This window comes from Doryrhamphus excisus, chromosome 10, assembly GCF_030265055.1.
Source record: "Doryrhamphus excisus isolate RoL2022-K1 chromosome 10, RoL_Dexc_1.0, whole genome shotgun sequence".
NCBI classification, from domain to species: Eukaryota; Metazoa; Chordata; class Actinopteri; order Syngnathiformes; family Syngnathidae; genus Doryrhamphus; species Doryrhamphus excisus.
Window position 1 is genome coordinate 17,528,397 of NC_080475.1, and position 124,521 is coordinate 17,652,917.

Sequence of the window (124,521 nt, forward strand, 5' to 3'; positions counted from 1 at the left end):
CGGCAGAATCTAATGTAGAACGGCCAAATAGAGCAAAGGCCGGAAGACAGGCGGTCCTCAGTGAGTGTGTGATGTGAGTAAGGTAAGGATGTTAAACAAGACGTGTGTATTCAATACCGGCTTTCATTTTCATATCCTGGGGGTGGGGGGGTGTATGCAAACAGCAACTAGTTTGCATGGAAGAGTTCCATCGACACCCCACCTCTAGCCTGAAGACAACTGGGATAGGCAGCAGGCCCGCGACCCTCGTGAGTATAAGCGGTAGAAAATGAATGAATGAATGAATGAATGAGTTCCGTCAACATCAATAAAAATTAAAACTGCAAACTATTGACGCATAGATTGAGGACTGTTGAAGACGTGTGGAGAAAAATGGGTGAAATGGACACTGTTCACGGACAAAAATCAAGGAAATGACAAGGAATTGCACCATGACAGGGAATGTGGGATAGCCAAATTGTGTGCTGTGTATGTCCAGTGCCCCCTTTTTGTTTTGAGTGTGTTTGTATTGCTGTTGACGTTTTGTTTAAAAAAAAAAAAAAAAAAAGAAAGTACAAAAAAAAAATTTTAACTGCACTTTTTTGGAAGTTTGCTGGATCTGGTGTTCTCTTTCGGCTTAAATGTTGGAAGTGTCCCCATGGATGATGTCCATCTGGGCGACCATAGCTGTGTCTTTTCAGACCTAAATGTCCCTCTCAGCCTCGGCCTGTCCCTCAAGTCCAGCGAGATCGTTTCATGAGTTGGGAGTCTGGTGGCCATCCTATTGAATACCCTGATTGGACAATTCTGTGGAAAGATAAGTTCCTTGGTTGATTACATTTTCATTTTGTTACCTCCAAGTAAAAGCTATAAATTGTGCCTTGATTCTTTCTAGTAAACGTGTTCCTTCCCAAAGAAGGACATGCTGGCCAAGCCAGCCTTAACAGTCAGATGATCACTCACTCGTGTTTTTCATCTTTTGTCATCGTCCGGGGAAACCTAGTTAAAAACCCAACAGGTGACAGCAGCTAACCTGTCAGACCGGTTGTTAAAAAAACGGATGTCCCTGAGGCACCAACAGTCGACTTTGCAGTCGTTGTCACTTTGGCTTAAAACTTGTTGTTCTTTGGATTGTCTTTGATGGGCGGCCCAAGCCGTGACGAGGTCCAAAGGGGGGTGTCATCAATAAAGAAGAGCCGACTGATTCTTTAATCTCGTCAATAGATGGTAGGCGCCCGGGCAGCTTGTTATTAATGAGGCCAGCATGTTGGATCACAACTAATATAATCCCATAAACAATATGGAAAATGAAATTGGTGTCGGGGGCAATTCAGGTTCCACCCGGCCAGCCGCAAACTGAATGCAGCACCAAGACCAAAGTTGGTGACAGTGAAAAGGGGGGTATGAGAAGTCACTCCCTCGTGCTTACCCAGCCTCAGTGGGTGACAGCCACGGTGCTAAAGTCACACCTCAGGCCACTAAAACGGAGTCTGGATATAAGAGCCCAAACATCGGGTGTCCCGGAGAGGGTCCCACGTGCCAAAGTTCTCACACGGGCCCAACGTAAAGGAATCCTAATTGGACCCAAACCCTCCTTTGAAGGCAAGATCACTCAGTGTCACTTGAAGCACTTCATGCCTTCCATCAGGGTCTGGAAGAAAACCATGAAATCCACATAGTATTTTCAAATATATTTCTGTGAGAGCCATATAATATGTTTTAACACTGAATACACATTACAACCAACGACACAGCATAGCATCATGACTTTGGAACGATCGGAATCAGTTGAGAAATGTGGAAGTAGTTCAAAGTAGTTCAAAATTTTAAAATCACGGGTAATGGTTTTATTTCATTTGAACATGCATCAGATTCCAATTGAGTGCATCCCATAATCAGTTCCCAGTTCCACATGTCCAAAAGGGGTAGGAAGAAGCAAAGCTTATTAAATCCTACCCCTCTATCTGGTACTTTTACAATCAGTAACTGTTACATTTGTTCACTTCCTGCTTTCCTAATATAATTGAAGTTTTTAAAAAAAAATGTAATTAAATTTTTTTAGTACATTTTTTTTCTGTATTTCTATTTCTATTTATTTTTTGTCACGTACCGAAGTACGAGATGATATGACCATCCAATGACATAATGGGTACCATAGTAAGTGTCAATATAGTGATATATATAGCACATCATGACTGGTTCAAGACTCTTCATCCTTGTATTTAGCAAACATCAACTGCTTGTATTGTTTCTTGAATTGGCTCATCGTTGTGCATTGTTTGAGGTCCTTACTCAATCCATTCCATAGTTTGATTCCACATACTGAAATGCTATGGCTTTTTAACATAGTCCTAGCATATAAGTGCTTCAAATTTACCATGTTTTCTGGTCGCTCCGGAGTATAAGTCGCACAAGACCAAAAATGCATAATTAGGTAGAAAAAAACATACCTAAGTCGCACTGGAGTATAAGTCGCATTTTTTGCGGGTAATTTATTTTACAAACTACTTGACCAAAACAGACATTACGTCCTCTTGGAAGGCAAGTTCTAACAATAATAAAAGAATAGAGAACAGGCTGAATAGGTGTAAGATATGCTAACATAATGGTTATTCAGCTACACGAAAAATAAACATGAACAGAAGAGGTGTCCAGTGTTTATGTAACATAAACAGTTTTTTCATTTATAAATCACTCTGGAGTATAAATCGCAGGAACAGCCAACCTACGAAAAAAGTGCGACTTATAGTCTTGAAAATAAGGTAGTTCTTCCCTGAGATCATATTTCTCCTCTCTTGTAGAGAAGTATTGGATGACATTTTTAGCTAATAGGTTGTTTTTAGCCTTATGCATTATTTTAGCTGTTTGAAGATGAACTATATCAGCAAGTTGAAGTATTTGTGATTTTAGAAATAAGGAGTTAGTATGTTCTCTGTTGGCGGCATTATGAATTATCCTTACTGACCTTTTTTGCAGTACATTTAGCGAGTGAAGATTGCTTTTATAGTTATTAGCCCATATTTCCACACAATAAGTAAGATATGGTAGAACCAGAGAGCAATAAAGAGTGTGGAGTGATTTCTGATTCAGAACAAATTTTGCTTTGTTCAATATTGAAATGTTTCTTGCCACCTTAAGTTGTATATTTGTAATATGAGGTTTCCAGCTCTTGCTTTCTGAGAAATGGGAATGTCGAGAAAAGTAGGAATCCTTGTTTTGTCGAAAATGGAATGATGATATAGATGATGTACTCTGACCTTGTCATTTTTTACCTGACATATAAAAGATGATTATATTTGCAGTAAATACAATCACATACAGCAAGTGTCTGGACCTCGGACCAGAGCTAAAGCTAGGACATTCACAGCATCATTCCCAGACAGTATTCCCAGTGGATACCTAGCTCTCCAAGACGGTCTGCCATCAGCATTTTGTGCTGGAAGACACAGCCATCCCAAGGAGAGCCGACATCCTAAGTGTTGTGTTAATGCTAATGTGTGTGCTAATGCAGGAGTTAGCCACAGTTGTGAAGGCCACGTCATTAAGGTCAGGGCGTAAAGTGAGAGTATTCAGCTGTCTGCTTGAAAGCGGAGCTTGTTGGGAAGCGACTGAGCAATGTTGTCCAGTCAGCCGAGCAACACCGGAATCAAGTGTGTGCTTGTTAATCACATTTGGAACAGCTTTTCATGTTTTTCAGTTTATTGCTCCATCCACAATTGTGCAAAATTCATATTTCAAAGTCCAAACATAAACAAATATTCACTACGTACATGAGGCACACACTACAATGAGCGACAGTCATCATTGACATTGCACAACACGGACTGATTTAGCGTATTTACACGTTGTGGCTCTTTGTCCATCTCTGAAGATTTAAAGACTAACAGCATCTCCATACGACTTCAGGTTGATCCCACTGGGCCCACCAGGGGAAATCAACAAAACAGGAAATGGCTAATGATCGTTGTCCTGGTGAGGCCCTTTTTACTGACTTTTCAACTTCCTTGTAGAATCTGGATCAGCGATGGGCAAACTACCACATCGTGCCCTCGAGCTGCTTCCAAAGTATTGAATAAAGTTCAACTTTTAACGTACCAACTGTTGTTAACTAGTTGTCAGAGTCAGTCAATCTGAGAACAGGGGTTTGTTTTTCATTTTTACATGCATACATCCCGACAGCTACGTCACCCGTGGTCCCAACAAAGGTGGAACACGCATGTTGAACCTACACACTGCACTGTTTGGAAATCACATGCTCTTTTAGCCTTCATAGTTGCACATCACAAATCCCTGATTCGCACATTACATGATGATGTCTGAAGTCTAAAGTGGGGCACAAGCACATGCAGTTGATGTATGACACTTTTACAGATGAAAATAAGGCATTCATTCATTTTCTACTGCTTATCCTCACGAGGGTCGCAGGGGTGCTGGAGCCTATCCCAGCTGTCTTCAGGCGAGAGGCGGGGTACACCCTGGACTGGTGGCCAGCCAATCACAGGGCACATATAGACAAACAACCACTCCCACCCACATTCATACCTATGGACAATTTGGAGTGGCCAATTAACCTAGCATGTTTTTGGAATGGGGGAGGAAACCGGAGTACCCGGAGAAAACCCACGTATGCACGGGGAGAACATGCAAACTCCACATAGAGATGGCCGAGGGTGGAATTGAACTCGGGTCTCCTAGCTGTGAGGTCTGCGCGGTAAACACTCGACCGCCAAAACCGGTCCAAAGGTTTGCCCACCTCTGATCAGATCCAGAAGATCTAGATGGAACATCTAGACATCTGAAATGCTAACGTTAAATTGCACACATTTAGTTCCGCTATTAAAAAAGAGGAATGTAAGATATTGAAGATTTCCCAGTAGGAATGCTTTCATACATTTTTGCATGCTGCTGTCATGATATATGAATTATGTGTCCTTGTGTGAACACCATAAAGTGTAAAAAGAAGACAGGAGGTGATGGTGACACACAATAACCGGACGTATGGACAAACATGGGACTCCAGGGAGAGGCACGGTAATCAAATAAAACTTTGGGAAATTGAGGTCCAACAGCGCCATGGAAACAGGAGCCCAGAACACTCGGACAATGAATGACATCCTTGCTAATTTTCCAAAGCAGCCATCCCTAATAGAAGCAAATGACACACGAGAAATAAAAGCAATCCAAGATAACTTAAACACAAACACGCTACTTCTCTTGCACACCAGTCTCTTTGCAAAGTGTCAAACAATATGTTTATGTCACACATAAATAAATATATTACAGCACTCTAAATAGCCATGTCTTTCTCTTAAAATTAAATATATTAGCATTTACACAATATATACATGAAAATTCATCACGATTCAAACTTTTTTAAACATAAAAACCTGATGTGGCTGGTCTGCTCTGCCAACGTCCATGCTGTGGGAGAAGGTTTCATAACGTTTGCATTATTACTGCCACCTAGTGTGGCGTTAGCAGCACTACCATATTTGAACCTCCTGATTGGGAGTCAATGCCTAGGAGGAACATGCACCGTTACAATCAACCATTCAAGGAGCTACATTCGTAACGCACCTTCATCAAAGTCTCTTGAGACACGACCGCCACAAGAACGTGAAAACAAAAGTATCATGTGCACGATAGAAGGGTCCACCAAGTTTAGAGAGTGATGGGAAATGGAAGTGGGCTTGGTCAGTGTTCCTCCAGGATGTTTCTACTCTGGAAGAGACAGCTGGCATGTGAATGGGGCAACTGGGCAGCTGGACAGACATACAAACATATGGAGTGGACCTTTTTATGTCTATGGTGGGCTTGCATGGGTTCTCTCAAGGTTCTCCTGTTGGCATGCACAGTCCAAAATCACAGACTGTCCCAAAACAGAACCCTTCCTCCCCACAGATTAGTAGGAACTCAGTAACATGGGTAAGTTACATTTGCTCTATTCTGTATCATAAGGCTCTCGTGAGCAACAGGATATGTGGCATTGTTTTTTTTCATAAGATTTAAAATATAATGTGAAGGTGTACTCCTTATGTTCATTCTAAATGGTTTGGTACTAACAGTGGTATGAAGTTTGGGTCCAAGGTGTTCCATTCTAGATGAATACATCATATAGCAACCAACAGTGATAGGTGATAAGTCAAGTGAACTTTATGTTATGGAAGTGTGTTATCATGAACTAAAGTAGGCAGGTGCATACATTTGGGCACCGTGTTGGTCCAGTCAATCACCCAGTAACTTTGGTTAGCGCCCTTATTTAAACCATGCTAACTTCTTTTCGGAATCAAAACGAGGAATCGGAATTGGAATTGCGCAAGTTGAAACAATGGTGGCACACCGTCACTTGCCCTAAATCAGTTGGGATAAGCCCCGGCTCACATTTGACCTTTGACCTCACATTGTTGTCCGATCTTGGTTTAAAGTGTTATTGTGATTAGGGCTGCAACGAACGATTCTTTTAATAACCGATCCATTCTTTTCCGATTAATCGATGCATCAATTAACCATTGATGCATCGATTAATTCTAGCAGCTGTAAATTCCCATGTTTACTAATGTGTGTTCATCCCAGCCAGGAGCCTCATTCACACCTGGACTCTCCTCAAACCGAGCAGTTCCGCCTCTTCCCAGAGCCAGTCTGGGCCATAGTGGTAGTAGAGGCTGAGGTCAGCCAAGCAATGACCCCGTGTCAAAGACTAGTGGAGGACACCGACAGGGTAGGAGAAGATGGCGGCGGGAAGTTGAGTAGCTCCAACACGGCCACCCCCACGCTGCTGCGGCGGGTGAACATGCAGGAGGCTGCTACCCACTTGTTGCTGCGGGGGCTGTACTTCTCGATGGAATTGAGGCTGGAGCTGCCATCGTTACCTCCCACGGCATACAACCAGCCATCCATGGCCACCAAGTCGTGAGTGCTCCTGAGAAATAGGAGACATTTTCAAAGTGGGCAAAGGCACACCCGATTACAGCACTTGATGCATAAAGTCAGTCTGCCCCCACCCACACTGGCAAATGTTAGATTGGAGATCAGCACAGGTTGACATTTCCAACACTGCAAACTGAGCCTCACAGCAACTGGATATTAAAAGCGCTCCACGCAATGGTTTATTCATGGCTCTCCACTTGCTCCCACGGCATTCTGACTCACAGAAAAGCAACAAATCCAAGAAGGCTACACCTGGAAAAGCATTTTACCATACTTATTTTGTATCTAAGCACTTAAAATACACATCCAATGATTCTTTGGGTGAAAAGATTTTTTTAGGGAGGCTTCAGTCCCCCCTAAAATGTTCTTAAGCTCCCCTAAATAATTTTATATAGATTTTTTTTTTTACAAAAAGAATCTCTATAATATAATCCCTATAATAGGGCAAAAGCAGGCTAATACTAGCCTACTACTAGTAGTAGTAATAATAATAATAATAAATAATACTTCCCCTGCTTAACTGACTGCTTAATGCCAAATAAGCCCCTCTACCTGCCCACACGCACAACCAAAATTTTAAACTATTGTTATTTATTCTTAATTATTTAAATTATTTGTACAAATTACTGTTTATGCTGTACATTTTTCATATTTGATGTAATCTATTAATTCTACACATTATTATTTATTATTACACGGGAGCCAGGCAACAACATTTCGTTGGCAATTTCACTGCTGTGTTATTGTGCAATGACAATAAAGAAAGTCTACATCTATGTCTATAATCAGAAGAAGAGGAATGATGACAGTAATAATAATAGGCTAATTAGTAATATAATAATGATTATTCTATAATTGATGACTGTCCATTGGACAGAATGGTTGCAGAGCTTGAGCAGCGGTTTTGCAGTGTAGATTGTGTGTACTTGTGTACATTTAATGGTGGCCTAAAACAATCTCTACTAAATCTGTCCAAAGGTGGGAAAGTTATATCCCAGTTCTTGTTCCTTATTTGTTTTTTTTTTGAATGTCTGCTACATTCATTCATATCCTGTGCATCACCAGGGGTCTAAGCCCCCCCCGTCCTTAGAACCTGGTGACGCCCCTGTCACTTACACACACACAGTACACACAGTACACACAGTACACACAGTACACACCCATAGCTGAATGCTGTACTCCATCATCCCTATGTTCTACTGTGATATGTTGCAGACAAACCTGCGTATGTTCATGGCAGCCACTCCCTCCCAAGTGTTGGTCTTGGGGTTGAACCTTTCCACAGAGTTGAGGCAGCTGGTGCCATCATTCCCCCCCGCCACATACAGCATGCCATCCAGTACGGCTACTCCAGCACTGCTACGCCGACTCAGCATGTTGGCTATCGGTGTCCAAGTGTTGCTCTGTAACGCCAATCCAGTGGTGGATGAATAGTGCATTAATAGTCGTGCGATGCTGCACAGATTGGACTTATCATAGCACATGGCATGAAATGTACCTGAGGATCGTATTTCTCCACCGTCGCAAGATGCGAGGAGCTGTCATAACCCCCCACCGCATACAGGTTGCCATCTGGAGGGAAAAAGATGGGTCACTTCAAGGATCATTCAGAGAGACATGTCACTGCTAAGTTCCTACCCAGCGTTGCAACTCGAACATATCTCCTGCGGGTGCTCATGGCAGCAACAGATGTCCACGTGCTGGTCAGAGGGTCGAACCGCTCTGCACTGCAAAAAGAGGGGAACCGTATAGTGCAGGTACTGTACAGAAAACGGCATCAAAAACAGCTAAATGTGCTACAAATGTTGGTTTGTGAGCGTGTGTGTGTGTGTACCTATTGAGGCAGGAAGCGCCATCATATCCCCCAGCAGCATACAGCAGTCCATGCAAGACGGCCACGCCCAGACAGCTCCGCCGCGTTCCCATGGAAACCTCTGGTTGCCAGGAGTTAGTGATGGGGTCATATGATTCTACAGTGGCCAGGTCTGAGGTACCATCGTACCTGTGGAGATTGAAACAAATGAACCGTGAGTTAGGATAGTGCGTCAAGGAAATGCAATGAAGCTAATGTACTAGCCAGAAAAAATGGTTTGAAAGGAATTGGGGTGCAGATATTTCCATGATGATGACAGATCATTTTATATGTACAACAAGAATACGCTCAACTTTAATGTATGAGTGCTCATCACTTGTTATTTACTGTTGAAGCTCACCCTCCAACAGCATAAAGTCTGTTGCCAATGGCCGCCACACCAACCCGGGCCCGCCGAGTGGACATGGAGGCCACCATATGCCAGCGGTCCGTTCTGGTATCGTACGCCTCACAGTCTCCATGAATGGCAAAAAGACTGCCACCACCTGGACACACACACACACACACACACACCATTCAAATACCAAAGAGTGTGTCCATTTTAAGCTGATGAGCTACTTTGGGTGGTTTTCTGACCGACAGCAAAGAGCACCGGGCTGGCCCCCTCGCAGCGCCGCGGCCGTGTCCTGCTGTTGCTGAGCACGCCTCTCTGCTCGGGCATCAGGTGATACTTGAGTGCCTCGATCAGCAGATCCTTGCACTCCGAGTGGTGACGCACCAGCAGCTCTGTATCGACGTTGCTCATGAGGAAGTCCCGCCTCAGCAGCGGCAGCCGCACGCACTTCATCAACTTATGGGGACAGCATCAGAACTAGATGAATGCAGTCCAACAAATCATCTCAGGTGGCCTTAAAATGGCTCCTACCCATGGAACATGTGGTCGGCGCCCATCTATGTCATGTTTAACCCAGCTTAGCACAGCCCGGTACACTTCCTCTTCAGATGGAACGTTCAAGTTGTCACTGGAGATCAGATCCAGGACCTAGAAGGACAAATCAAAATGATGGACAATATACACATTAAGTTCGGCATGGGAAATTTGGCCAGCAAGTTTTCTTCTTCCTGCTGACAAATGATGTGGTGTACAACTGCTCTGCGTTACTGGAAGTGGGGTGCACGTGTACCTAATGGTGTGGCCAGTGTCCAAATTCAATTCCAAAAGTATCAAATAAATGCATGGACTTATCAGACACATGTGCACCGTTTTAAGGAAATGCATGAAAAGTGCTTTAGACAAAACTCTGCAAAATGGCTGCTGGTGCAGGGAGAACATACAGAATATAATCCTCTTTGGCCCATGTCCATGCAGAGCGGCTGACAAAATGATCTCCCTTTTGGCAGAAAACCCACCAACAATCATATGCAAAGGGAGCCTTCATCACTGGACAGCAGCCGTCCCATCATTGGTTCCAGACCCGGAACCAATTCATAGTTAGAGCATAGATATAGTTGTTTATGACTTTCCAAATACAATCTTTACCATTGTTAGAGCCACCTTCACGCTCTTGTTATTCTCTGTCTACACCACATTGCTCAACTGTAATACTCAGGTTCTAGAATCACTGCTGAGCCACCAGAGACGCCCATGGCTTACCAACCATTACCAAGGTAGCCTCCAATTTATTTGCTGTCTTCCTGTTTTCATCTGACAAATGTTAAGTGTGAACAATTACTCCAACTACAAGATCAAAGACAGCTGGGATAGGCTCCAGCATACAAGCGGTCTTTTGTCTAGAGCAGGGGTGTCAAGCTCATGCCATGGAGGACGAGATACTACAGCTTTTCTTTTTCCAGGTGATTTGAATGATGAACCCTCCTTTGGTTTGAGGGAAGGAGCAGTCAATGAAATCACCTGCTGGAGAAACTGCTTGGAAATAAAAGCTGTAATGTCTCGGCCCTCCATGGCATGAATTTGACACCCCTGGTCTAGAGAATCAGGGCAATTCATAGATTTTCATTTTGATGCATATGTGCACCCGCCCCCACCTGTTTCAGCGGCAGTAGCATGAACTCCTCTGTCTTGGAGACCTCCACAAAGTGCTGCAGGACATACTTGTGTGCCGACTTGAGAAGATCGCTGCAGGAGTGCGTGTCGGCAAAGCCTCGGATGCCGAGGCAGTTGGAAGGGTCTAGCTGGCTCAGGAGAAACTTGCAGCAGGCGTCTCGCACCCCGTTGAGCTGCAGCAGGCTTGCCGCCGGAAGTAACGTCTGAGGGAAGGTGCGGTCATGGATGAAGTAGAATGTTGAAGTTGAATGTTGAACTCTACCTTACCTGAACGTTACCCTCCCCGACCACGATCTCTGCTGTGTAGGCGTACTGGACAAGCTGCTCCAAAGCTTGGGGGTCAATGTCGTGTAGCGTCACGTGGGTCTGACGACTCTCGGACATCTCATCTACACGACAGCACACAATGGCGCTGTCACCGTTCTATTGTCAAAATCAATATTTCCAATGTATGAACTTTGGCTCTGTTTTGGTCCAATTATTTAGCGTGAACTTTTCACCTCTCACTGCGTCTTTCATCTAGCTAGATGTGCTCAGGTCAGCCTCATAGCTGATGAGGATTTACTGCTTGAAGGAAAAAATCAAAGGTTTCCACTCCTGTATCTTCCTACACTGTTATATGCCTGTTTGTTCCTCGCACTTCTGGACAGACGGCGTTTTTGGAGAGACTGCCTTGTGTTCAGTGGCGACTCGAAGCTTGGATCATAAAATACACAAAAGACAAGTCGTTTTGGGGGACAATATTCAATGATTGGAAAACGTTCCAAATCACCATGAACTTTTCTATACCTCTTATCCTTTTCAGGCTCATGCGGAGGCTGAATCCATTGGCATGACTTGCTCAAGGGCGCAAAAAGGACAGTGCTCTCGGAAAACAGACTACCCAATTTCCACAGTGGGATTTGGATCCTGACCCAAAGTCCTTACAGTCCTTTTCAGCAGCAATCCAATTATTTCCAATTATTATTAGAAGCAACTGTCTGCAAACACCTAATGATGAAAAGATAAACAGACTATCAAAATGGGCTCATTAGTGGCGGGCTTAGATCAGATGAGGCTCGGTGTCAGACAGTCTGGAGGCAGTCTACCAGTACAATGGTCTCATTCGGAGAGGAAATCTGAGACACGCATCACCACTAACCACCTGAGCCTACACAGAGGAAGAGGAGACGGGGAACCATGTCGCTGAAAAAAGGCCAAGGTGGCACTCACGGGACGCAAATGTTCCTGAGGCTGTCTAGGGTCTGCTGACATGGAGTCAAGGGATGAAATCACAGAGCAAAGGTGCAGGTGGTTTACATTGCAGATGATGTGTGCACTGAACTTACTGGTGAACATGGCATGGAAGTAAGGGCTGCAGGAAGCCAGCACCACCTTGTGGGCCTTGATCTCCTTGTTGGAGACATGCAGCACAATGTCACACAGCAGCCCACGCTGTCGCATCCTGTTCATGGACACGAAGGAGTCGTGGTAGTGGCGCTTGGAGTTGTGTGAGATGCTGTGGCCATCGCGGTTCAGCAGCTGCATGCCTCCTTCCATCATGATGCCGGATGTGACGGTTGCCGGCTCGTGCCTGTGCCGCACTCTGGGCAACTGAAAGAAAACATTTGAGGTTGTCGTTAACTTTCGAAACATCATATGTCATCAGAAATGTCTTCTGCCTGAGATGGTTTACGTCATCAGGTGTTGTGACAGGTGTCTTTAGCCACCACTGCTCTTTTTCTGACTGGTCTAATTCTCATGATGACAGCTATGACAGGGCACCTGTCAGCAGAACACAAAGCTCAGACCCCAAAGTGACACAATTGAAACACTAAAATATATCAACATTGTTGCTTCAATTCCAATTACATAAGGAAAGCCTGATGCTGAATCGTAAATCCAGATAAACCAAAAGCATCTTTCAGAAGGTCTTTGCTAAATTCCAACTGTGTTAACAATTATTGTGGTTAGAATTATTGTGGTTGCTGCTGTTTTGAATATTTGCCCCCTCTCTGCAACTAAATGAAGTAACCAAAAATAACACAGCATCATACCTCTCAGTATGACGCAGAAGTTCTGCAGCCACAATAATATACCTAAAGAAATGATGTCATTGATGTAATAGATATTGTTGAGCATGCCCAACATCAGTGTTTCCTAAATGAAAATGATGTGGGGAAAACATTGTCTGGTCCAAAGTCAATTCATAGCAGAGCTCAGGGCTGCAACACAAACAAAATAGAGAAATTTGATATAATAGACTTGTTTTTCTTACGGTTAGACAGATTTATCACATTTTTTTGCTCAACGCCATGCTTTAGGATGTCAATTCCTAAAACACAATACAGCTATTAAAGACGACATGCTGTGTGCGGGCAACATACTCTAGTTCCCATGGGGAACACCAAACAATTCAGTCCAGCACCTGTCCTGTCTTCACTTTGCATTACCCTTTTTAATAAAGACTTGGCTTGGTGAAAATACTGTTTAAAATATGTTTAATGTCTATTAAACATCTTGCCTTAATGAGCCATAATCTAAGGTGGCATCCATGAGGCTCTAGACACTCCATCCTCACCAAGCTGTCAACGCCAATTCTGCTCAAATGTACTGTCAAGACATATGTTAAATAATACATTCATTTTTAGCTTCGACTCCTAAGATGGCCAACAACAGCAACATAAAGACACAATATGGATAATATTTCGTTACCGGTAGCTTTGTTGCGGTTATATTTGCAATTGGTATCGTTCCAGCAAGGATGAAAGACAGGTCTGCAGCTGTCGCAGTCAAGGTGGTAGGGAAATCCGTAGCAGTGCTGGGCTATCTGTCCATATTACTCCCAAGCATATGAGCATTAAGAAAACCCCTGTTTAGTGTCTTGTATACCATTGACGTCAATGAACAAAAAATGTATGAACGCTGACATCGGAGTGTTAAGGTACCACGTTTACTCGCTGTTTTAAAATCATTAACACGACACAAAGTAAAGAGGTATTTTTGGCTGTAATGTGCTGTTAAATTTTAATTATTAATATTTAAATAAATAAATAAGTATAACAATCCACGGGGCATGTTAGATTTTGGTTCAAGAAGCGTTTGGAACACACGACCTTAAAAATGTCCGGAAGTGGTTTCGAATGATACGACTACGCATGCCCAGAAGGCGGGTCTTCTCTCCAGGCTGTATCTGAATGCAGAGACCAGTAGCCTACCCGGTCTACGAAGGGCAGTCGTTCGGAGGGTCCTCCTCCAGCCGCGAACCAGCCTTCTGAATTCAGACGGTCTCGCCTTCCTCACACTTCCTGGTTGTGTCACGTGTTACAGAATGACATCTGCCTTCAATCGCGAGTTAAGAAAGTAGTAACATAACTAAAATGAAGGCGAACAAACACTATTTACATCACAGAAGCAATGGTATTTTTAAGTGTAGGTTTTACAGGAGAGAGAATAAATGTGCTCTCTCTGCAGATATATCTCGAGCTCACAGCTAAACCTGATATATTAAACAGTAGTAATATTCATAGCTCCTTTATTTAGTTAGTACTTTTTAACTACTTCCTTCATTTGTACAACACAGCAAGACTAGTTTGAATACATGAATTATTTGATGCCTTACATGACTTTTATGATGTAGTATAACAATATAGCATCCTGCACTATATCAAGCTGGATGGCAGGTGACATGGGGTGCTTCTTTTCAATGGAAAACGAGAACACATTTGGAGGAGCCTTCGCGCACCGCGATGACGTCATGCAGCCTACAAATGCGCACTTTTAGGATACAGGCACCGAAATCAAACAGCCGTAGTTGAAATACAAAGCAGCGATGCATTTTGGGTATTTGAGGCTAGTCGTCACATGTTGAATGCAGCATGGCAGCGAAACAGAAAAGGTTCGTCCGTATTTAATTTCAGCTTCACGGGGCACATATTTATCGGCGTACGCGCCTTAATCGTTTGACTGGGCATTACGTTTTCTCGAAGTCGGACTGCTGTTATGAAAGATGCTCACGTAACCGTTGTGCGAGCTGGTTCCTCCTGTGAAACTGCTAGCTAACTTCTTGCTATCTGTTGTTGCTAATAACAGACCCGGCTTCTTAGCTGCTTTGCACAAAAAAATTATCAGGGTCAACTCGTGTTTCATTAGTAAGACCGTGGTTTGTCTGTTGTGTATTGTTGTCCCCCTAACCTAATTAACGTATTAATTATCGTTGCTGTAGAAAACTAGAAGATCTCAATTTGGATGAGTTCCTGCAGTCAGGCTGGGACTCTGAGGAGGGTGAAGTGGACACTGAAGACGAGATCCCCCAACAAAATGGACCCAAGAAAAAGAACAACCAGAAAGAGCTCAATAGGTAATCATTATACATTCAGATTTCAATGTATGCACCTATACCTCTCAATGTAAAGGTGCGTGTTCCTCTTTAGGGGCGAAGCAAAGCATGGCCGAGCGTCCCAGCACAAGGAGCAGCTGTCCAGATTAAAGAGCAAAGATCCTGAGTTCTTCAAGTTCCTGCAAGACAACGACCAGACTCTTCTAAATTTTGATGACACTGATAGCTCTGAGGATGAGGAACAGTACCATAGTCTACCATCCATGCTGGAGGTGGGAAATGGCCCAGTGTTTGTTTGCTGTATGACTTACAGAACTAATAACATTGTCCTCTGTATATAGGAGGCCGATGATGAAGACGATGAGGGGGATCAACAAAGTTCTAAGAAATTAAAGAAAACAGATGAGGCCATTAAAGTCACAGAAAAAATGATTGAAGCCTGGGAAGCTTCTTTAAAGAAGGAACCTTCGCCTCGTCTCTTCAGAGACATCACTCAGGCTTTCAAGGCGGCTGTTGCTACAACGAAGGGAGAAGGGGTTACCCAGTGTCGATACAAGGTGGCTGACAGTTCAGGTAGGACCCCTAATTTCATGATGTTATAAATTCAAATCGAATTGTATTCGACTGGGGGATATATATGATATCACCTACATTAAGCAAGGATTTGTCCCATTTGCAAAAGTGTCATTCATCTAAAATGTTTTTGCAATAATGATTGATACTATCATTTATCTGTTTTAATTCAGTTGTATTTAATCATGGATTATTTAAGTTACTTTACTAGTGGTGATATACCCAACAACAGTCACAGACTTTTTTATACCCCCTTTTCTGCAGTGTTTAATTCCTTAGTCCTCTTCTGCATCCGAGACATCTACAGTGCCTTGCAGCGGATGCTCGCCTTGAAGACTGACAAAGACCAGAAGAAGTATGCTGGTTATCTCGTATCTGCACAAACTCCCCCTTTGTTGACTTTAGTGTAATTGTGGAAAAAAAAAATGAACGTTTGTCATTTCTTCTGATGTTTTTAGGCTGGTGCTCCCGTCATCTAGTAAGAAATGGCAGAAGAATCAAATCGACATCAAGATGTATCTCGGCGGTGTAGTTCAGGTGTGTGTGTATTTGTATCAGGCTTGATGATGCTTTTATCAAAAGTCAGTGGCGTCCTTAAACGGGCAACTCTGTTTAGCAGGGCCGATCATTAACATCTCAGTTTTATCAGGGTTTAAGAGTAAAACGTTCCAGTTTCATTGTTTGATATTTGAGACATATTCTTGTCTAAATTTACTTAATGGAAAAAAATATCGATACTCAAATGCATCGGGATATGAGTTTTGGCCAATATTGCCCAGCCCAACTTGAGGCCATGTGGTCATTAAGCGCTACAATTTTTCTAGCATTTTAAAAATAAATGTGGTGTTAGACGCCGGCCTATAATTAAAAATACTCTTAAAAGCAGGGGGTTGAGGTGTTGTGTATATCTTTTACATCTTTTTTGATTCTGATCTTCTGTCTCGATCTGCAGTTGTTATCCTGTCTGACAGAGGCTACAGTCATCAGCGCTGTCCTGCGCCACGCCAACCAGCTTGTAGCGTATTACCTTTGTCTTCCTAAACAGTGTCGGCACCTGATTAAGGTAGGATTGACCTTATTCATCTTGAACTGAACCGAACTGAACTGAACCATCTCGAACCGGGATACTCTCGGGTATCTCCTTAAGGGTGGCAAATTTGGCCTGGGTGTCAGGTTGATGTAGAAAGAAATGTGATTTTTTTAAAATGGTTTTCATGAAAAAAAAAAAAAATCAGCTTTGGAAAAGTCATGCCATATGGAGTAATAACCAAATATGAGCAAAAACTATCAAAATTGACAAAATGTTAATATGCTGCAACACTGCAATGCATGTCAGTCATTCTTCAATGGTCTCTTACGTGTTCATCCACATCATGTCTGTTCAGCAATTGATGAAGCAGTGGAGTACTGGGGATGAGACATGTCGGGTTCTTGCCTTCCTGGCCCTTAACAAAATCTGCAGACACAAGCAGGAAGTGTATCTCGTCCCCATTGTGAAGGTGAGTTCAATGACACTTAAAGGTGCCAGTATTTTCCATACATTCAGACATTAGTGGCGGCCTGCCACTAATTGATGGATCAAGAATCCTCCATGTTTATACGGCGACTCTTGAAACCGTCTACTTGACTAAAATCCCTCCACATCCCCGCCACAGTTAGAATCTGTAAGAAATGGTGGATACTTGGGGTGTCACTAGACGCGATCATCACCAAACAGAGGACCTCAGTGCGGCGGCAGACCCAGTCATGGCGCTGATGTAATGTTTTTACAGCACCATTTAAAGTGGTTTGGTACCTCTGGACTTGACCTTGGAACTTCCAGATTCCAAACCAAGTGCTCTACAAGCTGAGCTATACACCTGCAATTGATTCAGCAGAATATGCATAATCATATGCTTTATAATTGTATTACTAATTCCCATAAGGCATTGATGCACTGCTCTTTAATTAGTTGTTACTATTACGTGTTTAATGTTAGGCCTATAAATAGGAAGAATAGGAATGGATGAAAATGGCCAACTACAGTAGATGTGTAAATTAATTATTATTATTATTTTTTATTTTTTTTATTTTTATTTTTTATTTTTATTTTTATTTTTTATATTTTATTTTATATTATATATATATATATATATTATTTATTTATTATTAAGTATTATAATTGGAGTTTTATATGCATGGAACTGTTGGAAATATACATTTATTGAAGGTTACTCTTCCTTTCACTGAATGATTACATTCACGATTCTCGCTGTGGCAAAGAAGTCAACCACAACTACCTTTGTGTTCTCCCATGTCTTTATTCAATGGCATTTCTCACCTTCATTAAATGCTGTGGCAGGCACTATTGAATTCAAGAAATAAGTCATGGCAAAACAGGAAGGTGGTGTGGTTGATCACACTGCCACATTGTCTTTGGGGACAGTCATGTCAAGGATCACATCTTCAAAGATGGTTAAAATAACCTAAAAGGGGACCGCATGCTCACACATGCTAAAGATGGGCTGAATTATCGCCTTAATTTTCATTTGTGTGATTAATTTATTCATAGTGGCAACTTTTTTTTATGAGTACTCTCATCACATTTTAATCTGGCAAAGTCTTGACACCCCTAATTCATACCGGGATAATATGGCAAAGTAAGGATTTAGTAAGTGCAAATAAACCCCAGGCCTAAGTTAGCTTCACCATCTGTCATAGCCTCACTTTTTCTCATGTTTTAACTGTGTATTAACGAATGAATGTTGTATTTTGGTGTGTCGTCTACTCTGTTTACTTGCTTTTATTCAACTCCATTCTTCTGTAAAGTGTCTTAGAGTATTTTGAAAGCGCTACACAAATAAAATGTATTATTATTATTATTATCTAATGTAACCTATGCTTTGTTCTCTCTCCAGCAAATGTACATTTCCTATGTACAAAACTGCAAGTTCACATCTCCCAATGTGCTGCCAACGATCAACTTCATGCAGCGCACGCTAACAGAGATGTACTCCCTGGACACGCAGGCCACTTACCAGCATGCCTTCATTTACATCCGACAGCTGGCCATCCATCTCAGGAATGCTATGACCATGAAGAAAAAGGTTGGTTTGCGATGGTGGCCATGGGCTGGGGAGACAGACTATCAAGGCATTTTTGGCATGCCTATCACAATATTCGGTGTTACTACATCCCCTGATGCCTCACTTGACTATTTGGTTAAAAAAAAAAAAACGACAATGAATCCAGGCTATGACAACAGTTTTTCCATCGACATGATAGAAAGCCATCCATCCATTGGCTTGTGCTTATCCCGGTCCAGTTCATGTGGGCAGCAGTCTCCTCTTTCAGTTCCACTGTGAGGACACCAATGTATTCCCTAGGCAAGCTGTGAGGCAGGAGCGTGTCCTAGGTCTGACCGGGCCCTCCTCCCGGCTGGGCATGCCCAGAACACCTCACCAGGGAGGCATCCAGACTAGATGCCCGAACCACCTCAACTGGCTCCTCTCAATGTCAGTTCCTCCCAGATGACCGCAGTCCTCACCCTATGTCTTAGGGTGAGTCCAGCCACCCTACGGAGGAAACTCATTTCCAAAGCTCCTGGTCATAGGTGAGGGTAGGAACATAGATTGACCCATTAAAATCTACGGTCCGGTGCAGTGACCGTGTTACCGCATATGCTGTGCCGATCCACCTGTCGATCCAACGCTCCAGCCTTCTGTCACTTGTGAATAATACAAGATACTTGGACTCGTCCGCTTGGGGCGACACCTCACTCCCAAATGGAAGGGTTCAATCCACCCTCTTCCCCCTGAGATCCATGGCCTCAGATTTGGAGATGCCGAGTCTCATCCCAGTAGCTTCACACTTGGCTGCAGTATGTCAGTGGGATTGAGGACTTCAAAAAGTACATCCACTGTCCAACTGCTGTAGTTTCTGGTCTATAACACATTTTTTCATGGTTTGACTGGTCCTGCAATGCCGGCAGGCTTCGTCAAGGCGACCTGTACATGCGACGCATGTGTCCTCTGCTGCTTATGAGCGCTCCCACACACATAAATAACATGCAGAGAGCACAGACACTCCCAAGTGCCATACTGTAAACAAATGTACTCAACCTTACTCTGTGAAATTAGAATGACACTGTTTTGTTTGACTGTGCTGGTAAACAGCTTGCATAGCATTTGTAACTAACACCGGGATACCGTCTGCCTGTGTTTTCCTTAGGAAACGTACCAGTCGGTGTATAACTGGCAGTACATCCACTGTCTGTATTTGTGGTGTCGGGTACTTAGCACCCTGCACTTTAGTGACGTTCTCCAGCCGCTCATCTATCCTCTGTGCCAAGTCATCATTGGTACCATCAAGTAAGTGCCTTGACATAATGTTGGTAGAAAAGGTTATTTGTAGCTGCTGTACGCTGAACTAACCAGCAGGTGGAGACATTGATCACTGTTTTCTCCCTTACTAGGCTGGTGCCCACATCAAGGTACTATCCTCTGAGGATGCACTGTTGCAGAGCCCTCACCCAGCTCTCTAGCAGCACCAACACATTTGTCCCAGTTCTCCCTTTTCTCTTAGAGGTAAGACTTCATCATGCTGCACTGTGGTGTCATCTCAGCGGTAATCACTTGGCCAAAACCCGTGGATGTGCCCACAGACCAAAGAGTGACTAAGTCTGTCACAGTGCTGTTGGAGCTCCAAAACAACCAACTTGGCTTATTAGCGTTTCTTCACTTTTCCCGTTTGACTCTTTATTTTCACATTGCTTATTTATTGTTGCGTTTTTGCCAATGAAATCGCAGCACTTCCTGTGTTTGACCTTTTTTAAGATAAGAGCATAAAAAACAATGAAGGCAGTTTATTGAAGTGAGTTTATCAATATTTTATGCAAATTTGAGGCCCACTAAAAGCTTCCAAGGCATGTTCATTGTAACTATTGTAACAATTTAAAAGGTTGACGTGGCAGAATGTTCCACCAATGGTTTAATTTGGAAAAACCCGGGTGGTGTGTGATTCTAGTGTGGGCGCATGTGTGTGTATGTGAGCTTTGTTGCCATACAGGTTGTTACCAATGGTACGACCAGCAAAGACCCCCCCCCCCCAATGGGAGTGGTCTATTCCCGTGTCTATGTGCATGTAGCGATAAAGGCACGTTTGTGGTTGACACTCTGGTCCCAACACGCTGAGCAAACCACATCCTGCCTGCCTATACCCTACTCCGCACACCTTCTACACACACAGAAGCCCTTTTCCCTTGCCCCTCCCACGTCCAACAAGATATGTTTGTGATGCACAGTATTTCCTGTATTTTTCTCATATATTGTTCCCCTTGTTAGCTGTGGTAAGCAGTAAACTGCCACTGTTTTAATTACAGCAGCGGCAGCAGTCCACCTCCTCCTGTATGTCTGTGCTCGCTCTTTCCTCTCCATGGGGGGTGACTGTGTTGGAGCTTCCTGCTTTAGCATTGTGTGCGCGCATGCATCATAGCTGGCCCATGCTGGCCCACTTCCCCCTGGTTCCCCCCGCAGACCGCCACCACATCCTATGTTTATAGAGACAACAGCGGCCAGCGACGCCGCTCTGCTTTGCACACACACTGAGCGCATTAGCGACCACACAGGAGCACGGAACCACACAAAGATAAGCGGTTGTCAGAAATAGCTTGATACACGAGTACGGCAGTATTTCACTTCTGAATCTCACGCTCTTCCCCCATTAGCAGACAAGTAGTCAATATGTTGCTGGTACGTTTAATTCCAAAGAATTGTTGTGTATGCTGAAAGCATTTGCATTCACGCATATGTTTGTCTTGTTCTGCCTCATTTTTTGTCTGCTAACTCTTCCTGCATTTCTTGATCAATTTAAACAAACCCAACATCAAAATGTTCAGCTACATTTAGGACCATTTCACATTTTCTGTGAACATTTTCCCCATTGAAAATCAATGGACACTTTAAATGGCGCCCTCTGCTGGTGGAAAAATAATGTAATATTTTCTATGACCTAATCATTCTGCTGCTTTGATAGCAGGGACATGGCTTAGGTGGTAAAAGCACATGGTTCCCAATACCAAGGTCGCGTGTTAAAATCTCATATATGTATTCATCATGTATGTATTAGGGGCTTCATTTTTTGTCGCTAACTCCTTCATTCCGTAAGCAATTCAAAGAAATCCAACGTCAAAACATTTAGCTCACTCAGGACACTTTTCCTTTTCTGTGCATTATAACAACAGAAAACAGGTTAATTAGGTTAATTAATTAGCTTGTGACATCTCCCTGACTGCTCGCCTCAGCGTCATTCCCAGACCGAAGAGTTTCATACCGAGCTCTCAATTTGGCTACCAAGACTCAACAAGATGCTGGTTTGCCGTCAGCATTTTTCATCTGAGGACTGGAGCACACGTCTTGTGCTGGAAGACACAGCCATGCCCTTAAAAGCTGGAGCGGTATCCTGGTTGTTCATTAAATACCGACATGTGCTATTTATAAAAATAATGTTCATATTGGGAAAGTAGAACAAATCCAAACCTTTCTACAACCATGCAAACATTTCATTTGCTGGAACATGTTTATAGAGATGCTACTTCCGCTTGTAATTACCCTAAACCTTGCATAACCAAACAATTTCCTCATCCCAGTGATGGTATGCTGTCGTCATTGTCGGCCTTCACAGCTGCCATCGTTTAATCTTGCTGACCGTTGAAGCTCAGACTCCGTTATTGCCAGGCCGCAGCCACAGCACACGCTTCGAAGCACTGAAGTTCCAACACTGACAAAGGAGGATCGTATCTTGCCATAACAAATGTCAAATAATCAGATTAGTTGCATTTTAATTCTCTGCCCATCGTAAAGGCAAATAATAACGTAGTATTTGATCTCAATGCTCAATTAAAAGGTCAGGCCTTATTTGAACAGCAAAGTAAATTATAAGGCACTTCAGTGGTGGTCTTGTGTTCTGTTGGTTTCCTGTCACGCCTCAACGTATCTTTTCCTTGGCAGATCTTCCAGCAAGTGGACTTCAACAAGAAACCAGGACGGATGAGCAAGAAGCCCATCAACTTTGCAGTCATCTTGAAGCTGAACAACATCAACCTCATCGAGAAAGCATACAAGGTATCCTTGTGGGACACGGCCTGGCAGACGTTTTCCAACTTTTCTCTTCACGGTGACATGCAGGCACCCTTGGTTAACGTTGTTTCCATGTTTCACACCGGACACTTTGTGCTTAGTCTGTGTGTTTGTGTTTGTCCGTGTGCATAAGTAGACCGAGCTCAAAGCGCCCTTTCCAAGCCTCTAAAACTGTCCCTAAATCAACACGCTCAGTGCTGCAGCCAAGGGGATTGCAGCACGGCCCTTTGGGATTATTCCCGGCACGGTTTAGGATGAACAGCCTTTCCCTTCCTGCTCTCACCCGCGACACACACACACATGCACAGTTTTTTCTACATTACACTGTGTCCTATGAAATGTTTTTTTTTTTATATATACACGTGTATATATATCACACGCACAGTATATGACACAGCAGACCAACACGGTGATAGATGAGAAGTAAAATAAAGTTTATAGGATTTACAGAAAGTGTAAATCAGAGGGCAGCGACAGAGCCCCACCTTTGGAGTGGCCGATAACTCCTCTGTGGTGAGTGGAATAGGAAGTATGCTCCAAATATCAGTGTTGGTCTGCGATGTGATATATTTACCTGGAATGGCTGATCCCAACAACCAGTCATCTGCAAAGGAACATCTTGAAAAACTTTTTCATACCACTGTAAGTCATGTGCTGTCACGTGTGTACTTAAATGACACACGTTATTGTACTTTCCAAACAAATGCCGTATGTAGTGTTCCATCTCCCTGTGTCTTTTAGGATGGCTTGATTGACCAACTCTATGACTTGATGCTGGAATATTTCCACACTCAGTCCAACTCCATCGGTTTCCCAGAGCTTGCCCTGCCCACTATCCTTCAGGTTGGAAAATGTTACTTATGTTGTGTAATTGCACATTTGTTGAATGAATAGAGTTGTGCTCGTACTGCCCATTTCCAATCCTGTCAATGCTTACAGTTCCTCAGCTGTGTCTGAGTGTACTGTGATCCTTCAGCATTTCCTTATTTCTCATCCTACCTCACACCACCAATCTTCCTCCACCAGCTGAAAACGTTCCTGAAAGAATGCAAAGTGGCCAATTACTGCAAGCCTGTGCGACAACTCCTTGAAAAGCTGCAGGAGAACAGCAACTACATCACAGGGCGGCGACAGAGCGCTACCTTTGGAGTGGCCGATAATGCCGCTGTGGTGAGTGCTCCTCAAAATATCACCTATATTACTGCTAATTGTAATTTCAATAGTTCTGTTGAGTTCTTACTTTGATGCCAGAAGGAATCTAAGCAGGTGAATATTAGGCACCTCTTCCTTAATGGTCTACCCTCCTGTGTTGGATTGAGAGGAATAATTCTGTCTGGCGGTATTTCCATAGCATGGGTCTGCATGCATGTACCTCAGCTTTAAAGGGGACTATGATGCTTGTTCCCCTTTTGTGTAGTTAGAATGTTGTATTCTGGTTTTAAACCATGCCAAAGTTTCAGACAATGAAGTGAGCCCTTAAGTTAAGAAGTTTGGGATGGCTCAAAACGTCTGCTTCAAAGGGCGTGGTAAAACTGCCCCTTTGTGATGTCACAGAGGCAGACTTCCTCATTTGGTTCGTAATTAAGAAGCACTTTGGGCGTGTGACCAATCACAGCGTAGTGGGTGTGCCGGGAGGCAGGCTGTGGGTGGACTAAATGAAAGCAGCATTTTGGCTGGAAGCACTGGAAGAAATCCAGCTGGAATAGGTGCAGATTCTGGAAGATCTATAGCGTTTTCTATGCTGGTCATCGTGTGTAGCTGCTCTATAGGAGACCACCACTCAATACAAAGGGTGGAAAATGAGCATAATAAACAACGTTGTAGTAGTGCATAACTATTTAGCATCAAGACAGGATTCATCAACAATCAAGTCCGTATGTACGTATATACGACCCAGTTTTTGTCTTGGTGTGCGTCAGATGACAGATGAGCAAATAAAATGTGCAAAGAACAGTTTGGTGAAAAACATAACAGCTTGGCTCCTGCAGCAGCATCAACGCCACTGCAGCCGCTCTCGGTTCAGTGAATGTTGTCGCCATGGCATCCACTCCCTGGCAGCAGAGCAGGGATGTCCCCGCAGGCAAAGGAAGGGTGCCATCATCTCCACCATCTCCCTCCTGCCGGGCCAAAGGCCACAGCCCCTCTCTGGCCACCTGTCCCCCCCACTGTCATGTCACACAACTCCAAACTCCTTCTACCCCTGACGTTTCTGCAAATATTTTATCTTTTCATGGGACAACGTTGGAGACATTTGCAGACATGTAATAGTGGACTGACTTTGGTCAGGCACTGTATGCCGTTATTCATTGTTTGCTAGCATCAAGGTGAACAACACAAGTTGGCATTTTGTTGAATTTATTGGCTGTAGATGTTCCACTGCTACAATGAGGTTACACCCCTACAATGGCAAAAAATAAAATATAATAAAGCTAGAAAAAAATCAATTCTTGGAAGACCATGTGCTCCAACTAAGTATTTGTCTAGACGCACAGGGGGCCAAAACTCAAAGCCCACTTCAGACTGTGGGCCAAAGTGGACACTGGTTGTGAATTCAGTGCTATATACAATATTATACAATGTATATATTTATACAGTATTTCATATCAAAATACCAGCGTATTTATACTGGAGGAATGGCTGACTCTGATCACTCGAAGCACTTTGATTGATAAAGTCAATGAGGGGGGGCCGACTAAATGCTATTTACCAAACAGTTCCACGGGCTGGATGCCATTGCATAACAGGCCGAGTTTGGCCCCCAAGCCATGGTTTGACACACGTGGCTTGGAGGTACATTTTGTGGCCAATGTATGCTTTTGCCCTCCATCAGGTAGCCTGGGAGAAAGAGATGCTTCAGGAGGGGACTCCTCTCAGCAAGTACTACACCCAGTGGAAGAAATTGAGGGAGAAGGAGATTCAGTTGGAGATCTCTGGCAAGGAAAGGGTAAATACTGGACCACATCACACTGGTTATTTTGGGCTTTGGGGTTATGACTGCATCGGTGTCAATTGGATTCATGTAGCGGTAAAGGTTTTATTGGGATTCATATATGAAAGCAGGCTTGTGTATTGACCCCGTTTTCTGTTTCGGGACAGATGGAAGATCTGAACTTCCCAGAGATCAAGCGTAGGAAGATTCAGGAGAAGAAAGCAGAAGACAAGAAAGAGTTTCTGACTTTGTTTGAGTCTGATTCAGAGGATGATGATGATGACACTGGACTCAAAATCAAACGTAAGAGGCTTGGTCATATTAAAAATGTATATTTGCATTCCCCAAAAGTCATACAGGTACATTTTCAGGAAAGGTATCCCTCTAAGGCGGCACTAAAACTTGTAGCGGAAGACGTTCCTCGCTAGAGCCCAGCATCACAGGATCCACTCGGTGTTGCTTGCTATTGGCTTTATTGGGGCGCTTGTTGTAAAAAGATCCCCAACTAGATGCTATGCTTGTTGGGGCGTGCGGTGGCCACGCTTGTTGGGACGCGCGGTGCCATGAGATTGACAGGATTTTGGTCGTCGTGTATTCATCCTTCTATTACCATCTACTAGTGGTGAACTTTTTAAAACTTGTTTGGCAATGTAGTATGAGGAAAAATGAGATGGTTACATCATTTTAAAATATTATTAGTCATTCTGATGGTATTGTGGTAATGTTAAAACGTTACGTTCAAATCATCGAGATAAATAGTATAGTCGGGCCATCATTTTTATATTCTGGTATGAATTCTTCTGATGTTAAGAAGATGACCTCCCAGTATAAATGATTAATGAGTTGACTGGCCATCGGTACCTCGTGTACCATAGCATTTAAGTTGGAGCAATAATAATTTACTCTTAAACAAAATGAAATGTGAATTGACATTTTGTCATCGTAAGGAAAATGACATCTACATCTTCCTTCGTCCTAAGCACTACAGTTGGTTAAGAATTAGTATCAACGTGTGCAGAAGCTGACATCCCATCAGAGAGGTTAGCCAATTTGGGGGTCCATATCGCCCACCCTAATAAAAAGCCTCCCGACCAAGCCGGTTCAAGCAGGGCAGCAATCAGCGCATGTAATAGCCCCGCTAGCCTCTGGGGGGCGGTGTTTTGCTTCCGCTTTATTGACAGAGAAAGAGTTTTAGATGATTTCAGCTCATGTCTGGAGTCTGTTGTGGCCAAAAGTATTCCCATGGACCGCCAATCAACCAGTAAAGAATTCTCTTACGTTAAAGTGTCTTTCGATTTAGGCCAGATTATTTATTTTTGTGTCAACAGAATTCATTAGCTTCTTGTGGCATTTTGTGCTTTGCCCCTTTTGGGTGGGGATGGGTTGTCCACGGGTCACGAGCAGCTACAGCCTGGTTTTACAGCTTTACACCAGAAAATGTTCCAAGGGTGGGGGAGGGGACATCCCTCCACAAGGTCACAGGAAAAGACGAGGAGGCGGCAGGGATTTTTCCTCTAATGCATCTGGACTTCATTGTCGGTAGAGTCCCAGCAAAAGCATGTGCAGCTGCGTCTCGCTCGCTTGTCAGCCTCCGCCCTCCTCCTGGTGGGTCTTTCCTCCACCCAGTACAAACGCAAGCTGACCTCCGTCGACAGGAAGTACAGGCTTGGCGTCCCTGCGGGAGTTCCTAATTCAAACCAGAGCAGTGCAACAGCCAGAGGTGGCGGCTTCCTCTCTTGCTTTCATTGGAGCGCACGCACACACACACACGCACGCACACACACACACACACACACAGTTGGAGATGACGGCACAATAACAAAACCTTGTTGTCCAGTCTTGAGGCTTTGGCCGCTTTTTGACGCACCCGACACTAGAAGAGGGGGGCAGTAGCTAATAATGCTGGTGTGTGTGTGGAGTTGGGTGGGGTCACTAAGTCCTTGGTCATTTGGGGGCAACATTCAAGGTTGTGCTGGAACGGGCTTGAATTTGGGCAGCGAAGGAAGTGATATTTTTATCCGCGTGTTTATGTCTGTGCTTGGGGTGTGCAGCGCAGCAGACAAGAGGAAACCACTCTGTAGTGTCTGTGCGTCTCGTCGACGCCCCGAGCCTCTCATCACACCTCAACTTCAAAGCCTGTGGACCCCCGTCGTCCCCCTGGCTGGTCCACACACACACACACACACAGCCTCCATCAAACCTGCCTGCAATCTCCATTTGCTATTTTTAGGCCGAGAGCCCAAGACGTCTGAAATTGCCAGTGGTAAACTGTCACGGGTGTTTGTGCGGCGGCGGCGTCTGTAATCGACTTTGGGTTCCATCTGGGGGGGGGTTGTGTAACACACACACATTAGAGCTGCCTGTGACGATACGTGGCCCACATAGAGGTGTCTCCAAAGAACGTCAGGCTGTAGCAAGAGCTTGGGTTTCTGTTCGCTTGAAATATTTCCTCTTTCTCTCCATTTCAGATAAGGGTAGCCTGGGCTCTGATGATGATGATGATGATGATGATCTTGGAGACCTGTCTGACATGAGTGATGATGGAGACTCAGGTTGGTGCAGAAACACCAGCTTTCATGTGTCGCTCTGTTTTGGCTTCATGAATGTTACATTTCTAGTTTAGATATAGAATATATTTTGAAATATAGTTTAGAAAAATAAAATGCATGAAGTTAGAATGTTGTATTAATTCATTAAACCTTGCCAACGTTTCAAAACTTTTGATAAATGATCCCTTTTATCCTCTGGTTCTACCATATCTTACTTATTGTGTGGAAATATGGGCTAATAACTATAAAAGCAATTTTCACTTGCTAAATGTACTGCAAAAAAGGTCAGTAAGGATAATTCATAATGCCGCCTACAGAGAACATACTAACTCCTTATTTCTAAAATCACAAATACTTCAACTTGCTGATATAGTTCATCTTCAAACGGCTAAAATAATACATAAGGCTAAAAACAACCAATTAGCTAAAAATGCTTCTCTACAAGAGAGGAGAAATGTGATCTCAGGGAAGAAGTACACTTATAAGCTTATATATAACACTTATACACTTATATAAACACTTATAAGCTAGGACTACGTTAAAAAGCCATAGCATTTCAGTATGTGGAATCAAACTATGGAATGGATTGAGTAAGGACCTCAAACAATGCACAACGATGAGCCAATTCAAGAAACAATACAAGCAGTTGATGTTTGCTAAATACAAGGATGAAGAGTCTTGAACCAGTCATGATGTGCTATATATATCACTATATTGACACTTACTATGGTACCCATTATGTCATTGGATGGTCATATCACCTCCTACTTTGGTACGAGGTACATTTATTTTAAAAAAACAACAACCTTAAACTGTATTATGGAAAGCAGGAAGTGAACAAATGTAACAGTTCCTGACTGTAAAAGTACCAGATGGAGGGGTAGGATTTAATAAGCTTTGCTTCTTCCTACTCCTTTTGGACATGTGGAACTGTGAACTGATTATGGGATGCACTCAATTGGGATCTGATGCATGTTCAAATGAAATAAAACCATTACCATTACCTAATCTTACGTGGATTATATGTACGTATATACAATGTTGAAAACGTGCATTACAATGTTGTCGATTATGCTAGAAATGACCAGGACGCTTTAAGAATGGTGTCCAATCAGTGGTCAGTATGGATGCACGTCGACATTTACTAATGCTAACAGCCTATAAACAGCAACCCATAACCTTTAACCTTTCTGTTTTGTAGCTGATGAGGAGGCGGCGGGAGACGACCAGGCCTCCAAGGCTCCTCAGCCGCTGTCATCCTCCGCTCTGATCAAGCTTGCGGAAGGGGGCGAGGATTTGGTGGAGGACTTGGAGCTGTCCGATGACGACTGAGACTCTTGATTATTCTTATTTTTTTCCAGACTAAAATGCAATAAGCACGTTTTATCTGGCCGCGTCTGTGCGCTCCAATTGTCCTTGGTGTCTGTATTCTCCTGTGGTTTGATAAAGCATCAGAGGCCATCAACAATCCTCCTTGTCTGCTGCAGCCTTTTCCAAAATGCTAATTCACACCTGTAGGGCCCCCCAGGCTTGAAGAGGATGGCACAGTGGACAGCAGGGGGTGTTGGGATTTTCACTGAAGCGGGCTGAGCCAGACTGGGCCCGGCCAAGAGGAGGGGGGGCGGGTGTTGAGGCCCCAGGCAGCAGAGGCGTGCCAGCCTGGCAGGGTGTTTGATGCTGTGTCAAGACGCTCGGCCCAGGTGGTAGAGCGGCAACACAGGCTGCTGTGTTTCTATGCCAAGTTCTCACTGGCGTACCCCTCCCACCATCCCCCCCGCCCACCCCCACACAAACCGCTGTCTTTTCTGTCCCCACTCTCACTACACATTTTGCTTGCCGGTGTAAATTCTTCATTCTGGAGCCTTGCAAATAGTGTCTCTTAACCAGCACCGCTAGCTAAGCTACAATCATGACCCCCCCCCCCCCCCCCCCCCCCAACCTCGCCCATTAGCAATATATGCTAATGCACAGTAAACCCGTTGCATGCATTGGTGCTGCAGATTACAATGGAATTTCAAGTCCAGTAGAATTCAGACCAGATATGTTCCAAAGCCATGATCACAACATCACAACATCATCCAAGACTTCAGCTCAGTGAGAAGAATCCTGAACCCTGGTGTACATACTACAATACTCTGTCTGATGAGCACACATACTATAGAAATGGAAGAAAAGACACACAAAAAGTCAAAAGTAGAATTTCTGTATGATTTATTTCACCCGTGAGGTGAATAGAAAAATAGGTTGAAGACAAAACCTTTAAAGGGAGCGTTTGAATCAACTGCTTGCGTAGATACAAGAAAAAAACTGTCTTAAGAGCTTTATTTTCCCTGCAACCAAAATAAAAAGTCAAAGTATCTTTGGAATCTCAGGGGTTAATTATAATACATAGAATTTGCTTCATCTGCTAAGACCTATAAATACTTTGTCCTGGTTTATATGCTGGAGTAGCATTCAGGATTGTGTGGGCCTTTTTAATATTACAGTTTAAAAAAAGAAAAATATATGACCAAAGTACCACAAAAAGTTCTGCCAGTCCGATTTTTTTTTTTTAGTAAAGAAAACCTTTTTTCGTGCATCTACATTTAGCAAAAAAGGTTAAAGTACCACGTATGTAACCTTCAGGATATTTTCATCTTAAGCATGACTCTGTACAATTTTGCATTGTTATTATTATTATTATTATAGTTTTTTAAACCTCCCACAGTAGTCAACACAAGTGTACAATGATCAGCTATTGTTTCCAGCAACACGCTAAACACGATAAAGTCCTGCAGTACCAAGGAGCATCAGGGCCACTCTGAAAAGAACATTTCTACTTGTAATTCTTCAAACTTCATCCTTACATAATCATGCTTTTATTATTGGAATATTTTGACTTTTTGCTTGTATATCTTTTTTGAAATGTTCTTGTAATTTTTTTCATGGAATCTGTTACTTTTGTTATTGTAAGAAAGTACCCCCCCCCACACACACACATACCCAAAACAATATGAACATATTTTTCTCATGATACCACAACTTTTTCTGGCATATTTAGGACTTTATATATTATTTTACTATTTCTTCGTATTTATTCATAGTATCCCAGATTAATTTTGACTTTTTTCCCCCCACCAAATATTACTATTAAATTGTCATAAATACATGGTAATACTGTTTATTCTTGTCAGTGTGGCCCTGATTATACTGCGTGGTAACACAGAGTGCTTGATGTTGAGGCGCTAACTAGCCTTGTAGCATCATTCCCCTTCTTCTTCGCTCTGACGGCCTTCATGCAAACAGAAGCAGAAACATAGTTCTAATTCCACCCATCCGGTAATCTTTGGTATCGGGACAGTGGAATGCATAGTTGCTGTGATAAGATGGAGCTTGTTAAGCGTGGCGCTCCTCCAGCCTCCCAAGATGAAAACTCATTGACGCTGAAGAGGGAGGAAGATGAGTCTTTTATTCCAGGATTGTGCGGGGCTTGCTGTGTGAAAAATGGACAAAAAAGTTGAAAAAGCATTCCAGGAAGGAAGGAAGATGGGAGGGCGACTTTCCGTGGACTGTCCGACTTGTTAGAATGTGACCTTTGTGCCTCTCTCTTTTTGGCATGCTGTCTGTGAGCAGCTATCTCCCAACACACGTTCTTTGGATTCTGCTCGGATACAGATATCATCCGGTCCGGGAACTCACCAGCTGATTGGCTGCCATCCTTCATCCTAATTCCTGACCCACAAATTCCAGTTTAAAAGGCATGGGGGTTGCTTCTCTTCTCCAACATGGAGCCCTTCTGTCCTACTTATCTTCCCACCACCGTGGATCCGTTGCCATCGTCCCGCTTGGGAGAGGAGCCACCCGGGGTGGGCCCGTACGGGGACGAGCTACTGCTCGTGGAAGCGGGTCTCTGGAGCAAAGAGAGCGGCAGGGAGGGGGCGTCGGCAGGTGCTGGTGGGGGATCCGCCTCTCGCTCCGACGGGCGCAAGGTGGCAGAAGGCTGCAAGGGGAACGCCAGTGGGAATCCGCTCATGTAGAAAAGCCTGCCAATGCGCCGGGCCACCTGATTGAATGACAGATGTCAACATGACTCAGCAAAGTTGACGGTAGACACGTGCTTGGTAGACTTCCATTTCAACACACAAAGAGAGAGAGCTTTGCTTTTGGGGGCAAACTAATTTTAGGGAATCTATGCTACGCTGACTTTCCTCGGCCTACACACACACACACACACAGGTCTGCAGGGTGTGTACCTGCGAGTGGATCTTGAGGGCAGGGCCCAACTTTAGTCCCATGGTGGCGAGAAGGTGCTCCTCAGTAAGAAGAGGCAATGTCTCTCCATCAATAGACTGATCCTGGAACACCTGACAGAGATACAACTGCTTCAGACGCACACGCACACACACAACACACAACACAACTCCACGTGCAGTGACTCACACGAGACACAAACAGCTGCTCTATTTCTTTGACAATAATTCATTGGGCTCTAATTCCGTGACGCAGGGTAGACTGGACTTTGCCGAGATGGGCGTGGTGGCGCACCAGTGGGAGGGGTCCACGTTTTCAGCTTGGCACAGTGGTGGTTCTGACAAAACCACGCCAAAGGCAGGCTGAAAGCTCGCCAACTCCGACCTGGTCGATTCTTTTCTTGGCGCAGGCGAAGCGCACCCTGCGCAGTGGCAAATTGGCTGCCAGGCACACAGTGCAGACACGGCACCAAAACCTCACAGGCGGGTTTTTCAGAGGGTCGTGGACAAAACGATGACAGCAACCACTATTTCATGGAAGCGTCTGAACCAGCATGGACATTTTTCTATTCATCGTCCCTTCACATCTGATGTCAGATCAAAGACGTTTTTTGGTTATTGGTCAGCTTGCCCCCGTCCTCCATTTCCCTCCTCTCTCTCTCTCTCCCCCTCTTGTCCTCACAGTTGTCTCACCTGCGCGTATTCAGCACATCCGGCCAGGCTGCTTATGAAGCCAAACACGTCCTCCACGCTCCACTTGCTGATGTCCTCCACAGGAATTGCCGGGGCTGCGTCCTCCCCGTCCATGAAAAGACCTCCCATAGAGCCTGGGAGCAGCAGTGGGTTGAAAGAATGATAAATCAATACAATCTACAGGCTAAGGCTTTAGGGCTACAGTTGTTAGCAATACACACCTGATCTAAATCTTAAGACCAGTTGAAAAATAGCTAGAAATGACCTTTTGCACATTTGGAACATTTCAGCCAAATAGGTATGTGACTGACACCAGCCTATTTATTTTGGACCACTAGATCCCTCGACCCTGAGAATCAAGTTTCCGGGGCATTTAGAAGGACATTTAAAATTCAAGATGGCGGAAATTGAAACATTGTTTTTGTGATTGCTTCTACAATCAAGTTTACAAAAATGTATAGTTTGGATACTGCCCAACATCTGGCGACATTGCGTAGTAAACCTGACTAATATATTTGAGTACGGTTGGGGTTTGGTTAGGAAGGACATTTTTCATCGTGGTGTTGAGTCTTGAGGTCCGTTGACAGCTTCCTAGCTTCCTAGCTGCCCACGTGGCTACTGAGGGGTCACACTCGGGTCAGAAGCGGGGCCCCTCACAAAGTGATGCTAATGGCTTTCACATGTTGCTTTTAGCCTCGTGTGAGAGAGAGACAGAGAGAGAGAGAGAGAGAGAGAGAGAGAGAGAGAGAGAGCGACGCTCACCCATGTGGAAGTAAGGGTTGATGTAGGGGAATCCAAAGGGTAACGACTGTCCTTGAAAAGCAGGCAGAGGTGGCACCAATCCAGATGGAAGCTGCAACTTGACATCAGACTTTCCGAGCCCAGACGTGAAGAGGTAGCAACTGGGTGAGTCGGTGCCAGCAGAGCTCCAAGGTGCACTCAGCCGGTCTGAGAGGTCTCGGGTCTCCTTGGCGCCGTCACACTCTCCTTTGCCGTCTCTCTCCTTGCTTACCCCGTCCCGCCTCCTGTGTCTGTGTTTCCTCCTGGACTTGGCACCAGCGCTCTCCTGCCTCTCATCACACGTTTCAGTTTCACTGTCCGACTCCTTGGTGTCATCCTCGTCTCCCCTGGCCCCCTCGCTGCTTCTGTCCTTTCGTCTTCTTTTGTGGTCCCCAGCGCCGAGGGCCTTTCTGGACTCGGTGTCTGAGCTGGTCGTGGAGCTCTGTGCTTCGCCATCTTTGTGGGCGGATGACGTCCTTGCTTGCTGCTGCTGCTGGTTGAGGCCCAGGAGGGGGGCGGCCGCTCCGTGACGAAGCACCAGCATGGCATTGGAGCGACGGGTCAGCTCCTCTCGCAGTGGGTGGCCCTCAGGGATGTCGTGAAGGCTCCTCAAGGCCGGGTGGTCCGCAGGTAGACCGGCGGACAGAGCGGCCAGCAGGTCAGAGCTCAAGAGTTGTTGCTGCTGTCGCTGGTGGAGACTCTCCAACTCCTTCTGTCTCAGTAGCTCGGCCGACATCTCCAGTCTGAGGAACATCAACACACACATAGTCGTGTTAAATCAGCAGCCAAAGTGGAGAACTTTTACGATAACACACGACCACGTCCACAAGAATGTCTTGGAGGCTCACGCAACACAACTTTTAGCTTTTGGTTTCTTTTTAACATGCATGCACACACCTTGCCAGATTCTGCTTCCTCAGCATTTCTTGTTGTCGCACAAAGATTTCAGCTTGAGCTGGTTGGAGGAAACCATAACCTGGTTTAGAAAACACAAATGGCTTTAAAAGCAGAAATGGGTTGGACAAGTTATATTGCATAATATACACATGGGTAGCCATATTGTTTAATTTATCAATGCTTATTCTTATTTCTGCAGCTTCCACTGTCTAGATTAGAACTGCACTGCATCATACTGGGAGTACTTCCTGATGTACATGGGAGAATAGAAACATATGGTAATGGTAATGGTTTTATTTCATTTGAACATGCATCAGATTCCAATTGAGTGCATCCCATAATCAGTTCACAGTTCCACATGTCCAAAAGGAGTAGGAAGAAGCAAAGCTTATTAAATCCTACCCCTCCATCTGGTACTTTTACAATCAGTAACTGTTACATTTGTTCACTTCCTGCTTTCCTTAATACAGTTTAAGGTTGTTTTGTATTTTTTTTTTTTTAATAATGTACCTCGTACCAAAGTAGGAGGTGATATGACCATCCAATGACATAATGGGTACCATAGTAAGTGTCAATATAGTGATATATATAGCACATCATGACTGGTTCAAGACTCTTCATCCTTGTATTTAGCAAACATCAACTGCTTGTATTGTTTCTTGAATTGGCTCATCGTTGTGCATTGTTTGAGGTCCTTACTCAATCCATTCCATAGTTTGATTCCACATACTGAAATGCTATGGCTTTTTAACGTAGTCCTAGCATAGAAGTGTTTCAAATGTACTTCTTCCCTGAGATCATATTTCTCCTCTGGGTGACATTTTTAGCTTATTGGTTATTGTTAGCCTTATGCATTATTTTAGCTGTTATGCATTATTTTAGCTGTTTGAAGATGAACTATAAGTACTATAAGCAAGTTGAAGTATTTGTGATTTTAGAAATAAGGAGTTAGTATGTTCTCTGTAGGCGGCATTATGAATTATCCTTACTGACCTTTTTTGCAGTACATTTAGCGAGTGAAGATTTCTTTTATAGTTATTAGCCCATATTTCCACACAATAAGTAAGATATGGTAGAACCAGAGAGCAATAAAGAGTGTGGAGTGATTTCTGATTGAGAACAAATTTTGCTTTGTTCAATACTGAAATATTTCACCTTATGTTGTATATTTGTAATATGAGGTTTCCAGCAAGATAGGCCACAGAGCTTCAGCCCGACTACTACTAAGAGACGCTGGTGACAGTCCACGTAGAATCCTGGAATGGATTGCAGAAACCTGACCTCACGTGTAAATATATTAGCATGCTAAAAAAGGTGACTCACCGGGGGCCTGACAGAGGGCTGAGGGCAGGCCCAGAAAAGGGGGCCGCAGGTGAGATCCTAAGGCGATGTGGGGGGCGGTTGGAGGTGACAGCAGGGGTGGAGGTTGGGACAGTTCACTGTGGAGGCAAACATGGAAAGGTTTTCATTGGCTTAAAGGCCCTTGCATCATTACAGATGCTAATGTCTAATGTTTCCAATGCAACACGTTCATCCCCGTGTGGGCGCCGACGTCCATGTGTGTATTTTTATCAGCCGTGTTCCAGCCCCTGTGTCGCCCCAGCGCCTCATCAGTCTTGTCACGCCGCAGCAAGCACCGCCGGCCGTTGCTGTACCCTCCACGCCGCCCCTCGCTCTCACGCACACACGAACACACGCACACAAGTCCAGAGCAACACACATAATGAGGGCTGAATGCACAATGCCAGTGTGTCATGCTCTGACAGCTGGGATGGCCCCTGCATCTTGACCGGGGCCACGGGCTGAAGGACCTTCTAATTAACACTCATCCTGCCTCTCTTCTCCTCGCCCCCCCTTGTCCTCCACCCCCTTTGTGCCCCTTTTCCCTCCCTCTCCCCCGCCCTCCGGGCTGCATTCAGGCTGGTGATAAAATGGAGCGTCCCACAACCTCAACTTTTGAAAAGGCCTCTCCATTATCTCCTTTGTCCTCATCAAGGGGGAAAGGCGCCTCTCACTTTCCTCCTCGCTGGCTCTTTTTCGAAGCAAATTCTATTTTTCTCTGTTCTTCTCTGTCCTTTATGAAAAAGGCCGTTGATCATGCCCTTCTTTTGCTTGGCTTCTGCTAGTTTTGCTTTCACTTTGCCTGATTCCTTTTACTTCGAGAAGATGTGCACATCTTCACAAGGCCATGTTTTACACAAGCTGACAGAATAATGAGGCTTCAGGACCCCAACCTCCTGACTGTCAAAGTGAGGAGGGGTACACTGTCCGCCTGCGATGTGGTCAAAATAAGACCTTACGGTTGCAACCTTTGGCTCTGCTGTCTTTCCGTCCTTGTGACCCTCCATCCTCGTGCTGCTCAGCTGTGGGAAACAGACGAGCACACCAGGAAAGAAGCAAAGGAAAACAAACTGGGAAACATTGACGGGACGCGTGCAACCACAAGCATTGTTTTGTAACCATGCTGAAATTAGCTAGCGCCTGCTTGTCTTTCACTTGGCTAAGTGGCGAGGGAGCAGCTTGGAGACGAGGAGATGTGGACGTTTGGAGGTATTGGTGTCTGTGTGAGCAGGAGGGGGGGGGCTGAAAGTCATTCATTGATTGCCTTTGCCGCTGAAATGTTAATGCTAATCGTATAACCGCTCTCTCCAGCGGCGCCTTGCACTCCAGTGGCAGCTCCAATTTATCTTGGGTGAGGGTTGTGGCGCGTGACCCCAGGGGCCGGGAGCTGGGGGCCCCACTAGCCGCTCCTTATATAATTACACCGCGCAGTGTGTAATCACCTGGTTTAATCCCTCAGGGCAAGCAATTAGCCTCCGACGCGCGGCTCCGAGAGGCTTCGCCGCGCCTCACGCAAGAGCCGCCAGCGACCCCCACCCACGGTCAGTTTCCTCCCACCCCCCCAATCAACCGCCATTTCTCTGATGTTCCCCTTTCTTTTTCCATCTCTTTGCACCGCCTAGCGTTGCCTAGCGTTGCCTCGCGTTGCCTCGCGTTGCCTAGCGTTAGGCCACAGATGAATAACGGTCAATTAAAGCTGCATGACTAGGGCTGCCAGGCGTCTGCGCCACCATAATTAGGCCTAATCACGGACAGGCAGCAAGAGGAGGCGGGAAAGGAGTGCGCCCGACACTCCCCTCTGCTCCCTTCCTCCATCTTTCATTTGCTCCCTCTTTTTTTAGAATGTAATTTGGGGGGAGGTGTGGCATGCCTCGTGTGTTTTCTCTTTAGCCTTTCTTTGTTGCTATTACACAAATGTAAGGTGGACTCGTAACAACGCAGAGCTGGGCTCTGTGTGTGCGTGTGTGTGTGTGCGCGTGTGTGTGTCTCGCTGTGCCGCCAGTGAGGCCAAGGGCTTCTGGGAAATTCACTCGTGTGTGACGACCTGTCAGAGTGGCGACAGCGTTCCTGTCCTGAAGCAGCCCAGGCGAGGTGTGTGCGTGTTTAGTCTGTGTGTGTGTGTGTGTGTGTGTGTGACAGGACTGCCCTTAATGACGGGAGCGTGGGGGGATTAGGAGCGCCGCGCGGCCGCCTTCGGCTCCTTCTCCGCAGGAACACATTTACACAGGAAGCTCATTAAAATGGATGAGGCTCCCTCTTCGCTCGCTGGCCCTCCCTCCATCCCTCCCCCCCTCCCTTATCTCACACTCTCTCCATCGCCTCACTCCCTATCTTGCTTCATCTCTCACTCTCTCTCTCTCTCTCCTTCCATCACATCGTCCTCTCGCCTTCCACATTTTTTCCTCTCTTGCTTCCCTCTCTTCATCCCCATTTTAAGCTTGCATGTTTTCTACTTCCTTCCTTCCTTCCTTCCTCCATCCCTCCCTACTTGGCTGGCAGATGCTTGGTGAGCTTAGCGCCATTTAAGGCCAAACAAATGGAGCGTCAGGCTCTAAGCCCATTGAGCAGCCCTAATGATTTGTTTTTAACAATGGGCCCTAATGGGCCCAAGATAATCAATGATGAGGGGTCGAAGGAAAGGTGAGCCATAGACGGCGTTAGGGAGGGAGTCAGCCACATCATGGCGCCTCCTCAGCCACAGCTTTTCATTCCACCAATTAAATGCATTTTCATTCTCATTTCAACTCGTTAGTTTGGGATCTGATCAACATTCGGTTCCCCCCGTCTTTGCTGCTTCAGTATGTGTTCACTAAATGGGCAAAAGCATATGGACAATTATGACACTGTTCTTTGGCATAACTGGACTTGCTCCCAGTCTGTTACTGGAGTACAGAGCATACGCGTGCTTAGCATGTAGCATTATGCCCGTAGCATGTAGCATTAAGTCTGTGGCATGTAGCATTACTTACGTAGCATGTAGCATTACGTCTGTGGCATGTAGCATTACTTACGTAGCATGCAGCATTATGCCCATAGTATATAGCATTACTTACGTAGCATGTAGCATTACGTACGTAGCATGCAGCATTACATCTGTAACATGTAGCATTACTTACATAGCATGTAGCATTATGTCTATAGCATGTAGCATTACTTACGTAGCATGTAGCATTATGTCCATAGCATGTAGCATTACACCTGTAACATGTAGCATTACTTACGTAGCATGTAGCATTACGTCCGTAGCATGTAGCATTACGTACGTAGCATGTAGCATTATGTCTGTAGCATGTAGTATTACATCTGTAGCATGTAGCATTACGTCTGTAGCATGTAGCACTACATCTGTAGCATGTAGCATTACACCCGTAGCATGTAGCATTACATCCGTAGCATTACGTCCGTAGCATGTAGCATTACGGCCATAGCATATATCATTACATCTGTAGCATGTAGCATTATGCCCATAGCATATAGCATTACGTCTGTAGCATGAAGCCCGTAGCATTACGTCTGTAGCATGTAGCATTACACCCGTAGCATTACGTCCATAGCGTATAGCATTACGTCCGTAGCATGTAGTATTATGCCCGTAGCATGTAGCATTATGTCGGTAGCATTACATCCATAGCATATAGCGAGTCAAATGTCGCCTTCAAAGATGTTGAAACGTCCAACCGTGTACAGTATTTGAGGTTGCACGTGTACTTTGGGTTTCCAACAGGGTTGGAGTAAATCCAGGTGGCACATTGTCCTCTTGCGTGTACTATGTCCTCTACATCTTGTCCTGTTCCTTCCCTCCTTCACTCATTTGGACAAAGCCACAATCAAAGGTGAGGGTCCTCCAGCATATTTTTCCATGAACCCCCTTCCATAATACTCACTCCAAAAGTGCGTCGAGAGTGAAGAGGTTAAAGAGGAGGCAGGTGGGAAGTAGCTGGGGTCCATGTTAACCCTCTCCGGCCTTGGTGGCTAATTACTGTCATTTGTAAATACTGGCAGAGAAGAGTAGAAACGTAGAACAGACATATTAACACAAACAAACCCGAAAAACACAACACACACAAACCAACACACCTCCACATACACAACCTCTTCACATCGCCAGGAGGCCGCTTCACTTCCTGCTTAAATCCCCCACGCCACCCCCCTGCACACACAGCCCCCCACCTCCTCCCTCCACCGTTGCCACCCCGCCGGCCCATTATCGATCCCCTGCCTCTCCCCGCGCCACATAAATAATCGACAAGCAATTATCCGCCCACTCCCGCTGCCCCCGGCTTTGTTTGGCAGGCTCAGGGGCCAAGGCTGGGAGTAGCCGAGGAAGGAGGAGAAGCCGCATATTCAGCCGAGCGGTTCCACAGAGGTAGGCAAGAGGTTATTTGGATCCCTGGCTTCCAGTCAATGTGCATACACGAATATAAATCAGAGATCTGATCAGGATGACCCACTTTTGGCTATTTCCACGTGTACGTCCCCTGACCTCAGCTATGTGGAGCATGGTGGTGTCAGCCTTTATTAATGAGTCATGCATGGTACGGCAAAGGGGCCCCCAAGTGCTTGGATCCCATTCCTCACCTGTCAGTGTAATGGGCGTCGCGGTGCTGCGGTAGGCCCTGCTTACGTCTCTGGCTGGACGATGACGAGCTGCCTCCTGTGGGCAGGTGAGCTTCTAGGGCCGGTGCATTCCTCACCGCCGCAGCCAACGCCTCCTGTCGAGCACGCAGCACGTCTGAATGAAGCACAAAGGAGCAGAGAGAAGGGAATATACAAAGTTAGCATCCATTCGCTAATTTCCATGCACACAGGCAGAAAATCCTGGTACCACCTATTTGGCATGTGGGACAAATGTGTGCTACACAATTCTTGACTACACGGATGGAAAGAAATGTCAGAAAGCCTGCTTCTGTGGTGCACATGTTAGGAAACACCATCTCCATGGTGATCATGCTAGACCAGCAGAAAGACACGGGAGCATGTCAGCCAACAGGTTGCCCAGCTACGTGGGTATGTATGATTTAGCACATGACAATAAATGTATGTATAAATAAAAGTATGTTATGACAATAGACAGAAAATAGAACCATATTGTATGTACAGCCGTATCAATCCATTTCTGTCATTTAAATTCAATCACAAAGAACTTTCATCCATTCATTCATTTTCTACCGCTTTTTCCTCACGAGGAAAGCGGGGGGTGCTGGAGCCTATCCCAGGGCGGGGTACACCCTGGACTGGTGGCCAGCCAATCACAGGGCACATATAGACAAACAACCATTCACACTCACATTCATACCTATGGACAATTTGGAGTGGCCAATTAACCTAGCATGTTTTTGGAATGTGGGAGGAAACCGGAGTACCCGGGGAAAACCCACGCATGCACGGGGAGAACATGCAAACTCCACACAGAGTTGGCCGAGGATGGAATCGAACCCTGGTCCTCCTAGCTGTGAGGCCTAGCTGTGAGGTCTGCGCGCTAACCACTCGACCGCCGTGGCTTAGTACCAACAATGGTAACCAAGAAGGGGGAACCATCCTACATGATGATGTGTCATTTGTGTACTTAGTTTAGAGGGTCATATGCAGTACTTTAATGTACTCACGCCCCATTCTCAACCCCCCTGCACCAGTCTGAGCGAAAAATATACGGTGGTGTGATTTTGTACACATTAAAATGTACGACTGGACGCATATTCCTTCACCACCACCGTCACATCTCTCCTGCCTCTCATCCCCTACTGACCTCTGACCTCACACGCTTGCCTCATTCCATCTCTTTCCTGGCCTTCCCGCCCCAGCTTCCCAGCTTCCCTCTCTCGTCCTCGCAGGAGATGAGACCTCATCATTATCGGCCAGGCCAGGCCGCACCAGGAGACATGGCTCCTAATGAGAGAAAAATCCATCCTGTTCTCTCTTTCTCTTTTTCTCTCCCCCTTCATCCTCCCTCCTTCCCTCCTTCCCTCGCTCTCTCTCTCTCTCTCTTGCTGCTCCTCAATCTATCCCCCCCTCATTTTTAATTAGACAGATCCCTCAGGTGCCGCCGGGCCATTTCCGCCGCCTGTATGGGCGTTATGTGTGTTTGTGTGCATCAGTGTGATTTAAGTGCCGCCGTGTGTGTGTGTGCTGAGGCAGTTGAACGGGCGCCAGGGTGGAGGGGGGATGAAGCGACAGATATTAATGCAGCCAAGCTCCAGTGTATCGATCTGTTTGCTGCGCCAGGCCGCAGGAGACTTGGCAGGCGGCAGACAAGGCTGTGTGCGTGTGTGCGTGTGTGCGTGCGTGTGTGTGTATAGGGGGAGATAAGAGAGGGATCAGTGGGAACCGGAGCACCGGAGTGCACACATAGTCTGCTGGGTACGTGCACAGTGAGGAGGTGACACAGTGGAAGAGTTGACCTCTGTAAGTTTCCTGTGGTCACGCTTCTCATCTCCCCACTCCGGGTATTATGATATTATTATTGTATATGACATTGCAGTGGTTTACTGTTGCATCATGGGGGCGTCCAAAGACAGAACACCAAATAATGCTCCAATCAAAGGCAAAAACCAAAGAAGACTGTATTGGGAATGGCTGCATAGATGTAGGTGCGAATCCCCGCAACAGTAAACTAAAAGCCAAGGAAAGCACCCAAGTGATGCAAATGACGGTCCAAAGTAAGACATTTGTCCTCTGTATGAGTTATTTTGGGAGGTCCCATTTTGGGAGCAACTGGGCTCATCCTGCTTATCCTCCTTTGGTGCCATCCTTGGGCCTAAATCCTTTCAGTTCAGCCCGGCTCCCCTCAGCACGAGAACGAAGCGCCACACCGATACGGCTTGGCCGGTCTGGCGGTGGCTTTGGTGGACTGGCAGGTAGGGACACAAAGACCTCCATCCGCTCAGCCCACGGACAGAAATACTGCATCCAGGCTTCGGCAGGACGAGTCTGTGGCACTGATAATTCTGACTGAGTACTTGGAGACATCCCAAGCCAGAGTCTTCTACTTCTCTGGTGTGATGATAAAGATGTGAGATGTATCGTTTCATGACGCACATCACAGTAAAGCCGAACAAAACAATGAGTAGCCATCCATTCCCCAACAGGCTTTTTATTTTGCCTCCCTCTCATGCTGCTTTCATCATTTGACCGAGGAGCGGAAAACCCTCTTGGCCATTTCGACAAGACCATCCCCCAACTCTCCACTCCTCCCGAGAAGCTGCCCATCAGTCCCAGAGAGAGCCTGCCTCCTGCCTCTCACAACACCTTGCACCGAACAAATCCACACACAAGCGCAGATGTCCACCTCACCCCTGCCTGCTTCACGCACACTTTCATTTTCTGCCGCCGACACTTGAAACACATGAAAGGATGCTCTGTGGGGACCAAGGCTAAAGAAAAAGTTGGTGGGGGGAGAGGGAGGTGTGCAGGGAAGATGATGGTGGGGGTCCAAGGCTGAGAAGGAGGGTGCTTCACAGAGGCCCCCAGTTGAGACCAGGTCAATGTCAAGGAGCTCATTCACGCTTATAGTCTCTTCTAGCGCTGTTGCGTCTGTTCCAACAGGTGATTAACGGTGGTGGAGTGCAGGTGTGGAATGGGAGGCTCACTTGCTGATTGAAAGGGGGTGGGAATGAGTGAGCAGGCTATAAGCGGGAGCAAGCATGAGTTGGCAGGGCCACGTGTCGGGAGGAGACGCCACCGGTAAGCTAAGCTCCATTTGTGGTGCCGCTGCTGCGTGTGTGCGACGTTTGTGTGCAGCATGGTATATTTCATGTTGGGTTCAAGGAATGCACGTAGCGTTGGATTGTGGATACTTCCTGTTTGTGGTGCTGCTTGTAGCTTCTGATTGGTTGCTTTCCTGTTCGCATTGCATGCTCGGTAATGTGGTCGTTTATTTGTCCTTGTTGGTGGATTTCTACGTATGTGCGGTGTTACTATATAAAACTACAGTACACAACAATACTTCACACTAATATTTGATGGGTTTATCTTGACTAGATTAACTCTCACTTATTTTACTTACAACTACTTATAACATTTTAAAAAAAGACTGCGGTTTATTGATGGATATTTATACAAATGCATACAATATATCTACATGTGTGTGTGTGATTTATATATATTTGTTTGTTTGTATTTGTGTGCTATGTACAGTGATATTGTGCAATGTTTTCAGTGTTGTCGTTACACCAATGTCACTTCATTTTCAGGTTTATAAACTGAAAATCATTTGTGGACAAATCTGTTGGTGAAGAAAAAATAAATAAAATAAAACAACTAAATAAATAAAAGTCTACATTGAGTTATAACAACGTGCCCTTTCAGTGGGAAGAAAATAAAGAACCAAACAAGCACAAAACAACAACTGTACCGCGTCCATAGGGGTCAGTTTCCAAGTACGCTTTGACTTTTTAAAAGAGACTTTTTACAATATTTTCCCATCGGAAATGGGGACACACGCATATTTCTGTACATCTTACAAAAGAAGTCAGTACGTTTCCACGTTTATTACAGTATATCATCTTGAGGATACTTTAGAAATGGAACCGATATACTTGAGGGTAGTCAGTTTAAAGCTTGCATGGCGGTATAGATTTGTGCTCCAAGTGTTTATATTTAGGAACTCATCAGACCTGCTCAGGCTGTGTGTGGTTCACTGTTTTGCTATAAAGGGCACCAAAAGAAGCCTTTTTCTGCCCCTGTGAGTCGTACAGTGGCTGTAGTGGGCTAAAAAGGCTCCCACAATGTTCTGCATTTTGCCTTTAACTCCTGTAAGAGCGGGGAAAAGTAATTCAAGCTTTATAGGCTGTGCCCTTTACATTTAGAGCCAGCAATTCAACATCATTGCTAATCAAATAAAAATAAAAGAAGCTCAAACGGATGATTTATGCCACAATGAAAAAGCTTGTAAAGACCAGGAAGGACGTAATGGTACATGTTCCACAAAAATGTAAGCTTGGCTAAACTCCATTTTCATGTTTTCAACTGAGTTGAAATCGGTAGACGTTATTAAAAAAAAAAGTGTAATGCACTGGAGGTTTTTTTTGGGGGGGGGGTGTGTTTAGGGACTTGGCAGGCAGCCAATAAGAGGAGACGATCGATGGCCGTGTTGATGCATGTCGCTGGTGGGTGTTGTTAATGACGAAGCGCCAGGATGGTCAGAAATCAATGTGAGTCACACCTTGACACAGGGTGGGCCACACCACAAATAGAAATGTCAGCCGGTCGCCATGGAACGTACTTCCCATCAAATACATGCTATGTTACACGTCACATGTAAAAATACCATATGGAAGGACTGACCATGGCCGGGCAGTCCCATGCTGCTGGTTAGCTGGTAGAGGCGCTGCTGCTGCTCCTCGTAGGAGCCGTGCTCGCTGAGTGCTGACATCATGCGCCTGTAATGCTCCTCGGGGCTCATGTGACTGTGGCTGCCACCCGCCTCCGCCTCTGGGCTCTGGGAGGTCTCTGAGGAGGACAGGAGGATCCGTGTGGTCAATGAGGACCAATGGCTATATAACTGTTTATTGCAACTGCTGTCTGCAAGGCCTTTAACTTGAAAAGATGTCGAATGAACCTGTACTACATGTTTGATTAAAGGGGACCCATGATGCTTTTACCCTTTTCTCACCTATAACTGTAGTTGGAATGTAGTGTTCTGGTGTTGAACCATTCTATAACTGTAGTTAGAATGTAGTATTCTGGTGTTAAACCATTCTATAACTGTAGTTAGAATGTAGTATTCTAGTGTTAAACCATTCTATAACTGTAGTTAGAATGTAGTATTCTGGTGTTAAACCATTCTATAACTGTAGTTAGAATGTAGTATTCTGGTGTTAAACCATTCTACAAATGTAGTTAGAATGTAGTATTCTGGTGTTAAACCATTCTATAAATGTAGTTGGAATGTAGTATTCTGGTGTTAAACCATTCTACAAATGTAGTTGGAATGTAGTATTCTGGTGTTAAACCATTCTACAAATGTAGTTGGAATGTAGTATTCTGGTGTTAAACCATTCTATAAATGTAGTTGGAATGTAGTATTCTGGTGTTAAACCATTCTATAACTGTAGTTGGAATGTAGTATTCTGGTATTAAACCATTCTATAACTCTAATTAGAATGTAGTATTCAGACCTAGTATAACTGTAGTTAGAATGTAGTATTGTCATGCCAAACGTTTCAAATCATAAGGCACATTTGGAAGAAGTTTGGGATGGCTCAAAACGCTCAGTTTCAGAGGGCGTGGTAAAACTACAGGTGTGTGATGTCACACATGGGTGGACTTATATGGGCGTGCACTGGAGGCCAGATATACGCTCCCTGCCCTCCCCCTAGCTGTTTCGTGAACACGGGCCACTATGCAGCTGGACTAGCCCACAAACTTGCTGAAGTTTGGCACCGTGGGCGAGGTAGTTGTCGACTTAAAACATCAAAAGATTGTAGCAGATTTGTTAAAAGTTGAAATGAAATAATTTGGAATGAAGTGGGGCGGGGGGCTGGATTCAAACACTTGGTGGGCCGGATAGTTTGCCCACCCTTGATCTCAGACTTACTTTATTGAGAAAATAATAGTTGAAGATGGGGAGATGATGGGGGGCAGGGGGAGGGGTGCACGGCTTTGTTCCATTACTCAGGCCTCTGGGGAGGAGGTTAGGATGACCCCAGGATGAAGATGAAGAAGTTGAAGAGGTTATTTTTATACCATGCACTTTCCAACTGAAACCTGAGCCTGGCCCTGAGCAGGAGAGCAGGAGAGCAGGAGAGCAGGAGAGCAGGAGAGCAGGAGAGCAGGAGTGGCACTAAGGAGGGGAGGTAGTGGTGGAAGGCGGGGAAGGGAGAAAGCATCCAAGCGAGCGAGCATCTCCAGCGCCAAAGCTTCCGCTAATCCTCCCAAGGTGCTCACGGCTCTGGTGTGTAAGTGTGTGTATGTGTGTGTGTGTGTGTGTGTGTGTGTGTGCAACTAGTCTGTACTTGTCAAAAGTTTTCTCACTCTGTAAACACAGCAGGGGGGCTGCCGACTTTGGTGCAGAAAGAACAACAGACATCATTTACACAGCGGCATCCAATCTCACCGCCACTACCTCCATCTGCTCTCCTCTCAGTCCATTTCTCCAGATTCATTACTCAATAATGGATATACTCTGTCTCCACACTGGGGGAACTCCAAACACACACACACACACATACAGGTGCAGTGTTTAGGTGTGGACAGCGGTCAGGGTGTACGCCGGGTCTGAAATGGCTCAGTATAGTTTCCTATTTTTTTCCCCACTAAACACTTAGAGGACATGGTCTTTACAAGTAAAACTTGTTCCTAACCTAAAAATCTTATTTTCGGCTAAGAGAACCTAAATGTAAATATGTTCCTTTTACAACGCTATAGCAAATATTTTGTAATTACGGTTAAGACAGACAAAACGTTACTTACTAGAAAGTTGAAACTTAAGTTCAAACCCGTCCACTAAAACAATAGCATGAATTAGCCTCTATCAGCCTCGTGAACCGCGTGTGGTCGGCTTATGACTGCAGCGTCCATATGCTAGCATCTATTACCAGCGTATTAGCCCCAGTTAGCCATCTGTTTGCTTTATTTCTTAGCAGTGTTTTAGCCTCTGTTAGCCCTGTCTCCGTTAGCCTCTTTTACTATAGTTTGTTTTTAAATGAAAAAGCAATATAAAAAAAACAAACGCTAATGGTCAAAGGCCAACACAAAGCAAATCTACATTTACGACCCCATCTGACCACATACCCAATCACTACTTTCATATTGGACCACCATGCTACTAGCAGTCTGGGGTATAGTATTCCATGTGGTACAGTGTACCATGGTGGTACCATGCTACTAGCAGTCTGGGGTATAGTATTCCATGTGGTACAGTGGGGCTGGCGGTACAGCGAGGTGCCCTTGCTGCCTGCTGCTGTATAATGCATCAGTCAGGAAGTCTGGAGGGAAAAGCCTGTTGGCGGATCCGGTCACCCAGTTTCACACCACAAAAGGGACGTATGAATAATAGAGGATGGAGACTGAATTGCTGAGCCAGAGAGGAAATTACGGCATCAAGGTAGCCCTGACAAACCTACTGTCGTGTTATGAGCTAATAATGAAGTATTTATATTCGGCCTGTCAAAGTTAACATGTTAATAACGCGTTAATGGGAGTCCTGGAAGCACTGGTGACTCTAGCCACAAGCGGGAACACATATTAAGCAGACGTAGACAAAGAAAAGGCTATTTTGATTGGTAAATTTGGCAGATGGCTCTTGTAGCAAGACCAAAGTTATTTGTATCTACTGTCACTCTGTTTGACTTATCACGGATTCCATGGCCTGCCAGAGACTGGAGCAGTGCAGGTATTGTTTTTATTGTCATATACAGTGCTACCTTGGCATAAGAGGGGCCCAAGTGACATTAAACACAGCTGCTGGCAGCTGTTGGTAGGTTAGTATTGCCACTTTGGCATGCGTCCTTCCTGTAAGATTCAGTTAAATGGAATGATGACATGAAAGAAAGCCAGGTCTTACCTTTGGGTGATACACTACGGGACTTCTTGCTGTCAGAGGGAGAGTCACTACTGCTGTTGGGAGAGAAGCTTCTCCTCTTGCCTAGAAGGTCATCTGGAAACATGCAAACAGAAGAGCAACCTGTGAAAAAGGTAGAGATCAGCGTTCTGCAGTGAAATGAATGTGGGTACGTGGGGAAAAGCAGAAGGACCAAAAAATGATGGGTGGAGGAACTAGTGAAGCAAGCCACAGGCTCCTGGAGATGTGCCGTTTCTGTCAGATGACATATCTGCTTGTCTCGCTCACTCTGTGTGTTTGACAACAGGAGTTGCTATCTCGCCAATGTCTCTTCCAACAAGCTGTCCTCGAGTCTTAGCGCCTGTCTTCCACTAGTCTTTCTCCTGTTTTCAAGATGTTGACATAAAAGCTTGAGAATCTGAGCTATCTCCAATCTAAACTTTTGTTTGGTTTTATCCAACCCATATTAAACCCCCCGTACCTCCTACTCTATTTCCTCCCATTAGCACACATACACACTTACTCTTCTTGTGTCCGATCACAGCATTCCCTCCTACTGCCTCCTCCTACTTTCTCAATTCCAGCCTCATCATCTCACCTCCACTCCCTAAAACACACCTCAATCAATTCGGGCCAAATCAGGAGGGAGGAGATGCAGAGCGTGACACAGGAACGGAAAAGACGTTTGTCATGTTTCTTCCCATTTTGGAGAAAGTAACATACCTTGGCTTTCTCTACAACTCTATCAGACCATCACAGCAGCAACTGCTTCCTCTGTTATGCCCATTTCTTGCGTTCTCGTCCCTTCTCAGCAAGTATTTTTGGCTTGGTTTTTCTCTCCTTCCGCACAGCAAAGGGCAGCTCTTGCTCAAGTTTTTATCATTTGTATATGAGAAACAGTCAGAAGAGTGTGGATTTATGTTTGAGTGTAAACTGGAAAGATGTATTGATTGGCTTTCCAACAGTTCCCAACTCTCTTTTGTTAGTTTTATATTTAACTGTGCTATTCCAGAGTACTTGGGTCCGCTTTTCCTCATCTGTTAGAAAAGCGTCTGAAATGGGAGGAGACGCTATTGGAAGAGAAACCACACTCTGTCTGTCTTTATCAATGATCTGCCTTTTTAAGGGTTTTGGTTAGCATGGAGGCCATCTTGGACATCTCTGTGTGGAGTTTGCATGTTCTCCACATGCATGCGTGGCTTTTTTCCGGGTACTCGGCTTTACCCCCCATTCCAAAAACATGTTAGCTTCAGTGGCCACTCCAAATTGTCCATAGGTATGAATGTGGGTCCAGGGTGTACCCGCCTCTCGCCTGAAGTCAGCTGGAATAGGCTCCAGCATACCCTAGTGACCCTAGTGACAATAAGCAGCATAGAAAATGGATGGATGTATTTTATTTCTTCCACTAGTCCCACCCCCTAATAAGGAGAGAACCCCTACTGACTCCAGCTAGCAAACATGCACATAGCATGCTTCCACCCACGCCCGGAGACGTTCATGATCAAACACACACACACATATTTGAGTTGTCTCTTCAGCTGACCTCACTGAAGACACTACGCCTCCTGAGCGGGTGCCCAAGGGCCAGAGATTTGAGGGCGGCAAGCTTTTAAAGCCAATTAAATGGGGCTTCTTAGAGCGCCGAAGCTGCCTTTAATGCCCAGCCCTCAGCTCTGCTAGCGTCGGTGCTATAGCCGTTTACTAACTACCAGTGGCTTACAGTCACATTTGCTTCCTTCTCGATCACATGCTTGATATGTGTGTTGTATTGTTAGCTGGGGGTGGTAATTTATTATATAGAAATGATTATTTGTGCTAGGACTTTAGTGATCTGGGCTGTGGAAGATAACACCACTGCATTGATCAACATTGCATATGTTGCACGTGTTGGTATGCCATGGTCTACTTTTTTGATTAAAGAACCACACGTAAAGAAAAAGGCTAAATAAAATGGCCTCCTCCATCCTTGTACTGTGGAACACTATTTACGCTGACACATCTATCATCATCTTCTATCTTCTATCATCAACACTCTACTACACAAATACCAGCCTGATTACTAATTGGGAGCTGAATGTACTTCACCAAAGCGTTTTGTAAATATAAAATAAGTTTAGTTTGAAACACACTTCTTTAAATAAAGTGTTGTGTTTTGCCACATTGACTTGTGGCTACGATGTCGCCAGCAGAAACAGCTGTCCGTTTAAATCTCATAAGAGGTCAAACCAATGATACATGTTGTCGCCTCAGCCCAGTTAACCTCCTTCATATCGGCAATTCATCCCACTGAGGAAGGAGACAGACGAGACCATAACAGCACATGAAGACGGAGGAAACAGTGGGACCTCAACCATTCTTTCATGTGACACCACCAACTTTAGTCCCTCCCCTCTCTCCTCTTTCCCCTCTCCTCTCCTCTCTCCTCTCCCCATCCCAGGCAGCGTGGTGACAGCTCAGACAGCCAGACTCCTTAATTCCTCTCGTACTCCGTTAATCTGTCATCTTTATCAGGCCAGCAAGGGGGAGGTGGGCGGAGGGGGCTGCGTGAGGAAAGGCGGGGTGACAGGCGGGGACAAGGGGTGGGCCGCCAGCCGCAGCCCCCCAATCAATCTCCACATTACAGCTGACAGAATGGTGCTAATAACTTATTGATCCCCCCCCCTCCATGCGCCGGGGCCTCCGCCGTCCCTGAAAGCCTGGCCATTGATTGGCTTACGGGCCGATACAGCTGGGGGGGGGGGTTAAGGGTGGAGGGAGCGGGGGATGCAGATGGGGGGAGGGGGGGGGTGTTCGTGATGAAGGAGGATGTGCCACTGCCAACACGCACACAAAGTCCACACGATCATACAGCTGGGAGCATTGCTCGTCTGTTTGTCCTGGTCTTTTATTCGGCAGGGACGGAGGAAATTAAGAGAAGAGGGAAGAGAAGTAAGGAGCTCAAGAAGAATTATGGGGTGCATGAGGACAAAAATGTGTTGCTAACTGCTAAAAGTCATCTGGTGGCTGTGCACAAATAGAAGTTTCCAGAAGCTGTAACTTAAGCTCATTGAGATCAGCGAAGCACGGTGATAAAAACTGATCGTTGCTGGGTAGACCTTGTTAACAGGTCTGTTGGAGCCAGATTCCATTATTCTCTGATTTTAAGTCAACCAACACTATTTATTCAACGGCTTGTTTCAAAAACACTAATCACCATCCATCCATCTAACCATCCATTCTACCATCATCCGTCCATCCATCCATCTAATGATCCATCCAACCATCCATTCATCCATCTAACCATCCATCCATCTAACGATCCATCCATCGAAACATCCATCCAACCATCCATCCATCCAGCCAACCATCATCCACCCATCCATCCAATGATCCATCCATCCAACCATCCAACCATCCATTCATCCATCCAACCATCATCCACCCATCCATCCATCTAATGATCCATCCATCCAACCATCCAACCATCCATTCATCCATCCAACCATCATCCACCCATCCATCCATCCATCTCATGATCCATCCAACCATCCATCATCCATCCAACCATCATCCATCCATCTAATTATCATCCAACCATCCATCTAACCATCATCCATCCACCCATCCATCTAATGATCCATCTATCCATCCATCCATCCAACCATCCATCTAACCATCCAACCATCTATCCATCCATCTATCTAATGATCCATCCAACCATCCATCCATCCAACCATCATCCACTCATCCATCCATCTATCTAATGATCCATCCATCCAACCATCTATCCATCCATCCAACCATCATCCACCCATCCATCCATCTCATGATCCATCCAACCATCCATCCAACCATCATCCATCCATCCATCCATCTAATTATCCATCCAACCATCCATCTAACCATCATCCATCCATTCATCCATCTAATGATCCATCCAACCATCCATCCAACCATCATCCATCCATCTAATGATCCATCCAACCATCCATCCATCCATCCATCCATCCAGAACAATGACTATTAATAGCACAATATTTACATGCTATTTACATTTTATTTGCTCCCCAAATAAGGATCCAAATCGTATGATGACATTTTTCATGTACTGACCAAAGCAAGCCATATTTTAAATATAGTTGCAACTTCATGAGGGGTGTTTTAAAGTACTTATCATCCAAACCTTCACCTTCTTTCCTACTCTACGGCAACAGATATCCTGGAGTGTTTGCTTTGTTTCAAATTGTTTTTCTATGCTAATCACGTTATAAGCTGCGAATAATTTAAAAGCAGCTTGCACTCTCAATCAGACGTGGAAAAATAAAAGCCTTTTTCGAACATGCTGGGCTGCAGATTCACAAGCAAGTAAACATCTAAAAAAAACAGGCACTTAAAACCACACCAGGGGAGGTGCACTCCTATAAACACACACACTCTCAAGCCCCAAACTGCTGCCCCCACCACCACCACACACACCAACAAGTTGTAACTGCCTGTGGGAGTCTGGGCGGAGGGAGAGGAGGTGGTGGAGGTCCAAAAACACCTTATCTGCCTTTTTGAGTCTCCGACCACAGAGCCACAGTTTACAGTCTCCACAGGCCGCCAGACTCTCAGCATCGGCGCCCCTTCTCCTCCTAAACCACCCCCCACCCCCCACCGCCTCTCTCTCTGAATAGCCGGCGGCTGGGGAGCGAGAGAGGAATGAGGGAGGGACAAAAAGGAGAGAGATGGAGGGAGAGCAGCCCTCCTGTCTGTCCCTCAGATTTAATTAACGGCCTACTCACAGAGACGACCCCCTTTCCCCCCCGCCCCCCCCACACACACACAGACACAAACACGCCGTCGGCCACCATAACTGCCGCCAGCCCTCGCTTGACGCCATCACCACACTCATTCATCTCACTTCCCCCGTCTCGCTAATTCTGACTGTTTCTTCCATCACCGCATAACTGTTGCAAGCGTTCGCCTTCGTTATTTTCTCTACATTTACTGTACTTCCTGTTTATTGTTTACTTCCTGTTTATTTTTGATTCTCTTTACTTCTCAAGACTTTTAGAGGAGTTAAAGGGGACCTAGTATGCTCATTTTCCACCCTTTGTATTGAGTTGTGGTCTCCTATAGAGCAGCTACACACAATAACCCGCACAGAAAACACAGAAAACTAGATCTTCCAGAATCTGCACCTATTCCAGCTGTATTTCCTTGGATTTGTGCTTCCTGCCAAAATGGTCTGTTTTCATTTATTCCACACACGGCCCGCCTTCGGGCACGCCCAGTCTGTTGTTATTGGTCGCACACCCAAAGTGCAAACACTTTTTAATATACACTTTCTACTATAGTGGGTATAGGAGTTGGTAATAAATGAATAAAGACTATGGAGAGCGAATAGAAAAGTGTTTAGGAGCTACTGGTAGCTCATGGTCTACAGGCTGCAGAACCCTGATTTGCCGTGTGTGGACTCACAGAGTAGGAAACCGTGCCTGCCCGAGGAGGAGAACACTTTGTCGGACACACTTTGTTAGAGGCAGCGCCGGTGCCATGGAGCTCAGAAGCCAGACGTGAGGGCGCCGTGTTTACTAACAGCAAAGCAAACAATCTTGGCACATCGTCGGTAGTGGAAATGTGGCCATTACACGTTTTTTGCCGGACTACCGTGTTCCAGACTGATGAGCACTGTGGTTCTCTCCAAAGTCGTGGATGCACAGTGTGAAATGTGTGAAATGTGGTTGACAGATGAAAATATTTGCTCCAATAACTTCTTGCCTCGTAAACGGAGAAGCAGCTTGGGGGAGGGCAGACTTTATCGCACCTACAGTCACGCCCATACGGAACCCCCCCCTGTGACATCACAAAGGAACAGTTTTACCACGCCTTCTGAAACTGAGCGTTTTGAGCCATCCCAAACTTCTTTCAGGGCTCAGGGCTACGTGAAACAAACCTGAATATCTGGAACTTTGGTCAGAATACAGCAGAATACAACATTCCAACTACACTTATAGGTCAGAAAGGTGGAAACACAAAGACCCAGATACAATATGATGCTCCTCCAAGTCAAATAGTCCCTCCACCCTGGCCGCCCCACACACCCCCACCTACATGTGTATTTGGACGTCAATCCTAACTTGTTTTGATTTTGCGTGGGCACACATCCATGTAACTAGCCTCCGTGTGTGTAATTGTGTGCTTGTGAATGTGTGTGCTTCTAATTTCACTGGCAGACAGAATTAGAGCCACTGATCGGATTGGACTTGTTTACAGACACGGAGCGAGGCGCTCAGGCAGCCTGTTAAATCGCGCTTTAATGCTCAAGCGGACAGATTTTCAGGTTCTGGACCCCCTCTGGTGAAGGCAAACTGTAGTCAGCCCCTCTTCCGTCAGTAGCCCGCCCCCACGCCCCCACGCACCTTCATCCCTTCATGTCCTCTTTCATTAGGCTCTGATTTGTGCATCACGTTCAGTACCTGATTAAGGCAGCATTAGGCAAGGAAATCGATTCCAAAATGGGAGGTAAGACGCTACTCCGGCTGGCTTTTGAGCCCTCTAATAGCCGCCACTTTGTACCCACAATGCCTTGCTATCACATGTACCGTATGGGCAATTAATCCTGCAGACAAAGAGATGAGTAAACAGAGAGAGAAGGTATGGAGGTGTTGTGTCTGAGCTGATTTGCCACTTGCTGTGCTAACAGCTTATGGGATGAGAAAAGACAGGGTCATACCAGGGCCAACTGTGGGGCAAACTTAGTGCCTGTCCGCACGGGAACGTTTTCAGGGCAAAAGAGTCAAATATTTTAGCGTTTCAGCCCTTCATCCACAGAGCGATAGTTCTGGGTGGCCTGAAACTGTGTTAAACGTTACAATCTGATAACGGTGCCCATTTTGCCCATCAGCCACAAACTTATGGAGACGTCACCACACACGTCTTTCTCTTTTCTGCGTGTGGGAGCTAACAATGCACATACCGGGACTCGCTTATTTGGACCAAGCCCTAAAGAAAACCTCAAAAAAAAGCCAACATAATATTATAATATTTACTGACCTGTATAGAAAACTAGCTGTAGTGACATTGTCATGGTAGCAGCTAACACGAAGAACTATATTTCTGGCGTAGTTGTGCAGCGCCTCATGCCGCTACGGAGCGCTGTTGTCAATGTGATAAAACAATGTTCAAACAACGCCATGGGACACCAACCCGGAATGACGAGGGAACAAGGACATGCATATTAACTACCACTAGACAACCAAATGATCTGAAAAGTATTAGCTCATATTCCACATTTTGTACAAGTATACTGTTGGGATACCATGTGCTATGTCCACCATGCCTGGTCCAGCTGATCCGGGTATCTTTACCAATTTATTTTGGGTTGGGGAAAAAGCTGGTAATATAAATAAATAAATATAAATGTGCCGTCAGAATCCCTGCTTGTGTTTGCACATTCATTCATTCATTTTCTATCGCTTATCCTCACGGGGGTGCTGGAGCCTATCCCAGCTGTCTTCGGGCGTACACCCTGGACTGGTGGCCAGCCAATCACAGGGCACATATAGACAAACAACCATTCACACTCACATTCATTCCTATGGACAATGTTTTTGGAATGTGGGAGAAAACCGGAGTACCCGGAGAAAACCCACGCATGCATGGGGAGAACATGCAAACTCCACACAGATGGCCGAGGGTGGGTGTGCACATATTCTTGACAATTAACATTTATTTTATTGTGATAGTACTGCACCCTAATCTAAACATATAGTTTATAGAAACGTGATTTCAATATGAATCCTAACAATTAGCTGTGGATTGCAATATGGAAAGCTGTAGGATTAACACGTTTTTTACGGTCGAGTGAACCAGGCCATCAGTTGTGCAATAGCAGTTTGTGCTGCACACCTAACCATGAATGGAAAACGATGTGTTGTCTTATTTCTAATTGGCCCACACATATGTCATTGTTACCACAATACGGTCCAGTACAGCCCGATAATAGCTGATTAGGGGGACCGTTACTTGGCCATATGTCTTTAAAGGCTGCACAATATCCTCACACAGACTACTTGACAAATAGCTGTGATTAAATGCTGTCTGTGTTCCGTCTGTGAGCTGCAACAAAAGCTCTCAGCTTATAGCACACCATGGTTCCTCGGTTCCTCTGCTCACTGGACTTATAGCAAACAAAGCTATTTATTCAGAGGTCATTTAAAACTGGGGTTTTAACGCAACAACAAATCCTGGAGTGATGCACAGGATGGAGGAAGACCATTATGTAACAGACAGGAGATCAACCTTCAGGAGAGGAACAATAGGCTTACAGTAGTTAAAAATGCACAAATGAGTCAAATAAAAGTATGAAGAAATGCTCACATATGCACACACACACACACACACGTAGTACGTGTATATCCAATATATGCAGCACCCGTGGAGGTCCTACCTGTGTGTCCTGTACTGGTATTGTGGTCGGAAGCGGACTGACCCTCGGGCATGCCAGGCTGTCTGCTGTGGTGCAGGCTGGAGATGATTGTCGAGAGGTCACTGTCATGACTAACAAACACACACACACACACACAAGAGAGAGAGAGAGGAGAAATAAAGTATTAGAGACCTCCAAACAAACATACTGTACATCCCAACATGTGGAAAACTCCTGTCCCACCCTACTTACATTCAGACCGTACCACTATCCCCCAATGCAGACTCGGCAGCTGCAAGTGTCGGTGTTGTTGTCAGCCAGATCTCAGCTCTGAAGTGTGTAATACAGTCTGACAGAGGACTGCATCCAGCACTTCTGGGTCTCATCCCCACTCATCTTCCATGCTGAGATGCATTACCCAACATATTCACAACTTATAAGTAGTTTAACAGCTTAAAACCTCATTATGCCGCTTCTTAAACCAGACCCGCATCCCATTAAACACTAAGGAAATTGAAAAACAAATATTATAATTAGTTCAAATACCTAACTGTAAAAATGGTGACATAATGTGATTAGCCAATCATGTTATTCATGTGATGCACAGAAAATAACTAAAACACATACATAGCTGTGAATGAATATTACTTTTGTCATTGGAGGTACACTACAGTAAACCTCGGATATATCGGACTCGGATATATCGGAAATTCGCTCACAACGGACAGATAAAAAAGAACCAATTTTCGGACAAAATCTCCAGTCCCGTTCCAATGCATTTCCATTAAATTTCCCTCGCATATATCGGATGGCCACATCGTGGCGCTCCGATTCGCCGAATCGTGACAGGCCGCTATACGACGTCATTTGCAGCGTTTGCAGCGTTGCCTGCGCGTCCAGGTACATTGGAAACATAGTCAAGGAAGTGCCTTTTCATAACGGATAAAATCCGATTTACGGATATACCGGATATAAATCCGATATATGCGTGAAACGGACATTTTCCGGTATACGCATATAACGGATTTCACTTATATCGGACAAAACCAGTGGGAACAATTGAATCCGATATATCCGAGGTTTACTGTATTAACTATATTATACTGTAAGACAAGTTGGGACGATAATTCATTTGTTGATGAACAATAATGGCTTCCAAGAAGGGAGCTCTGACGTTGCATGATCTAGATCTAGATCAGTGTGAGACAGGTCTCCCTCGGGGCTGCCGACTTTCAGGAAAGGTAAAATAAAGAAAACGCCTGCTAAGCTAACGTCAGCTAAAGGAATCCAACACTAGTGGACCAGCCAGGACCAGCCATCTCCCATATCATGTTAGCACTAGCGTGTGCGGTGCTGGCTGAAACTTTGCAATGAACACACAATGATTGCACAGCTGTGGGGGGGCGCACTCATGCAATAAAAGTCTATTATTCCTCATCCTTACTTTAAAATCAAAACCCACAAAGGGGAGCAAAAAGGAAGGGGGGGTACCTTTCAAAGTTGGCTGGAATGGCCCAATTCCCCACCAATTACCTCTTTCCTCGCCAGCAGACCCACGCAAGTGTGTCATGGGGGTATTTCATTTGCAATCTGATTACCATCCTGATCGCATTAAATGCCATAATGATGGGAAATAGCCGCTTAGCATTCAGGGGGAGTGTAGGAGCCGTGTAGTGGAAATGTAGTCACACTTAATGGCAAACAGCTTGTGGCAGTGCAGCCTTGACTTTTTTAAGCTGACATTCCACAAAAAAGCTTACTTTATACATTCATTATTGTCTCGGGTTATCACTCAAATAAAGCTTAAAACGGCCGTTTTTGTATTGCAATCTTGATTTTGAGCATCCTTACATGTCACACAGAATCCCGTGCCTTGATTGAAAGCAGAACAATCTCTGAAGGGGGTCTGCTGTGACTCGGCAAAGCGGCAGTTTATGGGACAGAAGCGGTGAATGGTGCTTAGCTGCCACCGCTATGACGATGCCACACTGTTTGCGGCTGCTGGATTTGGGTTTTTACAGCCTCATGATTACAGGCTGCCGCCGTAATGTCAGGCTGCGGGCCGCCAGGCTGTTCTCCACACGCTAACAGAAAAGATCATGGCCGGCGTTGACGGCCTAATGCTGGCCTCCACGGCCATTCTTCAGCGACACAGACGCGATGACTCAGAAACCAGTCAGACCGTCACCTAAGCAAAGAGACACTTGATTGGCCGGCAAAATGCAAACGCTTTGCACTAATTATAGACTTCTTTTGGGGATGTTGGCGTTAAAATTAGAAGCCGTCCGCGTCTGGGAGAGCAAGGATTTTGTTGACGGTGAATATTAGATGCGGAAGAGACGTTTTTAAGTGCTTTAAGTCATATCATGTCAACAAGAAATGGTAAAAAAAAACTTTGAGGAGCCAAACCCGCTAGCAGGTAGCTGTGCTGAAATGCCCCCTCAGTCCATCACTCAAAGTGGCCATGATAATAATAGCAAACCTTTCCCACAGAGGTAGAAGGGTTATTATCCCACAGCTACTCATTCGCGCTAAGCCGTCGACGGCAAGGACATTGTTACTTGGGTAATTAGCACACTTTTCCTGAGTTGCCCCACCTAATGAGGCGCCGAGGACAGCCCCCATTCACCTCTGCCCTCCCCTCCTTGTTCCCTTCAGTGGGTGGCAGCAAGGTCACCCCAAAGTCCTGCTAGACGAAGAGGCAGCTGGAGTTTAAAACCCAGTCACCTGAGTCAGCGCTGCTGAAGCCTAAGATAGGAAGGACGGGAGTCGGGTAAGGATGGCGTGTGGGGGTGTTATTAGTGGTCACTAAGAAGGACACAGGCCGTCATTTTATCCTGAGCTCATCTCCTAACTGGCCAACTCCGTCCTTTCATCCTGAAGCACAGCAGAGACACACTGACCCAGACCTGATTTATGGCTCTTCAGGGCTCTACGTTAAAAACAAAAATTACTTGCCCATGGGGAATCCTTAAGGTGAGAACTACTTGCCCGAACTTGCCCCATGTAAAATGAAAAGTGCCATAATGATATCATATATCAATATATGCTGATAATTCATCAGATAATAGTACTGATGCATTGTATTTGGAGGATGTATGTTAAATACATCTCCACAATTTTCAGACATGCTACCTTACACATCGTAGTCGTAGTAAGCAGTGATATTTATAAGTTGTGCACCACAATGAAACATTGAATAGACACATTTGTGTACTAGTAAAGTGTTTTTAATCCAGAAAAAAATGCTCAATGGTCAAACAATAATTTGTGAAGCAAAGGTGAGAAAAATACACAGAGAAATTGAACCGCTAGATTTTGCAGCTTGTGCAAAATCAGCACTTGGTATTGGATCTAATGGGTGGTGTTTCATTGTGACCACTTCAAATTGTCACAGCAATGTGATTCACTCACCTGTGCCATCATTTGATTTGCTGCCGCTAATAAAATACTTGTTTAGGAGGCACTGGTTCATCACTTTTTGCTGTTTTCCTTCAGAATTAGACGATGTTGGCAGGGAAGCCATGATAGATGTTTTCCTAGTAAAACGATCGCTGATTGGTTGATCGCGAACAAGAACGGGTGTGGGTAAAACGCGGATTGTGGATTACGGACCGCGGTCTAAATAAACGATTCTGATTGGTCCATTTCAAGATTTGCAAGGATTGGTTTGCAAATTACCACCGGAATTACGCAGTCCATGTTTTACCAACACCCAACAAGAACCGCTTAAAAAAAACTCTTGCCAGTACGGCATGCTAAAGTGCACTTGCCCGACGGGAATATTAATGATTGGATTTACTTGCCCGAATTTTGTTTGAACTTGCCCCGGGCCATCGGTACATCGTTATTGTCGAGCCCTGCTCTTAATAAGTCCGTAAACTACTATTCAGAACAGTCCAGGCAACAGGAAAGGACTCGGTCTAAACACCCAACGGTGAGGCCTTGCCGATGCTGGAGGTCACTGTGTGAGCTGGCAGGTGCTGGCGGCTCAGGCAACCAGACGCCATGTCTCACAGCGCCACTGGCAAAGTGCTGACAGAAGGACCGCAGGGATGCGAAGGTGGATGACAAGGAGTGAGAGAAGAGAGAGAAGCAGGTCAAGAGTGGGATGACGTGGTGGTTTTGGTGATGGACTAGAGGTGCATCCTCCTCCAGAGTATATTAACATACTACAGCGCTATGCAGTAATTAGCATATTCGGATGTCTGCAGACAACGGGTCGGTGGGAAGATCTTCTGTATCTCGGGCTGGTATGTCCGAGGGCTCATGAATGAAAAAGCCTTTTGACCAATTCCGGTGCAGTTCCAGAAATGTTAGTTAATGTACACTGTCCCTGTCAAAGGAACCAACAAAGAAATGAATAATTTTAAAAAGTTTATTACGACTTTTTACTCTATTCGCTATATTGTATGCATTTTTTCATAAATGAAGCTGATGGAGTACCACGTGGTTAGTTCAGGGTAGGGCTGTACACACGCAGATGGTTGCTAGGTTAGCACCCAAACTCTTAGTCTGCAGTTTTTCATGAAAGTCGAAATGAACTTTAACAAAACGTTGTCCATTGAGCAATCATTCAATCTGATTGCTCATCTGAGCAATCATTCAATCTGATTGCTCATTGGCCGACGTTTTGTTAAAGTTCATTTCGACTTTCGTTCAATCATTCAATCTGATTGCTCAAAGCTGATCGCTATAGACGGCACCACCCCTTTACATCTTATCCGCTTGTAATTCCAAAGTTTTGTCAGATTTTTTACAATGATTTTTTGCTATTATTATTTTCTATTACAACTTAGGGCAAGGTAAGAACCCTCCTTAAAGTAGATCTAACATCAGGTTACGCTACCAAACCATATTTTGGCTAAATGCTTGACACAGAATCTAGATGAAGATTGTCACATACAAGTGTGTGCAATGCGTGGCAGCCGCCAGCCCTGCTGACACACACACACACACACATACAGGCGCCCTGTATTTTTCACATCCATTGGCCAAATCCAATTTGTTAAGACCCTTCTGCGACTCACTTACGAAGCCTCGGTCAATGGAAATCGCATTTCTGTGATTGGACATCCCATTATCCCTTTCGTCCAGACCTGCATCGGCGGATAAAGCGGGGCTGAGACGGATGCCCTGGACAGACCGGAGCTGTGGCTCCAGCGAGTCCGTCGCCTTTCAAAGGGTAAAAGCCTGACATATTAGTCATAAGTGTTCTTTAAATTCATTATCATCTTAACACGCCAGCGGCGCAAGTGTCAGGGGGATGGGAAGCCTTCTTAAATGAGGTTAGTGGATCCATTTAAAGCGTCACAGTTGGTGTGCTGTCCGCTGTGTCACACGCAAGTCTCGAGACACGAAAAACATCCTCTTCCCTGATGAGGTTGCACAAGCTGCTAATAATACAGCTGGGGGTGACTTTCTGAAGTTATGACATGAATGGCCGCTGTATTCCATTAGGCCATCATCCATTCTCAGAATCACACAAATGTGTTCATTCAACTGAGCGCAAATCCATGTGACGCATATTCTAAAAGTCAGTAACGTAAACAGTCTAGTTATGGATGGTTTTTTAAGTCATGGCCTCCACAACAACAAAGGACACACTGGCCTTTTGACTCACCCCGATGACATGACCTCTCTGTGACCCTCGCAGTGCCACCTTAAAGTGTCTTCATGCATGTGCTGATTCACGCTGTTGGATTATCATGAATAAAACATATTTCGTTCTATTTGGGATAATAATTCCTGCAGTCCTGCTTTGAAGAAGCATATTCTAGCCTAATTTACTCTGTTTGTATTAATTAATCACTATGTGCTCAGATCCTCCATCTTGTCAACTGGGCTGGAACAATAGATGTCCGTCAGGATGAGCGTAGCCTCCAATGCTCCTCCATCCATCCATCCATCCATCCATCATCCATTCATCCATCATCCATCATCCAACCATCATCCACCCATCCATCCATTTCATGATCCATCCAACCATCCATCCTTCCATCCATCCATCCATCCATCCATCCATCATCCATTCATCCATCATCCATCATCCAACCATCATCCACCCATCCATCCATTTCATGATCCATCCAACCATCCATCCTTCCATCCATCCATCCATCCATCCATCCATCATCCATTCATCCATCATCCATCATCCAACCATCATCCACCCATCCATCCATTTCATGATCCATCCAACCATCCATCCTTCCATCCATCCATCCATCCATCATCCATTCATCCATCATCCATCCATCCATCCATCCAACCATCATCCACCCATCCATCCATTTCACGATCCATCCAACCATCCATCCTTCCATCCATCCATCCATCCATCCAACCATCATCCACCCATCCATCCATTTCATGATCCATCCAACCATCCAACCATCCAACCATCCATCCATCCTTCCATCTTTCCTTCCATCCATCCATCATCCATCCATCCATCCATCCATCCATCCTTCCATCCATCCATCCATCCATCCATCCATCCATCCATTTCCTAGGCCGCTTATCCACAACCATTCTTATGGACAATTTGGAGTGGCCAATGAAGCTAACATGTTTTTCGGAATGGGGGAGGAAAGCGGAGTACCCGGAGAAAAGCCACGCACAGGGAGAACATGCAAACTCCACACAGAGATGCCAAGCAGAGATTTGAACGCAGGTCTTCCCGATCTCCTGACTGTGTGGCCTATTTGCTAACCACTCCCCCACCGTGTGGTCCAATGCTCGTCCTTTTCACACTTTTTCAGTACAAAAGTGCAATAACGTGACAAAGCCCTGCTGACTAATGTATTGACTAAGCGCTCAACAGCGTGAAAAATGCCTCAATGAGTTGATATAACGTCAAGACGCATGTACACAATGGGTGCAACAAGAATGACAACAAGCCATAACTATATAAATATATTATTGAAGTTTTCCCTTGCAAAGCTAATTAGCCACAAATCAAACATGACATGGTCTTACCTCTTTCTGACTATACTGTAATGCAGCTCGTCCTCCTGCTTGATGTGGCTATGATCCCCACTGGCTCGCTCGCTACCTTCACTGTCGTCACTGCTGAAGATGGAGGCCAGCTCCTTCTTGGGCACTCGGTTGGGAGGCAATGGGATGGTACGCTTCTCAGCCAGGCGGCCACGGTTCTGCGTAAGCAAGAAGAAAGCACTTTATGAATTCAGCTTTTCAACCATGTCAAGACTTGGCTGTAATAGGATGATTTAATTTGATTCGGTGATGATTACATATAGAACACTTTCCCTTTGACTAGACTTCCTTTTGCTATTGCAGGAATCAAACATAGCACAGATTATACTCACTGGTAACAACATTAGATACACCTGGACAATCTTTTCATATCCACAACAAGAGGCACATCAAAAATTCAGCTGTTACACAGGATGATTTTTGTTTCATTGACAGTATCATAAGGATAATCATTAAACAATATGTTTATTATTATGGTTGTATTTTACAGTATGTAGAACTGCACTGCATCATACAACCATTTAACACAATAAATGTGCCTGACGGTGTGGAAAAACCTGCCTATGAGGTTTTGGTGACGTGTTTGCCTGTCAGATAATTTACCACTGCGCCGGTGCGCTTCGCCTGCGCCGAGAATAGAATAGGTCAGAGAAGGCCAGTTTTCAGGGTACCTTTGGCGCACTGTTTTGTCACAAAATTGTCACTGTGCCAACCTGAAAATGTGGACACCTCTCTCTGGTGCGCCGCCACACCCATCTTGGCGCAGCCCAGTTTACCAGATCACCAAATTGGCTGCGCACAGTGTTGTGCTGGACGAAATTACAACCGCACGGGGTGCGCCACCTTGTCCCAAAAGTTTTGAAGATGAAATCATCTTTTAAAAATAGTTTTACAAAGCTGACATTCCTTGTCACTGTTATGTTTGTAAATTGTGTAGTGGAAAGGCAGCCATCAGTAAGAGCGGCATGGCAGGGCAAACAAGAAGAGTCTGGACCTTGGGACATTCGGAATGAAGCGGTGAATGGGTGACCACAGATTGGAAACTTGAATGGAGAAATAAGGGATTGAATACGGTTAAGAGACTAGAAATCAAGGTTAGCACTAGAACAGAACAATAGCCACGTTTACATGAGGAGTTTTTCTCTTTCCGAATGGAATCTTTCCAAATGACCTTTCCGAAAACAATGGTATCCATGGAAGGGAATATTCCAATCTCTTGTCTACATGCGCCGCATAATCAACCACAATAGTCAATGGGGCATGCGCAGTAAAACGTAAACATCAACATCACGTGATACCGACTTCCTCGAGTTTTTCTTTAATTTGGTGGAATAACTCCGTATTGCCAGTTTTTCCTTCGTCCAGTCTTGAAATTAGTTTGAGTCAAAAACAAACTTTCCGCAACAGTCCAGTGCCGATTGCTCGCCTCCATTTTTTTAAATCGAAGAACATCTCGAGCTGCGTGTTACATCATATCTCAGCATTCGCTGAAAGAACGCACCCGGGAATAGGAAAAGAGTTCAATAAGTAAAGTTCAATCTTGCTATATAATTAAGCTTGGCACATCTTTTATATAGATATATATTTTATTTTTTAATAAAACTGGACTTGTGAATGGCGAATAGAAGGGTTTAGATTCTGTTCCACAGATGGCGGTAATGCACACGAAAGCTGCTTGCCAACCGCCAATAAACAACAGAAGAAGAAAAACACGAGGAAGAAGAACGCACCCTGACAACTTTCCGATTGAGCGGGTACAAGATACCTCAATCGGATTGGGGAAAGGAATATTCCACCCCTGTGAATCCCATTATATATTCATTTGGATTGGCACTTTTTTTTCTTAATGAGGTGTATACAAAGGTTACATTCTTTTCATCCGTTTGAGCAAATAACCCGAATGGAATTGGAATATTTGGGTCCATGTAAACGTGGCTACTGATACAATATGGCGAGAGGACCCTCCACAAGAGGAAGGTGTGGAGCGGGAGAACGGACAACCTAAGTAAATCCTTCCCTCGTCTTTCGCTCCCTCTCCATCTCCGCTCCGTACTCTGGGATGCCTTCCAGCTATCCCTTCCACAACACGCAAGCCCGCTCTTCACCGCCACTCTCTCCCCCACCCGTCCCCCCCTCCTTGCCTCACTCCTTGCACCCCAGGAGGCGCTGCAGCGTGAGTGGCAGCCAGGCAGGCAAAGGGAGGAGGGAGATGGAGGCTCCTAGCCAAGAGGCAAACAGGTGCAGCCCCTCCGGAGTCTCTCGAATGGCAAACATTAAACAGAGTTAGGGAGGGAGGGAGGGGGGACTGGAAAACATCCCCCAGGATGAGCAGGCCACAAACTTCTGCCATATTTCTCTCTTTCCTATTCCTTCATTGGCCTCAGCTGAAAGGCTCTTTGGCCTCTATCGTCTCTGCTTTCCACCAGCAGTGATCCTGTGTTGGAGGACAGCTAGACTACTTTGTGGGTGGAGTTGCTGGTTAATGCTGGGTCGGAGGGGGGTGCGTCAACATCGCATCAAGCACAGCCGACCAAGACGCTCTCACATCGGTTAGACACACATGCAAATTTTCCAGGTCCAAGTCCCTTTATTGCTGTTGTTAAAAGGGAAGCACACATGTGCCCCGCTCCCCCACACACGCACCCGCCCAAACAAACCCACACCTGTTCCACAATTTCTCTTTCCCCTCCAAAGCGGGGGATTTTACTTGGAGCATGGAAGCAGTATAGCATATACAAGAATAGCCGTCTGAGCACACTTGTGACTAAGACTGCATATGTGAGCGTGTAGACAAGCACCCCCATTGGCCGTAACATACCCGGATCTGACAGTCCCCGCTACTCTCCTCTCTCTACACCCCGACACCCCAACAACAACCTTCACCCAGCACACCCACGCCCTTCTCCCGGAAAGCCCCGATCCTTTCTTCACTGGCACTGATGCAGAACTGGGGGTGAGCTCCCACTGCTTCCGGCAACACTTCCGCGGGGGGGGGGTCTCTCTCCGTGTGCTAAAAGCCTGAACACTTGGTCATGCACACGCACACACCAATACCACACACGCACTAATACCACTGTGTGTGTGTGTGTGTGCGTGCTGAGGCAACCTTACTGTGTGTGGTCAGCCTCCGTTTAGACGTGGAAAAAATTCTCTCATAAAAGTCCCACTAAAAGCACCACTATGAATATCGCCTCCCACGCTTTCTCTCTGACAAGAAAAGCAGCCAACAAAAATATCTGGGCTTCAAATTTAGACATTAAAAGAAAGAAAATTCACATCCATGTACTTCCACTGTTACTGGGCAGGAGCACAACTTGATTCCAAGGTTTCACACCAGCAACCAATGCAGCAGGTGAACTTCTTATCTCCAACAACAGCAGTACAGTACCAGTACCAGTACTGGTTCATAGCCAGCTCATTTCTACTTTTGCAAATCAACACCTTCTTCACTTCTTCCTTACAATTGAAGCATTAGGATTAGAAACAGCGTTTAATTGTGAAGGGAGAGCAATGCTTAAACGTGCCAATGTAGTTTTTGTACACATTTGACTTCACTGATGCAAAATCCGCTCAAGGAGATTTGGAGGGCAAGGAATGAGATGACAGAAACCGAGAGGAATAAGTTTAATCATGTAAAAAAACATGTAGTCTGCGAGGGCAACAACACGTTAGAATGTCAGCTACATAGCATAACTACATAGGTTTCCCATAATGCATTTCATTGATGCCTGCATTGCCGCCCCCCCCCCCCCCAAAAAAAAAACTTTGAAGAAAAATTGCAAAATCGGCCGGGTTGCAAATACTGAATTACAATATGCGGGGGGGCACTCCATTTATATATTTCAAGCTCTTTTGACTGGGGAACTTGTCGTTAGCATTTCCCAACATAATGCATCACTATGGCAAGCAAGGCTGTTCATTCAAGCAGCGATTATAAGGCAATCAGTCTCTCTAAATCTATTTCTGACCCTTAAACGTGGTGGAAAAGACGAATAATACGCTTGTTTTTTTTCTACATTTCTTTCCTCACTCCTTGCGTTATTTCCTGTAAGGTGGCCTGCTGCTGGATCTGAGCAGCATTAGCAAGCTCACACCCTCCCACACACACACACACACACACTGTGGTAGCCGGCCGTGACATTCCTGCAGCTGCGGCGCTCTCTCCCCCTCGCACGTGCCCCCCCAGCAAACTCCCTAGGAGAAGAATGCCTAATGAGTCACGCGCCTGTCTGCCGTTACCTCGCCGTGTGTGCGTGCGTGTGTGGAGGCGGGATGGAGGTCCAAGTTGGCGCGAGCACTTTGGGGAAGGGGAAGGCTGGGAGGAGGGTGAGGAGATGACAGGGAAGGAGAGCGGAGGGAAAAAAAGTGTGCACGAGGCATGAGGGTGGGGTGAAGCGGTCATGACCACGCTCTGAGAGAAGGCCAAAACAAACAGCGTGTCCTCTGTGTGCGATCCTGAGGCCGACTTCATCACGACATGCAAATTCTTATTTTGTTTAGTCTAACTCCCTCACGAAAACCGCAGTGCCATTTTCACAGGTGTGCGCCTGGTTTGGTGATTAGCCGCTAGTGGGTTAGCCTGAGATGACTCAGTATGTAAACATGACTAGCGTAACCCGATTAACGGCCAATAACCAGATTAAAGTAGTCGTTTCATTAAAGTGTTACAAGGTTTGCAGTAACAACATTTCCACCGACAGTATCATATAGACGATATGATGTGCTTGATAACGTCAGCAAGTCGTCTGGATAAAATACATGATTAGTGGCGCATGTACGTGACAAGAACACAGGAGGAGGACGAGACGAGGACAAAAACACTATTGATAACTCCGTTGTTTTGTTGCTGTCATCCCAAAGTGGCTGTTTTCCCCCATCCTGCCGTGACACAGTTTGTTTACAAAAACACATTAATTAGCATCCACCGCACAGTTTGTGACCTTTGTGACGCGTGAGCAGAATCCAAATTTGGCAAATACATCGTGGCCGTGACAAAAATGACAGCCCTGACTGCCAACGCGACTTTGCTATTATACTATTATACTATTCCATGCGACTTTGGGGGAAACACCCCAATGCTAAACTATGTCTGCTCATATAGACTTCCATAGTATTATATATCACGAGAATTCTTTATGTTGCCACAATGAGGAGGTCTTTCTTTTGGGATTATGGACTGTGGTTAACTAAAAATGTTTTTTCTCTTTCCGAATGACCTTTCCGAAACAATGGTATCCATGGAAAGGAATATTCCAATCTCTTGTCTACATGCGCTGCTATAATCAAACAGAATAGTCAATAGGGCATGCCCAGTAAAACGTAAACATCAACATCACGTGATACCGACTTCCCCGAGTTTTTCTTTCACTTGTTGGAATAACTCCGTATTGCCAGTTTTTCCTTCGTCCAGTATGGAAATTTAGTTTGGATCAAAAACAAACTTTCCGCAGCAGTCCAGTGCCGATTGCTGGCCTCCATTTTTAAAACTAAAGAACGTCTGGAGCTGCGTGTTACGTCATATCTGAGCATGCGCTGAAAGAAGGCACCGGGATAAATTTAAACATGTTGCTAATATTTTCTAATTAAACACGGGACATGTTTTAAATAGATATGTATTTTCTTTTTAAATAAAACTGGACTTGTGAATAAAGTGTAGAAGGGTTTAGATTCTGTTCCACAAATGGCGGTAATGCACACGAAAGCTGCTTGCCAACCGCCAATAAACAACAGAAGAAGAAGAAGAAGAAAAACACGAGGAAGAAGAACGCACCCTGACAACTTTCCATTTGAGCGGGTACAAGATACCTCAATCGGATTGGGGAAAGGAATATTCCACCCCCGTGAATCCAATTATGTAGTCATTCGGATTGGCACTTTTCTTTTGGAATGAGGTGTATACAAAGGTTACATTCTTTCCGTTTGAACAAATAAACCGAACGCAATTGGAGTATTTGGGTCCATGTATACGTGGCTATTGACGTCAAAACAATGACAATTGCACACATTTAAAAACATAGATTACACGGGCAAAACACGCATTCCCGTCTACAATGTTAGCAATAGTAGTAACGTTACTAACGTTACTAACGTTACTAACGTTACTAACGTTAGTCAGTAACGTTAGTAACGTTAGTAACGTCAGTAACGTCAGTAACGTCAGTAACGTCAGTAACGTCAGTAACGTCAGTAACGTTAGTAATGTTTCTCCAGCAAAGCACACATTTACTACTACAGTAAACCTCGGATATATCGGATTCAACTGTTCCCACTGGTTTTGTCCGATATAAGCGAAATCCGTTATATGCGTATACCGGAAAATGTCCGTTTTACGCATATATCGGATTTATATCCGGTATATGCGTAAATCGGATTTTATCCGTTATAAAAAGGCACTTCCTTGACTATGTTTCCAATGTACCTGGACGCGCAGGCAACGCTGCAAATGACGTCGTATAGCCACGATCGGCGAATCGGAGCGCCACGATGCGGCCACCCGATATATGCGAGGGAAATTTAATGGAAATGCATTGGAACGGGACTGGAGATTTTGTCCGAAATAGGCGAAGTCCGTTATAAAAAATCCGATATATGCAATGAATTTTTATTGGAAATGCATTACAGAAAAATCGGTTCTTTTTTATCTGCCCGTTGTGAGCAAATTTCTGATATATCCGAGTCCGATATATCCGAGGTTTACTGTACTAAACATTACTCAAAGTGGGTAGACAGATTGGTAGTAGTAATTTCTTTTCCAAGGGACATCACCATCTACTGACCCGGCAGGCACATCACAGCAGGGGGTCTCGGCGGTCCATGTGAATAAGAATACATTTGACAACATTCATGTTTCTATACAAGACACCCAAAAACGAAGAAGGCCATTTTGCGAAGTTGTTACAATGTAAGGGATGTAGGGACCTCATGGCGGCGCTTGGCATTACATAACATGAACAGTGGGAATTAAGCAGCTTTCCTAAACGCCCTCTCCTGTCTCGTCCTGACTTTAAGTCAAGATGTGTGGTTGAGAACTTCCAAATTAGCCAAATTAGTGGGATCCAACCAATCTCCAAGGAGAAAAGGAGTAGTAGAATAGCATCATTGGCCATGTACTAGGCAGTACTTCCTTCTGATCTAGACCAAAATAGGCGCCTGTGTCTGCATGAGGGAAAACTCCCTTGTTGTTTAGGCTTTTTGAGAATGAAGGGAGGAAAAGTGAGAAAGCTGTGTTGGCTGGGCAGGCATGCGACCAAGCCCCCCACCTCCTGAAACACACACACATGCACACATTCATCCGCACCCTTGGCCCCCACGCGCTGAGCTGAGCGGCAGTTTCAGCCCAATGGAGCGGCACAGGGCAAAGGAGGGGGGCAGGGGGAAGAGTTGCTGCAGGGGGGGTTGCAGAGAGGGGAGTGGGAGAGCGGGGGTGGGGGGTGCACAGAGGGCCAGAGGGCGGTGAGGCAGAAGGAAGAGGAGGGGGGGCGCAGTGCTGGAACGGCGCTGGGAGGTCAGTGGTGGTGCAGTCAAGCGTGCCAACGCGCCTCTCACGCTCCCCTGTCCCTCTTGTCTCACCCCCGCCCATTCCTCCTCCTCCTCCCTCGTTCTCCCGCCGCCTGCATGTTTGGATTGGACCACTGAGACCACCGCGGGGGAGATTTCCAGACAGGTTGCTACTGGATCTTGGTGACGGCGGAAGTAGGAGCGAGGACAAGGTTGTTTATCACCAACACACCTGAGCTGCGTTTCATTAAACGCTGTGGCACAATTCATTAAAAACAGCAGACAAACAACACGTCCTCGAGGTCTGAACAAGCACTTTGATGAGGTTGAGTCATGCACACCTTCGTCTATGGAATGCAATCATTTTGACTCATCAGTTACGTCGTGCGAAGGAAGCGAAGACAAACTCTCATTGCCCTCATTTATCTTCCAGCAATTTCATTCATCCACTCTTTATCTTACTTGCCACCGTCTTTTATCCACAATAAAAATCTAACAAGTTGTTCCTGCAATATGCAGATTTTGCCACGATCACCGTCAACACATTAGGTTCATGTGTGATTCCTAATACCGGTGCATTTCACTTCCTTATATCAGCCCATTTTGGGGGGAATGTTGCCCATCGTTCCCAATCCTTATGTGAGACATGAACACATATTTCTTTCCCTTTTCTGTTTTCGGTAACCAGTTAATTTCAGCTAGCTTACAATGCTGTCATTTCGATATACCTATTTCTACTATGAAGCCCTCTAAAAATAAACCTCTACCAACGTGGTATGGTTATATATCCATGCTGTGATCATGCATTAACACGTACTCTGATGATAACATGTCATAGTTGCAGTATCTCGCACTATTTGGAGGATTAAAACACTACCCAAACTTCTTTCCTCGGTGCATTGATACTAGCTATCTAACACGTGGCTATACGCTCATCTAGGCCACAGTCCCAGACGGAAGAGTGGATACCGAGCTCTCCATTTGGCTCCCAAGACTCAACAAGATGCTGGTTTGCTGTCAGCGTTGTTTACCTGGAGCACACGCCTTGTGCTTGAAGACACAGCCATCCCAAGGAAAGCTGTTGTCGGCGCTCTTGTTGTTCACAGTATGTGTATCAATCCGCCAAGAAAAGAAGTTTGGGTAGTGTTTTAAATCATAAAAATAGGGCAACATAGTGAGAGGGATTTGTAGTAGATATGGGTGTATCCCAATGACAGCATTATAAGCTAGCTGAAATTAACTCATTTTTTTCTAGTGTTATAATGCACAGAAATGGGAAAGAAATATGTGTTCATGTTTCACATAAGGATTGGGAATGATGGGGAACATTCCAAAAAAAGTGCAGTTCCCCTTTAAAGGGGACCTATTATGCTCATTTTTTGGCCCTTTGTATTGAGTTGTGTACTCCTATAGAGCAGCTACACACCATAACCATCAGAGTTTTGAGTCATCCCAGACTTCTTTTAGAAGTTTAGAACTTCTTTAAACCTCATTATCTGAAACTTTGGCATGGTTTAACACCAGAATACAACATTCTAAATCCATTTCAGATCAGAAAAAGTCTCTCATGGACCCTCATTTACCAAGAGAAATCACTATTACAAATCACTCTTCATAGTTCCCCCATCTGGTCCACAAAAGGGCTAAACTGTGTAATGTGTGTTAGCATGAACAATAGTTTACAATAAACCTTTCTACTACAAAACAGACACCTCGAGGACAACAGAGCAAACAGAGGACAATTAGTGAGCCGGTCATGAAAATTCGATGAGAAGCTTTTATTTTGAAGCTGGAGTATGTTTGTGGCGCCAAATATTTGTGAGCGTGTGGGTTTAATTCCACTTTGCAACAGGGGCCCATGATTGTAGGGAGTTGGCGTGGGGGTGGGGAGCCTTTATGAGCCAGAGGAGGCGACTGTAATTTCCTCCCATCCTCCGCCAGTTCCGCTGAAATAACAGAGCAGAGGAAGCCGAGCTCTCCCGGGAGGAGACGCAAACACAGGCACGCACACACAGCGAGCTAATCAGGCGGCCACCCTGGGCTCCCGCACACACAAGCACACTGGCGTGCTCACATAAAAATGAACAGGAAGCACATTTAGAGCGACAGGATTCAACTTCAGCAAAGTCTTCTATGTGTACACAATAAGGAGCAAATTTCATTTGCGGAGACCATCGACCGTTGCCATGACCTTGTCTCTTACTAACCATCCAGTGTTTGTGTGCTAATGTGACACAGATCTGGCGCTGGCGTTGACGCTGCAAATTAGAATGCATGAGGTCTGAGCACACAGGTGGAGCATCTTCCCACCAGCTGCACTTTTTTTTTTCATTTTTGGTTTTACGATGACTTGCCTCATGCCTTTAGCGAAACAAGATCACTTAAAGTTCAGCTGTCAAACTTTCAAAATAAATGTCTGCATGAGGTAATTTGTGTCAGTAGGCAGGCGTATACTGTGTGTGTGAGTGAGCATGAAGGGGAGGGGGTGTGCTGGCTGTCATGCCCCGAAGGAGTGTGTGTTGGGGGGTTGGGGGTGGGGGGGAGTAGACGCCAGCAGAGGCCATACAAGCCCCGCTGACGTCCCTCCGTCTCACCCTCGCTGCCCTCGCGTGAAACTGCTGACATTCTTCGTCTGTGGGTGCGTGCAAGTGTGTGTGTGTGTATGCGTGTGTGTGTGTGTGTGCCCACAGGCATCGTGGTGGTATTCACTCGCCGGGTTTAAACTTCAGGCTTCACCGACAGATGAGAAAACGAGGGCCATAACAACAACAACAACAACAACAACCTTAAGGCCCTGGTCTCCCGACTGACGTCAATAAGAAAGTTTCACTCCATCACATCTAGAAATGGAGCTTGAACAGGATGAGCCTCGACAGGCCAAAGAGTCAGTCAACGCTAACACAATGCGTGAGCGTAAACACGTGCACACAAGACTTATGCATCCGCTCTTCCAGCCGGTACCTCCCTCCGGTGATCGGCTTTGGCTGTTTCTGGGTGGAGCCGAGGGAAAAATGCCACCAGTTTACCTGTATCACTCAAACCCCTCCGACCTATCCAGCCCACCTTCACCTTGCATATCTCACACGCAACAATCAGCAGAAGCCGCACTCAGTAGCTCGCTAAGCCTCTTACACCCTTCCCTCAAGATTAAGGTTTGGGAGCGACAACAGATGTGCTCCGTGGTAATGAAAACACACACATACACACTCCGCGCACCTGTGTGAACAGATCAGGAGGTGATGGCACTTGCACAAAGCCGACACAGAAAGCCGATGCCTTAATCGTGACACACCTGCAAGGCCTCCAGGTTTGGCGTCATGGCCCCAGGGAGCCGGCCGGGGGGGGAGGCTGACTGACCAACATTTTATGGCTCACACGTGCGCACACGCAAACTGTCCCTGGGTAAATGGCCGTTTGATGCTTTCAAAAGTGGGGAAGTGCATCCGCAATTCACACTGACAGAAATCAGACACGTGTCTGTTCGGTCTTCACTATAAAGACCAATTGCTCCCCAAATACACTTTCCCATCATGCAACTGTGCAAATACTGCAATTATATTTATTGCTGCTTTCTCACATATTAAACTACGTCACATGGTCTATAATAGAGCTTTTCAAGTGAGAGGCACATCAGCTTGAGAAAAATAAAGAAAAACATTTTTCAAACATCTAATGTACTTTTCATAAAATCACTTGCGTCAAAGACAAAATGATAGAAAATATCATTGCTATCCTGCTATCCCGCCTGGAGACCAAGGAGCCCTGAGAAGCCAGATCAGGGTTTACTGTTCCAAACTGGACCGATCAGTGGAAACATAGCTTTTGAGTACAAAACATCCCCATCGAGCACAGCAAGGCAACAACCCCAAACTTCTCCACATTCAATACACCCCCCCCCCCACCCAGCCTAATGTAAGTGCCACCAAAGGTGACACAAAATGAAATATTCTTACCACTGGAGATGAGATTCGACAGCCGGGGCAGTCGCAGATCGGAGGATGCACCTGTAAGATTCCTTTGGACATGAGCGTCTTGAGACTTTTCCCTGTGAGACAAAGACATGACCAGCTGAGTGAGAGGAAGAGAGCTGATCCCAACACCACCTGAAGCGGGCATCACCTCTCACTTGGGATAGTTTCTCCTTATAGGTCGCCAGTAAGTAATGTGACAGGAGAGCATACACAAGTCATCACTGCACAGTTTGAACTAGCCCAGTCAGATTCACAGTAGCCTCCTGTCGTGTGTCCAGAAAAATCCCCATTTTAGACTATTTGGCTTGGGGGGGGCAACACCCTCCACCAACACATGTGAGCATGTCTCACCTCACCCTGTGTCTTGTGAGAAATAGTACATAGTACACTTTACAGGTAAATACCACTCATTGGTGGAGTTAAAGTGCAACATAAAACGTGGATGTTAAAAGCAGATATAAAGAAAACAGTTTTCATAGCAATACTGTGTATTATTAATAAATACGTCATTTATTTGTGACCCACGCCACATGTTTCCACTTCCTGATGTGTAGTGAAAGGCAGCAGCCCAAAGTGGATGCAATATGCTTTGTCCCATCTCATCTAATAAGCAATAAGTGTGGAAATAAACACCAGTTTACCTTTGTGTCTAATACTCCGTTTCCAGTCTTTGGCGGTCTCTCTGCCACTCACAAATTGGAATTCGTTGGGAGTGAGCCACTCGCCCCTGTATTTAATCGAGGGTCCTTTACTGCCTTGACATAGTTTGTTAATATAAAGCAAAGCCTTGTTTTCCCCGCATTCCACCTCGATACAAGGCTCCCCGTTGTCAAAGAAAGGCTGAAAGTCCGGTATGGAGGAGAATCTCTCCAGCATCAAGTCGTCCGTGGGGTGCTGGAGGTGCTGGTGATGCAGCGTCGAGTCGTGAAGCCCCAAGTACGCACGATGCTGGGCCAAAATGTGCTCGTAAGGCGGCGGGTGCGGGGTCACCACGGGGATCGCGGCGGCATTTAAAGGGGCCAGGTATTCGGACTGGTTGAAGGCGGCCAAAGCCATGTCGTCCCCGTCCAGACGCTCCTTCTTGATGGCAGGCATGTTGTTGTTGTTGTTGTTGTTGAGTCGGGAACAAGTGCGGAGCAAAAAGTGTCCGTCCGACCCGAGCACCTACTCGCCGCCTGTGGGCCGGCCCGAGCCAGACTTGGAGACGCGCCGCTTGGTTTTACGCAGGGTGCGCGTATGAGACAGCGGTCTGCTGGAGTTGCCGGATAGATTCCCATTCAGCAGTGTGACGCTCGCAGCGGCGGCAGCGCTCTCCGCCAGCCCCACAGCTTCCTACCTCCCACATGCACCCACACACACTCTCTGCTAATACCCGGCATGCTGAGCGCACTGGGCGCGGACATGGTGATGCATAGGGGATCATTAACGCTCGCACCTCCTCGTCCTGCCTACTTTTTATGAATGTGTCTTTGGCTTGGGCAATAGGCACTTTTGTGGAAATCGTGGCGCACATTTGCGCTTAGTTTGTGCACATTCAAACTTCTATGTCATCTTTTCCTGCACTTGTGTTGCATTTGCCTACTTATACAGCGTAATCTTCCAGCTTTCGGACTCTTCTGAACGCTTGTATGACTGTGCTTTTGAGTGGAGTCAAGATGACGTTCAGAGGCGCCGACCAAACTAGATTTGCACTCACCGCCGCGTCTCAACTTGGCCCATTTAAACAGCAGAGGCTCGGCGGGAGACACACAAAAAAGAAGGGGGGGGCGCGAGGGACGACGCCTAAAATGGCACCATGTTTGAGTGAGCATGCATGGGGAAGTTGCATCTCCACTTGCAGGTGAATCCAAATGTTCCTCGTGAGGCATGATGGACACAGAGCACACATTTGAAGACTTGACTTGAACACAACCCTGGAGGACCTATCACCATTAGCTTTTCCCTGAAGGGTTCTGAAGTTCTGGTTTAAGTCCATGGGTGAGAACTCCATATACATGTTAGTTTGCAACTGCTGTTACATTCGTTGACTTAAAGCGGACCAATGATGCTTTGTCCCCTTTTCTGACCTATAAATGTAGTTAGAATGTCGTATTCTGGTGTTAAACCATGCCAGAGTTTCAGATAATGAGGTTTGCGCTTTTGGAAGTGAACCCTGAAAGACGTTTGGGATGGCTCAAAATGCTCGGTTTCAGAGGGCGCTGCAAAACTGTTCTTTTGTGATGTCACATGCTTATGTCTTCTGTTTACAAAACAAGTTCAGGCAGAAGTTATTGTATTTGGTGATTCCCAGCAAGAGAAAAATATTTTCATCTGTCAACTGCATTTCACACAGGACTGTTTTTGTGAACATGAAATATCTGCCAAACTCTATTTTCATGCTTTGGTTCATTTGAACTAGTGATCCCACTGACAGGTGAAAGCAGTTTGCCATGTTGTGATGCTAACAATAGAGATGCAAGCTGCACCCTGTATTATGGGATGGATTGAGTGTTGGCATGAATTGTCCATAAGACATTTGCTGGTGTAGTTCAATGAGGTCAGTGCAGTGATGCAATGATTCATGTCAAGTTCTTGATTTGTTTTCATAGATAAGTTGACACAAACCATTAGGGGTCCAAGTATCCCTGGTTGGGAATAACTGCATTAGGATCATGGGTGAGCTGGAGCCTACCCCAGCTGACTTTGAGTGAGTGGTAGTGTACACCCTGGGCTGGTCACAAGTCAATCACATTCTCTGCTAAGGACCGTTTAGAGCCACATGCATGTTTTGGCGGTGTGGTTTTTAAGTAGACGGGGAATAGGTACAGGAACAGATGAACTTCAAGATGGCGGCGCGCACAGACGCAGCGGCTCACGGCTCTCCCTTTCAGTGCTTTTTTGCTTATTTTATGTGTCTATGTGTTTGTCTATGGACTCTATTTTCTCCAATTTCGTTGTACATCTTGTATAATGACAATAAAGGCCATTCCATTCCAACAACATTTGAACTCCACACAGAGAAGTTTCAGACAATCATAGTCTAATGAAGTTAACTTGGTCTAACATTTCTAGGCTAACATTTAAAGCTAACTAGCTAATTCTATACCAACAATGACTCAATGTCAATACAGTCAAATGCCCCATGATGTAATATGTCTGATGAAGGTCAAACGGACCGAAACGTTACCTAAATAAACGAATGAATGAGAGCGACACAGTGTGCAGGAACCTCTTTTTGAATACTTTGTTGGCTACGCCTGCTTCCTACGCACCTGTGTATCTTCAGGTGTGCTGAGACTCTGCATTCACTCGTGGCACAATGTCCATTTTTAAAAATAGATGTTTACTAGTTTGTCTGAGACCAAAGCAGATGTAGTCGTAGAAAAGTTCAGAAGAAACGGCTGGTTAGATGCTAAGCGCATGTTGCTTTCACCTGGGAAGCACATTTCACTAAAGCACCTTACCCCCTGCACACTGAGCAGGGTAGGCTGCCCTGAGCTCCTGGAACTTGTAAGCAGGTCTACATCTGACCCCCATCAGTGGAGAACCACCCAGGTGGAATCTCCTCCGACACATGGAATAGCGATTCCAGCAAAAGAGCTGGGGTCCAAGTGCTGCGAGTCCAAGGGGTCCATAAATCAGACCAAATGGCCTCTGACACACACAGGAAGGAGGCACACCGCACTGCAGGCGGGGGCGCTACACAGGAGAACCAGAGACCACAGCGTGGCCAGATCTGGTGAAAGGGTCTGAAGCCAGAACCGGGCAGGCAAAGCCACTGCAGACATGAACAAAAACATATGGCCGCCACCACAGCAGAGATGAAGATAGACAAGTCTCCGTTTGGACCTGTGATACGTGGAGGGAATGGAGGAGCCAAAAGGTGGCTTGGCATGAAAAGGAGACGCAAATCAGTGCAATGCAGCATGCAGAATGAAAGCAGATACATTTGGAAGTAAACAATAATGTCACCTCCCCTGTTTATGAGCACATTGAACAGTAGCTCTGACATAAATGGAGACTGGCTGACATTTAATGGTGTGCCTTCTCAAGCAGCCATTTCTAGGAGGACTCATACATGAGAAGTGTTGACACTGTCTCGCTATCGAACCAACCTTTACCCAAAATGTCAAAGTGTCTTGATGGAAATTTGAGGTGGTGGCACCATCAGGAGAGCCCTGTGCTGAAAGCTGTCATAAAAGGGAGCCCCCGCACCCACTCACACGCACACTCACCGTCCCAAGTCGTGACTCACGCTGGAGGGGTTCCCCGAACCTTTAAGAAGTCAACGTTTCAAATTTCACATCCTCACCTATCACTTTAACTCACTGCAGACTTTTGCACTGTTTTTCTTACGTACGTTTGAAGAGAAAACTTTGCTTAACCTCTCAACTCCACAAGATCAACAAATGATAGCTCTCTTCTGTTGCATGGAAGAATATGAGCCAGATATGCAATATGCAGACCTCTGGTCTAAGTTTGGACCCCCAAAATGAAGGTGTGCTGTCCAATACTGTTCCCCTCTGTTGCTGTAGTGGGCAGTGATGACTTCACACAGTGGGTGCCAACTGCAACAAGTAGCAAGCTCTATCTATCTACTCAAATGCTTTTGGTCCTAATGTCAGCAGGCTGCAACAGCAAACTTGGAAAATAATTCTCAATCTGCATCTTGAGCAAAATTCATTCATCCATCCATCCATCCATCCTCCACTTATCCGGGTCCGGGTCGCAGGGGCAACAGTCTCAGTAGGGAAGCCCAGACTTATCGGTCCCCGGCCACCTCCTCCATCTCCACCGGGAGGACACCAAGGCGTTCCCAGGCCAGCTGTGAGACATAATCCCTCCAGCGTGTCCTAGGTCTGCCCCGGGGCCTTTTCCCAGCTGGACATGTCCGGAACACCTCACCAGAGAGGGGTCCGGGAGGCATCCAGACTAGATGCCCGAGCCACCTCAACTGACTCCTCTCGATGCGAAGGAGAAGCGGCTCTACTCTGAGCCCCTCCCAGATAACTGAGTTCCTCACCCTATCTCTTGGGGTGAGTCCAGCTACCCTACGGAGGAAACTCATTTCCGCCATCTCATTCTTTCGGTCACGACCCAAAGCTCATGACCATAGGTGAGGGTGGGAACATAGATCGACCGGTAAATTGAGAGCTTTGCCTTCCGGCTCAGCTTTCTTTTCACCAGGATGGTCTGGTACAGCGACTGCATTACTGCTGAGGCTGCGCCGATCCGTCTGTCGACCTCACGCTCCCACCTTCCCTCACTCGTGAACAAGACCACAAGATACTTAAACTCCTCCACCTGGGGCAGGACCTCATTCTCAACCCAGAGGGAGCATGCCACCCTTTTCCGACTGAGAACCATAGCCTCTGATTTGGAGGTACTGAGTCTCATCCCAGAAGCTTCACACTCAGATGCAAACCGTCCCAGTAAACGCTGAAGGTCACAGCCCGATGAGGCCATAAGCACCATAAGGGGCAAAATTCATTCATTCATTCATTTTCTACCGCTTATCCTCACAAGGGTCGCGGGTGTGCTGGAGCCTATCCCAGCTGTCTTCGGGCGAGAGGCGGGGTACACCCTGGACTGGTGGCCAGCCAAACACAGGGGACATACGTATACGTAGACAAACAACCATTCACACTCATATTCATACCTATGGACAATTTGGAGTGGCTAATTAACCTAGCATGTTTTTGGAATGTGGGAGGAAACCGGAGTCCCCATGGATGTAAAACAATAAAACGTTGTAGGGTCATTTTTACAGGGCTTCGTAGTTGAAATAGGTGTGTCCAAATGACGTGTGTTGTTAGCTAGCTCATATTAACTATTTTTCTTGTGTTATAATGCACAGAGAAGGGAAAGAAATATGTGTTCATGTTTCACATAAGGGTTGGGAATGTTGGGCAAAAAACAAAAGTACAGTTCCCCTTTAAATGCAGCAAATTGTATCTTAGACTTATGAAGTGCATGATAAGAATATCCACTTATTCTTTTTCTGTTTATTTGGCCCACACATGCAAGCGTAACAAAGTGATTTAATGTTCAGAATTCACAGTGTGTGTAAATATGTCACCATTATTACATTTATGATAATTATTTATCATGATTATGAAAAATCACCATTACATCACCATATGGTTATGCTACCTTATCACCTCTTGTATTGTATTGTACTGTATTGTATTTTATTGTATGTATTGAAAAAATTACAGCTGTAATACAGAAGTGAATAAATGGGGTAGGACCTGCTCCTTTTGGGCACGTGGAACTGTGACCGGAAGTATTATTATTGTTATTATAATGGAATTATGTGGTGTATTCCATTGTAACTTGATGCATGTTCAAATAGACAAGCAGGTTTTGTTCCGTGGGGATGCTCCACTTGCCTTCATTTGCCGTCCCACCAGAGAGGTGTGCCTTCCCGTGATGCGCATGCATTAATTACGCTAACATGATTCATTAAATCAGTGAGTTACTGCCATAAACAAGTTATTTTTTGACAGTCCCATTAAAAACATAATTTGTGAACATGACACATGACTCGCTCGAGAACTAGTTACAGAGCGCATAGCGGAAGAATACATGCTTGCGTCCATGAAGCTAAACTGAGGAAGAATAACAGCGCTTATTAGTTCACTTTATAAACTTTATGATGTCTCCCAAGAGTCAGAACTCATCACTTATCTCTTATGATATTCATGATTTCATTGTTTATTGAAATTTACTTCAATTATAATAGTATTGCATCAACAGCCATTTAGGATTTGGGATTTCTTAGGAACAGGTGTACAGAGTTCCTCTTGTGTACCTGTGGATGCTTACCAATGGAGTCACCTGCAGGAATGTTGGGGAGGAGCCGCCAAGAGTCTCTGGGTTTATAGGTTTGGTGATGTCATGATTGACATCTCGGGCCATACCATGTACTGGGGAGGGGGTTGTAGGTTTTATGGGGATTTGTGAAGAGTTACATTATGAGATGTGTTTGGGACTATAGTGGGGCATTCTGGGCAGATTGACAGCCCTATAAAGGAGTAGCTGGGGCTTCCTGGGGAGGGCAGAGTGCCGGGTGGCTGTGTTGCTACAACCCCATTACAGTATAGTCTTTCATTGATAGGAGTCAATAGATTTTTCTCGCTGTTTTTTTTTTTGGTAGGGGATAATTCAAATAATTTTTTTGACACCGTTGATTATATGTTGATTATACGTTGAAATAAATATGCCAAGCCTGGGCGAACCGTAAGTCTGCCTCCTTAAAGTTTCCGGCCATCGGACACCACATTACAACAGGCAGTGCTCCTACGAAAACCGACTATCATCAAGGGTAAAGATGAATGAATTTTAATGAATGAAAGAGGGGTCATGGATTCTGTTCACTATTACGAAATGATTTTGGAGAAGAAGAGGAGGTTACCCCTGGGACAATATTTGACAAACCACAGGGATTAAGGCAAGGAGTTGTTCTCTCTTAGTCGTTTCATTGTACTTTATATGCCCTTCACATGTTCTGTTTAGAGTGTGAGTGACTTAGAAATTAATATAGGTACTTCTCTACAAGAGAGGAGAAATATGATCTCAGGGACGAAGTACATTTGAAACACTTCTATGCTAGGACTACGTTAAAAAGCCATAGCATTTCAGTATGTGGAATCAAACTATGGAATGGATTGAGTAAGGACCTCAAACAATGCACAACGATGAGCCAATCCAAGAAACAATACAAGCAGTTGATGTTTGCTAAATACAAGGATGAAGAGTCTTGAACCAGTCATGATGTGCTATATATATCACTATATTGACACTTACTATGGTACCCATTATGTCATTGGATGGTCATATCACCTTCTACTTCGATACGAGGTACATTATTAAAAAAAAATAATAAATAAATAAAAACCTTAAACTGTATTATGGAAAGCAAGAAGTGAACAAATGTAACAGTTACTGATTGTAAAAGTACCAGATGGAGGGATAGGATTTAATAAGCTTTGCTTCTTCCTACTCCTTTTGGACATGTGGAACTGGGAACTGATTATGGGATGCACTCAATTGGAATCTGATGCATGTTCAAATGAAATAAAACCATTACCATTACCATAGGTACAATTTAGGTGTAGGTTCCAACTTACACCAAGAGCTGATTTACATATGTCACAGTATAGGAACAGAGGTGGTTCCTAAGTACCTCCAAGACCACTTGTATACCCTACTTATGCCTGGGAGGAAAGAGCTAGCAAGAAGACGTCTATTGACTTCCTTGGCAGTGAATGAGTTAATAGCCTTTTTCACCAGGTCGGTGTGTGTCTACCCAAGGGTTTTTCAACGGGGGTCGTCCCGCAAAGACGTTTAATGGCCACGTTTCCACTACCAGTGTTGTGACAAGATTATGGGCGCTTAGTAAATGTAGACCTACGTTAGCACTCTGAGTTCATACATGGGGTCAGGGGTCATTAGTTCATTAGTTTATTATCAACTACTATACCAAGAAAATTAGACAGTGGGGTTCGGCAGTAGTCTGGACGTCTTCAGGAACGCTTGGGAGTGTGACCACCCATGGTGGATTGGGCGTGCCCGTAGGTGGGCTGTGGGTCGAATAAACTACATAAACAAAATAATAAACGAATAAACAGACCATTTTGGAAATACAGCTGGAATAGGTGCAGATTCTGGAAGATCTAGAATGCTTTCTGTGCTGGTGGTGGTGTGTAGCTGCTCTATAGGATTCTATAACTCAATACAAAGGGCTAAAAAAAGAGCATCATCGGCGACCTATGATGCTTTATATATAATATACTATTTATATATAATGAACGCTAATTCCCATCAACTTACTAACAATGCCTAGTGAAGCACCAACACAATAACACGCGTGGGCTTCTGCAAACAACAACTCAGAAGTGCCTGTTTACAAGTCCATTACCTTTCCTCTCCGTCCTTCGGCAACCCCCCTCCGGAGGGGCCCCTGCCTCTGCGCCGTTACTGGCAGCGGCTGCGAGCCGCAACGCTGTAGGCGGGGGAGAGCGGTAATAAATAACCCAGGGAGAGGAGTGGAGACCGGCGGGCGGTGCACAGTCTGACCTGACAAATACTCACTGGAAAACCATCAGAGGGCTGGAGCCCACCCCGAGCGCTTGGAGACACTCTTTCAGACAGGAGCTGCAAAATATATAGCTGGGCCTGCACGGCTGGCCTGGAAAAAGACAGATAGAAGAGTCTCAGTGAACCCCCCCAACCGCCCTCCATCAAACCTCCCCCCAACACAACACACAAACATGCAAGCACACTGTCGCCACCCAGACACCCGGGACGGGACGAGAGTAATTAACTATTTAAAGCACTAAATCAATTCTTAACTGCTCAGAAAAAATGTTGCCTATCATATTACCTCATCAAAGCACAACGGATGATTACAAAAACAACTTAGATGTTTGATCTTATTTAAGAGCAATACAGGGAACCTATGATGCTTTCCCCTTTTCTCACCTATAACTGTAGTTAGAATGTAGAATTCTGGTGTAGTTAGAATGTAGTATTCTGGTGTAGTTAGAATGTAGTATTCTGGTGTATTTAGAATGTAATATTCTGGTGTAGTTAGAATGTAGTATTCTGGTGTAGTTAGAATGTAGTATTTTGGTGTAGTTAGAATGTAGTATTCTGGTGTAGTTAGAATGTAGTATTCTGGTGTTAAACCAGTCAGACCTATGACTGTAGTTAGAATGTAGTATTCTGGTGTAGTTAGAATGTAGTATCCTGGTGTTAAACCATTCTATAACTGTAGTTAGAATGTAGTATTCTGGTGTTAAACCATTCTGACGTATAACTGTAGTTAGAATGTAGTGTTTTGGTGTAGTTAGAATGTAGTATTCTGGTGTAGTTAGAATGTAGTATTCTGGTGTTAAACCATTCAGACCTATGACTGTAGTTAGAATGTAGTATTCTGGTGTAGTTAGAATGTAGTATTCTGGTGTTAAACCATTCTATAACTGTAGTTAGAATGTAGTATTCTGTTGTTAAACCATTCTATAACTGTAGTTAGAATGTACTATTCTGGTGTTAAACCATTCTATAACTGTAGTTAGAATGTAGTATTCTGGTGTTAAACCATTCTATAACTGTAGTTAGAATGCAGTATTCTGGTGTTAAACCATTCTGACCGATATCTGTAGTTAGAATGTAGTATTCTGGTGTTAAACCATACCAAAGTTTCAGACCATCAAGTTTGTGTATTTGGACGTGAGCCCTGAAGGAGGTTTGGATGGCTCTGAACGTTTGGTTTCAGAGAGCTTTTTCTAACAGTGGCTCTCTGTGATGTCACAGAGACTTATAGACTTCAGAGCGAGTGAATACATCGTACTGTATTGTTCACCTAGTCCCGCCCACCTCTCCCTGTTATGTTCCATTTGTTTGCGGCAGAGTCGGCAATCCTGTTCTCTCCAATCCTTGGTTTCTATGCTGTTGTTGTTGACGACGGATGTATCGTTTCTGGTCCTTGGTGGGCAAAGTTTGAACATTGCTGTATTATGACTACAATTTGACCTCAACAAAGTAAGTCAATGTCGTGTATGTGACACAGCACATTAGTGTGTACAGTTTGTTTGAAATCCTCTGGTTTTTGTTCTTATTCTGACATTCCTGTGTAAACACAGAGGTGACAGCCATGTCCACCAAGCAGTGTGATATGGTTCACCTCATGCGGTACGCATCTTTTTGGCCTTTTCAATGCAATTCCCTGAATGGAATTTAGTGCCCAATTTCAGCATGTGGCCAGACAGTCCTAGGCCACATTTGTAACCACTGCTGCTGAGAAACAGCTAAAAAAAAAAAAAACTAACGTGTGAGACTGTCAACAGTATCGTTACAAGAGCCTGACCAAATGGAAGCATCTACTGAATACAATATTTCACATTTCAGCAATAATTGTTAACACAGTATATCTTCTCAAGGTACAATACTATAGAAATGGAACTTCCTACATGGAAGTTCATGTCACCATAACACATTTTCCTAGATGATGATTGTCCTAAATGCTAGTTCCAGATAATCAATACTATTGGCAACATTTTTCATGTTTTCATTCATTTATGGCGTAATAATTAGAGTACATCCTATCAAAAGCAATAAACTTTAATTTCTCAAGAGTAATTGGAATGTCAAGAGCCTTTAAATCAATTAAACAAACCAAAAAGTCACACACTGTAGTGTAATGTTAAGCTATTGAAAGGTTGCCTTTCTTTTGCAGTGTAGCGTGCAACACTATGTGTACGCGTGCACCATTTTGCGCTGTGTCATTTACTTTACGGACCTAATAAGTGTTGGTCGTATTACCTTCCTGCTACTTTCGATCAAATGCAACCAATGGAACTACTTTCCTCAGCAAATCCCACCAGAACTCGGCCCAGGACACCCAGTGGGGAGTTGGTCGCTGTTGACGGACTTCACTGCTTACGGGGGCGTCATACAACTTCATGTCAACAAATCCCAACTATCCCTTGAGCATGGCTTCCGTGGCTCCTCCTGCTTTCTCCTGCTGGGTGTGAAGCATGCCTAGCTAGTCCTTATCCCCCAATCCCCACTGATGATGATACATTAAAAACTGCAGTTTATTTGCCACCATCGAGGTGAGGATTAGTAACTTAGGGGAGCAGCTCTGCACCATGAAGGACATACTTTTGCCACGCAGCGTGTTGCTTTCAATTTTGCGGGATACGGCTGGATTTTCTCATCAAAATAAGTAAACATCGCATTGAAATTTCTATCATGGGCCAAATAACATTGTTTCAATGACATATCCTTTGTATCGCCCATTCCTATATCTCACTATTTTGTAGGATAGCATATTTCAGGTACAGCTGGAGTACCCAGCATGCTTTGTGGGCACTTATAACAATTAAAATGGATGTGTTTGTTTTACTCGCACGGAATGGCTGTTCACTGTTGTGTTTTAACTGTCATTTTTTTGGTTTGTTCGATTGTCTATCGGTTAGCACTCACATGTTAGCAACCTGCTGGCTGCAGCTGACCATGTCGACTTGCGATGCCATCTACTGGACTGAGGTGTAACTACACTTCATTCAGTTCAGATGGAGCATGACATGATGAATGTGAGCCAGAGTGAGCAAATAGCACCAATTGTTTATTTTTTTTTTAAGAGAACGCCAAGTATTTTGCGGTCGTCAATTTATATTGATGGCAACCCGCCACAGATAAATACATAGTTTATGTGAAACATATTTATGTGAAAAATACGATTTCTTAAAAATCGATTTGGTAGCAGTCATGTAAACGTACCATTGGCAAAACGATGACCAAGTGAAGGATCACCAAAGTCCAGAATGAAAGCATGAAAGTTGGCGTAGGGCAACACGAGACCAATGAGGGGGCTGGAAGGAGGGGGTGGGGGCACGGTGTCGTGCCGGCGTCCTGAGCCTCCCCCAGCGGATCTGAGGGGTCAGGCGGCTGTCTGTGATCCCACACAGCGTCCTCTTCCACATGGGATTTATTTTCTTGCTGGATGGGCAGGCAGGCAGCCCAGGAGGATTCTCATTTTAGACCAGCAGTCTGTAGCTGTCAACGCCAGCCGACAGAGGCGAGCAGACGCCCGACCCCGGGTATCCTCCCTCAACAGCCCCTCTTCGCTCCCTCCCTTCCTCATTTTATTTGCGAGATGCACACATACCGCTCATGGGAGACCCGCCACACACACAGACATGCTTTACGTTTGCTGAAATAAAACTTTAATTGTAATGTGAACAGGAACAATTGAATCAGTGTGTCCGCTGCGTTATATTTCATAATAAAGCTGTCCGATGCACCCAACGAGTCGGGTTTATGTTGCCAAAAGGAAAAAAAAGCGAGGTATCTCCTCCCCTGCACTGTTAATAATTTGTGCTGTAAAAGATAGCGTGCCTCTCTGAGTTTGTGGGAGTTATTGGCACAGTATTCCCCACCATGTTTGTGTGAGGCAGTGATAGAAACATAAATTATTCCTTATCTCTTCCACAATCCATTTTTCAAAGGGCTCACTTCATGTTTGAAGGCTAGCAGCGGCAACAGCCGGAGCCCAGATAGTAGCCTACATTAGCCTTCAACAGATCCCGGGAAGGGATCACCTGTACGAGCACATGTTGATTCCAAATTAGGCTCCTGGAAGTCAACCAAAACTAAAGAAAGGTGATTATTCATCCAAGAACATTCTTAACTCCAGCAAGAGTTTTTCATCACTCTGCATTCTGTTTTTGACCCTAGAAATCACCTCTTTTCGAAACCTTATCCAATTGGATACATAATGTGTCTAAGAAACAATTGGAACCACATTGGATCCACATTGAACATTTCAATAGACATTTGAAATGTGCAGATGCTTGCATTGTGTTAGCTACCAAACCGATGGACAGACAAATTAGTCCTGCCACAGAAACCAAGTGGCTGTGCTTCCAAACAGTCCAAAGATGCCATTGCATGACAGCAAAAATCCAATTTTACACAAGACAACTACTGCGCAAAGCAGAGACTTTTTCAGGAGAAGTTTTTTAGAATGATTCAAAAAATAACAATAGCTTGGCCGAGCCGCTCCATTTAAAATAAATTCTTCTACAACGAAACCTGGTCGTGTCCTCAAGCACGCAAAGCAATTTAGATAGAATACAAAGTCCAGACTGATCTGCATGGACAAAATGACAAATGATAAATATCAAACCCTTCTCTGCAGGGCATTAACGTCTCCTTGCGAAGAATAAACCCAAGCTCTCCCGGATACTATTGATTTTTTTTTTCCTCCGTGTGATGTGAAACCAGCAATCAGCACTCAGGCTGGCAATAGCCTGAAACGGCAGCCGAGACGTCGATGAGTCGCCAACACATTTCAATTAGCCAGCCGCCCTGGACGATCTCTCCCTCGAGGGGGCACAGAGCCGGCAGGGCCGGACACACCTAGCCCAGGTCCACATATGGTTCTCTGTTGGCCCCAATGGGTGAGATCAGGCACTGAAAGGGGATTCATACACGTTGCAGCTAACTGACGGATGTCGTTGTATCATGTGCTCCTCGAAGGGTGAAGCATTGACTTGTTTAAGAGTTGTCCATGATGTTGTCCACCCGGGTGGAAGAATGATTGCGTGATGTCAACGTTTGACTTGCGGATACCAGCATGTTGTTCCTGTTGTGGTAAAACCAGCCTAACCAACCTTTGTTTGGCTGGAAGTAGGCTGCACGGCGGTCGAGTGGTTAGCGCACAGACCTCACAGCTAGGAGTTCAAACCCACCCTCAGCCATCTCTGTGTGGAGTTTGCATGTTCTCCTTGTGCATGCGTGGGTTTTCTCCAGGTACTCCGCTTTCCTCCCACATTCCAAAAACATGCTAGGTTAATTGGCCACTCCAAATTGTCCATAGGTATGAATGTGAGTGGGAATGGTTGTTTGTCTACATGTGCCCTGTGATTGGCTGGCCACCAGTCCAGGGTGTACCCTCACCCAAAGACAGCTGGGATAGGCTCCAGCACCCCCGCGACTCTCATGAGGATAAGCAGTAGAAAATGAATGAATGAATGGCTGGAAGTAAGCCATGACAATAAATGTTCCCAACATGAGTAGCTCTTGGCCATTTTCATTCTGGAAAAGTAGCTCTCACAAGAAAAAAATCTGTTGAGTCCTAATATAGCCAGTAGTACATGTAAACGTTTACACTGCATCTATGGGATCAGTATCAGTATCGGCCAATTTCACTCATGGATTATCGGGATCGTATCGGCTGCATAAAATCCTGATCGGACAGGATGACTGGGCGAAAAAAAAATATCTAAATGTTTCAGACCTCTAAGGTTCAGTATGACTGTACATCATGTCAATTATGTACATAATTCCAAACTCAAAAAACAGCAAAATGGGGCTCGGCCATGTTGTTTGATCCTTTCATCAGCTGCCATCAACAGCATGTGCATGCATGCGTGTATATGTATGCGTGTGTGCGTGCTGTGCATTCCCCACTGAGGGGCCTGGGGTTGCTTAGAGCTACAGGGCCACAGCGACAACCACCGACACCCCCCGCAACACCCCCCCACCCCCACCCACTCCCCCTCCTCCCCGTGCCCTGCCCCACAGAATCCTTCTGGCCTTTTGCTCCTCGCCTGGCTGGCGGCCCCACATCACGCAGACACACTACAGGCTCCAACCCCCACCACCGCGCACCGCCCCACCTCCCGCCATCCCCAACACACACACACACACACGCTCCACAACACTCTCCAACAACAGCCCCCACTCCCTCGATCGATAAAGTCCTCTTCGCCTTTTATCTGACCAGTGCACTTCCTGGAGCAAACCCAAAACAGCGCCCCCTCCCTGTGTGTGTGTGTGTGTGTGCGCTGCCTCCATCTTGCCTTGTTTTATGTCAGTGGATATGTCCAAACGTACATGGACATTTTCAGTAACATTTTCATGTCTCCTCCATCAACAAGATATACATAAACACTGTATTTATGAACAAAACTTTGTTCGCTTGAAAATGCATTTACAATTATCCTATGCATACTTTTCCCAACCGAAATTCTGGAAAGAGCTGATTGTTTGGACATTCTGCTACTGTAAGTGGCCAGTGGAGCCAATTTGTTCCCATTCATTGAGCCCATTCAGTGGAATGGATTGTTTTGGTAATTTTGCTGTAAGAATGGTCCTCATCAATGGAGATCAAGAGATACGGGCTAATTATCACATCTATCTTTCCAAGATGTTCCTATTGAGATCCTTGATGCCTTTATTAATGCTTTGAGGTACTTTATTAGTCTGAGAGGACTTAAACGGACTACAAAGCCAAGAGAGACAAAAATGACGAATAGAAAGAAAATGACAGCTATGGAGGCCTTAGCTGTCCGTGCTTGGGAGCCTTGATGAGGAAGAAGCCGGTTCAGAGAGTAATATGTTTGGAAGACGCTTCATCTAGCTCTGAGAGTGATTCAGAAATCATTTCAGAGATGCCTCCTGGGAATAAAAGGCGACTGGAAACATGGCATTCCACACTTGGTGCACCTTGTGGTATACACCACCTTGTATACACTTTGGATGGCTTTGATGTGGAATCAGCAGTGCATCATCCTGGATGGGATCCCTTATTCTAATCACAAGAGGATGAAGATGCTGTCCCACAACCTTCAGCACAGGCATGAACCAGCAAGTGATGGCCCAGTGTGGACAGTCAGGCGTCAGAGTTCCAATGTCTTTCCAGAAGCTGCAGGACCCACAGTAGATGTGCTGTCCAAGAAAGGCACCGTTGAAATGATGTCACTCAAAAATGAACTTGGCTCCGGACACATGACAGCAAAAGCCAGACAAATGATGGAGAAGAGCCTGCTTGGAGCAGCAGAGGATGGAGGAGAAGGTAAGTGCCAAGCGCCAAAATAAAACACGCAATAATTCTAGTTTTCATTTCGTGTCCTGATGTGTTTATGACCATTAATTCATTTTCTACCGCTTTTTCCTCACAAGGGTCGCGGGGGTGCTGGAGCAATTTGGAGTGGCCAATTAACCTAGCATGTTTTTGGAATGTGGGAGGAAACCGGAGTACTCGGAGAAAACCCACGCATGCACGGGGAGAACATGCAAACTCCACACAGAGATGGCCAAGGGTGGAATTGAACCCTGGTCTCCTAGCTGTGAGGTCTACGCGCTAACCACTCAACCGCCGTGCCGCCGTGTTTATGACCAATTCCAACAATTTCTTCTTGGATCTTTTTCATGATAATCCAAATTGTATAGGGATATTCTAGTACTAGTATTCTAGTACTTTCCTAATTGTGGTCGAGCGAGTGCTAATAGGATTTCATCCAAAATGGCGCACACATCTGATACAAATTGCCGAACCACAGTCCAGATCCGACTTCAACTCTCGGCTTGTGTTCACTTTTCTGCTCATTTCTGTTGAGAAGACGTTACAGCGTGAGGCCTTTGTCCTAGCTGTCGGGCTGTTTGCTAAACGAGGCCGTGCAGCAGCACACACTCGCTGATAGGACCAGGGGCTTTTCTCTGACTGCACACTCCCTCCCAACCCCCCCACGCCGCCCTTCCCCTCCGTCAGGAATCTATATTTCATAAGCGAGCTGTGGAGCTCCAGCGCCCAATTATCAGCAGATAAGGCGCAGGAAGCCCTGGAGCGCCGGCACGGCTATTTAGGCGGGTGAGGGAGGAAAAGAGGGAGGGAGCGAGTGAGGGGGGGAGCAGCAGAACGAAAAGGCAGGCAGGGACCCAACCCCCCAGGGGCACGTCGCCCTCACCACGCTATTTTTTCTCTTTCCTTCCCTTTTTTTTCTTCTCCCTCATTGACACCCACCTCTCCCCTCCCTACGCCCCCCCCCCCCCCCCCCCCCCTTCCGCGGCAGGGTTCAATTAGTGCCGGTGGTGGCAAGTACCCGCGGCCCGCTAAGCCTGGGAGCTGAGGCGTCTATCAGCACACACCGACAACACGCAAGGCTGACAATATTCAGTCTACTTGCGTCACAACAGGCCATCTATATTCAACCTAAAGCTGTTATGGTATATATTTGCAGTCCACCGTCTTTCATTGGTTGTTTATCTTGGAAATACAGATGGATAAAACAAGCATAACAAAGTACAATCTCTTCATCACGTATGCAAATATTCCCTGTTAGGAATGCGGCGTTGCTGTCTCCTACCATGGCACACTAGTGAGGAGTCAAATTTGATGTGCCTCTCACGTTTTCACAGTCCGATGGAAAAACAAACCCCAGCCGGCGCTGCCTAGCAAGGTCAATCAGGGGTCATGCGCAGCTCATGGATACGAGACGGATATCGATTCACGGGGACACGCCGCGAGCATGCATACGCACACTTTCTTTCCCCTCCTCTTTTTCCTCTGCAGTCACAGGGCAGGCGTCCGCCAATAGATCAGCCAGGGGCAGGAAATGGCCCAGGTCAGAGGGGACAGTGTGTGTGTGTGTGTGTGAGTGTGTGTGTGAGATGAAAAGACTAACAGCCTGCTGAAAGCCGCTCACACCCAAGACCTTCTGGCTTTGTCGATTCACCTCAAATCAGCAAAGAAAAACAGCTCGGCCCAAAAACGAATGGCTTCTATTTTACTGCCCCTGCATGTCTTCCATCTCTACACACAAGTCGCCCGCTATCACCAGGATTTAAGGTTGTCCTGAGCCATGCAAGGCGCTGTTTGCTTGTGCATATCAGTGAGGGAACGGAGATAATGCATCCCTTGTCCCTGCAGGAGGGCGCATGGTGTTGTTTCTGTCGCCAGCTAGACGGCATGAGGGGATGAAACAGTAGCAAAGGGGGGAGAAGAAGACTTAGACGAGGTTTCATCCGCCACGGGAGCACCGGGAGCTCAGCTCAGGCTCAGTCCTGCACATACAGCGTCAGCCGGTGAACGATGCGTCACGTGTGTGCATGTGCCCTGCATGATTGCTGCGCATGAGTGAATCAGTATAGGCCCAAGTGTGTGTGTGTGTGTGTGTGTGTGCCTAAATGTGCATGTATGTGTGTGTAGTGTATATGTGAGAGGAAGTCAGGGGGCAGTGAAGCGGAGGAGGGCAGGCAACGCTTCCAGGCATAGAAAGCAGGCCATCTCCCACTATGGACGCTTTCAAAGAGGAAGAAGCCAAACAGTAGAAAATTCCAGCCAAGAGTTCATTTGCATGAGATAAGCTTTCTATTCTTGTCAAATCAAATAAGATGAGCATATGACAGGAAGTCCAATAGGGAGAGTGACGATGGTGGTTAATGGACGTAGTAGTCAATGTAGTCCATGTCCAATTTGTAATTAGGATTTGAATGCGAGTCCGGAGAAGTTCATGGAATGTCCAGTTTAAAAAATAAGATGATGATTTTACCCCCTTACAAAGACATGGCCAGTCTAAATCCTTATGGGACATTTTAGGGATGTATTGATGATTGAAGTATTACAATCTAATTTTATGGTACAAAACCTTCAGTCAGGCTGCACGGTTGTCGAGTGGTTAGCACGCAGACCTCACAGCTAGAAGACCCGAGTTCCATCCCACCCTCGGCCATCTCTGTGTGGAGTTTGAATGTTCTCCCCGTGCATGCGTGGGTTTTCTCCGGGTACTCCGGTTTCCTCCCACATTCCAAAAACATGCTAGGTTAATTGGCCACTCCAAATTGTCCATAGGTATGAATGTGGGTGGGAATGGTTGTTTGTCTATATGTGCCCTGTGATTGGCTGGCCACCAGTCCAGGGTGTACCCCGCCTCTCGCCCGAAGATAGCTGGGATAGGCTCCAGCACCCCTGCGACCCTCGTGAGGACAAGCGGTAGAAAATGAATGAATGAATGTCTGGTGCTAGGCACCAATTTCCCACATGATAGACATCAAAGGTGAGCAAAGGTGAGCAAAAGTTTGCTCTTGCTATGCACCCCCCAAATCCCGGCAAGTGTGCAGAAAAGCAGACAAAAAGGAGAGACGTTCAGTGTGGAAGCAGAAATCCAGGTGAGCAGAGCGCCTCCACAAGCCTGGGTAGTGTTCCTAAAATGGACAAAGCATACATTGCATATTGCAGTATTTGTGTTTATTTGTGAAATGCAATGTGATGGACTCAAGTACTGCCTGTGTGATGTGATGTGTCTCTGTTGTTGATCATAAGACTTAGATGTGCTTTGTTGCCCCACCTCTAAGCACAGCATCCATATAGTGAATACCCACTCGTTCCGCCATTGGGTATCGGTAATGGTAGTACTGGACAATACCGGTAATACCGGGATACATGTCAAAGGCGATGTCGACCATCTCTAATGAGAATTGATCTTGAGATGTGCCTAAAATAATCATCAGTTCTTCTATTCTGTGATGGTTTTTAGGGCGCATTATTCTCCCAAATCTTGTCCTAGTCAGGGGCTCAAAAATGGAGGTGCCACTGTTTGTATATTTAACAAGGGAAGAGGAATAGAAACAACATAAAAATGTGCAGAACAACAGCAACGGTTAAGAGGAAGCAAACTTCCCCAGTTGACACTCTCGTTCCACGGCGACAATCCCCCAGCCGCTAGCCTCAGACATCTGGTTTCAGTTAGCTCCGAGCACTTTGACGCGTTTCCTGTGGTGGTGGTGCTGCTGTTTCTGCTACTCTACATAAGCCCCGCCACGATGCAGCCTTCCCAACTCCACCACAGCCAAACTCCGGAGATGATGCTTTGGGTGACTTAGGAACACAAACACGTAATAAGCCACATGAAGGAGGAACGTAAATGGCGTATAGTTTGCACATCTTGGAAAGCCTAACCAGCGGCCACACTCCTTGCTCTGTGTGCATCATATCAACAAATGAGTACGTCTGAATGATGACTTTGTGCATTAAGAGCGTTTCGTCTTGCAGAGTTCATTTATGCTGGCATTCCAATCAGCTAGGATGTCGTATTCTGGTGTTCATCAGCAGGTTTGCAGCATCTGGAAGTGAGCCCTGAAAGCAGTTGGGATGGCTGTGAACAGATGGATTTTTTTCCAACACTGGCTCTCTGTGAGATCACACAGTGCTGGGTTCCTTATACGGGTGTCCGCTGTAGGCCAGATACGCTCTATGGCCTCCCCCAAGCTCTGCTTCTCTGTTTGCAGTGTTGGCAATGTCTCCCAGGAAGTGTTTCCTTGGATGATAAAAGCTACATTTATTTATAATTCTTAATGTTGGAAATGAAAAATGTCATTGTGTATTCTTCACACATTGTGTATTCTAAACACTCACGATACACCAGTGCATTCTCGCTTGAAATAACAACACAGTCTTGTCACAAATGTTTCAGTGTAACCACAAAGTGTTTTCAGTCAGGTGATTCTCAATGTGGGTGAATGGAAAAAAGAACAACCTGAAATCAGGAAGTACACAAATGACTGTGTGTAAAAAAAAAACACAAAATACATTTTCATTTGAAGAGCGGCAAGTCCACTATAGTTATGGAACGCGATGCAGCAGTTCTTGCCTTTTTAGTTAGTGCACAAAGTTTGCCCCAACATAACGACATTAAAACTGCAGACAATACTTCAGTTCAGATGTTAAACAATTGAATTAGATCTTAAGATTCCCTACCAAACATACGTATGTTGTAGAATACACTGCCTATTGCTGCTTTGTATTGTGTATCATTAAGCGTACCGTGTTTCCATTCTTGACCCACCTTCATTTTTCCAATCTGTCTGGAGTTCCACCAAGCAAGGACAAATGGAAGTTTAAGGAGGCAGTATTGATTTGCGTGGAGGTCAGGGTCAACGCTATCGGAGAATCAACAAACAGCCGCCAGCACCCTCCTTAGCTAAGCCAATCACCTTTTGACCTGGTCGGCCGTTACCATGGAAAATGACCCTGAACCAAAGGACCTGTATTCTCGCTTGCAGAGCTCGGCGAAGATGGTGGAACTGTAGCAACTTCATGTCTAAACTTAGTACTCCTATTGGTATACATGTCCTTGTTATAGGCAACCCCAATTCTATTGCATTCTTGAATAATAGCACCAAAGTTTTGCCTGGTGGTCGATGGACATCATGCAGTCGTCATCAGTTTGCAACCATCAACACAACCCCCTCCCACTTCTGACTCTCCCCGTGAGCCCCCGGGCTCAGCCACTCTTTCCACCTCACCCCTTCAGCCCCTGCTCCCTCTCATGCCCCTCCCTCCCTCAAAGGCAGGCAGGCGGTGCGGTAACCAAGCCTCTGGCAGTGTGTTCCTATCCTGCAGGAACCCTCAGGTTCCAACCTGTCAATATCTCAGCAAAGAATCTTGGCTCTGCTGTGGCTCGGTTAACCTCCTCACCCACCGCAGATGCACAGGGGGAGCCAGGGGAGGGGGGGGGGCATCCTGTCCCCCGCCAGCCTAGAGGCAAGCGCCGTCACCCTCAGCCCGTCATCCACCCCCACTGCCCCCGACAGTCCCTCTGCAAACACACACTGCATGCACGGCCGTAAAGGGCAACATCCTGGCAGCCGCGGCGAGCAATATGGCAGCTGACGGCAGTTTTTCTGCTCACTGACGTCTTAGATGTTTTGGATGGCGGTCACGTTGAAGCTCACTGTGGGTGCAAAGGGGGGAGGGATGGAGGATGGCGGAGACGGGGGTTGTTTGGAGAAAAAGGCTGGTGATGGTACTCACAATGAGAGCACAAACGGAAGACATTTTGGGATGATGTAAGTTGGGTGACAGAAAGTCAAGGTGAGGTCTTAATGTTGGTCTGTATTGCACGCACATACGCCTCATCACAACGTGTGACAACACGTCTCTCTCACACGCACACACACACACACACACACACACACACACACACTTCTGACTGCGAGGCACCACGGCTGTCTGCTCTGAGCTCAGGTTACCGCCAACCGACGGGACAGACTTTATGGAAGCCTGTCTCCCACACCCACTCGACCCGTCCACAAGGCTCCGGAGGAGGTATCGTGTTGCCAGTTCAGCGCCGGACAGGCTTTACACTGGCGGCAGCTTGTGATCTTGGGTGCCTGTGTGTGTTTGTGCGTGTGTGTGCGTGTGTGTGCGTGTGTGTGTGTGCGTTTTATCTCCCACTCTTTGAGGGGAGCGGCGGTGCACAAAGCTGCTGTCTCCTCCAGGTATGTAGGTGTGATTTACATTGCAGGCGCTTCTCCACACACACGCAACCCCCCCCCCCCCCCCCCCCCCCCCCCACACACACACACACACACATTCTAGCCTGCGTGCTCTATGTCTAATAAAAAGTGATGAGAAAGTCAAATGAGATGACTTTTCACGTTTTGGTCCAGTTCACTGTTATCAATCTGTTATCATGACTACTTTAGCTGAATTTGGAAACAATAACAAAGTTCTCTCCAATCAACAACAGAACATCATGATATACTTTATTAATGTTTAGTTGTTATCATTATGACGTCACGAGAATTTTTTGGAACTTTGATATCAGGAATTGTATTATCAGGATTGTATTATCCGTCACTGAGAAAACATAATTCCTCCAATCCCGCCACCAACAATATCCAAATTCCAAGCACCATTTGCAGTTGGGATTTCATTGTTTGTTTTTTACCATATTTGTTAATTGAGATGAAAATTGTCATTTGATGATTATTATGTCCACCCTCGGCCATCTCTGTGTGGAGTTTGCATGTTCTCCCCGTGCATGCGTGGGTTTTCTCCGGGTTCTCCGGTTTCCTCCCACATTCCAAAAACATGCTAGGTTAATTGGCCACTCCAAATTGTCCATAGGTATGAATGTGAGTGTGAATGGTTGTTTGTCTATGTGTGCCCTGTGATTGGCTGGCCACCAGTCCAGGGTGTACCCCGCCTCTCGCCCGAAGACAGCTGGGATAGGCTCCAGCACCCCCGCGACCCTTGTGAGAAAAAGCGGTTAGAAAATGAATGAATGAATGAATGAATGAATGAATGATTATTATGAGCAGAATGATCTGAGTCATCAATATTGTGCTAATGTTGCTAAAACCAGATTGAACACGCTTCATCTGTCAACCTTTTAGCAGGCACATGCCTACCGCCATACCATTTCTAAAAACTACAATGGTGTGAGAGAGCAACGTTCAAACTGCGAAGTGGCGAGAGACAACTGTGACGCCATTTAGTGAAGGAGCGGCAGCCATGACAGAGGCCTGTGTCTACACTCCAGGCCTGAACTGTCTCTCTCTGTGGAGTTGTTGGCCCGGAAGAGTCGGGGAAACTGGGACGACACACAGGGTTTTACATCCTGTGACGGCATGAGGGAGCAGCAGTCCAGACGTGCCACCCAGAGGAAGCTCATTGCCGCCACAGTGATGTCATTCTTTCAGTCACGACCCAAAGCGTATGAGCGTGACAGAGTGGAACATAAATTGTCTGGTAAATTGAGATTTTCACCCTCAGTCAATGCCAGGGAAGTTGGCACCCCCCCCCATCCCCCGCCCCCCTTACAGGAGGGAAGGAGAGACCAGCTTGAAGGATATATACTGCCACCTATTGATTGGAAAACTGCTTGGGATTGCTCTGAAATCTGGACCTTTCTTATCACTCCAACATGGACAAACCGACCTTGTAATAAAACTAAAGTGCACCAATAATTAAGAGTTTTCCATCCTTCTCACATGACAAGGACATAAAATGAGAGTATTAATGGTACTGCATGCACACTGCAGAGAAACCTAAGCTACGACATGAAAAGCGACATATTTGCATGGAAGGTGCGCCCAAAAGGTCGACATGGCGGAGCCTCGCTCTATGCAAAGACCTTGCAACGGTTTTGCTACCGGCTGGCTCGCTAGTACGGCACGGAACGGAACTCATGAATAATATATGGAGACATCTGCCACCCCTGAATTATAGATCGCTGACGTCCAAGCATATGGGAAGAGCCCAACTAGCGCTAATGGCCAACTCTCCATGACAAAATATGGGTTAGAGACACGTGAATGATTACTGGGTCGTGCAACCTTTCAGTCATGTGACTGCAAAATGGATTTTAAATGTGATTATTTACATGTCAGCCGACACGTGTATATGTGTCTGTATGTGTCGCGTGTGCCACTGTAGGCCGCCAGTAAATTAGCTGAGGGGATCCAAATGGTCTGGAATGTACTATGGAGAGAGCCACCAGCCCCAGAATTTCAATGCTGCAAAATCCAAAATATTCCATGTGACTTCTTCCACACAATGAAACATCAGGCTTTTTTTGTGAACCAAATTGAGCTTAGTAAGTTGATGTAGCTTTAAAGCAACCTTGCAAACCCTCCGCCTAACAAGCAATGGCTGATGTCTTTGAGCCTTTCATGCAGGCTTCCTCCACTGAAGTGCAGCCTGCTTGAATATTCTATATGCCCCGCTTTAAAGAAGCACGGCCGACAGGAAAGGGAGGGAAGTGGGGGGTTGTTGGCATGCATTTTCCCTCATCCCAGCTGAGCAGGAGGCCCAGTCTAGCAGGCCCCACTTCGATCTCTGCCTTTCACTGCAGGATTATCCTCTTATCAGCGGCGTGAAAGCCCGGCTAAGAAAGAGCGGTAATTAGCCCATCTTTAATTAACGAGCACCTCGTTCCAAAGCCACCCACGGCCCGCGCCAGCTCCCATTTGGAAGGCAGTCAGCCCAGCGTCACGGCGAGCAGACTTAATCTTGTTTTTGTCTGAGTAAGAAAACGTCAACGGGTAGAAAGGGGCCAAAGTTCACCTTCAAGCAGTCACGGAGTCACGCCAGGCAGAGTCCCCCTGAGAACAAGCCTTTTTAGCACCACATGGTTCAAAAGAGGCTCCAACCACCCTCGTATGCTTCGTATGCTTCTGTGCAGGAGTTTGGAACATGTGTTGAGCTTTCTGTGTGTGGAGGGATTAGCGCAGTCAAATGATGTAACCACTCACCATCACGCCTTCTACTCCCTAAAAGTTCATGGAAGCTTCCCTCAAAACAACAATGGAACCGTGTGATGATGGAGGCCAGGATTCATCATCGCATTGACCGACTGCAAGAGGACTTGTTAAACCAGTCACTTCAACAAACTCCGCGTTTAGCATTTAGCATTTATAGCCGCGTGTGAACAGCAGATTACACCTGATGTTTACAGTAAGAAGTTTACATATACAATCAGATGGGATAGGCTCCAGCATACCCCCCACGACCCTTATAAGGATAAGGATAGATGGATGGAAGTTTACATATACAATGGAACCTCGGTTAGTGTCGATCACCAAGAAGGTAAAAGTACCCTTAAATGCTCATTTATCCTTTTCATTCATTATTTAGAGGTATTTATATGTTTTTTGAATGATTTGCTGCATGTCAAACTATGACAATGTATAATTTCAAGGTGCCAATGACACTTTTTTGCACTACAGAAAATGACAGCACCACTGGATAGCGAATGTTTCCTATAACGGTTGATCAAATGTGATTTGTTCTTCGGCCTGAAAGGGGGTGGTAGGAAATAATGGCTGTCTCTTACTCTGGGCTCAGGCACATGTCGGTAGTGTGCACACACATACACATACACTGCCACAGCTTCAAAGCGCCTCACGTCACCCTTTCCTGCGTCTGAGGGTGGGGTGCGGCATGCTCTAACAGGAAGAGGTGGGAATACTGTACGTTTCAATGCTAGCGCCTCCCGTTACAATACCAAACACCGCGACAGACCACACTCTATGGAAAGAAATTTGTCTTTGGAAAAAAAGGGGGGAATAAACTTGAACAAAATGTACAGTTTCTGGATTTGTAAACAAAAGCATTGTATTGTTTATGTTAATTTTGTTTTTTAAAAAATTGTTTGCAAAATTCACAATTTTTTGAATTCCTCCAAAGCATCATTAAGTCGTGTAGGTGTTGGTAGCACTTCTGAAACTGCTGTCAACTCATTCACGGAGAATTCAAGAAGACGACAATGTGTCAGTCATCTGTGGACTGAGAATACTAGAAATAAAAACACCAAAACAAATCATTTCTTGTGTTTTGATCTACGACCAACCTTTTAACATGCCAGAAATGCATTTGATCAGCTGCTAACGGGTCCTGGTGGAAATGGACCAAGCGACTGACATGTAGAGACCGCTCAGACGGAACAGTGGATGCAAATGTCCTGCCGGTAGAAGTCATCAAAATCAGGGCTGTCAATCAATGAAAATATTTCATTGTGAATAATCACATTTTGTCCAAAGTCACAATTTATCGCAGAAAGAAGTTTTTATTTCCAAAAAGCACCATTCCAAATAGCCTTGTCTTTGTCCATTTGTGGCCTGGTGGCCTCGGGACGCCGCTTCCGCCGCTTCCGCCGCTTCCGCCGCTTCCGCCGCTTCCGCCGCTTCCGCCGCTTCCGCCGCTTCCGCCGCTTCCGCCGATTCTGCCGCTTCCGCCGCTTCCTCAAACTACGGTGTGAGCCCAGGGTCAAAAAAGTGTGTTGTTAACTTTGACAGCCCAACTTGATATAATTCAAAATATAGAATATGTACACTAATTAGCATGCTAATCCTATGTGAACTACAAGGTCATCTGAAGGGGGCAAAAAGGACAACGTGACAGCATGGTAAGATGGAAACCAGGACTGAGAACGTCAGTGTTGCCCTGGCATGGCCTGGACCTGGCACAGATGAGCGAGGGGGGGCGGCCCCAGCATGCATACATTAGCAGTGCTTAGGCGCACTAATTGCTTCTCACTTAGACAAATCTCCTGCAAATCACGACTGCGCCGCCAGCACTGCCCAGGCCCCCCGGGAAGGAGAGACGGCAGGCAGGCGGGCGGACGGAGCGGGAGGCTGAGTGGGAGGAGAGGGACGATGGGGGGAGGACGGCGGCGACGAGTGGAGCGTGTGTTGCAGAGGCGCCTCCGAGCAGGCTAGAGGAGGAAGAGGAGGAGGGAGGAGGATGCTCCCTTGAGGGTGAGGGAAGCGAGAGAGAGAGAGAGAGAGAGAGAGAGAGAGAGAGAGAGAGAGAGAGAGAGAGAGAACAAACTGCAACTCTTCTTCTTTCTTTCTCTCCATCCGTAGCTCAAGACGAGTAGCCCCCACCAAACTTCTTCCACCCCCTACCCTACAGAAGCCCCACTGCCAAGAACCCCCCCAACACACCACCACCATCCCCACCTCTCAGATCTAAGCTGGCCCTTGCTCACCCCTCCTCTCTCTCTCGCCCAACAGAAAAGTGGAGGAAAGATGAAACTCTACCGGGTGGAGTGGGGGAGGAAGAAAATCAATAAGACAGATGGATAGCTGGATAACAGGGTCCGGCATGCTTCAGTGCTGAGGCAATCCAGAGGGTGCCTACACAACTTCCACACAGACAAAAACAGGACGCAGGCAAGAGAATACTGATCCGCCACAGGAAGACGGCATCCTCCGTAACACTCACATGGCAGCAACAGCACATTTCCACATAGGCCAAAGCAGACGCACAACATTGCATGCCATTACTAGAGTGGGCACACTTTATTCTGATGCTTTTTGCCCTTTCTGACCTATAAATGGAGTCGCAATGTTGTATTCTGCTGTTAAACCATGCCAAGGTTTCAGATCATCAGGTTTGTGCATTTGGACCTTTGAGCCTTGAAAGAAGTTTGACGGCTCTGAACAATCGGTTTCCGAGTTTTTCTCTAATGTTGGCTCTCTGTGATGTCACAGAATGCCGGGCATCCTGTATGGGCGCGCTCTGTAGGCCAGATAGTAAGTAAGAGTTTATCGGTGCCCTGACTGTGTTTATTTACTGTGTAGCATTATAGAGTGTGCATACAGGGACCGGGGTGCGGATTACCAGCTCACTGAGTCTGGAATTGCTAATAAGCATTTCCCACCACAATCAGTGGGCCTGCCCGAGTTTTTGAAACATTGAAATCCATGCTGATGACACACAGGTAAGCAGGTAATGACAGTAACAACCTAATGCTAAAATGCTAAAGCTACTTACCATTCACAGACATCTTGAAGTAACCACAAATGTTTAGTGTTCTTTGCTTTGCTGGATAACCACTGCTAACAAAACACCCCCACACTTTACTCTCCCTTCTGCCTGTCAAATGAAAATATATCCATTTAGTGCATTTTTCTCATTAGCATAGAGTTTTATACAATAGTGGTGCATTTTCAAATAAAAACCAGTGGCTGCATTGGGCTGAAAGGGATAATACCATAGATAGGCTGAGGTGTTTTTCAACGAATACATGATGCGGACAGTATATACAGGAAAAGGCTTAGAGGATAGAAAACGGATGGATGGATGTAAATACGTCATACAATAACATATGCAGTAATACACAGAGGGCTCTTCCAAACCACCCATCTTCAACTTCTACTCTTGAATCTGTAAGGATCTTGGAGATATTTTAGGATGAGGGGAAACGTGGCCTAACTGAAATACCTGTCAGTCCAAAACGTGCATCATTATGTCTCATTTGGGAAAACTGGGGAAACTGAATTGGAAGCAGTGTTTCTATTAGATCCCCCCATCAATCCAAGGCATGTTTGGGCAACTCACAGACTTTTCAATGTGAGCAAAGATTGACGGTGATAATGAAAAGAAATGAAAAGATAGCAGGAGCATCAACGCCATGTGACCAATACACCCATACAAGATAAATGCATTACTGGCGCCACCTGCTGGGTTTATTTGGTTCTTCCCTTTTATTCACAGGTCAGCAGTAAGCAGTAAATGTTTGCTTATAGTGCCATCTAGCGACGACCTACATCTCCCCCACTTGTTCTACAGTAGTTATTGTACATTATTTGGTCATAATCCAATGATGTTTATATAAAACTGTCAAGAAAGTAGTACAAAAATGTATATATTATATTATAAATTATTGCCCACTTATTTTAACATATCGGTATACAATAACTGTGTGAAAAACTAATGTTTGCCTCTTTTGTGTAGGTTTTTTGGTGACATATTTGTGTGTGAACATTGTCAGTGTTCACCGTTATCAATTATGTTAGCTTTTCCATTCTGTTATGATCAACTTTAGTCATAACTTTAGCGAATACACGACTTTTCTTCATATTTTGCTCTTCCTTGGTTCAGGCGCCCCATTGTTTGACTTTTGTGCAGTTATTGATCTTATAGAATAAGACAATCACCGTAGCCTGTAAAGATTGTCATTGAGACCTGTCTCTGGGATGAAATAGCGGTCGTTTGTTGGTTGTTGGTGCAACTTTACTTTGCAGTCCACCTTCCTTGTACGTCGGCATCATTATAATTGTTGCCTGTTTGTTTCTTTATGTATTGAATCATTGACTTTTTAAACAGGAGTCAGGCTAATCTGCATTAGAAATACACTGTGATGCTTTGACTGTGACTTACCTGGATTTACCTACCGTACCTTTACTATTTGTGCCACCATGACACACTAGTCATATTGTGTTAGCTAGCAAGACTGTGGCAACTTCCACTCACTTGATTTTGTGTTTCTGCCAAAAAAAACACAAATCTATGAAAACTAATGGAGAACTTGAGATGAATCATTACACTGACCTCATTGAACTACACCAGCAAATGTCTTATGGACAATTCATGCCAACACTCAATCCATCCCATAATACAGGGTGCAGCTTGCATCTCTGTTGTTAACATCACAACATGGCAAATTCATGGCTGGTTTCACCCATCAGTGGGATCAAATGAACGAGAGCATGAAAATACGTCAGCAGGCCGATCTGTGAAGCCTGTATTCAGGTATGTTACAACTTTCCTATTAGACTACAGCTTAGCACGCATCAATAATACACAGTTAATATCAATAATACACAGTTACTGGAGCATTCTATGAATGACAGCCAGCTGATGGTATCTGAATGGAATAGAAGTTATATTACATGAACACAAGAGAAGGACGTCGTTCAAGTCCTGTGGGACTGCCTCATGAGATGTCGCTTGCTCCCAATAAAAAGAAAGAAAACAAAAACAGACATAATACAAAATAAATTTACAGAAAAAAGATCAACATTCTAAATACAATGCACTGCAATATGAATGACAAATAATAAACAATATGAATAAAATATAATAAAATAGAAAAATAGGATACAATATTTGCCTATTCTAAAAGCATGTAAACATATAACAAAATAAAAGTACATTTTATTATTATTATTAATGTTCTTGGTCTTGTTCAGGTGGCTGTCCGTAGAGGGGTGGAGGGCGTGGTCACATGGTCTCTGGTGGGCGTGTATGCGGAAGTTGAAAGGGCACATGCTGGTCTTGGAGCAGAGGAGAGGTAAGGCGAAGAAGTCGCATTTTTTCTTGACCGCTTTTTGTACCAAGCCTATTTTTGTCATCATACCTTTATATCCTCAGTTTGCCACGCTGGTCTCAGCCATTAAATCGCACCAAAACTTTGTGGACCTTGAGTCTCTGGAGGATCGAGTCCGACCATCTCCTCTGCAAAGGTAAAAGGAGGCCACAACAGTTCATTCATTCATTTCTATACCGCTTATCCTCATTAGGGTCGCGGGGTTATGCTGGAGCCTATCCCAGCTGACTTTGGGCGAGAGGGGGGTACACCCTGGAGTGGTGGCCAGCCAATCGCAGATTATTAATTGGTATTATTCACATTGCATTTGGAGGCCTAACTAGGTAGATAAGTAGCAGTGGTGGCGGTCACTGGTGGGGGGGGGGGCACCGGTCACCGGCCACCGGCCGGCACCGGCCACCGGCCGGCACCGGTCACCGGCCGGCACCGGTCACCGGCCGGCACCGGCCACCCCCCAGGCCATGTAGATTATCTCGATTAATGGGCTCAACTCGGCCACGCCCGTGAAAAGTTTTCCATCCATCCAGTATGGCGCACATTAAAGGCAGATGTGTTTGTAGTGCATAACATCTCCAGCAGAGGGTGCTGTTTCCAAGCATCCGTGTCTTGAATCAGTCAACATTACAAAGGGCAGAAAAGGATGTTCCGATTCAATAAATGAAGTGAACTGAATGAAACAAGAAAGGGCAAGAAAAGGAACTTGATTGAAGGAAGTGATCTGCGACATGAGTTGTGTGGGTGTGCGTGTGTGTGCTTGCTGTTCTTTGTTCTCAGTAGAGCATAGCCACAAACCCTTGCTGCATTTCCTCAACAGCTGCTAAAGATATCAAATCTGCAGCCAGCCTTCACCCGAGTGGAGGGCTTACAGGAATGGGGAGGAAGGGGGAAGAGTAGGGATAAAGCATCCAGTATAACGTCCCCACTTCACTTCCATCAATGTTCTGCATAAGCAGACTGTCCATCAGTTTTATTCAACTAAATTGTTCTTGGGCTGCAATTTCAGAAAGCTTAGTACCAGGGGCAGAACTATTATTGTTATTTTAAAGACTGACATGTTTTAACTTTTGTCAAACAATAGTCATATAGTCACAATTTATGACCAGGAAGCGCTATGCTAAGGACAGTGTTCAAGTCAAACACACGGCCCGTGGGCCAAATGTGGCCCACAGGACACTAGTTTGAGGCCCCTGCCTTGATATGAAAGTTTAATGTTAGTGCGGCCTGCGCAAGTTTGATATGGATGCTGTATGGTATCATGTACCCAGAAAAAATTATTACCTTTGATTAATGTTCATGTTAAAGGTTAAATAACTGTTGATAGTTATCCTCCCTATCCGTGTGGAAGTGGTAAGTTTTTGGCTATTTAAGTTTAAAGGAAACTTGAAGGCTACTGTTTAGGTCGCTAGCTCTCTAGTTTGCGAGTTAGCATGTGTCTCAAGACCCTGCAGTTGCGCAATATGTTGTAAATAAAAAGAGTATAAATGTGACTATAGTCGTGTTTTGTCATGTCTACAGGGCTCTAATAATGCTTTGTTCATTTTAATCTGAAAAAAATAATTTGTCTACCCACCAACTATATGTGGTTTCTTAAGTTTTTATTATTTGCCGTTTTATTATTATTATTATATTTATTTATTACTGATTGATTGATTTTCTTTATTCTTGATTTGTTTATTTATTTTTCATCTTATTTTGTGCGGAAAAATAAAAATTAAGATATTTGAGAACAGTGGAATGTTTTATCAGAGCTTTTATTGTAAAAAATCGGAACCAAAGCACTGAAAAAGTTTGTATATTTTTCTGTTTTTAATAAATGCGTTTTTTTTGGAAACCTTGCCCAGACCCTAGCTCCAGTGAGTTTGAGACCCCTGCTGTAAGAGATCTGCTCTTTGTAAAGATTTATTGCAAAGGCACTAGTGAAAGACCTTATGTTAAGATTAGATCGGCCTTTATTAGTCCCACAAAGGGGAATGTCAGGTTTACATAAAGAGTCCAGAGAGTCGCGCGAAGAGTCCAGAGAGTCGCGCGAAGAGTCCAGAGAGTCGCGCGAAGAGTCCAGAGAGTCGCGCGAAGAGTCCAGAGAGTCGCGCGAAGAGTCCAGAGAGTCGCGCGAAGAGTCCAGAGAGTCGCACTGCTTTCAAAGACCTATGGTAAAACTGCCTTCTGAAAGCCAGCGCTTTGAGCCATCCCAAACTTCTTTCAGGGCTCACGTCCAAATGCAAACCTTATTATGTGAAACTTTTGACTTTTGACGGCTCCATTTGTAGGTCAGAAAAGTGGAAAAAGCATCATAGGTCCCCTTTTAAAAAGGAGCAGTGTGTGTCTAAGCATCATGTCCTCTATGCCTTGGGCTGACTCTATCAGGCCACGCTCTCCTCCATGCTCTCACACCGGAGATTAATAACACAGTGGAGGTGAGGAGAGAAAAACCAATGGCCATCCATCTGAGTCCCAACAAGTGGACAGCCTGGTGCAGCAGGTAAATGCTTTGGCAACACCATCTATCTCCATGGCCATTACACAAACACAAGGTCAGGAAGGGGGAGGCTCCTTGGCTCTGCTTTAGCCCCCCCACCCACTCCTGCCGTGCAGCTCAGAGGTGAGGTTAAGCTGTCAGTGCAGTAAAGTCAGGATTATTTCAAAGTGGTGGGCGGCCGACCGCTAACCATTGGGGGTGGGCAGACTGAATGATGACCTACAAGACTACGATATGTTATTCAAATAAGCATCTTCTGTGCTCTTTGGCGCATATGAACCACACATAACAACATTGGTACACTTGCACCAATTATCAATGGTAATGGTTTTATTTCATTTGAACATGCATCAGATTCCAATTGAGTGCATCACATAATCAGTTCACAGTTCCACATGTCCAAAAGGAGTAGGAAGAAGCAAAGCTTATTAAATCCTACCCCTCCATCTGGTACTTTTACAATCAGTAACTGTTACATTTGTTCACTTCCTGCTTTCCTAATAATATAGTTTCAGTTTTTATTTATTTTTTATGTAATATTTTTTAAATGTATCACGTACTGAGAAGTACGAGGTGATATGATATGACTAATTATAGAAATAAGCATGACATGACTGTACATGTGTACTGTACTTCCTTTTTTAACCTTTAATTAACCTAGCATGTTTTTGGAATGTGGGAGGAAACCGGAGTACCCGGAGAAAACCCACGCATGCACGGGGAGAACATGCAAACTCCACACAGAGATGGCCGAGGGTGGAATTGAACCCTGGTCTAGAAAAAGTAACTAAAAAAAAAAAAAAGAAAGTTGTAGAAGATGGCTTACACACGTACACATAATAAATACATGAATAATAAATAGATAAAGCAACTTCTGATCAATCCATGTTAATGTCAGTCATAAATAACAGAAATAACATAAAGACTAAAATAATGTACAGATTAAGCCATGCCCACTTATGGGCAAACTACACCCACTTCCTGTTTATAACCCGCCCATTTCTGGAACAAAACATGCACTTCTGGATTATGTCTCAGACGGCCACACGTGAACAACATAGAACATAGAACAGTCGTAGCGTCCATGGCGTGCTCAGCAGTCATGCGTGTGCATCCATGAAGCAGCCAGCCAGGACACGAGGGAGGAAGGCTGATGAGGGCCTCATTGAAGGTGAACCTTCTGCCAGCTGCATGTTTTATGACAACACATTAAAGAGGAGCCTGCAAGTCTCGCATGTGAGTTTTGGTCTGGTCTTTGCCAACAAGCCAAGCTGCTACGCTTTATTGAAGCAAGCAAAGCCGCTCTGCTTCATTTGCTCCCTTTTTCCTCCTAAAAGCAAACAGAAGAGACCAGGAGGAGGAGTAGGAGGAGGAGCTCTGCTGGGTGAGGAATGCACAAAGCGGGCCAGCAGCCACTCTTGCTTGACACGAGGGTGAGGACACTGGCGATGACGACAATGTGGGAACAGGATATCGTCGGCAGTATGAAAGCTGCAGACCAGGTCCAAAAGCACCTCAGGCAGCCAAAAGTACTACTTATTAACATGAACATACAGTACAGTACAAACAACAGACATGGAAAACCAAAATGGCTGCTTGGTTCAAGTCAGACAAAGATTCATAATCACACAAGAGATGAACGGACAGTCAGACATTGTCAAGATGTGGGGATTAAAAACTTTTGTTTCTTCAGAAGATCAGGAAGATGAAGGAAAGGGCGAAGACAAAGTTAAAGAAGGAGTTGGGAGAAGAGCTGCTGGGAGAAAACTCAGTAAGAAGAACTGGAAGTGGAACACAAAGAAAAGGCTGCAGTTTTAGCTGAATGAAGAGCTGGACAAAGAAAAGGAAGAAGATGTTGGAAGAAGAGCTGGAACAGCAGAGAAAGTTGGAGGATGAGCTAATAAAACCCACCAAGCGTCTGAGTGATTGATGAAAGCAAAAATGGTCCAATGTCAAGCGGCCGTCCTCCCGAAGGGAGACATTCCAGTATCTTGGCTTAGCCCCGAAATGCTTAGCCCTCGTTTGTTTCCATTGACAATCATAGTCCTGCTCCCCCACAAAGCAGGATGAAGGGTCTCCATTGAACTCGCATTTGACTTGGATTCCCATGGACCCATGGATCCTGTCCTGGTCCTCATCCTTGTCCACATTGTGAAGTGCTTTACCACAGGTGTGTCACCATTCTATACTCCTGTATATCCTCAAAGTGCATCACAAATGTGTTGTCAGAACCAAAGAGAAGAACAGATCATGATGGAAGGATGACAGGAAGAGGAAGAGGGAAAAGATGACATTGGTCCCATCGCTGACTGTGACTGGAGTCTGATAAGGTTTACTGGGGAAGTGCTGGAAGAGAAGGGACCAAGATGTAGTCACAGATGGTCAAAGCATCCATGAGCGCCCCCTCCCGCGGCACAGTCCATTCCCCATACGTGGGGGTCATCATTCATTCATTCATTCATTTTCTACCGCTTATCCTCACGAGGGTCGGGGGGTGCTGGAGCCTATCCCAGCTGTCGAGAGGCGAGAGGCGGGGTACACCCTAGACTGGTGGCCAGCCAATCACAGGGCACATACAGACAAACAACCATTCACACTCACATTCATACCTATGGACAATTTGGAGTGGCCAATTAACCTAGCATGTTTTTGGAATGTGGGAGGAAACCGGAGTACCCGGAGAAAACCCACGCATGCACGGGGAGAACATGCAAACTCCACACAGAGATGGCCGAGGGTGGAATTGAACTCGGGTCTTCTGGCTGTGAGGTCTGCGCGCTAACCACTCGTCCGCCGTGCAACAGGGGTCATAATTGCTGTGTAAAACACATTTTCTAATGTGTTTTATAGTTGTATACTTTATAATTTTTTATAACCACCTAAAACAAAACCAGAAAAAAAAAGCTCAGGGTTGGGGTTAGTCAGGTCCCACAACACCAGTCAACACCACAATCGACAGGTCAGAGGTTAGGGTAGGGTTTGCTGAAAACTACTGAAAATATAGTGTATATACATTTCTGAGTTGTATTTGTATTTTTCTATAATGTCATTGGAAGTATTTACACAATATAACATGTATTTCATTAATGGCATTGTAAATACATTTGCTATAATTCAAATCATCATCACTGACTTGCCATTAATTCTACTCACCCAAAGAAACAAATTAGCTGAAATATTATATTATATATTATACTATATATATTATATATTGTGTGGGGGTCCCATACAATATACAATTTAGGTCTTGTCCAATATTCAGTTTATTTACAACAACCAGTGTTATAATCTTCCCCTGCAACAAGTGCCCCGCCCCTGCCCCCCCCCCCATTTTATGCCGTTTTTGGGTGCTTCTGGGACCCCTGTTGAGCGTGTGTGAGGTTTCCCGTTTTTTGTGTTTTTTTTTTTAACAGAAAAGTGCATTAGAAGCAAGTTGAAAAAAACAAAAAAAAACATGATTACAACCTTATTAATTTTGCCAAAAATCCCCGCCTTAAACACTGGCATTTTATGCTGTTTTGGGTGCTTCTGGTGCCCCTGTTGAGCGTGTGTGAGGTTTTCCACTGTGTTTTTGACCAGAAAAGTGCATTAGAAGCAAGTCGAATAAAACAACGTACTAACCCCTTATGATTTTTGTGAAAAAACACCCTCTTCAAACTGGCATTTTATGCTGTTTTTGGGTGCTTCTGGGACCCCTGTTAAGTGTGTATGAGGTTTCCCCTGTTTTTGGGGGAGTTTTTTACAGAGAGTGCATGAGAAGCAAGTTGAAAAAAAAAAAAAAAACACGACATACTAACCCCTTATGATTTTTTTCAAAAATCACGGCCTTCATATTCTCTTAATATAAAGAGACCAGAGACTGGACAAACTTTCTCACCCAGCTACTTGAAAAAGACTGCAGTGATTTTCTGTTTGCTAAAAATTGTCTTCTTTGGCTGTCATTTTGTTCCACTTACCTTCTTGTCCATCATCTTCAGAACGAGCTTCCTTCTGGGACTGCAGCAATGATATCCCTATAGGATGCAGAATGGTCTTATGGTCTGAGCATTGACGTGCAGAGATGCCACTTCAACCTCTGCAGCAATGCTGGTAGCAATCGTACGTCAACTACAAGTACAACCTCTAGATATGATGACGTGCACGCGTCTTTGGTGGACACGACTACTCTTCAGAGTTCTCTGAAGAACTGGAAGGATAAGAGGATGAAAGCTGAAGAGCTGCACTACATTCTGTGTGAAGAATTGAAGGAACCTTTGGACAAAGAGTAGGAGGAAGAGGCCTTCAGGGCAGCGTGCTGAGACGTTGAAGAGCAGAGGAATTCCAGTGAAAGTGGACAAAGATGCTGTTGGACGAGCAAGAGGAGTTCAAAGAAAAGATGGATGAGGACTTGGAGGTTACACCGCAAACTCTTGAATGATTATTTTTCTCCATTTGTATTTTCCACACGCAGATTGATATTTCTCTCCATCCTCTATTCAACTGACTTTATTTATTCAACAGCAGATTGCAAGCTAATAATTAGCATGATTCTTTACCAGCCGGCCAGCAAATCGTCACGCTAACAGCCCCTGGAAAACACTCTCATTGGTTGTCAGGCTGGTGAAGACCCCCCATCATTTTTGATATAATTTCATGTGTGCATCGTTGAGTGTTCCATTTGCATGTTTGATGCCTTTAATTACCTTTTACTTGTACACGGCTGCTGCAAAGAGGCACACTTTGCTGCCGCTGCAAAGCAGCCGCCTGAAGGATGACCTCCACATGATAAAGTGCACCCTTTGGCGGAGCTTTGTGGAATTCAGACATCATTTTTAGACAAAAATGGCTGCGGCTAACTGCTGAAAGAACACAGCGGCCATGAGCATCACAGAGGCCAGAACATGAAGATTCGTACTGCAGCGTACATCGTCTGGCTATTCAGACACAAGCAGCAGATTTATTTTTTTTTTTAGTGGAGATGATTCATCCCCGTGCGCCTGCCTGAGGGGTACACAGAGCATCATGAGGAGGATTTGAGTTGACACAAGTCACAGTCGCTCCATCCCCGGCGTTGAAGAGGGGGAGATGAATTATTCAACCAGCCAGCCAGCTTGGCTCTGACGTGGTGTTGCCTAATGGGGAGGTGAGGCGGCAACAGCAAGCATGACAGCCGCAGGATAGAGCATCTTCCAGCTTCCTCAGGACGGGGCATAATTTCAGAGAGCAACGCTGGTGGGAGTAATACCTGCCTGGTAAAAAGAAATGACAGCCGCCGTCGTGGTACACTATCACCGATTGTAGGTCTATCACTCCCCTCACACACAAGGGATGACAGGTAGCTGTTCCTTTCGCCTTCCACGTTATTATGCCACCGCAATGCCACGCCATCCATTCAGCTCATATCTTCACTATTGGCAGCTGGGAGCTCAGGAAAGCAACGTTTCGATGAAATATGTTCCCCATCAAGTCACATTCAAATGGAGGATTTGACGATAATCCAAACTGCATCATTTATGATTGTTCTTTCCAAGTAAAACGACAATTATTCCCAATAGAACATATTTGTGGGTGTCCACTCTACAGTCATAAAGTCAGACATTAAAACACCGGTCAAAGATCCTTTGTGACAAGAACAATGCTTTTTAAGCATCTAGTGTTCAAAAAATAATCACACTAGTCAAAGATCCTCAAAACGCCAGGTAAAGATCATATACGACAGGACCCCCCCCCCTTCTCGAGTCAAAGATGCTCTGATATGAGAGCATCAAATAGTGCTGTCATACTTGGAAATCTGCTGCAAAAAACGTATTTGCTAGTTCTGATTCGTTATTGAATGATTTGTTTTTTCAACAAGTACATCTAAATGATAAACTATATAACAAACACACGGATGTGAAATACAACAAACTCATGGATGTCATTTCTTGTGGTGTAACTTAGTCGTTTATTTTAATTCCACAAATTTTTCAAAAAAATTACAAAATACTCAAATGCAGAGAACACAGGACTCACAATTTGTCTTATTCTTTCTACTTTTTGTTTCCATTGTGTCATCCCATGGCGACTACTCATATGTACAATAAGCTTGAAGATACCAGTATATATAGAAATCTGGGCAGCAGAACGGACATTCTGCTGCTGCCGCTTTTTCAAAAGAAGCTAAACATTGACAACACTTAACACCAAAGGTTTGGGAGACACAAAAAGTGGGGTGCTTGGTGGGCAAAGGAAGGGGAGAAGAGGGCCAGGAGTGCATCGAGGGGGAGGTGAAGAGACGCCAAACTTGTCAGGACTCGGTTGATGATGTAAGCAAGCAAAAAAAACAAAACAAAACAAGTGTGCTCCAAGGAAGGTGGTCACGTTTAAAATGCAGGTTTCTTCATTTGGTAAAAAAAGACAATAAGCAGTCAGTCCAGGACAGTCAAACAGTCTTGATACATGGAGCCAATGCAGGAAACAAAATATGTACTTCCTGGTCACATGTTGGCAGGCCCCGCCCTCAATAGTGTCACAGTGAACATGAACGCAGCCCAGTAAGGAGGATATAGCGAGCCATCTCGGATGGATCAGGCAGCATTAAAAGCCATTACTCTCTTTATTTCCTCTCCTCGTTGTTGATCAAAGAATGTCAATCATCAAGTAGTTCATGGCAGACGGATAAACCACATTTCAGTGCAATTTAGTGATGGCTGGCTTCAGCAAGAACTCACAACCCAAGCTTCAAGTGTTTCAAATCATCAACTCAACAGTTGACACATTCTGACAGGCTGCAGTGTGATTAGAGGGCGTCACAGGGCGAGGTGGGGGGGCGGGGGGTGATCATCATGTGGGCTACGCAGGACTAAATCTAACACGCCAATGTCAGACCAAGGTCACAACTTAACGCGCAACTTTGTGAGGATACTGCAGAAATAATGCCATGGTGCTTGCCCTCTGAAACAAGGGTGAAGCTGGAGGAGAGGATGACGTCTTGTTTGTCCACACCTAGTAAGAATAATTATAATAATAATTATATGTTTATATATATTTATATATATATATATATTTATATATATATATATATACTATGTACAGTTAAAAAAAACATGCGCTGGTAGTCTTTAAAACAATGAGAAAACCTCCAAGAATGTATTAAAATAAATGTTGAATTTAAGATAGCACTTGTTATGTTTTCATTGTGTTTTGTTTTGGATAAGCACAGTGTGTCCTGTTCTAGCACCTACAAAAAGATGAAGTTTTGTCATGCAAGAAGGGGGTTTCAGGATGTGGTCCCACTTGCACTGGCTATATAGCAAAAAATGTCCAAGTCTGGGAAAGGAAAGAGTTTGGAAAAACAAGTCTAGAAGTTCCACTTGGCCTTTTCCCGCTCCGTCGCCACTTCCTGTTGTCCTGCACTGTCTCACAACTGCTTGTCGCTCTCTTTCTTCAGCCGGCTGAAACACAAAGAGCAGGATGTGAGATGTTTGGCTTCTATGTGATGGGCATGGTCATGGCGGTGCCTCTGACCTGTAGTAGTCCTCCTGGCCCGGAAGGGGGCCGCCGTGCATGTGATGATGTCCGTGGAGCCACTGCTGCTCCATGGCCAGCCTCTGGAGCTCAGCCGACTGGGCGTGCATGGCCTGCAGTTGGTGGGCTGCTGACATGGGCGGCGGCAGACCACCAGGTAGGTCCCGCGGGTACGGAGTGCCTGCCGCGGAGGAAACAAAGCAGACGTTTGATCGGGCAATCCGACTGATGAGAGCATCCATCAGATTTGCCGCCCGCCCTTACCGAAGACAGGGTGGCGCAGCATCTCGTGTTCGTGCGGCGGCTGGCTGAGGAGGGGGTTGGGGATGGCGCCGGGTGGGTAAGGAAAGCGAGCCAGGTGAGGTCCGGCTGCCAGGGGGTCTACAGCGAGGGGGTGGGCCCCAGAACCTGGAGGACACACAAGACATTCACCACCACCTTCTGGGTGTCAGAGTCGTAGGGTCAAGGTACAGCAAGAGCATCCTACACTGCATCATGTTACTAGCTTAGCTTGGTTATCTTCGTTATTATCCAAGTTAACACTGTAATCATAAATTAGCAATGTCTTCACAGCTTCTACATGCTTCCTTGTTTAAACAGTTGGCATCTCAAAAAGGAACATCACAAATACATGGATACGTTATAATAAAAATTATTATTATTATATTATTATAAAAATCATACACCATGCCTCGTACACATTTCATTATCATCCATGATCATGTACAACCATGCCACAAACAATGCATTCAATTTGGTCCCAAAACGGCTCTTTTTATACCGTGATATCAGTGCTAGTGCTAGCAGGCTAGATGTGCAACATTATCCTAAAATATTTGAGTGAAAGGTTTTTGCTCTAACAAAATAAATGAATAAAATTTTTTTTTATTTATTTATGTTTGTGGGAGAAATGTGCCAAATACTATTGAGCACAAACTCTGATAGCATGAAAACATTGGTGTAAACGCTCATATAACGCTTATATATTTCACAATCATAGACGAGATGTAAGCTGCAGGGACGCTAGGCTAAAGCAGGCTTAAGCTAGGCCAAAGCAAGGATAAAGCTAGGCTAAAGCTAGGCAAACGCAGGCTAAAGCAAGGCCAAAGCTAGGCTAAAGCTAGGTCAAAGCAAGGCCAAAGATAGGCTGAAGCTAGGCTGAAGCTAGGCTAAAGCAAGGCCAAAGCTAGACTAAAGCAAGGCCAAAGCTAGGCTAACTTAGGCTAAAGCAGGCAGGGCTGTCATTCACCTTGGTGGAGGGGGTCCTGCTGGTGCAGGTGCAGGTGGGAGTGGATGTGAGAGTGCTGGTGGTGATGCGGCGTGACGTTGAACATCTGCAGCCGGGCGATTGGGTCGTTGGCCACGGTGGCCATCCTCTCAGCATGGAGTCTCTCTGCCGCCAGCCTCTCCGGGTAGCTCATGTCTGGCCGCAGCTGAGGCCCGGCGAGGGCCAGCCGTTCACGCTCTAACGGGTTCAAGCCCGGGTGGAAGGAAGCAAAGGGGTGAGGGCCGGCCATGGGGGGCAACGTGATGGCCCCGTGTCGGGCAAAGTGCTCCATGGGGTTTGTGGAAGGGTGGAGTGCGTCCATCTCGGGAGGTTTGACCTCAAAACCAGGTTTCATCCTTTCCCGCAGTTCCCTTTCTCGAATCTCCCTCTCACGCATCTCCCGTTCTCGTAGTTCGCGCTCCCGCATGGCGGGGTCGGCATTATAGAGGCTCGGCATGTGGTAGGCCAGCAGAGGGTCCGCGGGGTTGAGGGACACAAAGAAAGGGTGGTTTCGATTGGTGGGGGACATGACGTGGGGCCGGGCGTATTCGCTGAGGGTGCGCAGGGCGGGCGTGTCTGGGCCGATGTACGGAGGCACGGCTGCAATCGTGGTGGGGGGCCCGTCAAAGGGGGCACGCATGTGGGCAGGCCCGGCCATCTGAGGCTCGCCCATTCTGCCCTCGTGAGCCGAACTGGAGGCCTTCTGTGAGGAGAGAGAGGCGGTGGTTAACATCATTTCATAACGTTTCATCTAGAAAGTCCATCCAAAACTCACCGCCGCTCGCTCAGCTTCCTTCTCTCGCTCTCGCTCTCTTTCTCGTTCTTTTTCCCTCTCCCGCTCTCTCTCTTTCTCTTCTCTTGCTTTCTGCTCGGCTTCTCTCTTGGCCTTCTCCAGAGCCTCCTCTCGTTTCTTGGCCAGTTTGGACGAGGCCAAGGGGGTGAAGTAGAAATCTGTCCTCGCGCACGAGTTGTAACCCCGGTCCAGGTGCTTGTAGAACCTGCGGTCAGAGATGAAGACACTCTGTGAAATAATAACCGAAAAACTGAGAGCTAAAGAAAAGATAAAGCAACTGATGAAATACGATAAGTCAGAATATTTCTGCCTTATGTAACTCTTACTCGTACTTATGTAACTCAACAACTCACCAAGGTCCTCACTGCATGTTAAGAGGCGCCAAACAAAGAAATCATACCCGGAAATGTCATTTATCTCCCTGCTCTCGTCTGATGACCCCTTCCGCTGTGTGATGCGTCAATCAATGTGTCAATCAATACCCCTAACTATACACGAAAAGTACAAGCCTGCCCTGGCGTCCTGCTCAATGACGGCGAAGAAGAAAATGGCGTGGCGAGCGTACCGTGCTGATTGGCTGGCATGGCTCGGCGTGTTGACGACAGTGGGCTCTGGGGAGGGACTCCTCTGTGGAGGTGGGGGGCTCTCTGGCTCCTCCGTCTCGTCCAGCGGCTCCTCCTTGATGTGCACAGGTGGGAGCCCCACGCCCAGGCCGCTACAGCTGACGGAGGCGGGGAGCGGCATGGAGATGGATGAGGGCAGCATGGAAGATGATGTCGGTTGTAAACCCGGCAAAGAGTTTGATGAGGAAGCAGGGGGGCCAGTTGGAGGTAGAACCGTACTGAAGGGGTGAGGAAAGGAGGCTTGCGGGGGCCCGTTGTGGTGTGGCCCCACTGCAGAGGGTGGCAGCGGCGGAGCTGGGGGAGGTTGGTGGGCGGATGACGGCGGTAGACTTTGGGACTGGGTGAGAACTGGAGGCTGTGCGGGCGGGGGCTGAAGCTGCTGCCCCTGAGGCATGAGCTGCAGAGGGGGTGGGTGTGCTGACGGAGGGTGGTGGGTGGATAGCGAGCTGAGGGGCTTGAGGGCCGGGGGCGGAGGCAGGTTAGAAGGCATCTGCGGGAATGGAGGTGCTGACACGTGTGGCGGGTGTTTGTGGGACTGTGAGGTGGGTATCTGAGGGATCGGTGTGGTTGGCGGGGGCTTGATGTGAGGCATAGACATCGGCGCGGGCGGGAGGGGCTGCTCCCGGGGTGGCTGCCCTCCACTGTGAGAAGATGACTGTGAAGGTGGCGTGTGTGGCCGTGGCTGTGATGCGCCAGATATGGGTGGGGGCGGGACCTGAGACTGACCGACAGGGAAGCCCTGTACCGGCATTGAGTGAGGGTGAGGCATGTGCAGGGGGCCAGCCTGCAGGGGGTGAGGCATGGGCGGCATGGGTCCGTGATGCGAGCTGGGTAATGACTGAGGTTGAACCGGAGGACCGGGAGGCGGGGCTTGAGTCAGGGGGGAATGTGGCGAGGGAAGCCTCTGGGGGTGGAGGGAGGCTACTGACTGAATAAGAGCCATGGGGCTTGCCTGGGAAAGAGGCTGGGGGGGAAGAGGGGCAGGGGCTGCTGTAGGTGAGACCTGTGGGGGGGGCAGCAACGCAGCCGAGGCTGCGGGAGGCGGAGGTTGTGCAGAGGGAGCGGCTGATGAGGTGCTCGGCTGACATTGGATGACCGCGGGGTGCTGGCTCTGCAGGAGCTGCTGTTGCTGGGCAGAAGAGTCAGAGTCGCTCTCGTTGTCGCGGGGACTGGGGATGCTCGGGGAAGAGCTGCGGTTGTCCTGGTCAATGTCTTTAGGATCGCTGCTGAGCTCCTCATTGATGCTGCGTCCATCCGAGCTCTCGCCCTCGCCTTCACCCTCTCCTTCTCCCTCGCACTCTGAGGGGGAGTCCGGTCGACTCAGCTCCTGAAGGAGGAGGAGGAGGACAGAAGCATGAGCATCATGAGGCCATGTGATGTACTTTCACACAAGACAACAGGAGCAAAACACACTTGTGTTTTGGACTTTTTGGCACTGGCCCTCTCGGGATCCTCTGTGTCTGAGACTCCTTTGTCTCGCTGCCGTTTGGCACTCTTTATGGGCGAAGGAGCCTCGTCTTTAATCTTCTGTGGAGCCAGAGGAGTGGAGGTGTTATGGCATCTTCAACATACACCAACTAAATCGGAGTCAGCGGGGAGTTTACCTTGCTGGACTTCTTCATGGTGTCCATCTTGCTGTCGGTGCTGTCGGTGCTAGCAGCACTTGGTGACGTACGCCCGCTGGAGCGCAGATCCTCGTTGCTAGGCGAGGCTCGGCCATCGGGACTGGCTGTTTGTTTCTTACGACCGCTACGTAGTGTTGACATCTATCCATGGACAAGATGAAACAAAAGTCAAGAAAGATAGGCAAATATTACTAATATTAGGACTAATATTATCTCTGATGTTGAGTTGTTTCTGCATTGCTTAAAGGAACTCGGGAACATCGAGAGAAACGAGGAAAAGTGTGATTACCGATCCTCGGTTACGTCTGGTCCTCATGCTATGCTTCCCACTGAGTCCATCCTCTTCCTCTTTGACGGGTTTGAACATAAATGGCGGCGGGTCCACAGGCTTCTCAATGGGAGGCAGCTCACCGTACTTCTTGAAGTGAATTCGGCAGTCGGTGCACAGCAAGATATTCTCTCTGCCGCCGTGGTGCCAGTCCTTGGAGGCTGAGGGAGGGAATTGACATGTTGGAACCAAAAACCAACCCAGCGGCAAGTACGTGGACACCATGCGGATATTTAGCTCACAACTACAGCTGCTACTAATTGTCGGTAACGATACTAATACTAATGAGGTCCACGTGGGCCGTCGCTCTCAAGTCCAAGTTAACGCTAAGCTGAGCGTCCACCCTCCTTGCAAAAGGCTTCATCTCAAATGGGAGCCAGCTGTGAGTGGAGAGGCTGTGGATAATGAGGTGGCGAGCCGACGTGCCGCGGCCTCATGTCTGATTTGACCGAATGAGTGTCAACATCATCTGATGCCCGTCTGTCAAACAGCCCAGCCAGGTCTACTAATGATGGCCACGGCTTACTGGTAGTGAAGCAGTGGCGGCAGGCGTAGCCCTTCAGCTCCTGTTCGCTGTCCTCGCTGTCAAAGTCATCTTCGCTGGCCGAGCTCAGGTCCACTGGAAGACACGAGGAGAGGAGAAACGTCACATTCAGTATCTTGCCACTTGCCGTTCCTCCCGCCTCCTGGGGAGTCGAGAACACATACAGAATTCACTGGAGGGTGGACGTGAAGGAGTGTTGACGGGAGTAGAAGCCGTTCGTGTCTTGATGCGGCGAAAGACAGGTTGCCGCCGATGTCTGCGATGGGCTCGGCAACTGGCGGCCTCTGGGGTCTTCTTCCAATAGTAGTAAAAGGTAATGAGTTCACCCTGAAATAAAACACAACGTGCTGTGAAGAGCAGGTAGTCAGTCACAACGGAGAACGTGTCCAGTAGCGTATATGGATATATGTGGAGGTGCCACGCCAACAGGACTCTCTTAGTGTGGCCAAAGCAGAGCCCCCTAGCAAGGGGCCACAAAGTCCATGCCAGGATTTGGAGCTGGCTGGCCATGTTTGTGCTTAGGCCTCATCTGTCCTAGGATTAAAGGAGGAGGCTGACTGAATGCAAGGATATTAGGATCAGTGCGCTGGTAGCTGCCTGGGTGGCAGCAGCTTGAAAGGGAACAAAAGACGATGTCAGGCAGAGCTTTGGCGCTACAAATGGGAAGCGAATGGCTCCTCACCCCTTAACTGGAAGAGTCAATCGAATTTTAATCAAACATTCATTGCACCAATCTCCCCGACAAATACATCCAGCTTGAAAAACAGGGCTGTCAGGAAATCAATACCCGACAGAAACATCAACACACGCAATTATGATATTAACCAACGCTATCTACACACATACACACGTCGTTTCCTGCCGTCACTTGCTGACAGCCCCCGCCCCACCACGGCCGGCTGCCTCCATTACAAATTCATAAAAGTGTGGTGCGGTTGTGGGGTGAATGGTAAGTCACCTGTAATCTTTTAAGCCCAGGGGGCAGCCATTTTCCATCCAAAGTCTGTTAAACTGCTGTTCAACAAAGCTCCCAAGGTTTAATGGCGATTGATTGTTTCTCTTCTCTGACATCAATTAGCCAGCCTTGCACACGAAAGAGCATCCACAGTTTGTCCGAGTCAGTGTGACATAGTTTCCCAAAACAAAGGCAGCGGGATCTTCAAAGGGAACCGCACTTTTGGGAATGTTGCCCATAATTCCCAATCCTTATGTGAAACATGAACACGTGTTTGTCTCCCTTTTCTGTGTATTATAACACCAGAAAACATGTTCATATGAGCTAGCTAACAATGTTAACTCCAACATGTTATCGTTTGATATCCATGCTGGGATCATCTCCAGACTCCATTCACTGTGCAATATCTGATCAACCTCCACGTGTAATATTAAGGCTCTAAATGCAAAATATTAAGTTCTATGTGAAGTATTTCTATAATGTCTCATATTAACTCGCTAGCAAGATCTCATAGTGTATGGACTGGTCATATCTCATCTCGTTCATATTATCTGCATACTGTATTTGTATATAACTCTGGGTAAAACTGTTGATTTACTTGGGTTGTTTATATTGTTTATTTTTCTATATTGTGTATTTTGTACTGCTTAACTGATTCTGTACTCTTGCTGCTGTGCAATGCAAATTTCCCCACTGAGGGACGAATAAAGGCATATCTTATCTTATCTTATCTTATCATGCAAAAACAAGTACATCGATGTTAACATGTCATACTTACCGTATCTTTTTAACCATTTATCAGGATTGGGAATGATGGGCAAAATCCCCCAAAAGAGCAGTTCCCCTTTTAAAGACAAGTAGAACGCAATGGCATCCATCCCAAGTGCAGCTTTGGTTTCTTATTCCTTATAAGGTGAACTGTAATACTCTGGGAGGGGGGCATGCTGACGTGTTGTTTGCTCTGAGAACACTGAGGCAAGGAGATGGGTCAGCGGTTGCTCATTAAACGCCATTAGACGTTATGAGTATTAGACATTAGAGTGAGTTAATTCTTCCTCGGTTGCTGCTGTGCTTAGCAGGCAATGATTAGCTCGGCGTACCTGGTCAGTTTAATATTCCTTCACCCAGGAAAATGTTTGCTTCGCGGTGCCTGTAGGACCTTGTCTTATCAAACAAAGCAGCGCTGAAAACACGCGGCGCTGCTTGGAGCTTGATGGGATATTCTCTCCAGTTCAGAGAACGCAAAGCTGGTGCTGTGTGTTTACAATAAAGACTCTCAGCTTGATTTTCTCAGCCGACTGTACGTCTGCAGATGAGCACCTCTGGAGTAGTTGGGTGTTTTCAGCTGGAGCTCAGCAGACAAAAACGAATGTTGGAAAGGAGGAAAGGCTGAGCTCCTAGTCATGGCACATTTGTTGATATATGAATAATATTTCTTCTCGTCTGACTGTTGTCAGTGTTGTGGCCGTGTGTTTCTGCAGGAAACTAAGTAGGAACAAGTGATTTCCTCCAGCTGTTATTCTAGCCTTTCTGGCTGGATTGAAACGGAGGGAAGGCAGGCTTACTGACGTGCAAACTAATTGAAATGTGCAGATCAAAAGTGTCGAGTAGTGCGCTTAATGGCCGATCTCAGCAGTGTGATTTGCCTCCTCGCTGCAGGCTGACATCTACACAAATTCAACAGCTTGGCCGACAAAGGGCAAGGTCACCCTGCTTCTCAATCATCGCCGCTGTGTCAAATAGACTCATGAAACGATGAACCTGAATGGGTAATTAACAGGTGCTCCGACAGACCGGTGCAGCAAAGAATTAACCGATGGGCTAAAATATGCCAGTGAACACTGAATGGATGCAGGCTACACAAAGGCAGCAAATGATTCTGGTGTTATGAGGCTGGGTGGTTGCAGGTGAATTTGACATTCCTACAGTTCAAAGGTCGTGTACTGTAAAATCAGGATCAACGGGAGCAGCCTCCCTCTGCAAACCTGCCCCCCTATCAACAGATGCTACACATGAACACTACTTGTTGCTTCTACATTTGTCAGGCTACAATCTTCACTGCATCATAACTATAACTCCTTTTTAGTCAACTTCGGCCTTCTCTGCAAAAGAAAAACCAAAACTGACATGATTGCACGGGTATATAGGACAGCTCTTAATGCCTACTGCCTGTCCATGGAAT

The 124,521-nt window shown here is 45.6% G+C and overlaps 4 protein-coding genes across 13 annotated transcripts in view; 1 reads left to right on the forward strand and 3 right to left on the reverse strand.

The window, feature by feature from the left end:
- Positions 1-3,526: 3,526 nt before the first annotated feature.
- klhl17 (kelch-like family member 17) lies at positions 3,527-13,905 on the reverse strand. Of its 2 annotated transcripts, XM_058083224.1 has the most exons (14): positions 12,460-12,833; positions 12,113-12,377; positions 11,574-11,774; positions 11,285-11,480; positions 11,052-11,173; positions 10,766-10,987; positions 9,645-9,761; positions 9,356-9,569; positions 9,120-9,264; positions 8,741-8,908; positions 8,545-8,633; positions 8,405-8,478; positions 8,128-8,309; positions 3,527-6,898 (listed from the first exon to the last, which is right to left on the reverse strand). In XM_058083224.1, exons 4-14 carry the CDS (start codon positions 11,301-11,303, stop codon positions 6,670-6,672), a joined length of 1,581 nt encoding a protein of 526 aa, XP_057939207.1. In that variant the 5' UTR covers positions 11,304-11,480; positions 11,574-11,774; positions 12,113-12,377; positions 12,460-12,833; the 3' UTR covers positions 3,527-6,669. The 2 variants fall into 2 exon arrangements, with proteins under 2 accessions (XP_057939207.1, XP_057939206.1); XM_058083223.1 differs by lacking the exons at positions 11,285-11,480; positions 11,574-11,774; positions 12,460-12,833 and adding an exon at positions 13,479-13,905 and having other exon boundaries at positions 3,528-6,898.
- A 592-nt stretch (positions 13,906-14,497) lies between these two features.
- On the forward strand, positions 14,498-29,736 carry noc2l (NOC2-like nucleolar associated transcriptional repressor). The gene is made up of 18 exons (XM_058083218.1): positions 14,498-14,661; positions 14,989-15,123; positions 15,197-15,374; positions 15,444-15,675; positions 15,940-16,030; positions 16,134-16,212; positions 16,628-16,738; positions 17,061-17,174; positions 18,573-18,761; positions 19,885-20,024; positions 20,129-20,240; positions 22,662-22,775; positions 23,532-23,633; positions 23,817-23,960; positions 25,621-25,734; positions 25,887-26,022; positions 28,188-28,271; positions 29,470-29,736. Exons 1-18 carry the CDS (start codon positions 14,642-14,644, stop codon positions 29,598-29,600), a joined length of 2,226 nt encoding a protein of 741 aa, XP_057939201.1. The 5' UTR covers positions 14,498-14,641; the 3' UTR covers positions 29,601-29,736.
- A 507-nt stretch (positions 29,737-30,243) lies between these two features.
- samd11 (sterile alpha motif domain containing 11) lies at positions 30,244-88,173 on the reverse strand. 4 transcript variants are annotated; one of them, XM_058083217.1, is made up of 15 exons: positions 87,837-88,173; positions 84,642-84,738; positions 84,469-84,552; positions 75,549-75,640; positions 64,081-64,256; positions 57,121-57,230; positions 48,711-48,803; positions 45,491-45,655; positions 40,787-40,940; positions 36,191-36,306; positions 34,868-34,946; positions 33,953-34,713; positions 33,191-33,324; positions 32,501-32,611; positions 30,244-32,310 (listed from the first exon to the last, which is right to left on the reverse strand). In XM_058083217.1, the coding sequence occupies exons 4-15, from the start codon at positions 75,618-75,620 to the stop codon at positions 32,053-32,055; spliced, it is 2,229 nt and encodes a 742-aa protein (XP_057939200.1). In that variant the 5' UTR covers positions 75,621-75,640; positions 84,469-84,552; positions 84,642-84,738; positions 87,837-88,173; the 3' UTR covers positions 30,244-32,052. The 4 variants fall into 4 exon arrangements, with proteins under 4 accessions (XP_057939200.1, XP_057939197.1, XP_057939199.1 ...); XM_058083214.1 differs by lacking the exons at positions 84,469-84,552; positions 84,642-84,738; positions 87,837-88,173 and adding an exon at positions 76,208-76,973; XM_058083216.1 differs by lacking the exons at positions 45,491-45,655; positions 84,469-84,552; positions 84,642-84,738; positions 87,837-88,173 and adding an exon at positions 76,208-76,977.
- Positions 88,174-114,628: 26,455 nt separating this feature from the next.
- Positions 114,629-124,521, reverse strand: part of rerea (arginine-glutamic acid dipeptide (RE) repeats a) — a 129,774-nt gene continuing 119,881 nt past the window's right edge. For 4 of the 6 annotated variants that reach the window (XM_058085132.1, XM_058085135.1, XM_058085131.1 and 1 more), the window contains 11 exons: positions 121,549-121,711; positions 121,367-121,459; positions 120,802-121,001; positions 120,492-120,653; positions 120,301-120,414; positions 118,830-120,214; positions 118,247-118,469; positions 117,454-118,174; positions 116,469-116,642; positions 116,205-116,385; positions 114,629-116,131 (listed from right to left, as the gene is read on the reverse strand). In XM_058085132.1, coding sequence (XP_057941115.1) covers positions 116,098-116,131; positions 116,205-116,385; positions 116,469-116,642; positions 117,454-118,174; positions 118,247-118,469; positions 118,830-120,214; positions 120,301-120,414; positions 120,492-120,653; positions 120,802-121,001; positions 121,367-121,459; positions 121,549-121,711 — 3,450 coding nt within the window. In that variant the 3' untranslated portion in view covers positions 114,629-116,097. The remainder of the gene's footprint in view (positions 116,132-116,204; positions 116,386-116,468; positions 116,643-117,453; positions 118,175-118,246; positions 118,470-118,829; positions 120,215-120,300; positions 120,415-120,491; positions 120,654-120,801; positions 121,002-121,366; positions 121,460-121,548; positions 121,712-124,521) is intronic. The other 2 variants (XM_058085134.1, XM_058085137.1) reach the window with 1 other exon arrangement.

Coding starts and splice junctions, on each gene's coding strand:
- klhl17 (XM_058083223.1), bottom strand. CDS start 12,326: ATGATGGAAGGAGGCATGCAGCTGCTGAACCGCGATGGCCACAGCATC. Junction 9,265..9,355: donor CCCGGTGCTCTTTGCTGTCG/GTCAGAAAACCA, acceptor GTGTGTGTCCAG/GTGGTGGCAGTCTTTTTGCC. Junction 6,899..8,127: donor GCTGCCATGAACATACGCAG/GTTTGTCTGCAA, acceptor CCTATTTCTCAG/GAGCACTCACGACTTGGTGG.
- noc2l (XM_058083218.1), top strand. CDS start 14,642: ATGGCAGCGAAACAGAAAAG. Junction 16,213..16,627: donor ATCTCGGCGGTGTAGTTCAG/GTGTGTGTGTAT, acceptor CTCGATCTGCAG/TTGTTATCCTGTCTGACAGA. Junction 28,272..29,469: donor GAGTGATGATGGAGACTCAG/GTTGGTGCAGAA, acceptor TCTGTTTTGTAG/CTGATGAGGAGGCGGCGGGA.
- samd11 (XM_058083214.1), bottom strand. CDS start 76,661: ATGCCTGCCATCAAGAAGGAGCGTCTGGACGGGGACGACATGGCTTTG. Junction 36,307..40,786: donor GACGCCCATTACACTGACAG/GTGAGGAATGGG, acceptor TTGCCTCCACAG/TGAACTGTCCCAACCTCCAC. Junction 34,947..36,190: donor AGCCCTCTGTCAGGCCCCCG/GTGAGTCACCTT, acceptor TTTCTAAACCAG/GTTATGGTTTCCTCCAACCA.